The sequence below is a fragment of the Salmo salar genome, chromosome ssa22, assembly GCF_905237065.1.
Source record: "Salmo salar chromosome ssa22, Ssal_v3.1, whole genome shotgun sequence".
Taxonomy (NCBI): Eukaryota; Metazoa; Chordata; class Actinopteri; order Salmoniformes; family Salmonidae; genus Salmo; species Salmo salar.
Window position 1 is genome coordinate 30,915,749 of NC_059463.1, and position 144,179 is coordinate 31,059,927.

Here is a 144,179-nt window from a genome sequence, read left to right on the forward strand (position 1 = left end):
TTAAAATTAGAAAACATTGGTAAAATATTATATTGTCATTTAAAGAATTATAGATTTACATCTCTTGAACGCAATCAACTTGCCAGATTTAAAAATAACCTTACTGGGAAATCACACTTTGCAATAATCTGAGCACTGCGCCCAGAAAAATACGCGTTGCGATACAGACAAGCCGTCATGTTGGGGAGATCTAAAATCGAAAATACTATGTAAATAATCCATTACCTTTGATTCTCTTCATCAGATGTCACTTCCAGGTATCACAGGTCCATAACGAATGTAGTTTTGTTCAAAAAAGCTCATCATTTATGTCCAAAAATCTCCGTCTTGTTAGCACATGATCTAAGCCCGCCGGACTTCACTTCATGAACGAGGGGAAAAAATATATTTCCGTTCGTTCAAACATGTCAAACGTTGTATAGCATAAATCATTAGGGCCTTTTTTAACCAGAACATGAATAATATTCAAGGTGGACGAATGCATTCTCTTTTATAACGTATTGGAACGAGGGTACCCAACATGAACTCGCGCGCCAGGTGTCTAATGGGCCATCATCGTTCCATGGCTCTTGTTCGGTCAGATCTCCCTCCAGAAGACTCAAAACACTTTGTAAAGGCTGGTGACATCTAGTGGAAGCAATAGGAAGTGCCAAAATATTCCTCAGTCCCTGTGTTTTTCAATGGCATAGGTTTAAAGGTAATACAACACGTCAGGTATCCACTTCCTGTCAGAAAATGTCTCAGGGTTTTGCCTGCCAAATGAGTTCTGTTATACTCACAGACACCATTCAAACAGTTTTAGAAACTTTAGAGTGTTTTCTATCCATATATAATAAGTATATGCACATTCTAGTTACTGGGTAGGATTATCCAGCCGTGCAAATACTGCCCCCTAGCCCTAACAGGTTAAAATGCAAATCAATTTATAACATTTTTTACATGCGTTTTTCTGGATTTTTTTAGCTAGCTAGCTGACGTTAGCTGACTGGCTCGCTATCTAACGTTACGTGTATGATGTTATTATTCGTATCTCAGAGCCGTTTGCTTTGCTCGTTAGAGCCTAATGTTAGCTAGCTAACATTGGACCCGGTTGGTTAGCTACCACTACTAGCAGATTCATGCGAGTCGTAGTAACGTCTTGAGTTGGCACAATGTTCATTGTTCTTTAACTAGCTAACGTTGCGTGACTTGTATGATCTTACACGTTGTTTACCGAGCTAGGTTCATTGTTTACCTAGCTAGCTAGCTACATGTCTTAAGCTAAAGTGTACTGTTAGCTAGCTAACTTTAGCTGGCTGGCTCCCTAGCTAACGTTACGTGTATGATGTTATTATTCGTATCCCAGAGCCGTTTGCTTGGCTAGTTAGAGCCTAATGTTAGCTAGCTAACATTGAACCTGGTTGGCTAGTTCCCAGCAGATTCATGCAGGTTAGTAACGACATGATTTGGCACTATGCTCATTGTTGTTTAACTAGCTAACGTTAGCTGGCTGGCTTGCTAGCTAACGTTACGTGACGTGTGTGATCTTACACATTGTTTACCTAGCTAGGTAAAAAATTTTACCTAGCTAGCTAGATACATGTCTTAACAAAAGACTCCACTATGCAAGTAACCATTTCGGGTGCATTCGTAAATTCAGTCTGAGTATGCCAGAGCGAAGAATATCTGATGAATTTACAAACACACTACACTCATTGAATATGGCCGGTGTCAGTAAATGTTGGCAAAAAAGCGTAATGAAATTGTTGCCAGCAGAGCTGGTTAGGCTGTTTTCATGTTATCCAGAGGTAAACAAATCATCGGCCAGAGCGTCAAGTGTGCGCTCTGAACGCGCCGAGAGCGGAACGAGATGGGTGGGGCTGAAGTTTAAGAGGATGTGAACGATGCTGAATGGGTGTAGACAAAGAAGAACTCTTCACTAGGTATCAAAACATTCAAAGGCCATTTTCTCAAAAGTGAGTTTACAAGTTTATCAACTTTCAAAACAGAATTACTTTCTCATTTTGCTACCTAAGACCGATTTGAGCCGGTCGGTCACATATTGACAAACTCCACTTACCAAGACCATTGCCAAATAAGGCGTGCTGTCACCTGTTGTTATAGTAAGCTTGGAGGTGGTACTAACCAGCACATCTAGAAGGGGGTGTATTTCATGCCGAACCCCTCCCTTGAGAGGACATGGAGGCACCTTCTCAAAGTGCCTCAACATCACGATTTCAATGTTGAGTTGAACCGCTAGGTTGCAAAAAGAGCTAGAAAACTGTCAAAATGACAACCAGAATCATGAAAGTTACTCTTTAAAACCCCCTTCTCCTCTTGTTTCTTCTCCTCTCTTTTCCTCTCTTCTCTCTTCGATCTGAAACCATTTTAAGAACAAGACCTTGATTCCGTAGCTAATAATCACAGTTGGCCTAATTTAGCAACTAATATAGGTAAATGTTATCTGAAACACTTTCCAAAGCATGGTCTGCTTCAATTTGAGAGCTTTGTCATGACTTATTTCCAGGTGTTTGTGGGTGAAAGTAGTCAAGTTTTGTCGGAAGGGTCTTCCTGGGGGGTATACTAAATAGACCAATTATTTCTTAGTTCAGCAACTGGTAGAACATAACCACTCTACCTGCCATTCACCAGTACTACAGCCTGAGAATGGTCAAATACAACACATATATAATACCTCCATGGACCCACTTATCCTCATCTTCTCCCTCTCATTGAGAAGGTTTAGGATTACCCCTTTCATAGAAAAACTCAGGCATAATGAATATCACTGCCCAATATGACCTTTTTAGAAATGATGGGTTTGCTGTGTATGGACTTGCTGGCTGGTAAATGGGATGTTTGTCAGCTTATTAATATGCCATAAATAACCCCAGAGTCAGAACACCTCTCATATAGACATGGTCTCTCTGCATATTACAGACAGGCTCAGATACACTGGACCTGATAATGAGCTTGGTGAGAGATGGACAGATCTGAAGGACGTGGGACTTGTGTGAGGGGCTCAGAGACCATGTGTGTTTATTGCACTGTGGTCCCCTGTGATAAGATGGTCCATAACTCAGTGTGATGTGTAGATGGGGTTTGTTTGGGGTGTGAACCCAGCAGGGGAGAGGAGAGACTGGACCAGGGTGTCCCGTTACCCTCCTGGGACACTGACAGGAGATGAATCCTCCATTGTTCCTTAATGAATTAACTTCTCCAAGGCTGTTGGAAGATGATTCCATACAAAGAGAAAACCTTTTGCTGGTTCATCAATGTAGGTGACTATTTCTTTCATACCAAGACGTTTTTCCGCCAACTTTACCATACAGCTAACTTTTTCCCGCCTTTTTCTTATATCTGAAAGGTATCGCCGATATCAAAGCTGACATTTTTATGTCCGCCTAACGACCTAGTAATCATGTAGGTTAAGTGCTGCCTATGGCTTAGTATGAAAGGCAGCCATAATGCTGCCACTATGCTCTAAACTTTACTGGGGCTGGGGCTTTACTGGCAGCACAGACCCATAACATAGACCTAATTAAACAAACAAAAAATGCTATTCGTATGAAAATACATTTTATTAGGCTTATGTTTCTTAGGATCTGCCTAAACAAATAAGTAATTGATTTCGTTTTGATGGTGTATATTCAATGGATTTATTAAAATAGAGCCCACCCACATCTGCACACCACTACTACCACTCCTCCCCGGCATGCAAACAGGAGGTATATAGGTGTATTATGGTAAAAATGGGCCTGTTGTAAGAGGATCATATAAACATTGCCCACTTTTTTTTACAGGCTAAATATGTAAATCCTATGTGAAAGCAGTAGCCTATATATAACCTGGGATGCTCTCCTACATCACACACCTTTCACAATAGGATGATGCACATGCCTTGGATTCATGGGTTTACATAATGAGATCACATGATAGAGGTGACTGACTGGTGTCCTGTAGACTGCTTTCTTTGTCTCTTTCTTACATTAATCAATGCTGAAAAGGTCTCATTTGTGTGCCTATTTTCAGCTTGTCCATTTCTGCACAATGACCACAGAGCTGGGGCCTAATTGAGATGACAGTGCTAATTGCAGTCACAATGGGCAGGAATGAATTTCTCCGGGCCCCAAAACGATACAGACAGGGAGATGACAGAGGTCATGCTAGCTTCTCTCCATGAAAGAGATTAAGATTATTCATTCATCTTCATTCCAGGGCCGTTATAACTACACCACACACACGCAAATGCACACATTCACACAAACCAATCCAATATGTCTTGGATCATGACAAACTGAGGAGGATATTATGATAAGACACTGGTGGATATTCCTCCATCAGAAAGGACTAGCAATCATAGGCTAATCAGGCTCAGCGTTTGGCACATCTTAATTACTCTGAAAGCGTCATGGGCCAGTTCATCATGTTATATGGAGGAAATCTCTGAAGCATTACGCTAATAGTCCATCCTGGTGATGAGTGCACATATTCTTTATTTCCTGGACCAGACAGCAGAAACCACAAACATTTCCCCTCTGGTAAAGGAGTGAGTTGGAGAAATACTAAATGAGCAACCAAGCAGGATGCTATCATTATATATCATGTGACTGACTTATACTGCTGTGTAGTTGGCTGTGTAGGAATGGGCCTTTGTCTTTATGACCAATAATATCAGCCTCATCATTGCTTAATAGGATTCGGGAGAGAAGTAGAATTCTCTGTAATGACCCATACAAAATAACCTATTACTATGAGTTACTCACCTTAAATTCCAGAAGAGGAGTACATCTCAGTGACTGGGTTTATGAATAAAGGAACTGGCCCAACACTCACGCACTCACGCACACACACACACACACACACACACACACACACACACACACACACACACACACACACACACACACACACACACACACACACACACTATATATCCATGCACAGAACAGGGGTAGAGTACAGAAGCACGGCAGCATATCAAATATTCCCCCACCCACTAAGATCCTCTAGCCTTCTTAGGAGATTAAATCTGTAATGCGGTCTTGCATACACTCATTCGTTTAAAAAACTATCCAACTGGAAGGATGTGAGTGAGAACAATGTTATTGTCGCTTGTTGCTGCCCACGTTCAAACTGCCTCAATTTTCTCAGCCTCTCTTAAAAATGACAACAATGGCAGATCTGGCATTGACACCAATGAAGTCTCTGTGTGTAATGGAGCTAGTCAACTTCTTTATGAGCTGTTGAGTGATGTGGGAATATATGTAGTCAGCTTGTCTCAATTTACAGGGTAAAATTTGTACTTGTACTGTAGCTTGCTTACCCAAATTGTATCTTTTGTCTGTTTCCCTTTTTGTAAAGTTGTTGAAGTAATTCATGAGTTTGAAGCTGGAAAAATCCCAACCAGATAGATTAAGGAGAGTACCTTGTCAGGATGCCAACTCTGTGCCTCTGTCTGCTCTCTCTTTCTCCTTAACATTCTCCCTCTCTAGCCTTTCTCTCACTCTCTCTTTTACTCTTTGTCCCTCTTGTGTACTTGTCTTCAATTACAATAAGTAGGAAGACACAAAACACAACAGTTAATGAATGTGGACTCTATTCAATCCGTATCACGGAAGTTCAGCGTTCCAGTGTGATTGAAATGTATAGGCAATGTTCCTGTGTTAGCGGAGACTGCGTTCACTGTATGGGTTAATTGGAAATGACTTTTACATTTCTATCACACAATCTGTAATGCTTCAGCCATACAGATTGAATACAGCTCTTACACTTTTGTTCATGACGTCTCCACAATTACAATTCTTGTAAGTTCTGGCTCTGTAGAGGGTTAGTTTTGAACTGACATCTATTCGCTGTTTCACCTGACACCTCTCTTCCTATGGTTGCAGGTGCAGAGTCCCACAGTGATGTCAGCAGCAAGCTGAGCAGCCAGGCGCAGTCAAAGAACACAGAGACGTCTCTGGCCCCGTCCTCCGCCACCTCTCTGCCCCACAGGGACCAGGGGGACGGGGTCGAACAGGGGCAGGGTGGAGAGCACAGGGAGCCAAGTGAAAAGGGGCACGGGGACAGGGGCTCCAGCGAGTCAGTGGGCAGCGGCTCCTCCTTTGAGGAACTGGACTTGGTGGAAGGGAGCTAGAGAGAGAGTTGGGGAGGGAGGAGGAAGGCCCCACAGTGAAGGAAGAAGCCAGGGAAGCCCCAGTAGAGGCTGTAGCTGAGGAGAGGGAGCCCGTAGGGGATGGAGAAGAGTAGAAGAGGATGGATGGAGCTAACTCCTCGGGTTTGATCCTTTTAAGGTGGGAGAGATTTCTTCAGCTAATCTTGTCTTTTATGTCAACTTGTTGGTGGATCTGTAGCCATACTATTTATAATGACAGGCATGCCATCTATTTCTGGACCTTTTGAACTTTCCTGTATGTTAAACTGTAACGTCTGTGAGAGATAATGACAAAACAAAGATGGGTTGATCAACATTAAACAGAACTGTTGTAGGACATGATGCATTCACCAGTAGAAAGTAATCATCTCCCATCATAGTAGGCACACATTTTATGTAAGATAATTTGTTATATATATAATTGAATATACTGTATATAATCGAATACAGTATAGTTTAAGACAGTGGTCACCAACCGGTCGATCGATGCATTCATAGTCGATCACCTAACTGAAAAGCCAACGATAAAGGCTATGACAAAGGCTTCCGCTCCTTATTTTATTATTTGTGCTGTTGGTGGTACAGTAGGTGCACTTGATTCAGAAGCCCTGTGCACCGGGAAGGAGAAGTGTTCCCATTTTTAACCATTTCATTTGTCTGAAAAGACTAACTCCGCCTACCCTGTGGACCGTGAGATCTGTGGCTAAATCAAGTGTGCCTACTGACTGACCAATCGGATAGCTCAAATCATGTGCCTACAGCTTCCAGGACCCCAGCCCCAGTAAAGTTTTATACTAGCCTACATGAGATTTCATATATTTTAAAACAATGACCATAGAGAGACTGTCAAATAACACAGCAAATAGCTGATGTTTTTATAAGTGAGTTCATGTCCAAGTTTGTATTCAGCACTGTCAACACTGTTTTTATTCAACGCTATTACAAAACATAAAAGACGCTTCTCCCTGCTTCCATTCTCAATGCAGCTGCAATGAATGAGTACCAAGTGTATCGATAGCCTGTGTTTTTATTATTATTTGCATCTCATCATGTCTATTTTAATATCAAGGAATATTTCACTTTCTCTGGTCATAGGAACATCATGAGTTTGTGCATGAGGCAGATGCAGTGTGACTCGACTTTTGCCATCAGGTGGAAGACGGTTTCCCGTTTCCCGATTTCATGTAATGGACATATACAAAATATTCCAAGTTGGGGAAATTAAATGAAAAAAATAACTTGTTTAAAAATAATTAAAAAAATAGAAAGTTGTGCGTGCATATGTATTCACCCTCTTTGCTATGAAGCCCCTAAATAAGATCCGGTGCAACCAATTACCTTCAGAAGTCACGTAATTAGTGAGATTGCACACAGGTGGACTTTATTTAAGTGTCACATGATCTGTCACATAATCTCAGTATATATACAACTTTTCTGAAAGGCCCCAGAGTCTGCAACACCACTAAGCAAGGCGCACCGCCAAGCAAGCGGCACCATGAAGACCAAGGAGCTCTCCAAACAGGTCAGGGACAAAGTTGTGGAGAAGTACAGATCAGGGTTGGGTTATAAAAAAATATCAGAAACTTTGAACATCCCACAGAGCACTATTAAATCCATTATTAAAAAATGGAAAGAATATGGCACCACAACAAACCTGCCAAGAGAGGGCCGCCCACCAAACTCACGGACCAGGCAAGGAGGGAATTAATGAGGGAGGCAACAAAGAGACCAACGATAAGCCGGGCTTAATGGAAGAGTGGCCAGAAAAAAGCCATTGCTTAAAGAAAAAAAAGCAAACACTTTGGTGTTCACCAAAAGGCATGTGGGAGACTCCCCAAACATGTAGAAGGTACTCTGGTCAGATGAGACTAAAATGTAGCTTTTTGGCCATCAAGGAAAACGCTATGTCTGGCACAAACCCAACACCTCTCATCACCCCGAGAACAGCATCCCCAAAGTGAAGCATGGTGGTGGCAGCATCATGCTGTGGGGATGTTTTTCATCGGCAGGGACTGGGAAACTGGTAAGAATTGAAGGAATGATGGATGGCGCTAAATACAGGGAAATTCTTGAGGGAAACCTGTTTCACTCTTCCAGAGATTTCAGACTGAGACGGAGGTTCACCTTCCAGCAGGACAATGACCCTAAGCCTACTGCTAAAGCAACACTCGAATTTTTTAAGGGGAAACATTTAAATGTCTTGGAATGGCCTAGTCAAAGCCCAGACCTCAATCCAATTGAGAATCAGTGGAACCCATCCAACTTGAATGAGCTGGAGCAGTTTTACCTCGAGCAGATGTGAGACTTGCCGCTGTAGTTGCTGCAAAAGGTGGCTCTGCAAATTATTGACTTTGGGGGGGGGGGGGGAATAGTTATGCACACTCGTGTTTTCTGGTTTCTTATCTTATTTCTTGTTTGTTTCACCAAAAATATTTTGCATCTTCAAAGTAGTAGGCATGTTGTGTAAATCAAATGATACAAACCCCCAAAAAATCTATTTTAATTCCAGGTTGTAAGGAAACAAAATAGGAAAAATGCCAAGGGGGGGTGAATACTTTCGCAAGCCACTGTATGGTCTGAGAAGGACAATATTGGCAGTTCACTGTATTAGGCCTACTGCACAAACCTCATTCCTACAGAACTGTTTTTATTAGGTTAACGTAAAAAATGTTAAGTCATGTTTAAAAAGAAATCTGAGCGTAGATCGCTGCTTCTTTTTGACTGCGAAAGTGATCTTGACTCAGGAAAGGTTGGTGACCACTGGATTAAGATGAACAACCATTATATGAAGGAATTGTATGCATTTAGTTGTGGATTTGTAATTTTATCTACCTACATACATATCATGACAATTGAGATGCTACCTACTTGCTTTGGTTACAATATTTTCTGAATACTCTTATGATGACTTTTTACGTAACGTAGTGACCAGAAAAATCCAGAGCAGGTATTGTACACTAGGGTATCTAAAGCAATATCTGCATTATTCATTTTGACATGAATAACAGCCTAACAAGGTCATTTTGCTTTTGCCCTCAATTTGAAATGGGTTTTACACCTGGGAAAAGCAAGGCTTAAATGGAGTGTTGTAGACTAATCCATAGAACGGTAAGCGGGGCTTTAGGTGAAAGTCAGTTCAGACTCAAAGTCATCAAGGGCTAGGATTTACAATGCAACTATGAGATAGAAACAGTCAAAGTTTAGATGAGATGGAAACAGTCTAAAACAGTATTTGTATTCATCTGTAAGACTTATGTAACAGTTTAAGCATATAGCCAATCAGTAGAAAATATTTGAAGTCTTCACCTTTCAGATGATCTGTTCTGTTACTTTGTCCTAGGTGTTTCCGGTGTAGAAACTTGTTCAACTACTCTGGTCTGTCATGTGTACCAATATAATCTTTACTTTTTGACTTGAATCAGGGATATACTGAGTTCTTCCCTTATTTTAGGTATAACAACTTCCTTTATAGCATGATAATCCTATGATATAGACATTGGGCTCACTCCATTTGCTGTTGTCACATGTTATTCTGTTGGGTCTCTCGTCTTGGGCTTTGAGTGATGGAGATAATGCACAATGCCATGGGTGTTTTTTTTCTGTCTGCAATAAAAGATCATATGCAATTTTCTTTTTTTCTGTATCTATACAGACAATCAATACTGTATGCATGTTATGTGGTAAACTCCTGTAGTATTCAGACAGTGAAATTATATTCTTCTATCCCTATTGCTCACGCAACAGCTCTGAAAACTCATCCTCTGTGTCATGGTTCCACCTGTCACCAGAGGGCGGCAGAGAGACCACCCTAGAGACGATTATGACACTCAGATGTGTTCCATTACTCATTATGATTTTCACTTTAAAAGAGGTGTGTTTTCGATTTCTCTTTGCGGAAGCTTGAATTGCTTACCGTGTGTGTTCATTTCCTGAGTGAGTTTGAGACTTAGTGGTTGTTGTTTTTTTCAAGTGTACTGTGATCCTGCAGCTACTGTTTCTTAGTAAAGTATTATGTTTATCCTTAACCACTGATTCCTTGTCTGGTCTCTTCTCTGCACCTGGGTCCAACCTCACCATGTCAGACTTTGTGGCTTTTTCATTGATGAAAGTCTCTATCATTGTCTCTTTTCTGAAGAAGACCTTGCCTCACATAAGTAGGGAGGGGTATTATATGAGGAAATTACAGATGGACCCAAAGCACCTATTAACTTAACACTTTCTTTTACACAACCAGCTTTCATGACCATTCACACTTTTGTGTAATTTCTTGGAGGCCTGTATTGACTACCATTTCCTCTCTTTAAAAAAAAAAAAAAAAGGAGGCTCAGAGATGGGCTTGGTGAATAGATTTCAAAAGACTGAATAAAAGAGGGAGTATGAATAAATGGCATCTCTAATGGTATAATATATCCGCGATATAACTTGCACCGCCATGCAACCCCTTTGTGAAGGAACAATTTGTCTCAGCAATCTCTTGAAGGAATAGATGTTTAGGACAGAGGAGGAAATCAATATGCACAATGTGTGTGTGAAGAGCAGTACTCATATGTACGTAAAATCATGGTCTGAAGGTGTTCATTGTTTTAGCTATTATCCCAGTGCCTCTGTTCATAGCTGTATTGGGAAGTCGACATTCACAGCTCCACATGGTCAGTGCTTCTCAGGTCATTCTCTGTCTGAGGGAAGAGGCAGCAAAGTGCTACACGTCAGCACATCAGGAATTGGCCAGACCTAAGGTCACTATGGGGAAATTCTTGGCCCTTTAGCCTTTATGATATGTAGAGTAAGCCTTCTGTATTGAGTGGGATTTCAACTTAACAATTAAATTGCTGAAGTTAATTAGCTGTTAAGGCTTATCTTAAAACCCTTTTCCACTCTAATGATTATATGAAATTGGAACATTCACTTTAACATTAGTCTATAGGACCCTCTGAGTCTGTGGTGAGGGACTAATGTTATGGAAGTTTACTGCTAGTTATATCGACTTTGTGTGGAGAGCTTTTACACAGCCATAAATAAATACTGTTGTTCATTTCTTTAAAACACAATCTGATGCAGACATTCTTGGCCAATCATCACTATTGATTGTCTCATTAACAGAGAATCAGTTGTCACATTCCAGCCAAGTGTTCAAGATTGAAGTTGAAATTGGACATCTATCCATGTCTTGAGAACATTGGGAAATGTCTTCAAAACCAGCCACTAGGGCTAACAGTGAGCACTACCATCAAGTAGGCTTTAGTAAACCCATGACTCTAGATCAGAAGTTTGTGTTTAATCTCAGCTGTGGACACTTTTTTTGGGTGAGGGGGGGTTAAACCTATCTCAACCTTAACCCTTGACTCTAGAGAAGGTTGTGTGTTTGATCCCAGTTGTGGACACTGTTTTTTTTTAAATCTTTCGTTTTAACCCTATCCCAAACCTTATCCCTTACCTTAACCATTCAGAATGAGTGCCTAAACTTAACCTGACGTTTGGAAAAATGGAAAGATACAGAGCAGCAACAAAAACACTTCAAATTTTGACTTTTGGAGCAACTTTGAAATTTGACGTTTGGAGAATGTGGATGAACTTCTAATTCTGCAGTGAGAGCTTGTTGCACATTCAACTACTATTGTATCATTAGGCTAACCTATGCATTCAATCAGGGTGTGTCCAACAGTATATCCATCACGGGCGGATGCCAGATGGGTTGGACCATTTTTTTTTTTTATACCAAAAAAACTCTAAGGTTACATGGCCGGCAGCCCATGGTCCTCTTAAGATATTTTTGTAAAGATTTTGGGGCAATTACTCTCTTATACTAATCTATAATGAGCCTTTGGCTGATCAGTGGACAACTGCCAGCCCCCTACCTTTTCTGATAGGCTGAGCTGAGACAACACACTCACATTCAAAGTCAAAAGCTGCATCAGCAAAAAAACGGAAAGGGTGCCTATAAACATAGAAAGAGCGCATTCTACATTGTTACCTCAATCAACTTTTTATAGGCGGCTAAAACCATGATTTGGTCATATGGACATGTTATATGTTATATGAAATTGCGGGAAAGGCACAGCTTTGGAAACTTCATCCCCTTGTCCCTGTCGAACAGAGGAGGGTCTCAGCTCTCTGTAGGTATCATTTGTATTTCTCAACTCTCATTATTGATCTCAATAGCAACTATTTTACAACAAAGATATTTGATATGGCTTTGAAATATGGAGCAGTGCACCGGCCATTGTGAGGACATAGGTCTCATGGGTAGTAGTAGTATCAAGGCATAAGGCGAGACCTAAATGCAGACACAGGAGGCAGATGGTTGGAGTCTTACAATGTTTATTAATCCAAAGGGGTAGGCAAGAGAGTGGTCGTGGACAGGCAAAAAGGTCAGAACTAGATCGGAGTCCAGGAGGTACAGAGTGGCAGACAGGCTCGTGGTCAAGGCAGGCAGAATGGTCAGGCAGGCGGGTACAAAGTCCAGAAACAGGCAAAGGTCAAAACCGGGAGGACTAGAAAAAGGAGAATGCAAAAAGCAGGAGAACGGGAAAAAACACTGGTTGACTTGGAAACACACAAGATGAACTGGCACAGAGAGACAGGAAACACAGGAATAAATACACTGGGGAAAATAAGCGACACCTGGAGGGGGTGGAGACAATCACAAGGACAGGTAAAACAGATCAGGGCGTGACAAGTAGCCTACAACTGCTAAGTGTTTTAGGACATTACATTTACTGTTGGATGAGTACATGGCTACTAGCATTGGGTATTATATTTAGAGTTAGCGATCTAGTTCATGTGTTTTGAGTTTCCACTTCTTCAGGTGTTGAACCCCAAATGAATGTGCCAATTATATTAGTTATTGCACATAAAGATGTATGACATTTATCTCTATTGAACAAAAAATAACGTCTGGAAATTCTGGAGTCTATAGTCTTATTGTCAAACCAAAATTCATAATCACTGGACTAGGTTGCTGACTGCACATTAAAATATATTTAATCATGCATTCCTGCTTGGACGTGTTAGATGAAACAACTTATGTATTGAATACTTGAATAGTCTATTTATAATTCTTAATAAAGCACTATGAATGACTTTATGATGATTTTGGTCTGACCAAGTCATGGGCTGGTGCCACCAACTGTAAAGGTTAGTGGCACCATTGACACCAGGGGAAAATGTTGGACAAAGAACAAGAAGCACAGAGTACAGCAGAGAAGATGCTGAGACAGACAGACAGAGACAGACAGACACAGACAGAGAACAAGAAGCACAGAGTACAGCAGAGAAGATGCTGAGACAGACAGAGAACAAGAACCACAGAGTACAGCAGAGAAGATGCTGAGACAGACAGACAGACAGACATAGAACAAGAAGCACAGAGTACAGCAGAGAAGATGCTGAGACAGACAGACATAAAACAAGAAGCACAGAGTACAGCAGAGAAGATGCTGAGACAGACATAAAACAAGAAGCACAGAGTACAGCAGAGAAGATGCTGAGACAGACAGACATAAAACAAGAAGCACAGAGTACAGCAGAGAAGATGCTGAGACAGACAGACATAAAACAAGAAGCACAGAGTACAGCAGAGAAGATGCTGAGACAGACAGCAAAACCGGGAGTCAAACTAAATGGCTAGAGCAAAGCCGCAGTTATAGTGGTGAGATGTATCTCCAGTGGTGTTTTTACATATTGTATATGTTTTAAACATGAGCTGGTTATTAAAAATGAGGAGGACCATGTCTCGCCAGTAACTGCTACAGAAATGGTTGAGAAACGCTGTTCTGTACTGCCAATGTTGTCAGCACTACTGCCTGTGTCTAGGTAGGGTCAGGCTGTATGTGTGGGGGTGGGGTGTGTATGGCTGGTGGTCTGCCGGGGGAGGGGGGCTCCACACTGTCAAATCCCTTCATCCAGGACATGCACAGCATTTCTTCAAGTGTGGTGTGCAATTCTGAAATCAACGATTTAATTCCATCCCAAGAAAATGTAATCATTAAGAAACCATGCAGTGAATTCTCGATATCACACTCATCGCTTTTATATTACTGGGCTTTGTTTCAATCACTTCGCATTCCATCCTTTATGGGCCACATTTAGAACCATCCAGAGTCCAGTCCCGCTCCAATCACTTGGTGCATCATTGTGGATTTGCTTCCACATGGATTGGCGCTTTAAACATGCATGTAATCACCACACATCTGAGACTCATTTAGAATATTTTGTTCAATTTCAGAGGTTAAATATGCCAGAGAGGCAGGCTAAAAGCCCTGACTAAGGGAGGGTTTACTATTATCATTATGTCATTTCGTGATGTCGGAGTGTGGGATATTTACATTTTAAACTCAAATAGGTAGTCATTCCCTGATCTCTGGGCATCCACTTTGTGGACTATAGGGATATGTGTGATGCTGTTTACCAAGCAGTGGCGGGGTGACCGCTTTTTTATGTTTGTATCACAGATTGACCCTTTCGTCTTAGTCATTATCTGTCTGATGAATCGAATGAAAATGTAGCCTATACCACATACAGATCTGTATTTTCAATTCAAAGAAGAATTCATCGATACTGTCATGGCTGACAGATATACAGAATGTCTGCTATATATAATCACAATTGTTTAATCTGCCACTCCACCAGTTATCCACAGTCAAGTTAGGAGAGTAGCTGCATAAGGTCTGCACTGCATTGACAACTGATTTAATTAATAGTGAAACCCACATAGATTAGCCTACATTTGAGAGCTTTGAGGTCATGGAGATATGGCCTTTCCTTTGTTGTCAATTATAATTCATATTATTCCAGTGGATGTATGAAGATGGGTGACGTCGCATACAAAACCAGTGATAGCCCCTCCCTGACTGTGTGAATGTGGTTTTTGGCAGAAGAGGGTTAGAGGTCACAACACATAATTTGGTGATCTTGAGAGTCCATATCCCGTGCGCGCAGGGTTACCACCTGGGAGCCACCTCGCGTTCTCCCTCGTCTCCACTCCCGTGTCAGAACTTGTGCGTGGACTGTAAATAGAAATCTATCGATGCAGCTAAGCAGTCTCCGAGCAGCTGCTGTTATGAGTTTTGCTTGTTCGGTTGAACAAAATCAAGACGATTCACCTGAGCTTCTCCACATTTACATGCTCAGCGCATCCTAATCAACAGCTCTCGAAAACAGAATGCAAAAAGCTACTAGGATAACATAATCTGTCTTCTAACTATTCTTATTGTATTAATACTAGCCTAATATCACAATGCATTTGTAATATGCTATTATTAGGATATGCATGATAACAGTTAGACCTAATCTAAACTTTTGAGAAAGACTACGACCCGTTTCTTATTGCGCCGATTTAAATTAATCAATAGCATCTGTATTGATTGTCAGGGTGGTCGTTCACAACGTGCAGGCTTGATAGCCCACAGACACACCTATTCGGAGTCGCTATCATCCACAGGCGGTCGGTCTGTTGCCTTCTGTTGTGGCTGTCAATATGACAGTTCAGTTCACATGATAGCCTATGGACTCGTGTGACCGTTTTAAAAATTTAAAACTATGCATGGTGAAGGAATAATGAGTTGACTCGTTAAAATATCATGCACCCGTGATCAGATATGTTTCATTCCTCGACTCATCCTTTCTACCAGGCTTATTGATAACACTTGTCTAATTTGTTATCAAATAAGATCTGTTGCACATCTGAGTTATGAGGTGTGGACGCGCGGTTAGTAATCTGAAGGGACTCAAGTGAGTATAATGTTCAATTAGTACCAGAGGTGTGTAAAAAGGTGGGTAGACTTTTTAACCACGGGATAAAATCTCAAGGAATCCGCGCGCTCCTCCGAGTGTTTTTCAGCACCAAGGACAGTTACTCATGCGCGCCGCAGCTGCGAGGCGCGAAAACTTCATTCACTCTCATCCCTTGTCCTTCCTTCCTCAGTATCTACGAATTGTGTAATCGGCACAAAAACACGATATTTATTGAAAGTATCACCAAGGATATGAAGTGCCTGACCTAATCTGTGTAACCTGTCGGATTTGGAATCGTTCAGAAGAGAGATTCATTGGACAGGTAAGAGCTTTTGGTTTTTGTGTAGCCTACATTTGTTCCCAGCAACAGCAGCATGCACATTGTATGCACGATTACGACCATGCTTTCTTTGTAAGTCTATAGCATGGAACAAAGCTTTGTTATAGATATAAAAGAGAGACTCCCATTCTGTTCCTTCTTTCTTTTGACACATCTCTCATAATTTGTAGAATTGTTGTTACAGAATTTGATTGACAAGTGGGGGGAAAAAATGTGTGTGAATGCCATGACTATAGAATAGGGTTACTTGCTTGCCATAGTAAACAAATTAGATCATGCCACCATTCTAATCATCTTTACATTTGTATATCTTCCAGCAAATTTAGTAGACACAAATCTTTTTTTTCAGAAGAGTCTCCTCAACATCATATATTTTACTGTATTTTCCATTATTCAACCTGTATGTTATTGTCATATATTGAGACTTTCAAAATCAAGTTTCCGTTTTCAATAGATCATAGAGTTGGTCAAATGATGTTTCCTTTATTGAGTCGCCTACAATATCCACACACCTTCCTTTAGTTTGCACATCTAAATGGATTCTGACTCCAGTGGTGAGTTGTGCATGTTCAGAGAGTCCAGGTTACACCTTGCATTAACATGTGGTTAATCGTGTGGTAAATGTGGTGTGCAGCTGTCTGAAAATGTTGGCACTATCAGAATGTGGACACAATCCGGACACAGGATGCATGTTAGCACCAGGTATGAACAGGGCTTTAGTGCATAACATAATATGTCCAAGAGGTGGACAAACCCTTGAATCACAAGTGAACCTATTCACTCCACATCATAGATTCCCAGGTCATATACCATACAGTATAGTAGACTTGTAATCCGTGTAGCTACTGGATTTTTCAGAGCTGTGGGAACAAGTAAAAGGGGCAGAAGCCTTATCAGAGTGGCATTGCATGTTGGTGTTTTTCTTGGAGCAAATGGTCTTGTAAAGCAATGAATGGTGTGCCCATGGCAGCACTCAGACCCAGCCACCAGAGAGGCTTAAGAGGAACATGCTCTTCTCTTTTCATCTGGAACTCTGTGCACAATCAGGAACGAGGTGGAGGAGGAGAATGAGGCGAGCCACTCGGTGCACCCATCTCTTTAGTCTTAATGGAATCCACCTCACCTGTATCAGCCCGGTGCAGTGTGGGTAGTGGCCCCCGGGGAGCGCTTCACAGCGTTGCACGACGGCATGGGGATGAAACCCTGCCAATCCCCCTGGGTGTGTCGGGGGCTGGGAGTCGATGTAGCACTGTGTATCAGAGTGTCTCAGAGCGTGGAGGAGCAGTGTTATTGCTGAGCACCAAGCATGTTAAAATCCTTGTTATCTGCCAAGAACACAAGCGTCCCCACCACTGGGCCGCCAGGCCATGGAGGCACCTAGATTGCTACTCATTAGTGTGTGGAGAAGGAGCTCACCTGTAGACCAGGATTAACCTGCAGGTCCATGGACCACTGGCTCCCAGGTGCCCAAACAAGCCTGTTCTCCTCTGACTCCTCCACCTCAACACATACTCACAAAGCCCTAACAGATTTTTTTTTAAAGAATGTATAAAATATGTGTGCTTTCTGGAGAATGTCCATAAGATTTGCCTATCGTTTTCAAAGGTGATTTTAGACTAAAGCGCCATAGACCGCAGGTCAGATGTCAGTGACCATATTGAAATACTGTAAGTATGTGGATGTGGAAAATCTCTCACAAAGGACATACAGGTATTATAATGATAAGGACACTTTTTCTGTAGCCACAGCAATTGAAGGAGGCCTACAGTATGTCACCACCATTCACCAGATGCATTGAGCATAGTCTAATGCAGGCTGATGTTTGGCAACTCAAACCTTCAGTTCCCTCCACAGATTTTCTATGGGATTAAGGTCTGGAGACTGGCTAGGCCACTCCAGGACCTTAATGTGCTTCTTCTTGAGCAACTCCTTTGTTGCCTTGGCCGTGTGTTTTGGTTCAATGCGTTGCTGGAATACCCATCCATGACCCATTTTCAATGCCCTGGCTGAGGGAAGGAGGTTCTCACCCAATATTTGACGGTACATGGCCCCGTCCATCGTCCCTTTGATGTGGTGAAGTTGTCCTGTCCCCTTAGCAGAAAAACACCCCCAAAGCATAATGTTTCCACCTCCATGTTTGACGGTGGAGATGGTGTTCTTCGGGTCATAGGCAGCATTCCTCCTCCAAACACGGCGAGTTGAGTTGATGCCAAAGAGCTCCATTTTGGTCTCATCTGACCACAACACTTTCACCCAGTTGTCCTCTGAATCATTCAGATGTTCATTGGCAAACTTCAGACGGGCATGTATATGTGCTTTCTTGAGCAGGGGGACCTTGCGGACGTTGCAGGATTTCAGTCCTTCACGGCGTAGTGTGTTACCAATTGTTTTCTTGGTGACTATGGTCCCAGCTGCCTTGAGATCATTGACAAGATCCTCCCGTGTAGTTCTGGGCTGATTCCTCACCGTTCTCATGATCATTGCAACTCCACGAGGTGAGATCGCATGGAGCCACAGGCCGAGGGAGATTGACAGTTCTTTTGTGTTTCTTCCATTTGCGACACCTTCTCACCAAGCTGCTTGGCGATGGTCTTGTAGCCCATTCCAGCCTTGTGTAGGTCTACAATCTTGTCCCTGACATCCTTGGAGAGCTCTTTGGTCTTGGCCATGGTGGATAGTTTGGAATCTGATTGATTGATTGCTTCTGTGGACAGGTGTCTTTTATACAGGTAACAAGCTGAGATTAGGAGCACTCCCTTTAAGAGTGTGCTCCTAATCTCAGCTCGTTACCTTCATAAAAGACACCTGGGAGCCAGAAATCTTTCTGATTGAGAGGGGGTCAAATACTTATTTCCCTCATTAAAATGCAAATCAATTTATAACATTTTTGACATGCGTTTTTCAGGATTTTTTTGTTGTTATTCTGTCTCCCACTGTTCAAATAAACCTACCATTAAAATGATAGACTGATCATTTCTTTGTCGGTGGGCAAACGTACAAAATCAGCAGGGGTTCAAATACTTTTTTCCCTCACTGTATGCTACTTATTTTTATTTTTTAACATGCACAGAAATAAACCACATCCATGTTCTCCTTTTGGTAGATATTTTCATTATTAAACATTCAATGAACTACACGGAGGGAAAAGTACACTGTGCATTCAGCACCACGGACAGAACACCACGGACACAAGAAAGAGGGAGAGGTCAACATTCCATTTAAACTTCTCAATCAGTGTGAGGAATGAAGTCTCTGATGGACATTGACTAGAGCAGTGAAGTCAGGTATAGTTTCTGATGTCGCTATGCTCAGGATTGCTGAGAGGTGAGAGTCAGTAAGAGATGATCTGTGCCTTGACTTGTTATATTTCATCACTGAAAATGTCTGTTCACATACATAGGTTGACCCAAACAGTACAAACATCTTCTGAGCATAACTCCTAATCTTTGGAAAGTTTTGTTCATCGAAAGATGCATAGAACCTTGTCAGTGACATTGTTTTGAATAGTTCTCCAATCACTGCATCAGACTGAAGATCGATAAGCTCAAGTTGCAGGTCAGTGGGAGCGTTATCCACATCAAAGGTGAAAGGAGAGGAAACCAACAGTATGTCATTTTCCAACACTTTGAAATCCTCAAAACGACGAGAACTCACCGTTCAAAGTACGCGGCAGCTTCTCCCACTGGTCATCTGATAGGGAACAGAGTAGTAGTGTCGGAAGGTGGGTGAGATTGTTGGTTTTTACTTGGTGGGTCAGGAGGAGTAATTTTCCCTTGAAGGCTTTGACAAGACTGTACATCTGATGTGCAAAAAGGCCCTTCCCTTGTAGTTTGGAATTCAGTTCATTCATGAAGGCCATGATGTCCACAGTGAAGGCAAAATCAGCCAACCATTCTTTATCTTGCAGCTGAGGGAAATCCACGTATTTTCCTTTCATTTGCAAAAACTCAGTAATCCCCGACTTCAGGTCCCACGCCCTTTGAAGCACCTTCCCCAAACTCAGCCATCTCACGTTTATGTGATAGGGGAGATCTGCATGACCCGACTCGGTCTCTTCCAACAGTGAGATAAACTGCCTGTGGTTTAAAGATTTTGCTCTTATGAAGTTTACCACTTTAGTGACTGTATCCACAACATGGCTCATTTTCAGAACACATTTACAGAGCACCTCCTGATGAATAATGCAACTCAGGAAAATTATTTTCTGATTTGGGTTCAGCTCATCTACTTGATCTTGTATCCTTTTCAAAAAGCCAATGTTTTTTCCTGTCAAGTTTGGGCACCCATCTGTGGTCACACTGGATAACTTTTCAAAACTCAGTCCCAGCTTTGCCACACACTTATTAACCTCCTCCAATAAATATTGTGGTTGTGCTCTTCATTGACTGCACTGAAGCAAGCTCCTCTGTAATTTCAAAGTCTGGGGTTATGCCTCGTAAGAATATCAATAACTGCGCCGTGTCACGTGCATCACTGCTCTCATCCAGGGCCAAGGAGAAATCCTTTACCTTGTCTTTCAACTGTTGTTCCAATATTTTCTGCGATGTCCTCAACACGCCATGTCACTGTTCGTCTTTACAGGGAAACATTTTCAAACAGCTCTTTCTTGTCAGGGCAAAGTATTGCTGTAGAGTCAATTAAACATTCTTTAATGAATTTGCCCTCAGCGAATGGCTTGCTATGTTTAGCAATTTTGTGGGACAGTACATATCACATTTTATTGGTCACATACACGTGATTAGCAGATGCTATCGCGGGTGTAGCAAAATGCTTGTGCTTCTAGCTCCGAAAGTGCAGTAATATCTAAGAAATTACACAATATATACCCAATACACACAAATCTAAGTAGGAATGAATTAAGACTATATACATATGTATGAGCGATGTCAGAGCGGAACGGACTAAGATAGAGTATTATAGTATAGACAACAGTACATACAGTTGAAGTTGGAAGTTTACATACACTTAGGTTGGAGTCATTAAAACTCATTTTCAACCACTCCACACGTTTTTTGTTAACAAACTATAGTTTTGGCAAGTCGGTTAGGACATTTACTTGCATGACACAAGTAATTTTTCCAACAATTGTTTACAGACAGATTATTTCACTTATAATTCACTGTATCACAATTCCAGTGGGTCAGAAGTTTACATACACTAAGTTGACTGTGCTTGGAAAATTCCAGAAAATGATGTCATGGCTTTAGAAACTTCTGATAGGCTAATTGACATCATTTGAGCCAATTGGAGGTGTACCTGTGGATGTATTTCAAAGCATACCTTCAAACTCAGTGCCTTTTTGCTTGACATGGGAAAATCAAAAGAAATCAGCCAAGACCTCAGAAAAAAATTGTAGACCTCCACAAGTCTGGTTCATCCTTGGGAGCAATTTCCAAATGCCTGAAGGTACCACATTCATCTGTACAAACAATAGTGCGCAAGTATAAACACCATGGGGCCACGCAGCTGTCATACCGGTCAGGAAGGAGACACGTTCTGTCGCCTAGAGATAAACGTACTTTGGTGCGAAAAGTGCAAATCAATCACAGAACAACAGCAAAGGACCTTGTGAAGATGCTGGAGGAAACAGGTACAAAAGTATCTATATCCACAGTACAACGAGTCCTATATCGACATAACCTGAAAGGCCACTCAGCAAGGAAGAAGCCACTGCTCCAAAGCCGCCATAAAAAAGCCAGACTACGGTTTGCAACTGCACATGGGGACAAAGATCATACTTTTTGGAGAAATGTCCCCTGGTCTGATGAAACAAAAATAGAACTGTTTGGCCATAATGACCATCGTCCTGTTTGGAGGAAAAAGGGGGAGGCTTGCAAGCCGAAGAACACCATCCCAACTATGAAGCACAGGGGGGGCAGCATCATATTGTGGAGGTGTTTTGCTGCAGGAGGGACTGGTGCACTTCACAAAATGGATGGCATCATGAGGATGGAAAATTATGTGGATATATTGAAGCAACATCTCAAGACATCAGTCAGGAAGTTAAAGCTTGGTCGCAAATGGGTCTTCCAAATGGACAATGACCCCCAAGCATATTTCCAAAGTTATGGCAAAATGGCTTAAGGACAACAAATTCACGGTATTGGAATGGCCATCACAAAGCCCTGACCTCAATCTTATCGAAAATTTGTGGGAAGAACTGAAAAAGCGTGTGCGAGCAAGGAGGCCTACAAACCTGACTCAGTTACACCAGCTCTGTCAGGAGGAATGGGCCAACATTCACCCAACTTATTGTGGGAATCTCGTTTGACCCAAGTAAAACTATTTAAAGGCAATGCTACCAAATACTAATTGAGTGTATGTAAACTTCTGACCCACTGGGAATGTGATGAAAGAAATAAAAGCTGAAATAAATCATTCTCTCTACCTTTATTCTGACATTTCACATTCTTAAAATAAAGTGTTGATCCTACCTGACCTAAGACAGGGAATTTTACTAGGATTAAATGTCAGGAATTGTGAAAAACGGAGTTTAAATGTATTTGGCTAAGGTGTATGTAAACTTCCGACTTCAACTGTACATGCCCTTAAGGGTTTTAGGGGCCAAGCCAAATTTCTTAGCCTCCTGAGGTTGAACAGGCACTGTTGCGCCTTCTCCACACTGTCTGTGTGGGTGGACCATTTCAGTTTCTCAGTGATGTGTACGCCGAAGAACTTGAACCTTTCCACCTTCTCCACTGCGGTCCCGTCGATGTGGATAGGAGGGTGCTCCCTCTGCTGTTTCCTAAAGTCCACGATCGTTCTCCTTTCTTTTGTTGATGTTGAGTAAGAGGTTGTTTTCCAGGCATCACACTCCCAGAGCCCTCACCTCCTCCCTGTAGGCTGTCTCATCATCGTTGGTAATCAAGCCTACTACTGTTGTATCATCTGCAATCTTGATGATTGAGTTGGAGGCGTGCTTGGCCACTCAGTCATGGGTGAACAGGGAATACAGGAGGGGGCTGAGCACACACCCTTGTCGGGCCCCAGTGTTGAGGATCAGCTAAGTGGAGGTGATGTTTCCTACCTTCACCACCTGGGGGCGGCCCGTGATAAAGTCCATTACCCAGTTGCACAGAGCGGGGTTCAGACCCAGGGTCTCAAGCTTAATGATGAGCTTGGAGGGTACTATGTTGTTAGTCAATAAACAGCATTCTTACATAGGTATTCTTCTTGTCCAGATGGAATAGGGCAGTGTGCAGAGTGATGGCAATTGCATCGTCTGTCGATCTATTGGGGGCGGTAAGCAAATGGAAGTGGGTCTAGGGTGGCAGGTAAGGTATGATCCTTGACTAGTCTCTCAAAGCACTTCTTGATGACAGACGTGAGTGCTACGGGCGATAGTCATTTAGTTACCTTTGCCTTCTTGGGTACAGGAACAATGGTGGCCATCTTGAAGCATATGTGGACAGCAGACTGAGATAGGGAGAGATTGAATATGCCCGTAAACACACCAGCCAGCTGGTCTGCGCATGCTCTGAGGATGCGGCTTGGGATGCCGTCTGGGCCGGCAGCCTTGCGAGGGTTAACACATTTAAATGTTTTACTCACGTCAGCCACGGAGAAGGAGAGCCCACAGTCCTTGGTAGCGGGCCGCGTCAGTGGGACTGTGTTATCCTCAAAGCGTGCAAATAATTTTTTTAGCCTGTCCGGAAGCAAGACGTCGGTCTCGGTGACGTGGCTGCTTTTCCTTTTGTAGTCCATGATTGTCTGTAGTCCCTGACAGCAATGCTCTTTTTGCACACAAAGCACACAGCTTTCCCTTTTCCTTTTCTTTGAAATCTTCAAAAAACTCATTGTTGCGCAATTTTAGATAGCTACTATTTGTAATTGTGATGTGTGTGTGTCAGCCTGTCAGTCACTGTCTGTCCACGTGCAGTTGTTATTTATACGTGCCTTCAAAATAAATGTCCCACAATCATTACACAAAGGCGAGTATTCATTGGGCTTTTAATTTGAATAACAAATACATTTTTCAAAACTTTACTATTGCAAATTATTTATGTGATCTGAGCATGATTCCTTGGGCCGTATTGAATCAGGTCGTGGGCCTTTGCCCAGGCCTGGTCTAATGTATGGCTGTACTATATGAAAATCATTTATGGAATCCAATCACCTTCAATATGAATGCACAAGCGTTCCTTTGCAGGTAGATCTGCCCTGTTTCATCCTATGAGCTGCTATAGAGAGGGAAACCAAAGTAACTAATTAAACCCAAATGTCTGATAAGATATCTCGGTGCCACCCAGATCTCTTATCAGTTTTATTAGTTGGCCGTCATCTGTGATTAAGCTGCAGGATGATGAATGGCTGCGGTCCTATCAAACAGGACAGCTTAATTACTTACACCTCCTTATGGCCTCTTTCTGATCTCTTTTTAATTCACACACATATGCACACACACAGACACACACACACGTGCACACACACAATCTTGAGTCCATGTTTGATGTATGAGCTTTCATATTGTTTGACAAATTAGTTTGGAATTCTCTGAACTCCTACTAAACTAAATCTTTAGTTGATAAAAAATCACTTGCTGATTAAATAAGTGCCTGAACATCTCCTGCGACATTGTTTCCAGTGTGAGTTATGCTTCCAGGCACTTTTGCTCTTCCATAATAATGTGGCTAGGGTAGCATACAGCAGATGGTGTGTGTGTCCCTGGACAAGATTAATAGAGAGGCCCGGGGGACAGTCAAGACCCCCGAGGTAGCTATGTAGGACCAGGGACAATGTGTGTTTGTCTGTTCAGCCATGCATCTGTCTCATTGAAAGTAATATTGGTTTATATTGTGAGAATCTGTAAATGTTCTCTGCTGTGCAGACATCATTTGTGTTGGGGATGTGTGTATCTGTGTTTGTACAGGTGTGTGTGTGTGTGTGTGTGTGTATTTGTGCACATGTGAGAGATGTGTGTTTGAGAATGTTATATATTGAGACAGAATGAAAGCATGTCTCAGGTCTCAGTTCAGGATCAGGGAAGCCCACACTCTTGTTTCTCTCTTGTCACTAATGGTGTGTATGATGAATAATGGAAAGACCCACAGAAAACCTCATGCAGCCCCTGAAACACAAACACCATGCATCCATCACCCTGCCTGGGACAATCACAGCTCTGCCTGTAATGAGCTTACGAACACACAAAGAACATAGACAGTCAAGAAATCTTACATTAAGAAGTACACAGTGAGGTGGAATCAGGCCCATGGGAAGGGGTGGAGCTATGGAACTGTCCTAGGGTATTCCCTCCCTCACACAGGTGCAGAGAGCGTGCCAGGGATGGAGTTACTGTAAGGGGGAGCTGAGCAGAGACACACATGACCAAATCCAAACCCATTCTCTGTTAAATAGGTGAGCTGACTGGACCTCTCAGCCTACTTTCAGATCAATGATGAGGAAATGAACTGTGGTGGTGAGAGAGTGAGTGAGGATTTGATTGATATCTCCCTAATTGCTGTATGTCCCCACTAGTTGCCATTCAGTGCCAGCCTCAGTTTGCCTGTGTCACATCCTGACCAGTATAAGGGGTTATTTGTTATTTGTTATTGTAGTTTGGTCAGGACGTGGCAGGGGGTGTTTGTTTAGAGTGTTTTGGGGTTTGTTGGGCTATGTTCTTTGTTAGTCTATTTCTATGTTAGTTCTAGTATGTCGATTTCTATGTGGTGTTTGTTGGGTTGACCTTCAATTGGAAGCAGCTGCTCCTCGTTGCTTCTAATTGAAGGTCCTATTTAAGAGGGGTGTTTTTCTATGGGATTTTGTGGGTAGTTGTTTCTTGTTTAGCTGTGTGCCTGACAAGACTGTTATCGTCGTTGTTTTGTATACGTGTGTTTTGTTTCGGTTTTCCTTCTTTCTGCCTATTAAAAAGAAGACGAGTATACACATTCCCGCTGCGTTTTGGTTTAATCCTTACGACAACCGTGACAGAACTACCCACCACAAATGGACCAAGCAGCGGAGGAAGGAGCAGCAGCAGAGCTCTGTGGAGTCATGGACATGGGAAGAGATTCTGGACGGGGCAGGACCTTGGCACCAGGCTGGGGATTACCGACGCCCTAAGGAGGAGCTGGAGGCAGCCAAGATGGAGCGGCGCTATTATGAGGCATTATACGCACCGAGAGGCAAGTGCGAGAGGCAGCCCCAAAAATGTTTTGGGGGTGGGGGGGGGGCACACGGGTAGTTTGGCTGGGCTAAGGGTGAGCCCTAAGCCAACTCCCCGTGCTTATTATGGGGAGTGTTTGGAGTGGAGAGCGCCGGTGTATGCGGAAGTGCGCACGATCTTGCCCATGTGCACGCTCAGTCCGGTGCGAGCGATCCCAGCCCCTCGCAAGTGCCGTGCTAGAGTGGGTATCCAGCCTGGGAGGAGGATGCCTGCGCAGCACATCTGGCCACCAGTGCGCCTCCTAGGCCCAGGCTACCCTACTCCTGCTCTACGCACGGCAGCCATCAGGCCTCTGCACAGCCCAGTTCGCCCTGTGCCAGCACTCCGCTCGTACAGGGCTACTATTACCATCCAGCCAGGACGGGTTGTGCAGGAGGTGCGCTCCAGACCTCCAGTGACTACTCATGGCCGGTGTATCCAGTTCCTGCTCCTCGTACTAGCCCTGAGGTGCGGGTCTCTAGTCTGGCACCTCCAAAGCCAGCACCACGCACCAGGCCTCCAGTGCGTCAGCCCAGTCCAGCTCATCCTGCTCCTGCTCCTCGCACTAGCCCTGTGGTGCGTGTCCCTAGTCTGGTGCTTCCTAAGCCAGCCCCACGCATCAGGCCTTCAGTGCGCAGTCCCCGTCCAGAGCTTCCGGCGACAGTGCCTCGTCCAGAGGGTCCGGCGACAGTGCCTCGTCCAGAGGGTCCGGCGACAGTGCCTCGTCCAGAGGGTCCGGCGACAGTGCCTCGTCCAGAGGGTCCGGCGACAGTGCCTCGTCCAGAGGGTCCGGCGACAGTGCCTCGTCCAGAGGGTCCGGCGACAGTGCCTCGTCCAGAGGGTCCGGCGACAGTGCCTCGTCCAGAGGGTCCGGCGACAGAGCCCCGTAGAGAGACGGCCCACAGTCCGGAGCTCCCAGAGTCGCCCTTCAGCCCGAGGTCTCCAGCGACTCGCATCAGCCCGAGGTCTTCAGCGATGCGCCAGAGACTTCAGGAGGGGTAAAATGTAATAAGTATTTAGCGGTGGTGGACAGGTTAGGTTGGGGAGTAAGGCCGGAGCCTGAGCCACCTCCGTAGTAGGAGGTTGGGGAGGGGGGGGTGTAGTACAAGTACACGGTGGCCACCCTCCCTTCCCTCCCTTTAGTTAGGATTATTTTTTGTTTGTTTTGGGGTTTATTTTTTTGTGTTTATTTTTTGTGTGAGGTGCATCCGGGGTCTGCACCTTGGGGGGGTACTGTCACGTCCTGACCAGTATAAGGGGTTATTTGTTATTGTAGTTTGGTCAGGACGTGGCAGGGGGTGTTTGTTTAGTGTTTTGGGGTTTGTTGGGCTATGTTCTTTGTTAACCTATTTCTATGTTAGTTCTAGTATGTCTATTTCTATGTGGTGTTTGTTGGATTGACCTTCAATTGGAAGCAGCTGCTCCTCGTTGCTTCTAATTGAAGGTCCTATTTAAGAGGGGTGTTTTTCTATGGGATTTTGTGGGTAGTTGTTTCTTGTTTAGCTGTGTGCCTGACAAGACTGTTATCGTCGTTGTTTTGTATACGTGTGTTTCGTTTCGGTTTTCCTTCGTTCTGCCTATTAAAAAGATGAGTATACACATTCCCGCTGTGTTTTGGTTTCATCCTTACGAAAACCGTGACAGCCTGGGTTGCTATCGTTTAAACTTCAATTAACGTCTTTCCCCTAATTGGTTTGGTATCAGTGACCATTTTGGAAAGGTCAGCACTCTTCATTTTCCGACATGGGTTTGTCTTTTTGCCTCAGTGATCTCAGCGGTTATCATTGATACAGTAAATCTCCCAGGCCTGGATTCATGGAACTAGTTTTTCCGCTGAAGTGAAGTGTTACTTAATGACAAAAATAAATGAATACCTCTCCTGAGAAACATTTGTTTGTTATACAACTTTTCAGCACTGACCTTTTCGGGACAAGTTGAACATCTACAAGTCCACAGTCTGCCAAAGAGAGAGGAAGTGGCCTTCAATCTAAAACAGATCTAAAACCTGTAGTGAGTTCTGAATAGGTGATATCTCCTTTAGACTGTTAGTAACTGAGGAGAGAGAGATAGTAGGGATTCGTTTGGGCTTCAACTGAGAGAGCTATTTATCAGGCTGCCACTGCTGTCCCTGCACTACCATGGACAGATTAGGGGGATGGAAGTTGTGATTTCTCCACTCATTGTGCTCAGATAATCTACTACCAGACTAGGCTTGGCACAGCATGGCGCACATTTGGAATGGTGTGGAGTGGACCTGCTAGTGTCTTCTGAGCGTGTGTAATGAGAATTTAGAGACATAAAGCATGTTTCTTACTTTATAACTGGGGGATATTTCTCTACATCTAGGTTAAATCCATCAGTCAAATCTAGTTATGCTTGGGAATGGGAAAGTAATATTGCTCAGCTTTTTAAAAATATTTTGCGAAAGAATGAACCCCCTCACAGATGCTGATGGCATTTTGTCATGAATGGGTTTGCCACAGGTTGTGCTCTGATTGCAGGTTGTGACTCAACTCCCCAGCCTTCCTACCCTCTACCTTGTGAGGCTCGCCGTCTCATTTCCACTTCTATGCCCTCCTTCCTTCTCCTCCTACTCCTCCTCACCTCTTCCATCCTTGCCGGCTTTCCTCAGTCCCCCAAACGTTCTATTCCTTTACACCGCCTGGTTTTAAAAGTATAAAGGCTGGTAGGCTCCACACACTTGAATTAAAAGGGCCATCTGGTGAAGCGGAAAGCAGAAAAGATATGGAAGAGAGTGGAGATTTCGGCATGGTAGATTAGAGGATGAAATGAGGCTGGGAGCTCTTTGAAGTTAACAGTTAACCCAATTAAAAAACTTTTATTTAATTATTTTTACCTTTATTTAACTTGGCAAGTCAGTTAAGAACAAATTCCTATATTCAATGACGGCCTAAGAACAGTGGGTTAATTGCCTTGTTCAGGGGCAGAACGACAGATGTTTACCTTGTCAGCTCAGGGACCACGATCTTGCAACCTTTCGGTTACAATTCCAATGCTCTAACCACTGGAAATAATTGTAAGCCTGTTTACCCTGTGCTACAGGGTATTGTATACATGGTTTGTTGTGGCTCCTATAAGTGCTGTACATAAAACCACATTATGTAAAATTATTTTGTTGTTCTTCCTTATGGCTAGTTTGGCTGTTAAAATGCACGTCTGCACATTAGGTAAACCACAGGTCAAATAATCAAATTGTCTTGAGGCCCCTTACATACCTCCACCTTGTAAAAAAACAATAATATCCGACAACAGCTGACCACTGTGCTGAGGCTAGGAAACACTGTCACCACCGATAAATCCACAACAATCGAGAATTTCAAGAAACATTTTTCTACGGCTGGCCATGCTTTCCTCCTGGTTACCCTACCCCGGCAAACAGCTCTGCACCCCACGCAGCAACTTGCCCAAGTCCCCCCCTCGTTTCTCCTTCACCCACATCCAGATGGCTGATGTCTTGAAAGAGCTTTGAAATCTGGACCCCTACAAATCAGTTGGTTCACCGACTACTTCTCAGATAGAGTTCAGTGTGTCAAATCGGAGGGCCTGTTGTCCGGACCTCTGGCAGTCTCTACAGGGTTCAATTCTCGGGCCGACTCTCTTCTCTGTATATCAATGATGTCGCTCTTGCTGCTGGTGATTCTCTGATCCACCTCTATGCAAACGACACCATTCTGTATACTTCTGGCCAGTCTTTGGACACTGTGTTAACAAACCTCCAGATGAGCTTCAATGCCATACAACACTCCTTCCATGGTCTCCAACTGCTCTTAAATGCTAGTAAAACTAAATTCATGCTTTTCAACCGATCGCTACCCGCCCACCCGACAAGCATCACTACTCTGGACGGTTTTGAGTTACAATATGTGGACAACTACAAATACCTAGGTGTCTGGTTAGACTGTAAACTTTCCTTCCAGACTCACATTAAGCATCTCCAATCCAAAATTAAGTCTACAAACAGCTTCTTATTTCACAACAAAGCCTCCTTCACTCATGTTGCCAAACATACCCTCGTAAAACTGACTATCCTACCGATCCTTGACTTCGGCGATGTCATTTACAAAATAGCCTCCAACACTCTACTCAGCATATTAGATGTAGTCTATCACAGTGCCATCCACTTTGTTACCAAAGCCCCATATACTACCCACCACTGCGACCTGTATGCTCTCGTTGGCTGGCCCTTGCTTCATATTCGTCGCCAAACCATCTGGCTCCAGGTCGTCCATAAGTCTTTGATAGGTAAAGCCCCACCTTATCTTAGCTCACTGGTCACCATAGCAACACCCACCCATAGCACGCGCTCCATCAGGTATATTTCACTGGTCATCCCGAAAGCCAACTCCCCCTTTGGCCGCCTTTCCTTCCAGTTCGCTGCTGCCAATGACTGGAACGAATTGCAAAAATCACTGAAGCTGGAGTCTTATCTCCCTCACGAACTTTTAGCATCAGCTGTCAGAGCAGCTTACCTGATCACTGCACGTGTACACAGCCCATCTGTAAATAGCCCACCCAACTACCTCATCCCCATATTGTTATTTATTTTTTGCTCTTTGCACCCCAGTATCTCTACTTGCACATCATCATCTGCACATCTATCACTCCAGTGTTAATGCTAAATTGTAATTATTTCACCACTATTGCCTATTTATTGCCTTACCTCCCTAATCTTACTACATTTGCACACACTGTAGACTAAATCTATTGTGTTATTGACTGTACATTTGTTTATCCCATGTGTAACTCTTTGTTGTTGTTTTTGTTGCACTGCTTTGCTTTATCTTGGCCAGGTCGCAGTTGTAAAGGAGAACTTGTTCTCAGCTGGCCTCCCTGTTTAAATATATATAGATATTTATTTTAAACAATGCTCCAATGTAATGCTGCATACTGTCTATGCTCCTGTTGTTTTACCAAGGCAATTAATTCCCAAGCAAATACTAGGTCCTTTTTACATTTATGAGTAGTTTCATATTTTGGCTTAGAATATTAAGTATAAAACATTTATTTAACAATATTGTTCAAATGCCCTCCTCAAATATACACTGTATCGGGATGTTCTGTATGGATTTTTGAAGAGGGAACTTTGGGAAGAAAATATATCAGTTTAAGTGGGAAATATCAGGACTGTACAGATGTGCTTTAGAAGTCCTCTTCTAAGCAGGGGATATGTGAAAGAACAGGAGTGTCAGAAAGAGAAAGAAGGATGAGAAGAAGCAAGCTGACTTTTCTTTTTTCTTTTATTTAACCTTTATTTAACAAGGCAAGTTAGTTGAGAACAAATACTATTTTACAATGACGGCATACCCCAGCCAAACCCTAACCCGGACGACGCTGGGCCAATTGTGCGCCGCCCTATGGGACTCCCAATCACAGCCGGTTGTGATACAGCCTGGAATCAAACCAGGGTCTGTAGAGATGCCTCCAGCACTGAGATGCAGTGCCTTAGACCGCTGCGCCACTCGGGAGAGAGAGAGAGAGGGAGAGAGTGAGTGTGTTCCACTGTGTCCTGCTTGGGAGATAGCGGCCTCTTCTGGGAGATGAATTGGATGAGAAGAGAGACAGTTTAGGAACACTTTTGTCCCCCTCCTCTCTTACGGGTGTGTACTTTAGGGTTTTAACATGCTGGCTAAGTGTCATTCCCATATCTCACACCAGAAGTTGACATTAATTATGAGAATTTGTGTACACTGTCGTTTCGACATTTTTTCATTTAGGGCTACAATTGGTAATTCTCCATTCTCTGTCTCACTGTACTTAACACCCTCCTGGAAAAACACTGGGTGATTATGTTTGGGGAATTGTTGTCTCCTGTTGCTACTGTATATTGTCAGGCAGTGGTTGTGCAGAGAGGTACGGTACATTTTTGTTTAGCTGACTCTCCGGGGCTAAGGCAAAGGCGTGACATCCCCACTCTCATTTGGCGTTGGAGAAAAAAGACCTGTCAGCCCACAAAACACTGCAGCAGAGGGGTGCAGTAAGAGTCAATGCAATGTTTCCCTTCTAGCTTCATACATCCACAAAAACAAACAGGCATTTGCCTCTAAAGTATCTGCAGTGCAGAAAGAACATTGAGGGTTAGGGTGTTTTTGTGAATTGAATATATAATGGTGATTTATCTGTGAATTATATATAGATTAGAGTACCTGGCAAATGGCAATACCTTGTGAAATAGAGCCCTACAGATGTAGGATCTTAATTTGATCCATTTTACATTACATTTTAGTCATTTAGCAGACGCTCTTATCCAGAGCGACTTACAAATTGGTGCATTCACCTATAATATCCAGTGGAACAACCACTTTACAATAGTGCATCTAAATCTTTTAAGGGGGGGGTTAGAAGGATTACTTTATCCTATCCCAGGTATTCCTTGAAGAGGTGGGGTTTCAGGTGTCTCCGGAAGGTGGTGATTGACTCCGCTGTCCTGGCGTCGTGAGGGAGCTTGTTCCACCATTGGGGTGCCAGAGCAGCGAACAGTTTTGACTGGGCTGAGCGGGAACTGTGCTTCCTCAGAGGTAGGGAGGCGAGCAGGCCAGAGGTGGATGAACGGAGTGCCCTTGTTTGGGTGTAGGGCCTGATCAGAGCCTGAAGGTACGGAGGTGCCGTTCCCCTCACAGCTCCGTAGGCAAGCACCATGGTCTTGTAGCGGATGCGAGCTTCGACTGGAAGCCAGTGGAGAGAGCGTAGGAGCGGGGTGACGTGAGAGAACTTGGGAAGGTTGAACACCAGACGGGCTGCGGCGTTCTGGATGAGTTGTAGGGGTTTAATGGCACAGGCAGGGAGCCCAGCCAACAGCGAGTTGCAATAATCCAGACGGGAGATGACAAGTGCCTGGATTAGGACCTGCGCCGCTTCCTGTGTGAGGCAGGGTCGTACTCTGCGAATGTTGTAGAGCATGAACCTACAGGATCGGGTCATCGCCTTGATGTTGGTGGAGAACGACAGGGTGTTGTCCAGTTTGTTAGATGAGGAAAATAATCCTGCAAAAACAAGAAATCAGAATTATTACGTGGATTATAATTAATGGACATTTTTGTAGTGGTTGATACATCTTTCGTAAGGGAAAATCAAGTCTGAAATTTCAAAGTGGAAATTATAAACTTCAGAACCCTTTGCAGTTAGAAGATGGAGCCAGTTTACAGCAGGCTTCCTTCCCAGTGCTCCCACAAGACCTTACTCCATGGTCAGATTGACCCACTTGTCCTCTCCTCGCCCATCTTCCATCTCCACCCCACCCTTCATGTCTCCTGACAAGTTTCCATAGCAACAAAGGGTAGAGAGAGGGGCCCTAATGAGTGGGAGAATGTGTGTTGGTGAGATGAGCACCTTTATCTCTTAGTAGACATGCACACGCATGCACACAAACACACCAACCATAGGAATGCATGCAGAAGTACACACACACACACACACACACACACACACACACACACACACACACATATGAATGCATTCACAGATACACACACACACACACACACACACACACACACACACACACACACACACACACACACACACACACACACACACACACACACACAGGCGAGCAGGGAAGATCTACAGCAATGATTGAAACACTGCGCTTTTAGACTTTTTCATTTCAGAGAATGGTACTTCATTTAGGTAGTAAATATCCTGTGCCATACAGAGCCGTATACATCATGAGATGGCCGATGACCATAGTGAGGGATAACATGAAAGAGTGCTTCAATCCAATATCTATCTCCCAGACCCTCAAAACAAAGAACGGGAAGCACTTGTTTGTTGAAGATTCCACATACTCTTCAAGAGAAAATTGAGAAATCCACAACAAATCAGTACAAAGCCTAACTGACTTTTTTATGACAAATTTTCATAATCTCTAGTCGATATGATTAATTATGGCTGGAGATCTCTCAGTGAGCTGGTTTGACTGGCAGACATAGCTAGCGGCAGTGGCTAATGCAGATGATACTGGCATAATATCCTGCTCCGATAAACTGCTCCCTCCCTCCCCTTCCTCTGTAGTGTGGCTAATTAAGCCCTGGAGAGGACAGAGGAGAAGAGTGACATGATACTAGGAACCACAGACCTTTGAACATTTATTTTGACAGGGAGTCATGCTGAGACCAAGGTATCTTTTACAGATGAGCCCTGTGTACACATCTATATACACTATACATCAATATTCACATCAATACATGAAAAGCAAAACACAATCAATAGAAATGTCTGAATAGCCTTAGAGGCACCAACTCTTCCAATTTTAGAGAGCTTTGGAGATTATTCCACAAGTAAGGTTAAAAAGCCTAAAAGCAGATGTACCTAACTCAGCGGAGATAGAAGGGATCTCCAGAGTTAGCCCATAGACCGGGTCTGGTAGCTCATAGGTTAACATTGAAGTAAGGCATGGCAGACGTTTATGCAAGAGGGCTTTATGAACAAAAATAGTGCAATGCATCAATCTACGAGACTTCAAAGAGGGATGTGTACTGTCTGATACAGAAAGCAATGATGTGTACTGAACCTGTCCATCCATCTCTACTGGGTCCTGGTCCTCACTCTGCTCCACAGCCAGGACCCTGATGCTCTACAGGGGCTACCTCCCAAATGCCACCCTATTATCTAGTGGACTACTTTTGACCAGGGTCCATAGGGATCCTATGCCATTTGGGATGCAATCTGTTTCTGGTTCCTTACTGACCAGAAGTGAGGGTCAGTGGATATTAGGATATGGTTCAACATGATAAACCAGTTCACATTTGAGTGGAATTGGGGAAACGTGTTAGTAATTATTTAGTAGTGATATACTGTATATTGACATGACAAATTATATTCCGTTCCAGTTTACATGAGGGCTTCACTTTGTTGTTTTATGCTGTGAAAGTGTGCAATGCTTGGTTAAGTTTATTTGTATGCAGTCCTGGTTTTCATTGATTTCAGTTGGACAAAAATGAAATAAACGGAAAAAAAGCTGTGAATGAGTAAACACAATGTTTATTTCAAAAAATATATATTTTACCTTTATTTAACTAGGCAAGTCAGTTAAGAACAAATTCTTATTTTCAATGACGGCCTAGGAACAGTGGGTTAACTGCCTTGTTCAGGGGCAGAACAACAGATTTGTACCTTGTCAGCTCGGGGATTTGATCTTGCAACCTTTCGGTTACTAGCCCAACACTCTAACTACTAGGCTACGCTACCGCCTAATGTCATTGTGGTGTTGTAAATCCACCACTACAGTAGTTTTCCAATGTCAACGTAGATGATGATATTTATGCAAAATTGTCTACAGAAAGTATGAATAAGTTTATGGAGTAGAATGAAACAGTGTTTAGATTCAGTCCATCAGGGGAGAATAAGTCTTTAGCTACTGCTACAGGGAGATTTCAACAGGTCTTTGTGAGTGTGTGTACGGCACTGTATTTGTTTGTTTGTTTGCTAAATCGTTTTTTTACAGTGTTCTCCAATGGATACCTTTTTATACAGTTTGTGTGTGCATGTGTCTGCGTGCATGTAGACTTATCTCCCTGCAATGAGAGACATGAGGCTAGACATGAAACTAGATGTAGAGAGGGGAAAGAGAGAGAGGAAGAGTAGAAAGGGAGAGACCGAGAGTTTCACACCAGAACAGTCACATGGCACCTTAGGCACGGAGGAAGACAAACACACACTATTCCAAAGGAAGCGATTCACCATGGGGGAGTGATTTGGTAGGTCACTAGGGAGCTGCTTAGGAACTCAGACATGAGAAAGCACTCTGGAGGATCCAGCCAGCGCCCTCAGTACACAATGTTCTCACTCACATCACACACCCTATATCTGTGTTCTACACCTGTGCAAAGAAACAAGATCAACATCTCGCCCCATATACAGTACTATATATATAAAACCAACGATTTCTGTGACATCCTACAGCGGTATGTTTGGTGGTGTTTCCTATTTTGTTCAGCCAGACAGCTACAGTAAAAGTCTAATCACATCCTGGCTATGTAACATATGATTATGTCACATTATACTGTAATATGACTTGACAGACCCCTAGTCATTTTTTGGAATATGTTATTGAGTACTGCATATGTGGAATGGGAAAAGGGCCTTATGAATATTGTAACATGACACAAGAGAATATAAATAGTGAATCTATGCACTAGTCCAGCCATACTCAACAGGTGGACCGCGGTCCGGATCCAGAACGGGGTCAATATGGACAGTGGGTCCCGACTTAAATAAATACATTTTTTTTAAAGAAATGAATCAGGCTTTTAACTTACTTCTGTTGAGTTATAGTATAAGGCACAAGATGTCATTTTGAAATTTGGTAGTGTATGGGCAGTTTTCCTCATGTTGTTCACTGACAGACCTTAGAGAGCTATTTGCAGTTTTTTTATCGCCTTGTTACTATTGTCACAAGTAAGTGGTACGTTTTCACAAGTCTTAGTACAAAACTCCAAACTGGTAACACTTGTAACACAGCCAGTCTTTCATTCAAAATCTTTCATTGTGCATTCATTTGGATTGTAAACATCTCTCACGGCACAACCATTGATTCAAAATATAAATGTATTGTGAAATGTGATGACAACATGGGTTTAATCACCAAACATAACATAATGATATCTTTTCACTTTAGTTGTTTTCACTACCAGTCAATCAAATAGCAAACAATGCAAGATACCTGTTTCAAATCACCCTTAGAATTGTTGAAAGTCATATGCTACAGTACTGTAAATAACACCGTTTTCACATTGGGCAATACACTTACATTACCTGACAAAATTGACAGAATCTATAATTTTCATAATATCTATCCAGTGTGTAATCAAAGGTGTGATCAATGAAGACATCCTCTACAATTATTCATGCAAAAAAAAAAAAAAAATAGGATATAATTGCAACATACTGTGGGTGTACTGTCTGTAATCAAATGTAAGAAATTGAATACAATTGAATAAATGACGAAGAAACATAACGTTTAGCACACATTCACTTGCTTCAAGCCTGTCTTGTGTCACATCTGCTCCTGCTACGTCCTCTAGTGTTCATCCGGTCACTTCTTGACCTGCAGTTGCTACCCCTGTACACTCTCTGTCTCTGTCTCACTCTCTGTGTGCTGGAGTCAGAGCAGATCCCTACCAGCTGCAATTCGTTCCATAATCAAGACCTCAACAAATACTCAGTCCTTCCACTCTGCCAGATTGTAATCTCTGCTCAGTCGGTTCATGATTCTAGCCATTTATGATAATTCAAGATCCTGTTACTCTGCTGTGCCTGTTTCCCTGCCTGACACCATTTATCCTCTCATTGCTGTTACCGCTCTGTCTCTGGCTCCTGTCTCCTGTTCCACATCTCACCACCCAACTACCTTGCTCTGGATTTCACTCACCACCACTACCTTGGATTCCCCTCAGGACCTGTTTACCCTGTTCTACTCAGCTAACTCCAACCTTAGTCTCCACATCTGGTTTTTCTGCAATTCATCCGAGCTTCCCCAGATTTGCACTCCATATCTCCCTGTGTAACAATAAATATTTTGGCTCATTCATCCCTGTTTCCTCATCTGAGTCTGCTCTTGGATTCCTCTGTGTCACTCCGCTTAGTCTTGAGCATTTGGCCATAAATTCTCATCCACATCAGTGAATGTCCTCATTGGTCATGCACCTTAAGAAAAACCTTTTGGCATGGCGAATCCAAGCTTGACATTGGTCTGCATTGATTTCATCAGATGCCTCATCCGTGGCCAGAAAGAGGGTGGCTCGCTCATGGGGATGGTGATCGTACGCCTTCCACCTACATACTGAAGAAAAATCCTCAATAGGATTGAGGAAAGGAGAGTATGGGGGCAGGTATATGGTCACAAATCAGAGATGGGCCCGAAACCATGCCTGAACCACCTCTGCGTAGTGGAACCTGAGATTGACCCACATAATGACATAGGTGACCCCTTCACCTTGACAGGCCTACTAAATTTAATTGAGAAACACAATGGGGTGTGCAGCATTGTAGGATCTAAGTAATGGCCTACGTCCTGTCACACCATCTTCAGAGATAGCTGCGCACATGGAGATGTTTCCCCCACATTATCCAGGCACTTGGAATGTCTCCCGAAGAGGTTTCGCCCATGGCACCGAGTTTTGGCCAGGTTGAAGCCCGCTTCATCACCAAAGATATACTTGTGATGGTTCACAGCATCAAGCACCATCACCCTCTAAAAAAAAAAAAATGTTTTTTATTTTTACTGTATAGTTCCAATATGATATTGTGAATCAAATAGTAACACTAATACAGTATATAATGCTGTACCTGAACATACTAGGCCCGCAGTTGTTTCACCTGGTCGTTTCTCCCAAAAGGGACCAGGTAAATGTATTTCATATCTGGTGCATCTTCAAAAGGTGGGAGATTGTTAGTAGGCTGATGGATGCCACATTGGCAAAGGTGTCATCGTTCTCAATGTCCTGCTTCATTTCGGACAGCCGCCAGTCCTAGCCCTTACCATTTCCACCACTGCCCACTCCTTTTGTCAATTCTGAGGGTAGAACAGAGTATACGGTCTCTAGATCATACTGTAAGAATAGTGTACAAGGTTTTGTGAATTTACATGCATTACAATGTCATTTATTGTAAATGTAATGATAAAGCATAGTGCATATCCTGCGAAATGTTCTCATGATCGAATTGACAGTTAATCTTTTCAGATTGGGTTGAACTAATCTGTCAACCTCTGCCATGGTAAGGCCTCTGTTTCCCACATGGTCAATGACGATGGCCCGGACATCATTAGACACAACCGTTCTCTGCCATCTGCCTCCCTCTCTTTGATGTCCACCTCTTTGACGGGGCCCATGCCCACTTTTTGACATCTTTGATGGAGCTAATGCCAACCTCTCTGACGGGTCCCTTGTCCACGAGCTCTTTGATTTCTTCTTCTCCCTTGCTGTCTATTCTGCTCCATGTTGAAAGAAATTGCAAGTGTTCACACAACCCCCTTTTATATGGTGACCAATTGTGGTTACCATTATGCGAAATCAATTAGCAATAACGAGCAGTCATTATGCATGGTTATCATATATCGTACATTAGATGTTTATACTTTACAAACACACATTTTATTTCTGTAGTTCTCAAAATCCATACAGTGAGGGGGGAAAAGTATTTGACCCCCTGCTGATTTTGTACGTTTGCCCACTGACAAAGAAATGATCAGTCTATAATTTTAATGGTAGGTTTATTTGAACAGTGAGAGACAGAATAACAACAAAACAATTCAGAAAAACGCATGTCAAAAATCTTATAAAATGATTTGCATTTTAATGAGGGAAATAAGTATTTGACCCCTCTGCAAAACAGGATTTAGTACTTGGTGGCAAAACCCTTGTTGGTAATCACAGAGGTCAGACGTTTCTTGTAGTTGGCCACCAGGTTTGCACACATCTCAGGAGGGATTTTGTCCCACTCCTCTTTGCAGATCTTCTCCAAATCATTAAGGTTTCGAGGCTGACGTTTGGCAACTCGAACCTTCAGCTCCCTCCACAGATTTTCTATGGGATTAAGGTCTGGAGACTGGCTAGGCCACTCCAGGACCTTAATGTGCTTCTTCTTGAGCCACTCCATTGTTGCCTTGGCCATGTGTTTTGGGTCATTGTCATGCTGGAATACCCATCCAAGACCCATTTTCAATGCCCTGGCTGAGGGAAGGAGGTTCTCACCCAATATTTGACGGGGCGTCCATCGTCCCTTTGATGCGGTGAAGTTGTCCTGTCCCCTTAGCAGAAAAACACCCCCAAAGCACAATGTTTCCACCTCCATGTTTGACGGTGGGGATGGTGTTCTTGGGGTCATAGGCAGCATTCCTCCTCCTCCAAACTCGGCGAGTTGAGTTGATGCCAAAGAGCTCCATTTTGGTCTCATCTGACCACAACACTTTCACCCAGTTGTCCTCTGAATCATTCAGATGTTCATTGGCAAACTTCAGACGGGCATGTATATGTGCTTTCTTGAGCAGGGGGACCTTGCGGACGCTGCAGGATTTCAGTCCTTCACAGCGTAGTGTGTTGCCAATTGTTTTCTTGGTGACTATGGTCCCAGCTGCCTTGAGATCATTGACAAGATCCTCCCGTGTAGTTCTGGGCTGATTCCTCACCGTTCTCATGATCATTGCAACTCCACGAGGTGAGATCTTGCATGGAGCCCCAGGCCGAGGGAGATTGACAGTTCTTTTGTGTTTCTTCCATTTGCGAATAATCGCACCAACTGTTGTCACCTTCTCACCAAGCTGCTTGGCGATGGTCTTGTAGCCCATTCCAGCCTTGTGTAGGTCTACAATCTTGTCCCTGACATCCTTAGAGAGCTCTTTGGTCTTGGCCATGGTGGAGAGTTTGGAATCTGATTGATTGATTGCTCCCTTTAAGAGTGTGCTCCTAATCTCAGCTCGTTACCTGTATAAAAGACACCTGGGAGCCAGAAATCTTTCTGATTGAGAGGGGGTCAAATACTTATTTCCCTCATTAAAATGCAAATCAATTTATAACATTTTTGACATGCGTTTTTCTGGATTGTTTTGTTGTTATTCTGTCTCTCACTGTTCAAATAAACCTACCATTAAAATTATAGACTGATCATTTCTTTGTCAGTGGGCAAATGTACAAAATCAGAAGGGGATCAAATACTTTTTTCCCTCACTGTATATAGTAGACAAACCAGTTTAAAATCTATAGGTGTACCAAGCGGTTAAGTGATTAGCCTTTAAGTGCAGTTGGATTAAGTGATGGTCAAATATATTTAAACAAATGAAGAGAATCATATAAAAATGATTGTGAGCATATTGCATTGTGAAAGGCAATTACTTTATATGAAACGTATTTCTAGATGAAACAGTGATGAGGTTTTGTGCAAAAGTTACTGTGTGATTTCTGTGTGCTGAAAATGTGCTTAAATGTGCTTTTGTAATAAAAGTTGTGAAATTTGACCACACACTTATAAAAAAAAAAAACGGTATAACCTGTCAGAAATGTCCAGTTGGTCAACTAGCCCATGTTAGCTGGTTAACCCAACTTACCTGACTATCTTAAATCTTGTAGTTATCATGGCCAGATTATATGCCCAGGGGCTTCGACTCCAAGGAGGCATTGATTTTGTTGAGTCACTCAGCTATCATATGAACATACATAAGACAGGGCAAAATGTGTAGAAATCGGCTCTAAAACTGCAACATTTTCTCTCACCCCATGACAAAATATGTAGAATTGCAAGAACTTGGTTTTAAAACTGCTAAATGTTCTTTCCCCCAACAAGACGGTGTGAACAGTTTGGGGTTACATGCGTTGCGAGGTGCGGGTTTGTAACTAAGGTGATAAAAGACAATATCCATCTGAACCTTTGCCAGCTAGGACATTTGTGTGACCAGACCTTCTCCAATTTGAGTACCCCTTCACTAGTCTATGTAGTGCTGTACTGTATACAGTATGTGTAACTATTAGAAATGCTCTCATCACTTTTATTTCAATGTGTCATTATCCAGTGAATATCCCTATTTCCACATCAGTTATTATGAACACAAATTTCAATGGAATAATACAACACAAATTTTACTGTCTCGTAAAGATGATATTTGTTGGAAATGAGAAAGTGTGTGTGTAAGACAAAGGTCTCATTGTATTGTAGCATTGACTGACTCCTCCTCTGTTTGATCCGCAGGCTGTAATCTCCAGAACCTTGAAGACAATGCCATTGATGCAGTAGATGGCCTCAGACAGGACAAAAAATCTAGCGATTTGAGATCTGGTGCCACCGTGCCACGCTTCTCTGTGCCTTGCTAGCGTACTGTACCCTCCCCAGCTTCAGAGATAGAGGAAACCAAAATAAAAGAAGCACCAGACAGCAGTGATCTGACTCACACAGGGCCCAGGGACATGTCACCGGGGAGGTCCCCTTGGTTGGGGCTGTGCCCCCTGCCCCGACCGCTCCACCTCTCCCACCTCTGCCAACTGTGTATGTGTGTGTACCTCCTGGCCCAGGCCCCACTGGGTCTCTCCATGTCAGGTTTCAACACGGACACCAAGAGAGAGATCACAGTGGACGGAGACCTGATCATAGGGGGGCTGTTCCCTGTGCACCAGAAGGGCGAGGGGCCTGAGGACTGTGGGAAGATCAACGCTCAGAGAGGGATTCAGAGACTGGAGGCCATGTTGTTAGCCCTGGACGAGATTAACAAGGACGAGCACCTGCTGCCGGGGATACGGCTGGGAGCCCACATCCTGGACACCTGCTCTAAGGACACTTACGCCCTGGAACAGAGCCTGGAGTTTGTCCGTGCCTCCCTCACCAAGGTGGACGACAGTGAGTACACCTGCCCTGATGGCTCCTACGCCATCCATGACGACGTCCCTCTGGCCATCTCTGGGGTGATAGGAGGCTCCTACAGCGACGTCTCCATACAGGTACAGCACTGACTCAGCATGTAGTGGGGTAATATTCATCATATATGACCTGTAATAAGAAAATGCAATTAATATGACAAAATCTTTTAAAATGAATATCTGACTCCATAAAGATAATTTAGCAATATGCAAGAGACTATAGTTGAGTTAAAGTAATAGTAAGGTCAAGGAAGGTCTGAGAATGGTCTATATCAAAGGCAGATATTTAATATTCTAAAATGAATGATAACATTATTCAAGACATAAAGCTCAAGACAATACTAGCATTAATATTCTAGGCATGATCCGAGAGGGAGAGAGAGAGAGATAGAAGTCATAACCTGAAAGAGAAAAAGAGTGTATTTCTCCAGCACAGGTCAGGAACAAAGAGACAATGAATCTGAGACCCCTTTATTACATCTGAGTTTTTTGGATTCAAAATCTGAGTTGTTGATCAATAGTATTAATGTAAAGTTAAGCTCCAATCGAATATCAGACCTACAGGATGTTATCACAAAATAATATCTGCATCACAGAATGGGGTTTGGAGAGCAACACGGAGAAGGCTAAATTCCTGAGAAGACAATAAAAGTGTAAACAGTTACTTCGGGTAGCTGGGCCGCCTTACCTTGATCACATCTGATTCTGAATCAGACAGAAGTGTTCACTACTGGACGACCAGCACTGTGGTCACGGTAGACAATCTTCAGACCAGTAGTCCATAGTCCTAGCAGCAACAATTCAGGAGGGTCCTTTGGCGGGTAGCATTGTCTTCTGCTTTGGACATGCAAATGTGCTTCCTGCAAATGTCTTCCTGCAAGCAAGCTAGAAAGGAATGCTACATTCTTCTTTGTAAGAGCAAAACAAAGAGACTGTCCAAGACATCACAGATGAATTCAACATTTCAATAAACATACAATAGTATTTTTATCTGATTGGATTGGTCAATAGCAACTTCAGATGTGGTTTTATCAAGATGATCAGAGATCACAGCATATAGTATTTTAAAATAATATTAATATCCCTTTGGGAGAAAATGGATTCGCCTTGATAATTTAAAAATAAACAAGAACCAAAACGTTGAAATATTTTTCATTTTTTAATTTAACTTTTATTTAACCTCTCTAGGGTCGGCGGGACGAAATCATCCCACCTACTCAACAGCCAGTTGAATCCCGTGGCGCGTTATTGAAATACCTTAGAAATGCTATTACTTCAATTTCTCAAACATATGACTATTTTACACCATTTTAAAGACAAGACTCTCGTTAATCTAACCACACTGTCCGATTTCAAAAAGGCGTTACAACGAAAGCAAAACATTAGATTATGTCAGCAGAGTACCCAGCCAGAAATAATCAGACACCCATTTTTCAACCTAGCATATAATGTCACATAAACCCAAACCACAGCTAAATGCAGCACTAACCTTTGATGATCTTCATCAGATGACAACCCTAGGACATTATGTTATACAATACATGCATGTTTTGTTCAATCAAGTTCATATTTATATCAAAAACCAGCTTTTTACATTAGCATGTGATGTTCAGAACTAGCATACTTCCAGTGAATTTACTAAATTACTCACAATAAACGTTCACAAAAAACACAACAATTATTTTAAGAATTATAGATACAGAACTCCTCTATGCACTCGCTATGTCCGATTTTAAAATAGCTTTTCGGTGAAAGCACATTTTGCTATATTTTCAGTAGATAGCCCAGCATCACAGGGCTAGCTATTTAGACACCCACCAAGTTTAGCACTCACCAAAATCAGATTTACTATAAGAAAAATGTTATTACCTTTGCTGTCTTCGTCAGAATGCACTCCCAGGACTTCTACTTCAATAACAAATGTTGTTTGGTTCAAAATAATCCATAGTTATGTTCAAATATCCTCTGTTTTGTTCGTGCATTCAAGACACTATCCGAATGGTAAAGAAGGGTGACGCGCACGAAGCATTTCGTGACAAAAAAAATCTAAATATTCCATTACCGTACTTCGAAGCATGTCAACCGCTGTTTAAAATCAATTTTTATGCAATTTTTCTCGTAAAAAGCGATAATATTCCGACCGGGAATCTGTGTTTAGGTTCAAAGACGAAAGAAAATAAAAACATGGGGTCGACTCGTGCACGCGCCTCAGCCCATTGTCCTCTGATAGAGCACTTGCCAAAAGCGCTAATGTGTTTCAGCCTGGGGCTGGAATTACATCATTCAGCTTTTTCCCGCCTTCTGAGAGCCTATGGGAGCCGTAGGAAGTGTCACGTTACAGCAAAGATCCTCAGTCTTCAATAAACAGAGTCAAGAAGCTCAAGGAATGGTCAGAGAGGGCACTTCCTGTACAGAATCTTCTCAGGTTTTTGCCTGCCATATGAGTTCTGTTATACTCACAGACACCATTCAAACAGTTTTAGAAACTTTAGGTTGTTTTCTATCCAAAGCCAGTAATTATATGCATATTCTAGTTACTGGGCAGGAGTAGTAACCAGATTAAATTGGGTACGTTTTTTATCCGGCCGTGCAAATACTGCCCCTATCCCCAACAGGTTAACTAGGCAAGTAAGTCAGTTAAGAACAAATTCTAATTTCCTGCAGGGATGGGAGCCTGGGAAATCAAGAACAATTCTTGAAGTTAAATCAAATCAACTTTCAAGCAACTCAAAATATAAATACAATTATAGGGTAAGAGTGGTTTCACAAGTAATTTGGAAATGAAGTGTAGCATCTCAATTTACAGCACCCAGCATTAGCATATCAATGGTGAAGGTTCTAAGGCCATTTTGTGTGAAACAAGGCAATGACGGTTCATAGCACACACACATCTATATATTCAGATGGACTTAGCCACCTGCACTACGCATAGGAAAACAAACTATTCTTTGTGTCTTAACAGGAGCTACTACATTTTGTCTAGTAATCTGTGTAGATAAAAAAAGCACCCCAGCAAACAGGGGACGTCCTGAGAACATTCGGCAACGTTTCCATTACGTACCTTAATGAGTGTTGCGTGATGATCCCAAATGAAAGTTCTCTAGGGGACCTTTGTCTAGTTCCCTGTCAGTTCCCAGGACGTCACTGAGGACAATGTTAGGACCTTTTTAGGACGTTCTCAGGACTTTCATTTGACTAGTCCTTAGGACATTGTGTGATGGTCCTAAGGGAATGTTCTCTGGGGAACCTTTGACTAGTTCCCTGTAAGTTCCCAGGGCTTTCATTTTACTGGTCCTTAGGATGTTGCATGATGGTCCCAAGGGAACATTCTCTGGGGGAACATTTTATATTTCCCGGGTTGACCCTGAGATGTTTTTAGGAGATTCTTGGGGCATTTTGTCATGGTCCTCTGAAGGTCACCTGAACGTTTTTAGGACATTGTGTCATGGTCCCCTGGAGTTTTGTCTATGTTCCTGGTTGGTCCCGTGGATGTCCCCGAGGACGTTTTAAGCGCATTCTGGGGATGTTGTGTCATGGTCCCCTGGAGGTTTTGTCCCAATAACATCCTAAAAACAGAGACCAACTGGGAACTAGACAAAACCTCAAGTGGACCATGACACAACGTCCTGATGACTTCATGTGACCATTTTGTGACATCCCGGGGTCGTCCTAACGACTCATTATTGTTTGCAGGGACATTCACAAAAGTAACCTTCTGTATGTAGATGTCACAAATGGATATATAGTACCAGTCAAAAGTTTGGACACCTACTCATTCAAGGATTTTTCTTTATTTTTACTATTTTCTACATTGTAGAATAATAATAAAGACAACGGTCTAAGGCACTGCTTCTCAGTGCTAGAGGCGTCACTACAGACCCTGGTTCCATTCCCGTCTGTATCACAACCGGCCATGATTGTGAGTCCCATAGGGCGGCGCACAATTGGCGCAGCATCATCCGGGGTAGGCCGTCATGGTAAATAAGAATTTGATCTTAAAACCTCTTAGAGACCCCTTCCCGCTCGAATCCCGTTAGCGGGATCGATTTGACAACAGCCAGTGAAATAGCAGAGCGCCAAATTCAAAACAACAAAAATCTCATAATTCAAATTTCTCACACATACAAGTATTATACACCATTTTAAAGATAAGATTCTCCTTAATCCAACCACTGTGTCCGATTTCAAAAAGGCTTTATGGGGAAAGCATAACATTAGATTATGTTAGGACAGCACCAAAATAAGAAAAACCACACAGCCATTTTCCAAGCAAGGAGAGGCATCACAAAAACCAGAAATACAGCTAAAATGAATCACTAACCTTTGATGATCTTCATCAGATGGCACTCATAGGACTTCATGTTACACAATACATGTATGTTTTGTTCGATAAAGTTCATATTTATATCCAAAAATCTCAGTTTACATTGGCGCGTAATGTTCAGTAATGTTTTGCCTCCAAAACCCCCGGTGATTTTGCAGAGAGCCACATCAATTTACAGAAATATTTATCATAAACTTTGACAAAATATACAAGTGTTATGCACAGAATTATAGATACACTTCTCCTTAACGCAACCGCTGTGTCAGATTTCAAAAAAGCTTCACGGCGAAAGCACACTTTGCAATAATCTGAGTACAGTGCTCAGACAACAAGAACAAGCCAAACAGAAACCCGCCACGTTGGAGTCAACAAAACTCAAGAAATAGCATGATAAATATTCACTTACCTTTGATGATCTTCATCAGAATGCACTCCCAGAATCCCATTTCAACAATAAATGTTAGTTTTGTTCGATAAAGTTCATCTTTATGTCCAAATACCTCCATTTTGTTCGCGTGGTAGGTTCACTATTCCAGGCGCGTGCTTGCTAAGTCCAGACGAAAAGTCAAAATAGTTATACTACAGTTTGTAGAATCAAGTCAAATGATGTATAGAATCAATCTTTAGGATGTTTTTATCATAAATCTTCAATAAAATTCCTACCGGACGATTCCTTTCTCTTTAGGAATGAAGATGAACTCAGCTCGCTCCCAAGGCTGCGCGCGTGACTGAACTCATGCCTTATCCTGGGACACCTGGTTGGAACAGCTCTTATTCTCTCCCTATTCACAGTAAAAGCCTGAAACAACGTTCTAAAGACTGTTGACATCTAGTGGAAGCCTTAGGAAGTGCAACATGACCCCACAGACACTGTGTATTGGATAGGGAATCACTTGAAAAACTACAAGCCTCAGATTTCCCACTTCCTGGTTGGATTTTTCTCAGGTTTTTGCCTGCCATATGAGTTCTGTTATACTCACAGACATCATTCAAACAGTTTTAACAACTTCAGAGTGTTTTCTATCCAAATCTACTATTAATATGCAGATCCTAGCTTCTGGGCCTTAGTAGCAGGCAGTTTAATTTGGGCACGTTTTTCATCCAGACGTGAAAATACTGCCACCTATCCCTAAGATTAACTGACTTGCCTAGTTAAATAAAAATTATAAAGAAATCAAAATATGTTTTATATTTTAGATTCTTCAAAGTAGCCACCCTTTGCCTTGATGACAGCTTTTCACACTCTTGGCGTTCTCTCAACCAGCTTCACCTGGAATGCTTTTCCAACTGTCTTGAAGGAGTTCCTACATATGCTGAGCACTTGTTGGCTGCTTTTCCTTCACTCTGCGGCCCAACTCATCCCAAACCATCTCAATTGGGTTGAGGTCAGGTGATTGTGGAGACCAGGCCATCTGATGCAGCACTCCATCACTCTCCTTCTTGGAGAATAGCCCTCACACAGCGTGGAGGTTGGGTCATTGTCCTGTTGAAAAACAAATGATAGTCCCACTAAGTGCAAACTAGATGGGATGGTGTATCGCTGCAGAATGCTGTGGTAGCCATGTTGGTTAAGTGTGCCTTGAATTCTAAATAAATCATTGATAGTGTCACCAACAAAGCGCCCCCACACCATCACACCTCCTCCTCTATCCTTCACGTTGGGAACCACACATGCAGAGATCATCCGTTCACCTACTCTGCATCTCACAAAGACACCGCGGTTGGAACCAAAAATCTCAAATTTGGCCTCATCAGACCAAAGGACAGATTTCCACTGGTCTAATGTCCATTGCTCGTATTTCGTGGCCCAAGCAAGTCTCTTCTTCATTATTGGTGTCCTTTAGTAGTGGTTTCTTTGCAGCAATTCAATGAGGAAGGCATGATTCACGTAGTGTCCTCTGAGCAGTTGATGTTGAGATGTGTCTGTTACTTGAACTCCGTGAAGCATTTATTTGGGCTGCAATTTCTCTAACAAACTTATCCTCTGCAGCAGAGGTTACACTGGGTCTTCCTTTCCGGTGGCGGTCCTCATGAGAGCCAGTTTCATCATAGCGCTTGATGGTTTTTGCGACTGCACTTGAAGAAACTTTAAAAGTTCTTGAAATGTTATGCATTGACTGACCTTCATGTCTTAAAGTAATGATGGACTGTCATTTCTCTTTGCTTATTTGAGCTGTTCTTGCCATGATATGGACTTGGTATTTTACCAAATAGGGCTACCTTCTGTATAACACCCCTACCTTGTCACAACACAACTGATTGGCTCATCGCATTAAAAATAAAATAATTTCCATAAATTAATTTTTAACAAGGCACACCTGTTAATTGAAATGCATTCCAGGTCACAACCTCATGAAGCTGGTTGAGACAATGCCAAGAGTGTGCAAAGCTGTCATCAAGGCAAAGGGTGGCTACTTTGAAGAATCTCAAATATTAAATATGTTTTGATTTGTTTAACACTTTTTTGGGGACTACATCAAATCAAATGTATTTATATAGCCCTTCGTACATCAGCTGATATCTCAAAGTGCTGTACAGAAACCCGGCCTAAAACCCCAAACAGCAAGCAATGCATGTGAAAGAAGCACGGTGGCTAGGAAAAACTCCCTAGGAAAAACTCCCTAGAAAGGCCAAAAACCTAGGAAGAAACCTAGAGAGGAACCAGGCTATGAGGGATGGCCAGTCCTCTTCTGGCTGTGCAGGGTGGATATTATAACAGAACATGGTCAAGATGTTAAAATGTTCATAAATGACCAGCATGGTCAAATAATAATAATCATAGTAGTTGTCGAGGGTGCAACAAGCACGTCCGGTGAACAGGTCAGGGTTCCATAGCCGCAGGCAGAACAGTTGAAACTGGAGCAGCAGCACGGCCAGGTGGACTGGGGACAGCAAGGAGTCATCATGCCAGGTGGTCCTGAGGCATGGTCCTAGGGCTCAGGTCCTCCGAGAGAAAGACAGAAAGAGAGAAAGAGAGAATTAGAGAGAGCATATTTAAATTCACACAGGACACCGGATAAGACAAGAGAAATACTCCAGATGTAACAGACTGACCCTAGCCCCCTGACACATAAACTACTGCAGCATAAATACTGGAGGCTGGGACAGGAGGGATCAGAAGACACTGTGGCCCCATCCGATGATACCCCCGGACAGGGCCAAACAGGCAGGATATAACCCCACCCACTTTGCCAAAGCACAGCCCCCACACCACTAGAGGGATGTCTCCAACCACCAACTTACCGTCCTAAGACAAGGCCGAGTATAGTCCACAACGATCTCCGCCATGGCACAACCCAAGGGGGGGGGGCGCCAACCCAGACAGGAAGACCACGTCAGTGACTCAACCCACTCAAGTGACGCACCCCTCCCATGGACGGCATGGAAGAACACCAGTAAGCCAGTGACTCAGCCCCTGTAATAGGGTTAGAGGCAGAGAATCCCAGTGGAAAGAGGGGAACCGGCAAGGCAGAGACAGCAAGGGCGGTTCGTTGCTCCAGCCTTTCCGTTCACCTTCACACTCCTGGGCCAGACTATACTTAATCATAGGACCTACTGAAGAGATAAGTCTTAAGTAAAGACTTAAAGGTTGAGACTGAGTCTGCGTCTCTCACATTGGTAGGCAGACCATTCCATAAAAATGGAGCTCTATAGGAGAAAGCCCTACCTCCAGCCGTTTGCTTAGAAATTCTAGGGACAATTAGGAGGCCTGCGTCTTGTGACCGTAGCGTACGTGTAGGTATGTACGGCAGGACCAAATCGGAAAGATAGGTAGGAGCAAGCCCATGTAATGCTTTGTAGGTTAGCAGTAAAACCTTGAAATCAGCCCTTGCCTTAACAGGAAGCCAGTGTAGGGAGGCTAGCACTGGAGTAATATGCTAATTTTTTTTGGTTCTAGTCAGGATTCTAGCAGCCGTATATAGCACTAACTGAAGTTTTGTTTAGTGCTTTATCCGGGTAGCCGGAAAGTAGAGCATTGCAGTAGTCCAGCCTAGAAGTAACAAAAGCATGGATTAATTTTTCTGCGTCATTTTTGGACAGAAAGTTTCTGATTTTTGCAATGTTACGTAGATGGAAAAAAGCTGTCCTTGAAACAGTCTTGATATGTTCTTCAAAAGAGAGATCAGGGTCCAGAGTAACGCCGAGGTCCTTCACAGTTTTATTTGAGACGACTGTACAACCATCCAGATTAATTGTCAGATTCAACAGAAGATCTCTTTGTTTCTTGGGACCTAGAACAAGCATCTCTGTTTTGTCTGAGTTTAAAAGTAGAACGTTTGCAGCCATCCACTTCTTTATGTCTGAAACACAGGCTTCTAGCGAGGGCAATTTTGGGGCTTCACCATGTTTCATTGAAATGTACAGCTGTGTGTCGTCCGCATAGCAGTGAAATTTAACATTATGTTTTCGAATGACATCCCCAAGAGGTAAAATATATAGTGAAAACAATAGTTGTCCTATAACGGAACCTTGAGGAACACCGAAATGTACAATTGATTAGTCAGAGGACAAACCATTCACAGAGACAAACTGATATCTTTCCGACAGATAAGATCTAAACCAGGCCAGAACTTGTCCATGTAGACCAATTTGGGTTTCCAATCTCTCCAAAAGAATGTGGTGATCGATGGTATCAAAAGCGGCACTAAGATCTAGGAGCACGAGGACAGATGCAGAGCCTCGGTCTGACGTCATTAAAATGTCATTTACCACCTTCACAAGTGCAGTCTCAGTGCTATGGTGGTGTCTAAAACCAGACTGAAGCGTTTCGTATACATTGTTTGTCTTCAGGAAGGCAGTGAGTTGCTGTGCAACAGCTTTTTCCAAAATTTTTGAGAGGAATGGAAGATTCGATATAGGCCGATAGTTTTTTATAATTTCTGGGTCAAGATTCGGCTTTTTCAAGAGAGGCTTTATTACTGCCACTTTTAGTGAGCTTGGTACACATCCGGTGGATAGAGAGCCGTTTATTATGTTCAATATAGGAGGGCCAAGCACAGGAAGCAGCTCTTTCAGTAGTTTAGTTGGAATAGGGTCCAGTATGCAGCTTGAGGGTTTGGAGGCCATGATTATTTTCATCATTGTGTCAAGAGATATAGTACTAAAACACTTTAGTATCTCCCTTGATCCTAGGTCCTGGCAGAGTTGTGTAGACTCAGGACAATGGAGCTTTGGAGGAATACCCAGATTTAAAGAGGAGTCCATAATTTGCTTTCTAATGATCATGATCTTTTCCTCAAAGAAGTTCCTAAATTTATTACTGCTGAAGTGAAAGCCATCCTCCATTTGCGAATGCTGCTTTTTAGTTAGCTTTGCGACAGTATCAAAAAGACATTTCGGATTGTTCTTATTTTCCTCAATTAAGTTGGAAAAATAGGATGATCGAGCAGCAGTGAGGGCTCTTCGATACTGCACGGTACTGTCTTTCCAAGCTCGTCGGAAGACTTCCAGTTTGGTGTGGCGCCATTTCCGTTCCAATTTTCTGGAAGCTTGCTTCAGAGCTCGTGTATTTTCTGTATACCAGGGAGCTAGTTTCTTATGACAGATGTTTTTAATTTTTAGGGGTGCAACTGCATCTAGGGTATTGCGCAAGGTTAAATTGAGTTCCTCGGTTAGGTGGTTAACTGATTTTTGTCCTTTGACGTCCTTGGGTAGGCAGAGGGAGTCTGGAAGGGCATCAAGGAATCTTTGGGTTGTCTGAGAATTTATAGCACGACTTTTAATGCTCCTTGGTTGGGGTCTGAGCAGATTATTTGTTGCAATTGCAAACGCAATAAAATGGTGGTCCGATAATCCAGGATTATGCGGAAAAACATTAAGATCCACAACATTTATTCCATGGGACAAAACTAGGTCCAGAGTATGACTGTGGCAGTGAGTAGGTCCAGAGTCGATGATGGCTCCGAAAGCCTTTTGGAGTGGGTCTGTGGACTTTTCCATGTGAATGTTAAAGTCACCAAAAATTTGAATATTATCTGCTATGACTACAAGATCCGATAGGAATTCAGGGAACTCAGTGAGGAACACTGCATATGGCCCATGAGGCCTGTAAACAGTAGCTATAAAAAGTGAGTGAGTAGGCTGCATAGATTTCATGACTAGAAGCTCAAAAGACGAAAATGTCATTTTTTTTTTTTGTACATTGAAATTTGCTATCGTAAATGAATCCATATATGTTATTTCATAGTTTCTATATCTTCACTATTATTCTACAATGTAGATAATAGTTAAAATAAAGAAAAATCCTTGAATGTCTCCAAAGTTTTGACTGGTACTGTAGAAACCATTGAGTTGTAAAGGAAGAATTAGTTAACACATCTTCAAATACTCAATATCCTAAGTTTTAGGAGAAAGCTCCCAATCTACCCTATGCTGCGAGTAGAATCGAGATGGTCAGCCCCTCCCTAAATCTCAACATCTCTGTATAGTATGACTGCTTCTGTGACAAAAGTTATCAAATCTAAAAGGATAGGAAGTCCTACTCTGTGGGCCGGCAGGCTGCCTGAAATGTGAATGAGGATTTCCTCTGCCAAGATTCCAACAGTGCCTGACCGTATGCTATTCTTTCGGTTGAATGCATTCAGTTGCGCAACTGACTTGATATCCCCTTTCCTTTCCCTTTTACAGAAATCACAATAATGATTTGTGGGCTGTTTGTACCAGCAATAGGGGCTGTTTCAGTAGCTTGGTCTGCTCACACACTAGAGAGTGGTATGGATGCGCACACCATACCCATAGGTGCGACCTACTGTGCGACAAACCCGCTATCTCTATCTGAGTCAGAAATGTCGTTTTGAAGCTTATTTGTGCTCTCGTCTAACAAATCTCGCTGTGCGTCATGTAGAAATAACCTGCTATTTTTTGCATGCTTGAACTGCTCTATTTTGCGCTTTGATGTCCCTTTTATTATCACATACACCAGATAGGTGCAGTGAAATGTGTTGTTTTACAGGATCAGTCATAGTAATACTGCGATCCTGCAGCAAATTAAGGTTAAGTGCCTTGCTTAAGGGCACATTGACAGATTTTTCACCTTGTTGGATCGGGTATTTGAACCAGCAACCTTTCGGTTACTGGTTTAACACTCTAATCGCTAAGCTACTTGCAGTGGTATCACAGTGGTATCATGCATGCTCACCCCTAGTTTGCTGTGTCGCAATTCATTTTTGCCAAGTAAAAATACAGCAAGGTCTAGAATTAACATCCTCTTAGATGTTTTCTTTTGCATGCCAATATATTGCCAGTACTGTAAAATGTAATCCCTAGTCGAATCAAATGTTAGACTTTTCTTGCCTTTTCTGATCAAATCATTAATACGAGTTGATTGCCATTACTCAAACAGATCTGTTACTTGCATATTCCCCATCACGCATGTGTTCGTTATGTATCAGGGAATCTATTGGAATAAATACCAGTTCAGCCCAAATGATCCGTATAATATATCACGTTGGGGTCACCAAGTACTAAAGTGGGGTAATATTAATCATATATGTATTATTATATACAGTACCTCACGTCCAACCCATAATAAGACTATGCAATTAATATGATGAAGTCTATTTAACTGAATATCTGACTCCATAAAGATAATTTAGTTGTATGCAAGAGACTATAGTTGAGTTAAAGTAATAGTAAGGTCAAGGAAGGTCTGAGAATTTTCTGTTCTACAATGAATGATGACATTATACAATGCATTAAGCTTAAGTTACAATACTTGCATGACAATACATTATTCTAGGCATGATCAGAGAGAGAGACAGAGAGAGAAGTCATAGCCTGAAAGGCCATGCCCCAAGAATCCCTGGGGTGGTGAGAGAAAAAGAGACAGTGTATCTCACCAGTGCAGTGCAGGGGAGGAGACAGGTTAAAGAATAATGTTCAAGCCTTGAGACAATTGAGACATAGATTGTTCATGTGTGTCATTCAGAGGGTGAATGGGCAATACAAAAGATGTAAGTGTCTTTGAACGAGGTCTGGTAATAGGTGCCAGGCGCACCGGTTTGTGTCAAGAACTGCAACGGTGCTGGGTTTTTCACACTCAACAGTTTCCCATGTGTATCAAGAACGGTCCACCACCCAGCCAGCCAACTTGACACAAGTTGGGGGGGGGGGTGCAAATCAATATTAGGAAGGTGTTCCTAATGTTCGGTATACTCAGTGTATGGTTGCTAGTTATAAGTACAGAGAGTTTTCTAGATTCTTGCTAAATATACTTTCTGATATAAGGAGATGTTTTTTCTTCTTCTAACTAAACACTGAATTGCTCCTAGTTTCTAAATGTATCTCCCAGTCTTGGGTTTTGAACAATCCCAATCCATGCAAGATAAATACTGATGCAGCAACTGTTCTGCAAATCTATGTCACTGTCCAGATAGCCATGGTTTCACTCCATAGAATAGAGCAGGGACACAATGATTGATGATCATATAACTGTCTCTACTTAAACTAAAGTACCAGCAAGCAATTACAGTGCTTCATGTTTAGTGAGATGTTAACACAGGAGCTTTAATGAAAATGGGTTCTAGATGGCAGATCTGTTTACCTGTTTGCCCATTTGCTTGGCTGATTTCATTTAGAGGAGCTCTTCTCTTCCCTGGTAATTCACACTCCAGCAGTGGGCCTGTCAGATGAAGACACGCAGCAGATGTTGGGTTGAGGAGGACGGGCTGATGGTATGACTAGTGACAGCATGATTACTCTCAGCATCAGTAACAGTAGCAGCAGTAGCGACTGACTGGTGAGGCAAAGCAAGGAAAGCGCCTCAAAAGCACATGATGAAAGGCCTACTAATTGGGGCCCCTATTCAGACCCCTTGACTTTTTCTACAATTTATTTTAAAATGTTTTTTTTTTTTTTTTATCCCTCATCAATCTGTACACAATTCCCCATAATGACAAAGCAAAAAATTTCTTTGTATAAAAAAAATGAAATATCACATTTACGTAAGTATTCAGACCCTTTACTCATTACTTTGTTGAAGCACCTTTGGGAGCGATTACAGCCTCGAGTCTTCTTGAGTATGACGCTACAAGCTTGGCACACCTGTATTTGGGGAGTTTCTCCCATTCTTCTCTGCAGGTCCTCTCAAGCTCTGTCAGTTTGGATGGGGAGCGTCGCTGCACAGCTATTTTCAGATCTCTCCAGAGATGTTTGATTGGGTTCAAGTCCGGGCACTGGCTGGGCCACTTAAGGACATTCAGAGACTTGTCCCGAAGCCACTCCTGCGTTGTCTTGGCTGTGTGCTCAGAGTCGTTGTACTGTTGGAAGGTGAACCTATGCCCCAGGCTGAGGCCCTGAGTGTTCTGGAGCAGGTTTTCATCAAGGATCTCTCTGTACTTTGCTCCGTTCATCTTTCCCTTGATCCTGCATAGTCTCCCAGTCCCTGCCCTTGAAAGAATTATGCTGCCACCACCATGCTTCACCATAGGGATGGAGCCAGGTTTCCTCCAGATGTTACGCTTGGGATTCAGGCCAAATAGTTCAATCTTAGTTTCATCAGACCAGAGAATCTTGTTTCTCATGGTCTGAGAGTCCTTTAGGTGCCTTTTGGCAAACTCCAAGTGGGCTGTCATATGCCTTTTACTGAAGAGTGGCTTCCGTCTGGCCACTCTACCATACAGGCCTGATTGGTGGAGTGCTGCAGAGATGGTTGTCCTTCTGGAAGGTTATCCCATCTCCACAGAGGAACTCTGGAGCTCTATCAGTGTGTCACGTCCTGACCAGTATAAGGGGTTATTGGTTATTGTAGTTTGGTCAGGACGTGGCAGGTGGTATTTGTTTTATATGGTTCGGGGTGTGTGTGTACTTAGAGGGGTGTTGTATTTATGTGTTCCAGGGTTTTTGGTTTATGTTCTTGTTTTGTATTCTAGGTTGTCTATGTTGTGTATTTCTTTGTTTGCCTGGTGTGGCTCTCAATCAGGAACAGCTGTACATCGTTGTTTCTGATTGAGAGTCATACTTAAGGAGCTTGTTTTTCACCTGTCCCTTTGTGGGTAGTTGTCTTTGCACTGCTGTTAGTTTAGCCTGCAAAACTGTCGTACTGTCGTTCCTTGTTTATTGTTTTTTTCGTGTTCACTTATAAATAAATAATGATGAGCACGCAACCCGCTGCGCCTTGGTCTAATCTCTTCGACACGCGTAACACAGTGTGACCATTGGGTTCTTGGTCACCTGCTTGACCAAGGCCCTTCTCCCCCGATTGCTCAGTTTGGCCGGGCGGCCAGCTCTAGGAAGAGTTGGTGGTTCCAATCTTTTTCCGTTTAAGGCCACTGTGTTCTTGGGGACCTTCAATGCTGCAGAAATGTTTTGATACCCTTTCCAAATCATGTCCAATCAATTGAATTTACCACAGGTGACTCCAATCAAGTTGTAAACATCTCAAGGATGATCAATGGAAACAGAATGCACATGAGCTCAATTTTGAGTCTCATAGCAAAGGGTCTGAATACTTATGTAAATATGGTATTTCTGTTTTCGGTTTGTCATTATGGGGTATTGTGTGTAGATCGATGAGGGGAAAAAATATTTAATCAATTTTAGAATAACGTAACAAAATGTGGAAAAAGCCAAGGGGTCTGAATTCTTTCCGAATGCACTGTATATACACTTCCGTTCAAAAGTTTGGGGTCACTTAGAAATGTCCTTGTTTTTGAAATAAAAGCAAGTTTTTGTCCATTAAAATGACATCAAATTAATCAGAAATACAGTATAGGCATAGCTGCCAGTTGAGGACTTGTGAGGCGTCTGTTTCTCAAACTAGACAATCTAATGTACTTGTCCTCTTGCTCAATTGTGCACCGGGGCCTCCCACTCCTCTTTCTATTCTGGTTAGAGTCAGTTTGCGTTGTTCTGTGAAGGGAGCAGTACACAGCGTTGTACGAGATCTTCAGTTTCTTGGCTATTTCTCGCACGGAATAGCCTTCATTCAGCCTTTGAGTTTCAGAAGAAATGTCTTTGTTTCTGGCCATTTTGACAATGTAATCGAACCCACTAATGCTGATGCTCCAGATTCTCATCTAGTCTAAAGAAGGCCAGTTTTATTGCTTCTTTAATCAGAACAACAGTTTTCAGCTGTGCTAATATAATTGCAAAAGGGTTTTCTAATGATCAATTAGCCTTTTAAAATGACAAACTTGGATTAGCTAACACAACCGTGAAGCACGGGGTGGCGGCATCATGTTGTGGGGGAGCTTTGCTGCAGGAGGTACTGGTGCACTTCACAAAATAGATTGCATCATGAGGATGGAAAATTATGTGGATATATTGAAGACATCAGTCAGGAAGTTAAAGCTTGGTCTCAAATGGGTCTTCCAAATGGACAATGACCACAAGCTTACTTCCAAAGTTGTGTCAAAATTGCTTAAGGTCAGCAAAGTCAAGATATTAGAGTGGCCATCACAAAGCCCTGACCTCAATCCTATCGAAAATTTGTGGGCAGAACTGAAAAAGTGTGTGCGAGCAAGGAGGCCTTCAAACCTGACTCAATTACACCAGCTCTGTCAGGTGGAATGGGCCAAAATTCACCCAACTTATTGTGGGAAGCTTGTGGAAGGCTACGTGAAACATTTGACCCAAGTTAAACAATTTAAAGGCAATGCTACCGAATACTAATTGAGTGTATGTAAACTTCTGACCCACTGGGAATGTGATGAAAGAAATAAAAGCTGAAATCAAAAATAATTCTCTCTACTATTATTCTGAAATTTCACATTCTTAAAATAAAGTGGTGATCCTAACTGACCTAAGACAGGACATTTTTACTAGGATTAAGTGTCAGGAATTTTGAAAAACTGTGTTTAAATGTATTTGGCTAAGGTGTATGTAAACTTCCGACTACAGCTGTAAGTGGAAAAAAATGACATCTCTATTTCTTGCTTCTCTTTCATCATGAAAGAAATGAATTTGTTCAACTACTGTCTTTCTCTCTATTTGAGTCAACTACTCACCACATGTTATGCACTGCATTACTAGCTAGCTGTAGCTTATGCATTCAATACTAGATTAATTCTCTGATTCTTTGATTTGGTGGACATGTCAGTTCATGCTGCAAGAGCTCTGATAGGTTGGAGGACGTCCTCCGGAAGTTGTAATAATTACATAATTAAGAGGTTGAGAACAATAAGCCTCCTAGGTTTTGTATTGAAGTCAATGTACCCAGAGGAGGATGGAAACTAGCTGTCCTCCGGTTACACCATGGTGCTGTTGAGGCTACTGTAGACCTTCTTTGCAAAATAGTGTGTTTTAATCAATTATTTGGTGACTATTTAGTATAGTTTTACCTAAAAAGGATAACTTTTTAAATGTTTTTCAATTTTTATTCACTGTAGAGGATGGTCCTCCCCTTCCTCCTTTCATGAGCCTCCACTGCTCTCTATGTTGTAGTGGTGAGCTGGTGGGCCAGTAGGTGTCTGTCTGATGAACTAGACCTAGTCTAGTAGGGTTGATTGAACTTGGCCCAGACCGCTCCACAGGGTTCCAGGGAGTGTAAATCTTTCATCACCTTCATCGCGACACCACTGTCTGTGCTTTATAGGGTGTTTTGTTCAGCCTTCCCTTTGTGTGCTGAGCAAACTAGCCCTCAATTATTAAGACTAATCTTCTCTTGTATTGCACTTCCTTTATCATTCATGTCTTAAGCACTTTGGGTTTGTGGAACAACGCTTCGCAAATACACTGTACTGTCATCACGATTACGGCTGATGTAATTCCTACAAAGGCTCACATTGTTGTGCGGACTACGTAGTATCTGATTCATAGAGACTGATTGATGGCCCCATAAACAAGGATTTCCTGACTACCTGACAGGTAGTCAGAGTGAGCCAGAGATGATGTTATTCAGAGATATGCAGGCGGAGTGAGTAATGAGTGTGTGTGGGCATCTTTCACACTAGCTGTAGGTTCTACAGCTCTGAAGCCTTTGGCTCATCAGCCCCCTCCTCTCCCTGTATAATATCAGACTAGGGGCCTTGTCTGGGCCGTCCAGGTGAACCCCAGGTGATCATATATGATGTATGGGGAACCTACAGGGAGATGGGCTAGCCAGCCAGTCAGGCCACAGGACACCTCACAAACCCCTGGTAAACATCCCCATCGCCTTGAAGATGCAGCAGAACATGGCTGCCGCCACTCTGGGAGTCTGGACTGGTCACAGTGAGCAGGTCAGTGCTGCTGCAGCCTGCCGGTGGGGTTGTTGTTGTGTCCCAGAGTCAGATGTGATCTGTGGGTGGATCTATCCTGGGGCCTGGCCAGCAGGCACCCCCAACACCACTTCCAGCAGCATCTGGTCACCATCTAGGACCAACTCTGCTTAGCTTCCTATGCAAGCCAGCAGTGGGATACAGGGTGGTATGCTGCTGTGCTGTTTTCACAGATACCGACATTTCAGTGGGTATCAATGAGTAGTTGAGAGAGCTTTAGCTCTGTTTTTCATCAACAGCCATGCGTGTGTTAATTAGTGATGCAGTATATTCTACAATTACAGCGAGGAACATTTAGCCTTTGGGCTAGGCTGTAATTAAAGTATTGCAGAGGCTCCAGCAGCGTTACCCTCAACAACAGTCCTGTTAAACATGACTCACTGACACTGCTACAAAGAAAATTGGCCAGTGTTACCTAGTGTTGATTATTTTTTTTAAAACATCTCTAGTGTTGATTCAGGAGTTAAATTATCTCTGTTAATAGTTATTAACACTCATTGGTGTAAAATAACCCCAATGTTGGTGTTAATAACCAGATTTGAGCGTGATTGTGTCATTCTTACTCTGTGTAGAGTGAAACACTAAAAACCGTGCCCATCATTATCATATTTCCCAGCATGCTCTATTGCAGGTAGATTTTTATTTTTTTATGTTTGTTTCGATATCTGTTTTTCTATGTACATTGATTGATTAATTAATCTTATGCTGCACAAAGAAATGAAATTTCAACAACCATGTTTCTGTCACTAATGAATACAGTCATGGGCGGTAACTCTACAATTCATTCGAAAGGCAAGGCACACTGGGAAATATGCAAATAAGGCTTTGCGCCCTACAGTTGTTGTTAAAACAACACCCTCATACTGCAGTGCATTTGGTAAGTATTCAGACCCTTTCACTTTTTCCAAATTATGATATGTTAGAGCCTGTTCTAAAAAAAAATTTAAATCCCGCGTCAAGCGACATACAATACCCCCTAATGGCAAAGCAAAAGCTGGTTGTTAGAATTTTTTTCAAATGTATTAAAAATAAAAAAACAGAAATACCTTATTTACATAAGTATTAATTATTCTTAACAGCGATGAAAGACGGGGGTGTGTATGTAAAAACAAAGGCTCTTCCTTCTGTGCTCTTTGAGAGAAAGAGCTTTTGAGTTCCTGCTGCGTCTCCCAGAATCCTTATTTAAAGAGGAATATTTTAGCACATTCCCCAGACGCAGCCTGAGACTGTCTAATTAATGAGACAGGGTGCCATTTAGAGGTGAATGAGATGGCAACATCTGATAGGAGAAGACGCACATAATTACACACATGCAGGCAAGCACGCACACGCACGAATGCACGCACACACACAAATGCACACACACACTCATACACATTCTTACGAAAACATTGGTTGACATTTACTACACCAGAAAAATTATCCTAATTTATACTATGATAATGAGGTTCTGGGCTGTGCTAGCGGAGAGCTCAAACATCTCATTCTTATCTTAAAGAGGAAAAACAATAGCTATTTTTAGTCCTCAGCGGTTTTCATCTGGTTCTAGACTGTGCACATTTCTGGGAGCACGCGACTCACCCAGTGGATATTACATGGCTGTGCACACATGATCGAATTCATGCCAGAAATTACAATAATTATGAAACGTATCAGTAAAGCCATGCAGTGGAAATGCATAATTCATGAGGAAATGTAAAGAACATGCTCTCCCAAATCATAAAGTTGCATGTGATTGGATTATTCAGTGGCTCAGCAGAACTCTATTCATACAGTCTCACAATCCATATAATTTCCTCTGCACCACTGAATGAGTGTGTGCACTGTCCATCTTACATGTGAATGAATGCCTTTATATCCCGTGTGGCAACATTTTAGCCTGCTCCCAGTTTGCTTAGCTAGACAATTTTAAGGCCTGAGAAAATGGGGGTCAGGAATAAGGGAAGTCGATCCCAGTTGGAAGGATCTCCTGTACACTTGGATCGGGGACACGCAATGTCATTACCATTTTGTACAATGCTCAATCTGAGACAGAAAGGATGGGAATGGGTTGATGAAGATGGATGAGAGCTGAGTGAGATAGTGATAGAGTTGTAAGGGCTTCAGAAGACAAACCTGTCAAGATGAAGTGCCAACCCAATTTAAGATATGCATGTGTTACGTTCCCCAGCAAGAAAACCAAACATTGTCGCTCAAACAGAAGGGGGAACTAAGAAAGAGTCACAGACAACAACCAAAACGGGGGGGGATTTAAGAGGGGTTCTGAAAGACAGTCATGGTGGTGTCCTCTGAAAGTTGACTAGCAACAACAACTGGAACCTGTAAGACACCCACCATGAGCGCCCACTAAATTTGCCCATTAAGAAGCAAACAAAAGAAAAACCCACACCAAACTTAAAGACAGGAAGCAAAACAAAAACAGGGAAGATCAGATAAAGGATTGTTTTTCTAGAAATCAAATAGCGAGAGCCAACTAAAGCTGTTAACCCTCCACATTACATTTACGTCATTTAGCAGACGCTCTTATCCACATCTCCCAAAACAACTGGAGACTGGACCATCCATTTTTAAATATAATCTGGGCCAGCACAGGTGAAGCATCTTTCGACTAACGAGATGGACAAGCCAGCACAGGTGTAACACATAGTGACTAACGAGTCGGTGCGCCCCACGTTGTAACGTGCTAACGTCCAACCTTGAAAAATAAATGGAAAAACCAAAGCCTGTGACACATGCATGCCTATACATTAATTCCTTCCTTCCTTTTCTGAATGACAGCTTAGCAGCAGTGTGTGTGGTCTGCTGTGGTGACTGTGGGGTCCCTGGCAGAGCATATTTAAGTGACCCATTACAGTATGGGAGCCCCGTATCACTCGGCAAGGAGAGGGCAGCTCTGATGAGAGAGATCCTCTCCTCTAGTGTCCAACCGGGTCACATTTCCACCTGGTGGAACATTTTAAGGGCGGTTGCCAAGCAACTGAACTCTTGAGAAGTGAACTGGTGCTGATTCTAATCTCCTGCTATAGTCTGCTAGCCATATCCTGGGAAGGAGAAACTTCAACACACATATGACATTGTCTTTGAACCTCCCCTTCCTTAGTATTGAGTGTGTATGTGTGTGTCTGAGCGCATTCATGAAGCAGTGCATGCACTGGTGTACCACACACCCTCGCAGCTTTTTTGGGGGCCAAATTTGTAGAATTGCAGGAAATTAGCTCTTTTCCTATACATTTTTTTCCTGTTTTGGGGGGGTTTGGGAGGGGCCTTGCTCGAACCTTGCGGGCATGGCTGGCCCGCTTAAATCAAAATCAAATTTTATTGGTCACAAACACATGGTTAGCAGATGTTATTGCCAGTGTAGCAAAATGCTTGTGCTTCTAGTTCCGACTGTGCAGAAATATCTAACAAGTGATCTAACAATTCCACAACAACTACCTTATACACACAAATCTAAGTAAAGGAATGGAATAAGAATATATAAATATATTGACGAGCAATGACAGAGCGGCATAGGCAAGATGCAATAGATGGTATAAAATACAGTATATACATATGAGATCTATTTTTAATTTTATTTCACCTTAATTTAACCAGGTAGGGCAGTTGAGAACAAGTTCTCATTTACAACTGCGACCTGGCCAAGATAATGCAAAGCAGTGCAACAAAAACAACAGCACAGAGTTACACATGGGATAAACATTGGTGGTCCCAGCGCGCACGATCCACGTGGAGTTCCAGGTCTCCGGCAGCCTCTGGAACTGCCGGTCTGCAGCCAACAAGGCTGAGTTCATCTCAGCCTATGCTACCCTCCAGTCCCTAGACTTCCTGGCGCTGACGGAAACATGGATTACCACAGATAACACTGCTACTCCTACTGCTCTCTCTTCGTCTGCCCACGTGTTCTCGCATACCCCTAGAGCATCGAGCCAGCGGGGTGGTGGCACTGGAATCCTCATCTCTCCCAAGTGGACATTCTCTCTTTCTCCCCTGACCCATCTGTCTATCTCCTCATTTGAATTCCATGCTGTCACAGTTACCAGCCCTTACAAGCTTAACATCCTTATCATTTATCGCCCTCCAGGTTCCCTTGGAGAGTTCATCAATGAGCTTGACGCCTTGATAAGTTCCTTTCCTGAAGATGGCTCACCTCTCACAGTTCTGGGTGACTTTAACCTCCCCACGTCTACCTTTGACTCATTCCTCTCTGCCTCCTTCTTTCCACTCCTCTCCTCTTTTGACCTCACCCTCTCACCTTCCCCCCCTACTCACAAGGCAGGCAATACGCTTGACCTCATCTTTACTAGATGCTGTTCTTCCACTAATCTCATTGCAACTCCCCTCCAAATCTCCGACCACTACCTTGTATCCTTTTCCCTCTTGCTCTCATCCAACACTTCTCAGTCTGCCCCTACTCGGATGGTATTGCGCCGTCCCAACCTTCGCTCTCTCTCTCCCGCTACTCTCTCCTCTTCCATCCTATCATCTCTTCCCTCTGCTCAAACCTTCTCCAACCTATCTCCTGATTCTGCCTCCTCAACCCTCCTCTCCTCCCTTTCTGCATCCTTTGATTTTCTCTGTCCCCTATCCTCCAGGCCGGCTCGGTCCTCCCCTCCTGCTCAGTGGCTCGACGACTCACTACGAGCTCACAGAACAGGGCGAGGAGGCAGCCGAGCGGAAATGAAGGAAAACTCGCCTCCCTGCGGACCTGGCATCCTTTCACTCCCTCCTCTCTACATTCTCCTCTTCTGTCTCTGCTGCTAAAGCCACTTTCTACCACTCTAAATTCCAAGCATCTGCCTCTAACCCTAGGAAGCTCTTTGCTACCTTCTCCTCCCTCCTGAATCCCCCCCCCCCCCTCCTCCCTCTCTGCGGATGACTTCGTCAACCATTTTGAAAAGAAGGTTGACGATATCCGATCCTCGTTTGCTAAGTCAAACGACACGCATGGTCCTGCTCACACTGCCCTACCCTGTGCTTTGACCTCTTTCTCCCCTCTCTCTCCAGATGAAATCTCGCGTCTTGTGACGGCCGGCCGCCCAACAACCTGCCCACTTGACCCTATCCCCTCCTCTCTTCTCCAGACCATTTCCGGAGACCTTCTCCCCTTCCTCACCTCGCTCATCAACTCGTCCTTGACCGCTGGCTACGTCCCTTCCATCTTCAAGAGAGCGAGAGTTGCACCCCTTCTGAAAAAACCTACACTCGATCCCTCCGATGTCAACAACTACAGACCAGTATCCCTTCTTTCTTTTCTCTCCAAAACTCTTGAACGTGCCGTCCTTGGCCAGCTCTCCTGCTATCTCTCTCAGAATGACCTTCTTGATCCTAATCAGTCAGGTTTCAAGACTGGGCATTCAACTGAGACTGCTCTTCTCTGTGTCACGGAGGCTCTCCGCACTGCTAAAGCTAACTCTCTCTCCTCTGCTCTCATCCTTCTAGACCTATCTGCTGCCTTTGATACTGTGAACCATCAGATCCTCCTCTCCACCCTCTCCGAGTTGGGCATCTCCGGCGCGGCCCACGCTTGGATTGCGTCCCTACCTGACAGGTCGCTCCTACCAGGTGGCGTGGCGAGAATCTGTCTCCGCACCATGCGCTCTCACCACTGGTGTCCCCCAGGGCTCTGTTCTAGGCCCTCTCCTATTCTCGCTATTCACCAAGTCACTTGGCTCTGTCATATCCTCACATGGTCTCTCCTATCATTGCTATGCAGACGACACACAATTAATCTTCTCCTTTCCCCCTTCTGATAACCAGGCGGCGAATCGCATCTCTGCATGTCTGTCAGACATATCAGTGTGGATGACGGATCACCAGCTCAAGCTGAACCTCGGCAAGACGGAGCTGCTCTTCCTCCCGGGGAAGGACTGCCCGTTCCATGATCTCGCCATCACGGTTGACAACTCCCTTGTGTCCTCCTCCCAGAGTGCTAAGAACCTTGGCGTGATCCTGGACAACACCCTGTCATTCTCCACTAACATCAAGGCGGTGACCCGATCCTGTAGGTTCATGCTCTACAACATTCGCAGAGTACGACCCTGCCTCACACAGGAAGCGGCGCAGGTCCTAATCCAGGCACTTGTCATCTCCCGTCTGGATTACTGCAACTCGCTGTTGGCTGGGCTCCCTGCCTGTGCCATTAAACCCCTACAACTCATCCAGAACGCCGCAGCCCGTCTGGTGTTCAACCTTCCCAAGTTCTCTCACGTCACCCCGCTCCTCCGCTCTCTCCACTGGCTTCCAGTTGAAGCTCGCATCCGCTACAAGACCATGGTGATTGCCTACGGAGCTGTGAAGGGAACGGCACCTCCATACCTTCAGGCTCTGATCAGGCCCTACACCCAAACAAGGGCACTGCGTTCATCCACCTCTGGCCTGCTGGCCCCCCTACCTCTGAGGAAGCACAGTTCCCGCTCAGCCCAGTCAAAACTGTTCGCTGCTCTGGCACCCCAATGGTGGAACAAGCTCCCTCACGACGCCAGGACAGCGGGGTCAATCATCACCTTCCGGAGACACCTGAAACCCCACCTCTTTAAGGAATACCTAGGATAGGATAAAGTAATCCTTCTAACCCCCCCCCCCTTAAAAGATATAGATGCACTATTGTAAAGTGGTTGTTCCACAGGATATCATAAGGTGAATGCACCAATTTGTAAGTCGCTCTGGATAAGAGCGTCTGCTAAATGACTTAAATGTAAATGTAAATGTAATAAACAAATGTACAGTCAATAACACAATAGAAAAATATATGCACAGTGTGTGCAAATGTAGTAAGATTAGGGAGGTAAGGCAATAAATAGGCCATAGAGGCGAAATAATTACAATTTAGTATTAACACTGGAGTGATAGATGTGCAGATGATGATGTGCAAGTAGAGATACTGGGGTGCAAAAGAGCAAAAAAATAAAATAACAATATGGGGATGAGGTAGTTGGGTGTGCTATTTACAGATGGGCTGCGTACAGGTACAGTGATCGGTAAGCTGCTCTGACAGCTGTTGCTTAAAGTTAGAGAGGGAAGTTAGAGAAGTCTCCAGCTTCAGTGATTTTTGCAATTCGTTCCAGTCATTGGCAGCAGCGAACTGGAAGGAAAGGCGGCCAAAGGAGGTGTTGGCTTTGGGGATGACCAGTGAAATAAACCTGCTGGAGCACGTGCTACGGGTGGGTGTTGCTATGGTGACCAGTGAGCTGAGATAAGGCGGGGCTTTACCTAGCAAAGACTTATAGATGACCTGGAGCCAGTGCGTTTGGCGACGAATATGAAGCGAGGGCCAGCCAACGAGAGCATACCGGTCGCAGTAGTGGGTAGTATATTGGGCTTTGGTGACAAAACGGATGGAACTGTGATAGACTACATCCAATTTGCTGAGTAGAGTGTTGGAGGCTATTTTGTAAATGACATCGCCGAAGTCAAGGATCGGTAGGGCAGTCAGTTTTACGAGGGTATGTTTGGCAGCATGAGTGAAGGAGGCTTTGTTGCGAAATAGATTTTGGATTGGAGATGCTTAATGTGAGTCTGGAAAGAGAGTTTACAGTCTAACCAGACACCTAAGTATTTGTAGTTGTCCACATATTCTAAGTCAGAATCGTCCAGAGTAGTGATGCTTGTCGGGCGGGCGGGTGCGGGCAGCAATCGGTTGAAGAGCATACATTTAGTTTTACTAGTGTTTAAGAGCAGTTGGAAGCATCAGAAGGAGTGTTGTATGGCATTGAAGCTCGTTTGGAGGTTTGTTAATACAGTGTCCAAAGAAGGGCCAGATGTATACAGAATGGTGTCGTCTGCGTAGAGGTGGATCAGAGAATCACCAGCAGCAAGAGCAACATCATTGATATATACAGAGAAAACAGTCGGCCCGAGAATTGAACCCTGTGGCACCCCCATAGAGACTGCCAGAAGTCAGTACAACAGGCCCTCCAATTTGACACACTGAACTCTATCTGAGAAGTAGTTGGTGAACCAGGCAAGGCAGTCATTTGAGAAACCAAGGCTATTGAGTCTGCCGATAAGAATGCAGTGATTAACAGAGTCGAAAGCCTTGGCCAGGTTGATGAAGACGGCTGTACAGTACTGTCTTTTGTCAATTGCGGTTATTATATCGTTTAGGACCTTGAGCATGGCTGAGGTGCACCCATGACCAGCTCGGAAACCAGATTGCATAGTGGAGAAGGTACGGTGGGATTTGAAATGGTCGGTGATCTGTTTGTTAACATAGCTTTCGAAGACCTTAGAAAGGCAGGGCAGGATGGATATAGGTCTACAACAGTTTGGGTCTAGAGTGTCTCCCCCTTTGAAGAGGGGGATGACTGCAGCAGCTTTCCAATCTTTGGGGATCTCAGATGATACGAAAGAGAGGATGAACAGGCTAGTAATAGGGGTTGCAACAATTTCGGCGGATAATTTTAGAAAGAGAGGGTCCAGATTGTCTAGCCCAGCTGATTTGTAGGGATCCAGATTTTGCAGCTCTTTCAGAACATCAGCTGTCTGGATTTGGGTAAAGGAGAAGCGGGGGGCTTGGGCAAGTTTCTGTGGGGGGTGCAGAGCTGTTGGCCAGAGTAGGGGTAGCCAGGTGGAAAGCATGGCCAGCCGTAGAAAAATGCTTATTGAAATTCTTGGTTATCGTAGATTTATCGGTGGTGACAGTGTTTCCTAGCCTCAGTGCAGTGGGCAGCTGGGAGGAGGTGCTCTTATTCTCCATGGACTTTACAGTGTCCCAGAACTTTTTGGAATTAGTGCTACAGTTTGCAAATTTCTGTTTGAAAAAGATAGCCTTAGCTTTCCTAACTGACTGTGTATATTGGTTCCTGACTTTCCTGAAAAGTTGCATATCGCGGGGGCAATTCAATGCTAATGATGTTTTTGTGCTGGTCAAGGCAGTCAAGTCTAGGGTGAACCAAGGGCTATATCTGTTCTTAGTTCTACATTTTTTGAATGGGGCATGCTTATTTAAGATGGTGAGGAAAGTACTTTTAAAGAGCAACCAGGCACCCTCTACTGACAGGATGAGGTCAAATATCCTTCCAGGTCGATTAGAAAGGCCTGCTTGCTGAAGTGTTTTAGGGAGCGTTTAACAGTGATGAGGGGTGGTTGTTTTACCGCGGATCCATTACGGACGCAGGCAATGAGGCAGTGATCGCTGAGATCCTGGTTGAAGACAGCAGAGGTGTATTTACAGGGCAAGTTGGTCAGGATGATATCTATGAGGGTGCCCATGGTTACGAATTTAGGGTTGTACCTGGTAGGTTCCTTGATCATTTGTGTGAGATTGAGGGCATCTAGCTTAGGTTACCTAACAGTACGAACTCTGAAGATAGATGGGGCAATCAATTCACATATGGTGTCCAGGGCACAGCTGGGGACTGAGGGGGATCTATAACAAGCAGCAACGGTGAGATAATTATTTCTGGAAAGGTGGATTTTTAAAAGTCCCGTGTGGCTCAGTTGGTAGAGCATGGTGTTTGCAACGCCAGGGTTGTGGGTTCGATTCCCACGGGGGACCAGTACGGGATATTTTTTTTTTATTAAAAAAATGTATGAAATGTATGCATTCACTACTGTAAGTCGCTCTGGATAAGAGCTTCTGCTAAATGACTAAAATGTAAAATGTAAAAGTAGAAGCTTGAATTGTTTGTGCACGGACCTGGATAGTATGACAGAACTCTTCAGGCTATCTCTGCAGTAGATTGCAACTCTGCCCTCTTTGGCAGTTCTATGTTGTAGTTGGGGATGGAAATGTACAAATTTTTGGTGGCCTTCCTAAGCCAGGTTCAGACACGGCTAGGACATCTGGGTTGGCAGAGTGTGCTAAAGCAGTGAATAAGACAAACGTAGGGAGAAGGCTTCTGACGTTAACATGCATGAAACCAAGGCATTTACGGTTACAGAAGACATCAAATGAGAGTGCCTGGGGAATAGGTGTGGTGCTGGAGGCTACAGGGCCTGGGTTAACCTCTACATCACCAGAGGAACAGAGGAGGAGTAGGATAAGGGTACAGCTGAAGGCTATAAAACTGGTCGTCTAGTGCGTTGGCAACAGAGAATAAAAGGAGCAGATTTCTGGGCGTGGTAGAATAGTTTCAGGGCATAATGTACAGACAAGGGTATGGTAGGATGTGAGTACAGTGGAGGTAAACCTAGGCATTGTGTGACGATGAGAGTGGTTGTGTCTCTGGAGGCACCAGTTAAGCCAGGTGAGGTCTCCGCATGTGTTGGAGGTGGGACAAAAGAGCTGTCTAAGGTATTGACATTAGGGAGAGGCATGTGTAGCTGAGTGATCATAGGGTCCAATGAGCAGCAATAGGTGAGTCAGGGAGCCGTTCGGTAGTCGCTACTACGCTAGGCGAGCTGGAGACACGGCGATTCAGAAAGCTAGCGGGCCGGGGTTAGCAGATTGGTCTTCGACAACGTCGCAATGGAAAAGCCTGTTGAAACCTCCTCGGACGATTACATCGGCAGACCAGTCGTGATGGATCGGCGGGGCTCCGTGTCGGCAATAAAGGGTCCAGGCCAGTTGGCAAAAGAGGTATTGTAGCCCAAGAATTAGCTGGTAGACCTCTTCGGCTAGCCGGGAGATGGGCCTAGCTCGAGGCTTGCTCAAGGCTAACTGGTGCTTGCTTCGGGACAGAGGCGTTAGCCAGCAGTAGCCACTCATGTTGCAGCTAGCTAGCTGCGATTATCCGGTGTAATGGTCCAGAGCTTGCGGTAGAATCCGGTGATGTGGTAGAGAAAAAGCAGTCCGATATGCTCTGGGTTGATATCGTGTTGTGCAGACTGGCAGGTATTGACCGAGCTGAAACTGGCTGCTGTCCGAGGTAATGGTGAAGACCGCTAGCAGTGGCTGACTGACTATTAGTTAGTTAGCTGGCTAGCTTCTGATGGGGGTTCCGGTTCTAAAGTATAAAAATAGCAGATCCGTACCACATTGGGTGAGGCGGGTTGCAGGAAAGTATATTCAGTCCGTAGATGGAAAGTGAGATTAGAATATATATGAAATATATACGATAAAAACGAGGAAACCGACTATTTACACGGGACAAGACGGGACAAGACAAACACACGTCCGACTGCTACGCCATCTTGTTTAAAGTATATAATGTTTACATATCTTGCATTACTCAAGTGGCATTATTAAAGTGACTAGTGATCCATTTATTAAAGTGGCCAATGATTTCAAGTCTGTATGTGGGCATCAGCCTCTCTGTGTTAGTGATGGCTGTTTAACAGTCTGATGGCCTTGAGATAGAAGCTCTCTCGGTTCCAGCTTTGATGCACCTGTACTGACCTCACCTTCTGGATGGAAGCGGGGTAAACAGGCATTGGCTCGGGTGGTTGTTGTCCTTGATGATCTTTTTGGCCTTCCTGTGACATCGGGTGCTGTAGGTGTCCTGGAGGGCAGGTAGTTTGCCCCCGGTGATGCGTTGTGCAGACCCTACAACTGGGCGGTGCAGTTGCCATATCAGGCAATGATAAAGACAACATGATGCTCTTAATTGTGCATCTGTAAAAGTTTGTGAAGGTTTTAGGTGACAAGCCAAATTTCTTCAGCCTCCTGAGGTTGAAGAGGCGCTGTTGCGCCTTCACCACACTGTCTGTATGGGTGGACCATTTCAGTTTGTCCGTGATGTGTACGCCGAGGAACTTAAAACTTTCTACCTTCTCCGCTGCTGTCCCGTCGATGTTTATAGGGGGGTGTTCCCTCTGCTGTTTCCTGAAGTCCACAATCATCTCCTTTCTTTTGTTGATGTTGAGTGAGAGGTTGTTTTTCTGACACCACACTCCGAGTGCCCTCACCTCCTTCCCTGTAGGCTGTCTCGTCATCGTTGGAAATCACATAATTTCACAAATAGTATCATCTTTACTCATTCATTTTAGATGTAAGTCTCATAACTGAGGCTATTATATAAACAGCGTTATGGTAATGTGGCCATATTGTCTCTCATGAGTTTCACAAAATTGTACCAAACAGACCAGTTTGTAGCTGGATTCTTCACCGATCTTTTATACATTCTCCAGAACATAAATATTGTTCGGACCTCCAGTTCTGTGAGGTGGAAGAAATTCCTTTGTTCTCTCTATGAAACTCACTCTTTCTATACTGTCTGGCCCTGAGGCAGGATTCTCCTCCAGGAATTTACGACCTCTCTGACCAGAGCAGCCTGAGTGTAACAGAGAGAGAGGTAGGGAGATGGTGCAGAGGGAGGGGGGAATAGTGCTCGCTGTACCCAAAGAGGGCAATGTCATGACAGTGTTTGCAAATGTTTGTTTGAGAGTGTGTGAGTGTGCTGCTATGCATATGTGATAGTGAGCATGGCCCAGGACGGCTGCAGTGGGGAAATTGTGTTATTGCTGTAGAGGCACACTGAGACAACCTTCTGGGAAGAGTAGGTCGGCTTTTCAGGTTGAAAAAATCATGACATCTCCATGAGGTTGTGCCAGTGTGAGCTAGGACAGTCTCTCTCTCCCTCCTCTTCTGGCCTCTCTTCCCACTCCCTCTTTATCTCACAATCTCCCTTATCTCTTCCCTCTCTCTGTTCACCCAGCCGCTGGATGTCCTTTATTCTTTAACAGAACCAGCACATGTCTAGCAAATATCCAGACCAATGAGGTGCACATAGGCCATGAATCACACGGAGGAGATTGTCTGGTGATAGTAATACCGTCAACACAGTGCCGAGGTGAAGGCTGCTGCTTCCTACAGGAATATTTATGAGCCTATAAAAACACCTGCTGCTGCTGTTGATCATTTTTGCTCATCTTGTACAAATGCAGTTTGAAAATGATTTTCATGCAGCATTAATCAATGGAATTGATCAAATGGAATAGATAAGATACTTCACACGGTGTCATCAAATACAGTGCCTTCGAAAAGTATTCAGACCCCTTGACTTTTTCCACATATTGTTAAGTTACAGCCTTATTCTAAAATGTATTAAATTGTTTTTTTTCTACACACAGTACCCCATAATGACAAAGCAATTTTTGTAATTTTTTTGTTGCTAATTTAAGTATTCAGACTCTTTACTCAGTACTTTGTTGAATCACCTTTGGCAGCGATTACAGCCTCAAGCCTTCTTGGGTATGACGCTACACGCTTGGCACACCTGTATTTGGGGAGTTTCTCCCATTCTTCTCTGCAGATCCTCTCAAGCTCTGTCAGTTTGGATGGGGAGCATTGCTGCACAGCTATTTTCAGGTCTCTCTAGAGATGTTCAATCGGGTTCAAGTACAGGCTCTGGCTGGGCCACTCAAGGACATTCAGAGACTTCTCCCGAAGCCACGCCTGCATTGTCTTGGCTGAGTGCTTACAGTTGTTGTCCTGTTGGAAGGTGAAACTTCGCCCCAGTCTGAGGTCATGAGCGCTCTAGAGCAGGTTCAAGGATCTCTCTGTACTTTGCTCCGTTCATCTTTGCTTCAATTAAGACTTGTCACCCAGTCCCTGACGCTGAAAAACATCCCCACAGCATGATGCTGCCACCACCATGCTTCACTGTAGGGATGGTGCCATGTTTCCTCCAGATGTGACGCTTGGCATTCAGGCCAAAGAGTTCAATCTTGGTTTCATCAAACCAGAGAATCTTGTTTCTCATGGTCTGAGAGTCTTTAGGTGCCCTTTGGCAAACTCCAAGCGGGTTGTCATGTACTTTTTACTGAGGAGTAGCTTCTGTCTGGCCACTTTACCATAAAGGCCTGACTGGTGGAGTGCTGTAGAGATGGTTGTCCTTCTGGAAGGTTATCGCATCTCCACAGAGGAACTCTGGAGCTCTATCAGAGTGACCATTGGGTTCTTGATCACCTCCCTGACCAAGGCCCTTCTCCCCTGATTGCTCAGTTTGGCCGGGCGGCCAACTCTAGGAAGAGTTTTGTTGGTTCCAAACTTCTTCCATTTAAGAATGCTGGTGGCCACTGTGTTCTTGGGGACCTTCAAAGCTGCAGAAAAGTTTTGGTACCCTTCCCCAGATCTGTGCTTCGACACAATCCTGTCTCGGAGCTCTACGGACAATTCCTTCGACCTCATGGCTTAGTGTATGCTCTGAAATGCACTGTCAACTGTGGGGCCTTATATAGACAGGTGTGTGCCTTTCCAAATCATGTCCAATCAATTGAAGTTACCACAGGTGGAATCAAGTTGTAGAAACATCTCAATGATGATCAATGGAAACAGGATGCACCTGAGCTCAATTTCGAGTCTCATAGCAAAATGTCTGAATACTTATGTAAATAAGGTATTTCCTTTTCTTTTCATATATATATATATATATATATACATTTGCATTTTTTTTAACTGTACTCTTTCCTCTAATATTGCACTGGGGAAATTTCCCAAACCAACCAAGTGTAAATGACCACTCCAGAGATGTCTAGTATTAATGTAATAAAGAGTTCTGCAACACTCTCTGCTCCTGTACTTTTACTCACATTGCTGTGTTTTGATACTGAGCCGTGGACATGGTGCTCGGCTGTGTTTTTGTCTTCTTACCTTTAGGCACTCTGTTCTTCCACTGTGCTGGGTTTCTTTCTGTGTTCAGAATACATGAGAGCTGAAAAGCCTGCTATCTATCCCTCTTTCCACACTCAGGCTGTGTATTACCATTGCTCTAGAGTGAACCACTTTCCAAGTACTCCTCTCTATAGCAGACTCTTCCAATGCAAATCCTCTCCCTGCCTGCTTCCTAATTTTCGTAATTAAATACAGAGCTCTCTCACTGAGGAGGAGACTCAGCGTGTCGGGAATAGTATGAGCTGCATGTCTAACATGTTTAAGTCAGCTAGGCTGCAGTACAAAGTGAATATGGAACTGGATTAGAAGTTAATCAATAATACCTATGTGTGTTATACAGAGGTGATTCAAGGCATGTAAACCGTGTGAAAGATATTTCTTGCCCAATACATAGGAGTATTCTGCTTGAAGTGTAATTGATTTCTATGTCTACCAGACTGACAGATCAGTCATTTGCCCAAAAGTTTAGAGTTGCCTCTGAGAAAATTCATCAAAATGCTGGAGATGTGAGGGATGGGTGAATCATGTCATTCCCCAAAGCACTGGCCACAATCTGTTATAGGTATCACTCAAATGGGCTTGACAGCATTCACATATTTGAGTGGTGGGGAAGTCTGATAATGATAAGTAAGTCAGATAAATGGTTTTAATCAATTCCCACAACATCACTGAATCCTTGACATGGCCTTTGGGTTATGCTTTATCTCCTCCTCTGGGACTGTGTATGGATTTGATAAAAACAGGGAAAAGATGCATGGGGAAGAGACTTCAGAAGCGTGATGAAAGAAAAACAAAATCTTGATGGGAAATGATCTAATAATTTTGACAAATGCATATTTAGTTGCAAAGTAGACTTGTATAAACGTATACCATTTTCTTTTGATGCTGATCTTAAGTTTTTCCATTCCAAGTCACAGTAAGCTCAGTAGTGTGTCCATGTGTGGACTTAGCTAGGTGACACTTTAATGTGTCTGCTACGCATGTCCTATGCCTACACCATCAGCCGCGGCTCTGCGTATTCTGCACCAATTTTATTTTATTTCTCTCATCTCACTCTTATGATTATAGTGTTTTTGAAAAAGTGAAATCTGTCAAGTGAGTCGAAGTGCTAAGGCATTGTTTATTGCCATTCCTGGACTGCATTTATATGCCTTGTCAATGATGTAAGGGCTGCATAAATCCCATTTAAAATCAGTGTTGTATGACAATTGAGCAAATTTAAGGTTGTTGGTAGTGCTAATCTAGGAAGTTATTTTTTTTAAATGAAAGGTAGAAGTTGTACTTTTAGTTACCACTTAAGTGTGTCCTCCCATTCTCCTAGGAGAGAGAGAACAGGCTGCTGCCAGCTGTCTGTACATGTGTTTTAAAAGCCTGTCGAGGTGGGTTAGGGAAGAAGAGGTTTTTGGAGAATGTTTCATGGCAATAGTAACTAGAGTTCCTAGTCAGGGAATCTCTAGTGAGCCAGGCAGGAAGCCTCCAGGGTAGCATACTTTTAAAATATTAACCATTCAGCACACAGACAGAGGACTCCTCATCTGTGTCTTTTAACAGTTTCTATGGAAAACATGCATAAAACATAACTATTTTGAATATGGTTTGCCTGCCACCTCTTGTACAAAGAAGAGGTGATTTTAGTTACATATTACTGTAAAAGTGTTGCAGTATGTCCTGTGACAATATAAGTCACCATACAGTATATGACATTCTGAGGTTTAGAGTCTAGACCCTATCCATGGATAATTTTTGTTGTTTTTTTACCTTTATTTAACTAGGCAAGTCAGTTTAGAACAAATTCTTATTTTCAATGACGGCCTAGCAACAGTGGGTTAACTGCCTTGTTCAGGGGCAGAACAACAGATTTGTACCTTGTCAGCTCAGGGATTTGAACTTGCAACCTTTCAGTTAGCTAGCCCAACACTCTATAACCACTAGACTACGCTGCCGCCCAGATCATCAACTAGATTCAGTCGCAGGCCGATTTTCTCTTGAGTGGATGGTCAGGGGGCTGGGACATAATAATAAATAGATTGCAAATTGACCACAAGAAGCCCAAACAGATATACCATTTGACTAAAATGGTACATTTGTATACAATCACATATAGTCCCTTCAGAAAGTATTCAGACCCCTTGACTTTTTCCAAATGTTGTTACGTTACAGCCTTATTCTAAAATTGATTAAATTCACATTTTTCCTCATCAATCTACACACAATACACTATAATGACAAAATGAAAACAGGATTTTAGAAATTTTGTCAAATTTATAGAATAAAAAAAATGAAATGCCTTATTTACATACGTGTTCAGACATTTTGCTATGAGAGTCGAAATTGAGCTCAGGTGCATCCTGTTTCCATTAATTATTCTTGAGATGTTTCTACAACTTGATTGGAGTCCACCTGTGGTAAATTCAATTGATTGGACATGATTTGGAAAGGCACACACCTGTTTATATAAGGTCCCACAGTTGACAGTGCTTGTCAGAGCAAAAACTAAGCCATGAGTTTGAAGGAATTGACCATAGAGCTCCGAGATAGGATTGTGTCGAAGCACAGCTCTGGGGAAGGGTACCAAAACATTTCTGCAGCTTTGAAGGTCCCCAAGAACCATCATTCTTAAATGTAAGAAGTTTGTAACCACAAAGACTTTTCCGAGAGCTGGCCACCTGGCCAAACTGAGCAATCGGGGGAAAAGGGCCTTGGTCAGGGAGGTGACCAAGAACCTGATGGTCACTCTGACAGAGCTCCACAGTTCCTCTGTGGAGATGGGAGAACCTTCCAGAAGGTCCAGAAGGCCACTCCTCAGTAAACGGCACATGACAGCGCACTTGGAGTTTGACAAAAGTCACCTAAAGACTATCAGACCATGATAAATAAGATTCTTTGGTCTGATGAAACCAAGATTGAATTATTTGGCCTGAATGCCAAGCATCATGTCTGGAGGAAATCTGGCACCATCCATACGGTGAAGCAATGGTGGTGGCAGCATCATGCTGTGGTGAAGTTTTTCAGCGTCAGGGACTGGGAGACTAGTCAGGATCGAGGGAAAGATGAATGGAGCAATGTACAGAGAGATCCTTGATGAAAACCTGCTACAGAGCGCTCAGGACCTCAGACTGGAGCGAATGTATACCTTCCAACAGGACAGCGACCCTAAGCACACAGCCAAGACAACGCAGGAGTGGCTTCGGGAGAAGTCTCTGAATGTCCTTGAGTGGCCCAGCCAGAGCCCGGACTTGAACCCGATCAAACATCTCTAGAGAGACCTGAAAATAGCTGTGCAGCGACAGTCCCCATCCAACCTAAGGATCTGCAGAGAAGAATGGGAGAAACTCCCCAAATACAGGTGTGCCAAGCTTGTAGCATAATACCCAAGAAGACTCGAGGCTGTAATCGCTGCCAACGGTGCTTCAAGAAAGTACTGAGTAAAGGGTCTGAATACTTATGTAAATGTGTTATTTCCAGTGTATTTTTTACAAAGTTCTGAAAACCTGATTTTGTTATGTCATTATGGGGTATTGTGTGTAGATTGATGAGGACAAAAAAATATTTTATACATTTTAGGATAGGCCTGTAACGTAACAAAATGTGGAAGAAGTCAAGGGGCCTTAATACTTTCCGAATGCACTGTATGTCTCTATTATTTTTGGGAATGCTTCGGAACAGATTTCACAATTTAGAGTCACTTGGAGCTGATTTACTGGTGTTTTTACAGTCTTATGTCATAATTATTTTAACCGGGGGGGATTAACAGTCATCCAGGCACATCACATCAGATTTTTCCTGACTTCTCCCAATGTTTGGCTTCATTTTCAGTCACACATTTTTTTTTACAAGCGAAATCATTTAATATTTTATTAATATGATGGACAGAATGAATTAGATATCTCATAGAGGTATTGGTCAAATTATGTTCTATACATGACCATACATATATTCTTTTTTTTAATGGCCCAGTGTGGTCAAAAAAACAGATTTTCTTGTTTTATATATATTTCCACACTATGAGGTTGGAATAATACTGTGAAATTGTGAAAATAATGATAATGCCTTTTTAGTGTAAGAGCTGTTTCAAAAGACCGCCTGAAATTTCAGCCTGTTTTGGTGGGATGGAATTTGTTCTGCTTGGTGACATCACCAGACGGTAAATTAGTTACTCGATTAATAAGGAGAGTTCAAAACCGCTCTGCCAAACACAGCTAGTTTTTAGTTTTCCCTTCCCAACTCAGACCACTCCTGGACAGTTCTAGAAAAAGAAATTCTGGAGAAATTGCTCCTTGCTAAGAAGCTATTTTTGTTTATTTTTGACCATTTTAATTGGAAACAATCACAGTAAGGTACTTCATAGTTACCCAGAAATTATTTGATATTGAGATAAAAATGGCTGCATTGGATTAAAGAAATGGTTTATTGGAATTCAGGATGTTGTGCTGTGAGAGTGGGGCTGTGAGACCCTGAATTAAAGGAGAATAAATGTGGTGTGGCATCCTTTGGAGTGATCAGGCCAGTCTCTCCTTAGTCTTCCAGAGAAATGCCTCAAGCTAAAGTCAGTGAGCAGCTTCTACTGCACCACGTCATTGGTCACTGACAAAACCCATTGCAGACAGGGAAAAATACAACATTTCAGGCTTTTTTGATTCTATGATGTATTCTCACCCCCTCTGTCTGTCTTTCTATGTGTATTTCTTGATAGTGAAATGGAATCTATAAATAATTTAAATCGGGGATGGGCAAATGGTGGCCATTTTTTAAGCCCACGCATCGCAGTCGGAACTCAGTTGGGGTCTCAACTTACTGTTGAGAGATAGAATAACAGAATACACAAGGTGTAATTTCTAAATGTTGTTGTGTATAAGCAGTTTTTCTCTTGTTATGTCAGTCACTAACCACATTTCCATCCAAAGTTTTTATGTGAGAAGTCATACCATATCAACAAACATTATGACAGCTGTGATGGAAACAGGAAGTTTCAGTCCAAATTTATAAAATCCGACAGATCATTTATTCGTTCCACATGGTGGGATCTTTTTGTGTCGGCAAAACTAATTCTGCGAGAAATGGCGGTGGAAACGGTTTTATGTGCGAATATTTATATAATAACACGATGACATGACATTTGGAAAGTTTACCGACAAATTAGCTGTTTCCATCAGGCCTTTCGTGAAATGTTTTATCCAACGTACTTTACGCAACATTTTTGTTTCATAGAAACCTGGTTAGAAACTCAATTAGCTCATGTCAGCAAAAACATTTTAGATGGGTCAATTAGTCTAGCCAGCTATGTAAACTTGTAGTAATCATGGTCGAATTACCGACTGGGAGGTCCATATTCATTCTGTTAGTCACTCTCACTCACACATCATTTTAAAAACTGCAAACATTTCTATCCCCCCTATGGCAAAATGTGTAGGATTGTATGAAATTAGTTTAAAAAATATATTCTCCACCCCTGTGGCAAATTGTGTAGAATTGCAGCAAACTTACTTTGAAACTGCAACATTTTCTCTATGCCCCATGGCAAAATATGTAGAATTTGGGGGAAATTAGCCTTAAAATGTTTTTCTTGCAAGCCAATGAATCATCAGATATTGCATGGTTTTATTAGTGGACGTTGTCGACAGTGTGGTAGATCAGATATGACAGATCTGGGTTGTAGTCTATGTGGGCATCCCTGGAGTCCGTGGCAAGCCCAGGATGTTGTCAGACAATCAGCAGAAAGGAGAGTTGTGAAACACACTGCTGGGACCTCAGAGAGCGATGAGAGGCTGCAGATTGAAGTGAGACTGATTGTCCCTTTAGGCCAAACTGTTAGTGAGATTACTGTATTCTGTATCTGATGTAGATCATTTCACCACTTGAGTTATAAAGAAATGACCCACAAGCAATATCTGTTTTGATTTAATAAAATATCAGAACTCCCAATAATTCATTCAGTGAATTGTTTTACATGTATAACAGTTATAAGTACTATACTTTACCAGTACTATTACTAGGGTATAATGTAAAGACTTAGCACTATTCCATCTGGATCTCTGAAGCGTTACAGATTGCATGAAATGTAAAGGTAATTTCCGATTGAGACGAAATATGCAGTGGTCACCTTGAACGCAGTCTTCGCTAACACGGGACCATTGCCTTTCAATTTAAATCAAGCAGTAACGCTTAACTTCCGCATTACAGATCGAACAAAGCCCCTACAGTATTGTTTAAATCTTGATCATGCTCTCATAGTACCTATCTCTCTTTCTCTCCAGGTGGCCAACCTCCTTCGTCTCTTCCAGATCCCTCAGATCAGCTACGCCTCCACCAGCGCCAAGCTCAGTGACAAGAGCCGCTATGACTACTTTGCCCGCACGGTGCCCCCTGACTTCTATCAGGCCAAGGCCATGGCAGAGATCCTGCGCTTCTTCAACTGGACCTATGTGTCAACCGTAGCATCGGAGGGCGACTACGGCGAGACGGGCATCGACGCCTTCCAGCAGGAGGCCCGCGCCCGCCAGATCTGTATCGCCACCTCAGCCAAGGTCAGCCGCTCGATGAACCGCTACAGCTATGACCAGGTGATCCATTCGCTGCGGCAGAAGTCCAATGCCAAAGTGGTCATTCTCTTCACACGCAGCGAGGACGCCCGGGAGCTGCTGGTTGCAGCCAACCGATTGAACGCGTCCTTCACCTGGGTGGCCAGCGATGGCTGGGGGGCGCAGGAGATCGTGGTGAGGGGCAGCGAGGCTGTGGCGGACGGGGCCTTCACCATCGAGCTGGCCTCCTACCCCATCCCCCAGTTTGCTGAGTACTTCACGGGCCTGAATCCCTACAACAACACACGTAACCCCTGGTTCAGGGAGTTCTGGGAGAATAGATTCCAATGTAGCCTCCATGACCTGGGCTGTGGGAAGCACTCTCTGCGGGATGGCCTGTTTGAGCAGGAGTCCAAGATCATGTTTGTGGTGAACGCTGTCTATGCCATGGCACATGCCCTGCATAACATGAGGCAGTCGCTGTGCCCCAACTCCACCACCAAGATCTGTGACGCTCTGAAGCCAGGCAACGGCAAGAGGTTCTACAGGGAGTATATCCTGAAGACCAAGTTTGACGGTGAGTTTGAAGATTGATGAGTATGGCTACATCACTATACATTATGTAACAGATGTGATCGTTAACATGTTGACCAAACCGGACGTGCGGGTGCTCCTGCGTGCGCATGTTGATTTTGTACCGCCACACCAGACACGATCAGGACACGCAGGTTGAAATATCAAAACAAACTATGAACAAATTAAATTAATTTGTGGACAGGTCAAAAAGCATTAAACATTTATGGCAATTTAGCTAGCTAGCTTGCTGTTGCTAGCTAATTTGTCCCGGGATATAAACATTGGGTTGTTATTTTACCTGAAATGCACAAGGTCCTCTTCTCCGACAATTAATCCACAGAATAAACAGTAAACTGAATTCCTTTCGTCATCTCTCCTCCTTCCTCAGGCCTCTTTTTTACTTCTTTGGACTTTATATGGCGGTTGGCAACCAACTTTACAGTGCATTACTACAACCGACTGGAGTGTGGACATCAGTTCATCTTTCAATCACCCACATGGGTATATGCTCATAAACACCAATGAGGAGATGGGAGAGGCCGGACTTGCAGGAATGCCAGCCAATGGTCCCAGTTGATCTGATGTTTACTCTCTGACAATAGACACAAAGAAAACACACTAGATGTGCAGGACAGAAGTCTGTTGATGGCTGTAGATTTGTCTACAACATGGAAAAAACTGTGTATTAGCAGGGGCTAATGTGACCATTATATTTCAGGCATGCTAACTATCTCACTTGTACAGCAATCATACATACAAAAGCACATCACAGGAAGCCCCCAATATCTAACAGCTACCATACACATATATACACATATATACATATATATATATACACTGCTCAAAAAAATAAAGGGAACACTTAAACAACATAATGTAACTCCAAGTCAATCACACTTCTGTGAAATCAAACTGTCCACTTAGGAAGCAACACTGATTGACAATAAATTTCACATGCTGTTGTGCAAATGGAATAGACAACAGGTGGAAATTATAGGCAATTAGCAAGACACCCACAATAAAGGAGTGGTTCTGCAGGTGGGGACCACAGGCCACTTCTCAGTTCCTATGCTTCCTGGCTAATGTTTTGGTCACTTTTGAATGCTGGCGGTGCTTTCACTCTAGTGGTAGCATGAGACGGAGTCTACAACCCACACAAGTGGCTCAGGTAGTGCAGCTCATCCAGGATGGCACATCAATGCGAGCTGTGGCAAGAAGGTTTGCTGTGTCTGTCAGCGTAGTGTCCAGAGCATGGAGGCGCTACCAAGAGACAGGCCAGTACATCAGGAGATGTGGAGGAGGCCGTAGGAGGGCAACAACCCAGCAGCAGGACCGCTACCTCTGCCTTTGTGCAAGGAGGAGCAGGAGAAGCACTGCCAGAGCCCTGCAAAATGACCTCCAGCAGGCCACAAATGTGCATGTGTCTGCTCAAACGGTCAGAAACAGACTCCATAAGGGTGGTATGAGGGCCCGACATCCACAGGTGGGGGTTGTGCTTACAGCCCAACACAGTGCAGGACGTTTGGCATTTGCCAGAGAACACCAAGATTGGCAAATTCGCCACTGGCGCCCTGTGCTCTTCACAGATGAAAGCAGGTTCACACTGAGCACATGTGACAGACGTGACAGAGTCTGGAGACGCCGTGGAGAACGTTCTGCTGCCTGCAACATCCTCCAGCATGACCGGTTTGGCGGTGGGTCAGTCATGGTGTGGGGTGGGGTGGCATTTCTTTGGGGGGCCGCACAGCCCTCCATTTGCTCGCCAGAGGTAGCCTGACTGCCATTAGGTACCGAGATGAGATACTCAGACCCCTTGTGAGACCATATGCTGGTGCGGTTGGCCCTGGGTTCCTCCTAATGCAAGACAATGCTAGACCTCATGTGGCTGGAGTGTGTCAGCAGTTCCTGCAAGAGGAAGGCATTGATGCTATAGACTGGCCTGCCCGTTCCCCAGACCTGAATCCAATTGAGCACATCTGGGACATCATGTCTTGCTCCATCCACCAACGCCACGTTGCACCACAGACTGTCCAGGAGTTGGCGGATGCTTTACTCCAGGTCTGGGAGGAGATCCCTCAGGAGACCATTCGCCACCTCATCAGGAGCATGCCCAGGCATTGTAGGGAGGTCATACACACTACTGAGCCTCATTTTGACTTGTTTTAAGGACATTACATCAAAGTTGGATCAGCCTGTAGTGTGGTTTTCCACTTTAATTTTGAGTGTGAATCCAAATCCAGACCTCCATGGGTTGATAAATTAGATTTCCATTGATTATTTTTGTGTGATTTTGTCAGCACATTCAACTATGTAAAGAAAAAAGTATTTAATAAGATTATTTATTTAGTTCAGATCTAGGATGTGTTGTTTAAGTGTTCCCTTTATTTTTTTGAGCAGTATATATACACAGTACCAGTCAAAAGTTGTAAACACCTATTCATTCAAGGGTTTTTCTTTCTTTTTTACTATTTTCTACATTGTAGAATAATAGTGAAGACATCAAAACTGCGAAATAACACATGGAATCATGTAGTAACCAAAAAAGTATTAAACAAATCTAAATATATTTAGATTTGAGGTTCTTCAAAGTAGCCACCCTTTGCATTCCAGGTGAAGCTGGTGAGAGAATGTCAAGAGTGTGCAAATCTGTCGTCAAGGCAAAGGGTATTTTCATTTGTTTAACACTCATGAGACATTTTCATCATAGCGCTTGATGGTTTTTGTGACTGCACTTCAGGAAACTTTCAAAGTTCTTGACATTTTCCGGAATGAGTGACCTTCATGTCTTAAAGCAATGATGGACTGTTGTTTATCTTTGCTTATTTGAGCTGTTCTTGCCATAATATGGACTTGGTCTTTTACCAAATATATTCTGTGTACCACCACTACCTTATCACAACACAACTGATTGGCTCAAATGCATTAAGAAGGAATGAAATTCCACAAATTAACTTCTGTCACAAAAAGTGCCGTGTTGAATTGACCAAACTGCAGCGGGTATGTGGATACTCATTCTTTTAATGAAAAAAACACAACGCATCCACAGGAAAAACCAAACAATAAACGATACTCACGACCAAACAGTGTGGCAGGCTAAACAAGCAGTGCTCACAAACAATTACCCACAAACACACCCTACTAATATAGGACTCCCAATCAAAGGCAACTCAACACACCTGCCTTCAATTGGGAGTCCAATCCCAATTAACTCTACATAGAAAACAAACCTAGAACCTATACCCACAACTAACTAACTAAACCTAGAAATACATAAACACAGAGCAGTGCCCAAAACCCCCGGAATACATAAATAAAACAACCTACTACCTACACCACCACCCCAAACCATATAAAACAAATACCCTCTGCCACATCCTGACCAAACTCCAACAACAAATAACCCTTAACTGGTCAGGACGTGACGACTTCGAACAAGGCACACCTGTTAATTGAAATTCATTCCAGGTGACTACCTCATGAAGCTGATTGAGAGAATGCCAAGAGTGTGCAAAGCTGTCATCAAGGCAAAGGGTGGCTACTTTGAAGAATCTCAAATATATTTTGATTTGTTTAACACCTTTTTGGTAACTAAATGATTCCATATGTGTTATTTCATAGTTGTGATGTCTTCACTATTATTCTACAATGTAGGAAATAGTAAAAATAAAGAAAAACCCTTGAATGAGTAGGTATGTCCAAACTTTTGACTGGTACTGTATAGGAAATGTACAAAGCGACCTCTGACACATTGTAAATATAATGCACTATTTCAGAACGTGACCTACCACTTGGATAGAATTATTGGACTTGGAAGAATTGACATCCGCAATTTTCCCCTATCTGCAAGCATGACCAGTGGCATAACACCTTGTTGATATGTAAATTCAACCAACCAGTAGGAATACATAAACATTGAATACATATTTCTGCAGTGGCAGAAACACTGTTAGATGTATACAGAGAAATTTGATTTTCTAAATCCTCAGAAATGGCTATATCCTAAGAAGTGATTTTCCATTAGATTATTGCCAGAGAACAAATAGACCATATTCAACTGTATTTCTTTGTATTTGATTTTTGGTTGATGACTAAAGTCTCTTTCATCTTTATCATTTTGTCTCTTATTAGCCTCTCGACACATAATGTTGAAAATGAACTACACTGCATGATATACTGCAATCATAATCTACCCATGAGTGCCCTACTTGCTGAAAGATTTGATTCCATAAATTTAGATCCATTGTATCAATTCCTACCATCCTACAGTACGTGGGAACAGTCCAGGACTAATTATAATTGTTTTTATATTGCTGCTGAAGATAAGAGCTTGTAATGATTCAATTTGCAAAGAGGAAACATCAATTTCCAGCCTCACACGCTGAGGCTCATTTTGCCATGCATCTCATCTGCCTGGAGTGTGTGGAGTGACTTGGCCTACAGCCTGAATATTACATATAGGAATCACATAAACTCCCTCATCAGGGAACGACACTTTCAGTCAGGTGGTGACCAGAGATAGTCAGTGTAACAGATAATTTATGTAAAACCCTATAGCAGCAACACATCTGTACAACACAGATAACAACAACCCCACCAAGCCAAATGCTCTAACTACTAAACCCTTGACTGAGTAGTTGTGTCTCCAAGTCTTATGGTAGGGATGCAGTAAAAGGTGGGAATATTTCCAATCATGAGTGACGGTGGGGGTGGGGGGGTTCAAAGTCCATGAGGGTTGCTTTAGCCAAGCTAACCATCTCAGCCGTCCATGGATTGTAGATGGATCCCCAGGGGAGCTTGCTGTCAGAAGACATCAGATTGGATTACAAGACTAGAATTGCCTGAAGTGTATGGAAATCTTTGGGGAAATGGCAGTACAGCAGGGTCACAATTACCCTTCATCCATTACAAAGCCCCATTTCCTCTAGTTCAAAAGAGACTAGATGATTCTCTATGGAGAATAATGGGACTATTCAGCTGAGAATGGTTCTAAAAATCTCTAAACATCTCAACGGTCCAGGTGCAATTCTGTCATTTTGCTCTGTTTACTTTCTAGCTATGAATACATTGGTATTTCTATCCATGTCTTGCAAATTGTTATACCATAGTTAGACGTCAAGAATGTATTATTCCATAGTTAGACATTATGAATGGATTGATGTTAAGATAAATGTTCAATCTTTTTGACATGGTACCAACTGATTGTATAGTAACTGTCAATTCCATGGTGTTGAATGAATCTGGTCTATACCCATAGTTGTTGGCACCTGAATAGTAAAAAAAAATAACTATTAAACCTCTCTCTGAGGTTCTCATTTGAGTGCAATAAGCCTGTGTCAAAGAAAACAGACTCAACCTTCTGACTTCAGTTATGTAAATGCTGGGTTTGCACCTGTGTCCCTGATGCATCAGCTACTGTTTAATCCCATGTGAAAGGAATGGAATGTCAGAGGGGAATACAGAGAGGTGAAGTGATGAAGCAGATACAAGCTCATTCAATCAAAACATGTTGACTCCAAGACCCTGGATTCATTGTATACATTGTACACAATTCAAAATACGAATCTGAGTGAGTCAGAGTTCAGAGGGTGAATGATATTTGTTTATTTCACTTTCAACCATCATAACATGACCATGGTCTTCTCTTTCTCACCCTGCAGCTCCATTCCGTCCAGCAGACACAGAGAACATGGTGAGGTTCGATATCTTTGGAGACAGCTTAGGCCGCTACAACATCTTTCACTACCACAAAGAGGACGGACGCTACGTCTACCGTAAGGTGGGCTACTGGGCCCAGAATCTGACCCTTAACACCAGCCAGATCGCCTGGGAAGGCCATGCCGCACCCACCTCCCAATGCAGCGACCCCTGCAGGAAGAACGAGGTGAAGAGCATGCAGCCTGGAGATGTGTGCTGCTGGATCTGCATCCCCTGCCAGCCTTACCAGTACTTGAAGGACGAGTTCACCTGCGCCGACTGCAAGTTTAGCGAATGGCCCCTGGCCAACCTGACAGGCTGCTACAACCTACCAGAGGAGTACATCCGCTGGGAGGACGCCTGGGCTATTGGCCCTGTTACCATCTCCTGCCTGGGCATGATGTGTACACTCTTCATCATCGGCCTCTTTCTCAAGCACAACGACACCCCTGTGGTGAAGGCCAGCGGGAGGGAGCTGTCCTACATCCTCCTGCTGGGTGTTCTGATGTGCTACAGCATGACCTTCATCTATATCTCCAAGCCCTCCATGGCTGTGTGTACCCTACGTCGACTAGGCCTTGGCACCTCCTTCGCTGTGTGCTACTCTGCGCTTCTCACCAAGACCAACCGCATCGCACGCATCTTCAGCGGGGTGAAGGACGGAGCCCAGCGGCCGAGGTTCATCAGCCCTGCCTCGCAGGTGGCCATCTGCGGGGGTCTGATCTCCTGCCAGCTGGTGGTGGTGGTGGTCTGGCTCCTGGTGGAGGCCCCGGGGGTCAGGAAGGAAGTAAACCCCGAGAGGAGGGACATAGTCACCCTCAAGTGCAACAGCAAGGACTCCAGTATGCTCATGTCCCTCAGCTACAACTGCATCCTCATCATCCTCTGCACTGTCTACGCCTTTAAGACCAGGAAGTGCCCCGAGAACTTCAACGAGGCCAAGTTCATTGGGTTCACCATGTACACCACCTGTATCATCTGGCTGGCCTTCCAGCCCATCTTCTATGTCACGGCCAGCGACTACAGGGTGAGTTATCAAATCACATAGACTTTGATATTCTGGTGTAAATAATAAGCAGACATCCTATGCCTGATGCCGGTTGCCTGATTTTGTAAACAAAGTCACATGTTTTTGCTGTTTTTGAGTTTCACAGTACATCACTACTTTTACAAAAATGAACAACACAACCTCAACACACTGCCTAACATACAGTGTATATCTACAGTACTTTACAAACTAAGGTTGAAGACACATGAAACTAATCCCTTGGTTGTTATTTCTACTTGTGTATTTCCTGTGTCCTTAAAGTCGTAAGTCAGGGGACGTGAGTTTGGCTCATTGAATTTTTTCTAAACAGATAACAAATCCCTTTGATTGCTTGTCTTTAACTCTGATAAAAGAAGCAGATCTCTTTTCATGTGACTGAGAAATCTGTTCCAGAGGAGAACAAAGGCTCAGAGGAGATCCTATCCCGGCAAAATGACGCGTTTAAATAGGTGGGATGGATTTATACTGAAAAAACACTTGACAATGGCTACTTAATGACAATTAACATAGAGCAAACCTCATTGTGTTATGATCATTTCATTTCCACATTACCATACCTACCATAAAACTTCAATTAAACGCAGTCTCAAATAGCCACCTGTCCCTTTTATTACATTTCAGCAAGTAAACGCCTGTTTCAAATAGTCACGGGGTCTAAATTAATTGTTCACGAGGTTACCATGAACACCGCTATGATATTCCCACGGTCATGTGCATAAAAAAAAAAATCCTAGCAATGGCGCCACCAAAAAGACAACACAACATCAAATAATGCTCTCCATGGTGCTGAAGCATGAAATTGGGGGGTGTATGACAGGCAGCCTAGTCTTTGCAAGTCTGATCAGCGATGGATTTGTTAATATTATGTTTATACTGGTCATACCGGTCACAACAGTGTGGTAGTCTTTTCAACATTTTTTAGAGCAAAATGCTGTGTGCATTAAAGGGATACTTCGGGATTTTGGCAATGAAGTTTATGTCTCTGCTTGCAGTTTGAAGGAAGTTGATAAGTAGCGTTAGTGCAATGACTGGAAGTCTATGGTAACACCAAGCATGCTAGTTCCAGTCATTGCGCTAACGCTAGTTAGCGATAGCATGCGAAACTACCTCTAACTTCCTTCATACTAGACGCAGAGACATAACAATACTACCCTCATTGCCAAAATCCTGATGTATCACTTTAAGGAAATAGACACCAACCTCAAAGATAAGCCTGTCTCCAATAAGCGCTGGTTGTGTTCAATGATTTAAGCAGATAAATGCTATAAATAGAAGTTTCACGGTATTTATTAAAGATTGGTCAATGGATTTAGTAATGCATTACTAAAGTAATGCTCAAAGTAATGCTCTCCAACATTATGTGCGTACAGTATGTGTATACTGTACACAAGCTTGTATGTGGAGTGTGTACAGCAGAGCCTACCATAGCAAAAAGCATAACAGCTGGGTCATTCTATCAATAAAGGGCCTTTAGGGTATGGTAATTTGTTTTGCTTTTTAAAAAAGATTTTTTAATATTCTGTCATAAAGAGCACATGTAAAAAATACAAAAACATGTTTTCCCATTCCAAGAGTAAAAAAAATAAATATATATATATATATAGTAAATGCCAATGAAGTGCACATTAAAGTAGAAGGGTTGACAGTAACAGGATTGACAATTTCATCTTAAATCCCTTTGCGACAGTGGGAATAGAGTGGTGAGGAGGAGGAGTCATTCATTTTCTGGATTCAGGTTCACTCAAACATAATTTTAAGCTTTGTTTTACTATTGACAGTTACAGCTGATTTTGGGATTGTATATCGATTCGCTCTACTTAATTATTTGTCATCTGATGTATTAGTTTCAGTCTCTGAATTGTTTAATCAAAATGTTTTTCCCGCCAGATCCTGATATTAGGGCATAAAAATGAACATTTCTGTCCTGAATTAGCCTAGTGCTCATGTGCGCCCAGCTATATCCTGTCCCACTCTTGTTTGTCCTGGCTAAACAAACTGGCTAGCTGAACTATGCTAGTTTTCGTCCACATTGCCAAACTTAATGGATACTGCATCCTCAACTTCAAAACTCCTTTGCTAGTTAGTTATAAAATCATGTAACTAAGAAATTCTCTGGAAATGAAACGTTTTTTTTTTTAATAGTCATGACTGGTTCGAGCTACAGTACAGTACCTGTTGTGTCGTAAGATATCATTGCTACTTAACGAAGATCCAAGTTCAGTTTTTACATCCACCGTGTTTAAACATCCACTGTCGTCATTGGCGTAGGGTTAGCTGGATGTTTCTGACTGGTCTTGGAACTGTGACAACGGGCAGCCTCTCCCCACTTGATTCGATGGGATATGTAGAAATTTTGCCAACACAGCCAGATATGTACACAGTCTTGTACCCTTAAACTGTTTTAAACTTACTATCGTATTTGTTGATTAAATCTGACTATATTAGTATAATGAGTAATCCAAGAATGTCACAAGTTAATTGACATGAGAAAACTTGAGAAAATAGCAACTCTACAGAGCGCCAATTGCTTCAATGAATGGCTAAATTACTTCTGGACACGAAGGGTCCGCAGAGCTCCTCCTCACCACTATATGGAAGTTTGTTTTGTGCAAGACGGAGGGGCAAATGAATGCAAGCTTCACATTTTTTTATTGTTAAACACTAGAAAATGGCCAAAAAGAGTAGAAGCAGCTCACCTGCTTTTACACTATGATTTGACTATTATATCTTCAATGTTTTTATTGAAAAAATAAATGAAAAAGGAATAGTATGACCATATTAAAATGAGTGTTCAGTTCACGTAACAAGGTTGACCTTAAAATAAGGGACAGACGTAAATTATTCACTAATCGCATGAAATAAATAAGAATCTGCATAATAAATAAGAATCTGCATTGTTGGGAAGGGCCCGTAAGTAATGATTTCACTGTTAGTCTACACCTGATGTTAACAAAGCATGTGACAAATACAATTTTATTTGAATTTTAAGAAATTACTTTCTCAAAGCAACAAAATAACTAAGACTTTACAATGATGGTGAAAACCATGTGGTTCATATTATTGGGCAAAGGCTTTTAACTCCTGGAACGACCCAGATAGAAAAATATTTGTGACCAAGTGACTGTTGAGTCCTGAACCTAGAGATCTGATGACATAGAGTTTCAGAGAGGTACTGAGCTCTGTGGTATTTTGTACCCTCTGGGATACCTGTGTGGACTGGGGGGGGACAGGGGGGGGGGGGACAGAGGGAGGTCCCCTGGTACACCTACCTCTGCAGACACAGATGGACAGGCTGGAAAGCATGAGGTTTGGATGGGGGACAGAATGTAGCTGTGTGTCCCCGTGCGGAGTAGAGTGTGAAAGATCAGGACGTTGAGTCCCAGCTGTGTCCCGTGCGCTGGGATTACTGTGCGTCTCCCAGGGCTTCAAAGGACCCTACCTCATGGCCCCTAGGCAGGAGGGGGAGGGGAGAGAAGGGGGCACGGACAGAACAGATCAACACAGCTCTAATCTGACCGCTCTGATTATCTCTGAACTGGAACAAAGACTCATGTGATTTGTGTATTGTCTTCAATGAGGGAAATATAACTGGACTGTGTTCCGTCTGCTACAATCTTACACTGAGATGGCTGTCCTCCTACCCTGTGATTTCAGAAAAGTCTGGTTGAATAATCAAACAAGAATTTGCACGTTATCCATTAAATGTTTAAGGAAACAAAATATGGTCTACTGAGGCATGAATTACAAACATGATTACCACATTAAATATTAAAGATGTCCTCCCAGAAGGGGAAAAGCAAATTAACAAGGTGATGAAACATCATTCATATCCAAAGGCAAAGAGTGCCCTTCACGCTGGGCATAGACATCAGTTCAATGTCTATTTTTGATTTACATTTGGTTGTTGTCAACTAACGTGAACTCAACGTGAAATCAACAAAAATGTGACCATGTCATTAGATTTAGGTTAAAAGTTAGGTAAAAAAAGTAAAAAATTGCCCTTTCTAAATATCAGATATACAGAATCTTTAGGTTTTATTGGTGACATTTATTTCATATATTTTATATACTCATAAACTCTAGGGGAGAATGGGTTAAGTTGAGACGTTTCTTTTTTTTACATTCAGCATCACTATGTCAAGGAAATATAGTATTCTTTCTAACAAAGAGATCTACATATATTTCAGGATGTTGTGTATCCCTGGAAAAAAATTACAGAATTAATGTAAACATAACAGTTTTGAAAACATAGCTTGTCCAAAAAAAAGTGGTTATTTCCACAACTTACCCTGGTATGGGGTAAGTTGAGTAGCGGAACAAGGCAAATTAAGCCGCCTTGGCGTAAGTGCGCGACGGTGTTCTGTGACAGTGGGTGATGGTGCTGGTAGGTCAGCAAGTTTAATTCATGGAATGGTGGTGTGGTATATTGTACATCTTAAATGTATGTCTACAGTCATGGCCAAAAGTTTTGAGAATGACACAAATATTAATTTTCACAAAGTCTGCTGCCTCAGTTTGTATGATGACAATTTGCATATACTCCAGAATGTTATGAAGAATGATCAGATGAATTGCAATTAATTGCAAAGTCCCTATTTGCCATGCAAATTAACTGAATCCCCAAAAACATTTCCACTGCATTTCAGCCCTGCCACAAAAGGACCAGCTGACATCATGTCAGTGATTCTCTCGATAGCACAGGTGTGAGTGTTGACAAGAACAAGGCAGGAGATCATTCTGTCATGCTGATTGAGTTTGAATAACAGACTGGAAGCTTCAAACGGAGCGTGGTGCTTGGAATCATTGTTCTTCCTTTGTCAATCATGGTTAACTGCAAGGAAACACGTGCCGTCATCATTGCTTTGCACAAAAAGGGCTTCACAGGCAAGGATATTGCTGCCAGTAAGATTGCACCTAAATCAACCATTTATCGGATCATCAAGAACTTCAAGGAGAGCGGTTCAATTGTTGTGAAGAAGGCTTCAGGGCGCCCAAGAAAGTCCAGCAAGCGCCAGGACCGTTTCCTAAAGTTGATTCAGCTGCGGGATCAGGGCACTATCAGTACAGACCTTGCTCAGGAATGGCATCAGGCAGGTGTGAGTGCATCTGCACGCACAGTGAGGCGAAGACTTCTGGAGGATGGCCTGGTGTCAAGAAGGGCAGCAAAGAAGCCACTTCTCTCCAGGAAAAACATCAGGGACAGACTGATATTCTGCAAAAGGTACAGGGATTGGACTGCTGAGGACTGGGGTAAAGCCATTTTCTCTGATGAATCCCCTTTCCGATTGTTTGGGGCATCTGGAAAAAAGCTTGTCCGAAGAAGACAAGGTGAGCGCTACCATCAGTCCTGTGTCATGCCAACCTGAGACCATTCATGTGTGGGGTTGCTTCTCAGCCAAGGGAGTGGGCTCACTCACAATTTTGCCTAAGAACACAGCCATGAATAAAGAATGGTACCAACACATCCTCCGAGAGCAACTTCTCCCAACCATCCAGGAACAGTTTGGTGACAAACAATGCCTTTTCCAGCATGATGGAGCACCTTGCCATACGGCAAAAGTGATAACTAAGTGGCTCGGGGAACAAAACATTGATATTTTGTGTCCATGGCCAGGAAACTCCCCAGACCTTAATCCCATAGAGAATTTGTGGTCAATCCTCAAGAGGCGGGTGGACAAACAAAACCCCACAAATTCTGACAAACTCCAAGCATTGATTATGCAAGAATGGGATGCCATCAGTCAGGATGTGGCCCAGAAGTTAATTGACAGCATGCCAGGGCGGATTGCAGAGGTCTTGAAAAAGAAGGGTCAACACTGCCAATATTGACTCTTTGCATCTTTTTCATGTAATTGACAATTAAAGCCTATGACACTTGTGAAATGCTTATAATTATACTTCAGTATTCCATAGTAACATCTGACAAAAATATCTAAAGACACTGAAGCAGCAAACTTAGTGGAAATTAATATTTGTGTCAATCTCAAAACTTTTGGCCACGACTGTACACTCTTAGAAAAAAAGGTTCCAAAAGGGTTATTTGCAGAGGGATAGGGTTCTACCAAGAACCGTTTTGATCAAGGGTTTTTTCTAAGTCAAAGGGTTGTTCCTAGAACCTTTAACACCCTAAGAACTGTTTTTAGCAGAAAGGGTTATTTGATGAGTCTTTGAAATGCGAGAAGGGTTCTACATAGAACAATATATAATATTGTCCAGCATGCTCTACTGGAGGGAGATTTTCAGAATTGTTTGTTTTACTGTAATATCTGTGTTTTTGCATGTATAGTATATTGACTGGTTGATACATTTTATGCCACACAAAGATACAGTAAATAATATACCATTTTCTAAACTAATCCAGTCTGTTAGTAATAGGATTTATTGCACCCGTTACTGAGATGTTTGTTCCAGTTTAGATGATTGAGGTAGTCTCAGTATTCAATCTGCTTTACCTTGGCATTCATTCTGAATGCAGGTTGCGGGTGATTAACAATTCTACTTTTTGGATATCCTAACTCTGGCTGGATTCCAATCAGAATTACACATCACTTTGAAAGCCAGCATAATGTGACTTGCAGGCCTGATGTGGCCTGTAATCCAGGAGATTCCTAATACCACTGTGTCACAGGAGGTTTGTGGCAAGTTAATTGGGGATTATTACGAGCCTTCCTCCCCTCAGCAGCCTCCACTGCACTGTGTTAGGATATAACTAGGCCCTCAAAGAAAGGCCTTATGATTTATGTAATGTATTGTCATAAATAATAAAATGTTAAAGACTAATAAGGCTGGTGCGTTCTACCCGTTCGTAAAGGATTCTTGGAAGAACCCTCCAAAGATAAAATGGTTCTTGGTAGAACCCTTCAGACAGTTCTAGAAAGAACATTCAGATGATAAAATGGTTCTTGGTAGAACCTCTGCAATGGCTTCTACCCAGCACCAAAAAGGGTTCCCCTATGGGGACAAACCAAAGAACCCTGTATGGTTCTACTTAGCACCTTTCTTTCTAAGAGTGTACTTTCAGATCTAGATCTTTCTGTTCAATATCACTTACCCTTCCATTTCTTGACCAGATCGCTGGGACCGGGATGTTGTATCAATGTGCTGATTCGTGGGCAGGTTCTCTGCATTTAAGGCTACTAAGCCCATAAAACTGGTCCATGAAATGTTTTATATGTTTAGCAAGCTCAGACTCCATGTCATCAGATAAGACCTTGTGTGCCTCTGCTACTCTATTATAGCCTCTCTTTCACACAGGTACATGTTTGTTTAGTTTTTTGTCAATGTACCTCTTCAGTGTCATTCAGTCATTTTTTTTCTCCCTTGCTGTTGCTCGAATGGACTTCTTCCCTTCTCTCACTTCCTTGGCTGCTCTCTCAAGGACCTCAAGAGGGGCTAGACCCTTGCTTGTTTTACGTTTTTATACATTAGGCATGATTGTGCTTTTTTTTTTTACAGAGCAACTCATTACTGTAAGTTGCTCTGGATAAGAGCGTCTGCTAAATGACTAAAATGTAAAAATTGTAGTTACTCCACAATGCAAACCTAAATGACAGAGTGAAAAGATGGAAGACTGTACAGAATAACAAATATTCCAAAACATGCATCCTGATTGCATTATGGTATTAAAGTAAAACGGCAAAATATGTGGCAAAGAAATTAACTTTATGTCCTGAATACAAAGCATTGTGTTTCGGGCAAATCCAACAAATCACATCACTGAGTACCACTCTTTAAATTTTATGGTGGTGGCTGGTGGGTATGCTTGTCATCGGCAAGGACTAGGGAGTTTTTTAGGATAAAAAAAACTGAATAGAGCTAAGCACAGGCAAAATTCTTGAGGAAAACCTGGTTCAGTCTGCTTTCCAACAGACAATGGGAGACAATTTCACCTTTCAGCAGGACAATAACGTAAAACACAAGACCAAATATACACTGAAGTTGCTTACCAAGATGACATTGAATGTTCCTGAGTGGCCTAGTTACAGTTTTGACTTAAATTACTTGAAAATCTTAAAGGTGTGCAAAGTTTTGTTTCCATACCCAACCCTACCACGAAACATCCATGTCTTCATCACTGGAAAAAATAAACTGTTGAGTTTGATATAATTTAAAAGCTTACAAATGGGGTTGTCAAACTATTTCATCATTTCGTGATTTTTTTTAATACAAATGTCATTTTTTTTTTACCTTTAACGTCAATTACCAAAAAAACACTTGAACTTAGATTGTTCTTAATATTTGCAAAATTTGTAGCTTAGACCCTATTTTACATTATCTGAGGTTTTTGTTCTGTGCCCGCTATCGGTTGAGACACAACATCCTCTTGAATACAAGGTGGGTGTCATTTCAATCATAGAAATATAATTCATAGAATGAACCTATCCCTTCAGACTACTGCAATGTATCTGGTACACCATTGAAATTGTAACTTCTCATTACTACCACAAAGATGGCTGCCGATCCACCCACCATTAAATGTCAACTTAAATGGTCATGTCTATTTTATTACCTATATTTCTATGATTTCAAAAGATTTACTATACAGGATTGACAGTATAATTAAAGTATAATTAAATTTTGAGGGTACCAATGTAGCCACTGAGACAATTTCAGGTCGGCTGAGTGCAAACTTGAAAGTTGTGAAAATTCTGTGCAACTTCCGGCACACGTTTAGTGTGAACACTGAGGCTCTACCTGCTTTAAATTCATTTTAATAGTAGTAAAATAGGCTACTGTGGCTATTTGTTTGTAATGTAGGCCTACCAGCGTGGCCTACCATCAATAGCAATGGAGAAAATGCATCCAATAACATTTTAACATGGAAATAGCTGTTGCATCACCTCCTGGTATGGTAACTGCTCGGCATCTGACCGCAAGGTGCTACAGAGGGTAAGCGGTGTCAGAGGAAAGCCCCAAAAATTGTCAAAGACTCCAGTCACCCAAGTCATAGACTGTTTTCTCTGCTGCCGCATAGCAAGCTGTACCGGAGCTCCAAGTCTAGGACCAAAAGGCTCCTTAACAACTTCTACCCCCAAGCCATAAAACTGCTGAACAATTAATCAAATGGCCACCGGATTATTTACATTGACACCCCCCCCCCCCCCCCCCATTTGTTTTTTTACACTGCTGCTACTCACTGTTTATTATCTGTGCATTGTACCGGTACCCCCTGTATATAGCCTTGTTATTGTTATTTTATTGTTTTACTTTTTCTTTATTACTTTAGTTTATTTGGTAAATATTTTCTTAACTCTTCTTGAATTGCACTGTTGGTTAAGGGCATGTACAGTTGAAGTCGGAAGTTTACATATACTTTGGCCAAATACATTTAAACTCAGTTTGTCACAATTCCTGACATTTAATCCTAGTAAAAATTTCCTGTCTTAGGTCAGTTAGGACCACCACTTTATTTTAAGAATGTGAAATGTCAGAATAATAGTAGAGAGAATGATTTATTTCAGCTTTTATTTATTTCATTACATTCTCAGTGGGTCAGAAGTTTACATACACTCAATTAGTATTTGGTAGCATAGACTTCAAATTGTTTAACTTGTGTCAAACGTTTCGGGTAGCCTTCCACAAGCTTCCCACAATAAGTTGGGTGAATTTTGGCCCATTCCCCCTGACAGAGCTGGTGTAACTGAGTCAGGTTTGTAGGCCTGCTTGCTCGCACACCCTTTTTCAGTTCTGCCCACACATTTTCTATGGGATTGAGGTCAGGGCTTTGTGATGGCCACTCCAGTACCTTCACTTTGTTGTCCTTAAGCCATTTTGCCACAACTTTGGAAGTATGCTTGGGGTCATTGTCCATTTGGAAGACCCATTTGCGACCAAGCTTTAACTTCCTGACTGATGTCTTGAGATGTTGATTCAATATATCCACATCATTTTCCAACCTCATGATGCCATTTATTTTCTGAAGTGCACCAGTCCCTCCTGCTGAAAAGCACCCCAACAACATGATGCTGCCACCCTCGTGCTTCACAGTTGGGATGGGGTTCTTCGGCTTGCAATCCTCCCCCTTTTCCCTCCAAACATAACAATGGTCATTAGGGCCAAACAGTTCTATTTTTGTTTCATCAGAAGAGGATATTTCTCCAAAAAGTACGATCTTTGTCCCCATGTGCAGTTGCAAACCGTAGTCTGGCTTTTTTATGGCGCTTTTGGAGCAGTGGCTTCTTCCTTGCTGAGCGGCCTTTCAGGTTATGTCGATATAGGACTCGTTTTACTGTGGATATAGATACTTTTCTACCCGTTTCCTCCAGCATCTTCACAAGGTCCTTTCCTATTGTTCTGGGATTGATTTGCACTTTTCGCACCAAAGTACGTTCATCTCTAGGAGACAGAATAAGTCTCCTTCCTGAGCGGTATGATGACTGCGTGGTCCCATGTTGTTTATACTTGCGTACTATTGTTTGTACAGATGAATGTGGTACCTTCAGGCGTTTGGAAATTGCTCCCAAGGATGACCCAGACTTAAACCGAACAATTTTTTTTCTGAGGTCTTGGCTGTTTTCTTTTGATTTTCACATGATGTCAAGCAAAGAGGCACTGAGTTTGAAGGTAGGCCTTGCAATACATCCACAGGTACACCCCCAATTGACTGAAATGATGTCAATTAGCCTATCAGAAATTTTTAAAGCCGACATCATTTTCGGAAATTTTTCAAGCTGTTTAAAGGCACAGTCAACTTAGTGTATGTAAACTTCTGACCCCCTGGAATTGTGATACAGTGAATTATAAGTGAAATAATCTGACTGTAAACAAATGCTGGAAAAATTACTTGTGTCATGCACAAAGTAGATGTCCTAACCGACTTGCCAAAACTATAGTTTGTTAACAAGAAATTTGTGGAGAGGTTGAAAAACGAGTTTTAATGACTTCAACCGAGGTGTATGTAAACTTCCGACTTCAACTGTAAGTAAGCATTTCACGGTAAGGTCTACACATGTTGTATTCTGCGCATGTGACAAATAAAGTTAGATCAAATCAAATCAATCCTTCAACCTACAGTAGCAGCCAATGTGTGGTGTTCTATGTAGGCCCACATTCAAATCAAATCAAATCAAATTGTATTTGTCTCATGTGCCGAATACAACAGGCAACAACACATCTTCCACGCTGATCCACAACACAGGGTCCCCTCAGGGGTGCGTGCTTAGTCCCCTCCTATACTCCCTGTTCACCCATGAATGCGTGGCCAAGCACGGCTCCAACACCATTAAGTTTGCTGATGACACAGCGATGCTAGGCCTGATCACCGACAACGATGAGACAGCCTATAGGGAAGAGGTCAGAGACCTGGCAGTGTGGTGCCAGGACAACAACCTCTCCCTTAACATGAGCAAGACAAAGGAAAGGATTGTGGACTACAGGAAAAGGAGGGCTGAACACGCCCCCATTCACATCGACGGGGCTGTAGTGGAGCTTGTTGAGAGTTTCAAGTTCCTTGGTTTCCACGTCACCAACAAACTATCATGGTCCAAACACACGAATTGGAGTGGGTCTAGGGTTTCCGGGATGATGGTGTTGATGTGAGCCATGATCTGCCTTTCAAAACACTTAATGGCGACCAACGTGAGTACTTGGGGTGGTAGTCATTTTGACATATTACCTTCGCTTTCTTGGGTACAGGGACTATGGTGGTCTGTAGGTACGTATTACAGAATCGTGCAGGGAGAGGTGGAAAATGTCTGACACTTGGAAGTTGGTCCGCACATGCTCTGAGTACACCTCCTGGTAATCCATCTGGCGCACAGGGCCTAGTGAATGTTGACCTATTTAAAGGTCTTGCTCACATCTGCTATGGAGAGCGTGATCACACAGTCGTCCAGCACAGCTGGTGCTCTCATGCATGCTTCAGCTACATGTAGCTCTCGCTTTGATCTCAAAACAAGCACATCTACTCACCACTGCTCATGCTGTAAAAACATTCCACTTCAAAGTTAATGGGAAAGATCCATACATGGCAATGGTCTATTTGCATATAGGCCTACTGCAGCTCTGATTGGTTATGGCGCACCAGTACGGGCCTGAGTCTTTCCTGTCAATTGAGTAGAATCCTACTCTGATGCATTCTGCTTACAACAAAATCTCTTGCATTGTTTGTTTTGTTTCAGTATGTTACATTGAAGGTGTGTCACATCTGCTCCTGCCACACCCCCTAGTGGACATCTGGTGTCTCCTTGACCTGCAGCCACTCCTCCAGGACACTCTCTATTTCTCCCCCTCCCTTTCTGTTTGTGTGTGATTGTGTGGTTGGAGACAGGTGTGCTGGAGCCAGAGCGGATCTTCACCAGCTGCAACCCGTTCCATAATCAAGACCTCTACAAATACTCAGTCCTGCCACTTCCACTCTGCCGGATCGTAATCTCCGTTCAGTCAGTCATGCGTTTAGCTATTTGTTATTATTTAAGATCCTGTACCCTGCAGTGCCTGTTTCCTTGCCTAACACTATCCCCTCTCACTGCAGTTTTGCCACTCTGACTCTGGTTCCTGTCTCCTGTTCCACATCTCACCACCCTGCTACCCTGTTCTGTATTCAACTCACCCTCACTCCCTTGGATTCCCCTCCGGACCTGTTTACCCTGTCCCAACCCAGCTCGCTTCAACCTCAGCCTCCACTTCTGGTTTACTACAACTCATCCGAGCTTCCCTGGATCTGCACTTCATCTCTCCCTGTGTTACAATAAATATCTTGGTTCATTCATCCCTGTTTCCTGATCTGAGTCTGCTCTTGGGTTCCCCTGTGCTGCTCCGCTTAACAAGGTGGCTAATATTGCATTGATTCGATCACAATTCCCACAGAAAAGGGAAACGTTGATAGTGTTAATGTAACCGATGTGAAATGGCTAGTTAGTTAGCGGTGGTGCGCGCTAATAGCGTTTCAATCAGTGACGTCACTCGCTCTGAGACTTGATGTAGGGTTTCCCCTTGCGTTGCAAGGGCCGCAGCTTTTGTGGCGCGATGGGTAACGATGCTTCGTGGGGTGTCAGTTGTTGATGTGTGCAAGGGTCCCTGGTTCAAGCCCAGGTTGGGGCGAAGAGAGGGACGGAACCTACACTGTTACATTAACAACGGGGAAATCGCCAGAAAGTTAAGTAAAGTCAATATCGTGCTTCTCCCAATATCGTGTTTCTCTGGGTTGCTATTTCTTCTGCAAGGCAGTCCCCCACACACTTGGGCAGCTTAGAGATAACATTGGTTTGGACCAGCAACCATCTTTGTGTACCATTTGAAAGTAGAAATGTAAATTGTATCCACATTTTAGTACATTTATCAGCCAAAACATGACACCCGCCCTGTATTCTGCAACGTGTACGCTCTCGTTGGCTGGCCCTCGCTTCATATTCGTTGCCAAATCCACTGGCTCCAGGTCATCCATAAGTCTTTGCTAGGTAAAGCCCCGCCTTATCTCAGCTCACTGGTCACCATAGCAACACCCACCCGTAGCACGGGCTCCAGCAGGTATATTTCACTGGTCATCCCCAAAGCCAACTCCTTCTTTGGCCGCCTTTCCTTTCAGTTCTCTGCTGCCAGTGACTGGAACGAATTGCAAAAATCACTGAAGCTGGAGACCCATATCTCCCTCACTTAAGCATCAGCTGTCAGAGCAGCTTACCGATCATTGCACCTGTACACAGCCCATCTGTCAATAGCCCACCCGACTACCTCATCCCCATATTGTTATTTATTTTTTTGCTCCTTTGCACCCCAGTATCTCTACTTGCACATTCATGTTCTGCACATCTATCACTCCAGTGTTAATGCTAAATTGTAATTATTTCGCCACTATGGCCTATTTATTGCCTTACCTCCCTAATCTTACTACATTTGCACACACTGAATATAGATTTTTTTATTGTGTTATTGTGTTATTTGTTTATCCCATGTGTAACTGTGTTTGAGTCACACTGCTTTGCTTTATCTTGGCCAGGTCGCAGTTGTAAATGAGAATTTGTTCTCAGCTGGCCTACCTGGTTAACTAAAGGTAAATAAAATACAAAATTCAAGAGCATGTTGTCTCAACCGATGGCGGGCACAACACAAAAACCTCAGATGATGTAAAATAGGATCTAAGCTACAACATATGCAAATATGAAAGAATCTGAGTTTACACATTTTTAGATAATTGGCGTTAATGGTTAAAAAATGACGAAATATTTATGAAAAATAAATTCTTTCAGAAATTATAAAAAAGTTTGACAACCATGTTTGTCAGCTTTTATACACTGCTCAAAAAAATAAAGGGAACACTAAAATAACACATCCTAGATCTGAATGAATGAAATAATCTTATTAAATACTTTTTTCTTTACATTGTTGAATGTGCTGACAACAAAATCACAAAAAAATATTCAATGGAAATCCAATTTATCAACCCATGGAGGTCTGGATTTGGAGTCACACTCAAAATGAAAGTGGAAAACCACACTACAGGCTGATCCAACTTTGATGTAATGTCCTTAAGCAAGTCAAAATGAGGCTCAGTAGTGTGTGTGGCCTCCACGTGCCTGTATGACCTCCCTACAACGCCTGGGCATGCTCCTGATGAGGTGGCGGATGGTCTCCTGAGGGATCTCCTCCCAGACCTGGACCAAAGCATCCGCCAACTCCTGGACAGTCTGTGGTGCAACGTGGCGTTGGTGGATGGAGCGAGACATGATGTCCCAGATGTGCTCAATTGGATTCAGGTCTGGGGAACGGGCGGGCCAGTCCATAGCATCAATGCCTTCCTCTTGCAGGAACTGCTGACACACTCCAGCCACATGAGGTCTAGCATTGTCTTGCATTAGGAGGAACCCAGGGCCAACCACACCAGCATATGGTCTCACAAGGGGTCTGAGGATCTCATCTCGGTACCTAATGGCAGTCAGGATACCTCTGGCGAGCACATGGAGGGCTGTGCGGCCCCCCAAAGAAATGCCACCCCACACCATGACTGACCCACCGCCAAACCGGTCATGCTGGAGGATGTTGCAGGCAGCAGAACGTTCTCCACGGCGTCTCCAGACTCTGTCACGTCTGTCACATGTGCTCAGTGTGAACCTGCTTTCATCTGTGAAGAGCACAGGGCGCCAGTGGCGAATTTGCCAATCTTGGTGTTCTCTGGCAAATGCCAAACGTCCTGCACGGTGTTGGGCTGTAAGCACAACCCTCACTTGCGGACGTCGAGCCCTCATACCACCCTCATGGAGTCTGTTTCTGACCGTTTGAGCAGACACATGCACATTTGTGGCCTGCTGGAGGTCATTTTGCAGGGCTCTGCCAGTGCTCCTCCTGCTCCTCCTTGCACAAAGGCGGAGGTAGCGGTCCTGCTGCTGGGTTGTTGCCCTCCTACGGCCTCCTCCACGTCTCCTGATGTACTGGCCTGTCTCCTGGTAGCGCCTCCATGCTCTGGACACTACGCTGACAGACACAGCAAACCTTCTTGCCACAGCTCGCATTGATGTGCCATCCTGGATGAGCTGCACTACCTGAGCCACTTGTGTGGGTTGTAGACACCGTCTCATGCTACCACTAGAGTGAAAGCACCGCCAGCATTCAAAAGTGACCAAAACATCAGCCAGGAAGCATAGGAACTGAGAAGTGGTCTGTGGTCACCACCTGCAGAACCACTCCTTTATTGGGTGTGTCTTGCTAATTGCCTATAATTTCCACCTGTTGTCTATTCCATTTGCACAACAGCATGTGAAATTTATTGTCAATCCGTGTTGCTTCCTAAGTGGACAGTTTGATTTCACAGAAGTGTGATTGACTTGGAGTTACATTATGTTGTTTAAGTGTTCCCTTTATTTTTTTGAGCAGTGTATTATATCTCAACCATTTGTCTTTTCAGTGATGAAGACATGGATGTCTCACGGTATGGTGGGTTGTGCAAAAACGGGTCAACTTTGAGCACTTTTATCTATTGAATGTTTTGGCATTCAGGTCCAAAAAAGTAACTTTCTGAGCACTTCTACAATGGGCAAATATTTATGGAAGGTTGTCATTCAAATCAAAATGGATGCTGTCAAAAAGTGATTGAATTCAAAGGGATTTACCCAATGCTGACCAGAGGCAGTGGTTGGTGCCTTAATTGTGCAGAATATGATGCTTGTTTTTGGTACATAGAATGTGTCCTTTCTGTTTGCTGAGAAAATGACCTTGCTGGATAACTTGAATGCATGAATTTCACCTTTGGGTGGATGCTGCGGATTCCAGTAGTAATAGACATAAAGGTGAAATTCATGCATCCAAGTTAACCTGATTCAACTTGTCAACTAATCATTAAGCCCTCAATGAGTTGAAATGAGGTGTGTTCGTCCAGGGCTCCAACAGAAATGTGTGCTGTTGGGGATACGCGAGGACCAGGATTGTGAAACACTGATATGGGATGTAGCGACATCAGTGCAAAAGAAGATGCAGTGAAGAAAATAAACTGAAAGAATAAAATGAAGAATGAGTAGTCCTCAATGCTGTTTTTTGTTTTCATATGATTTTTCTTTGAGATGCATTTGGACACGAAATACACTATATATACAAAAGTATGTGGACACCCCTTCAAATTAGTGGATTTGGCAATTTCAGCCACATCCGTTGCTGACAGGTGAATAAAATCAAGCACACAGCCATGCAATCTCCATAGACAAACATTGGCAGTAGAAGAGTCTTAATGAAGAGCTCAGTGACTTTCAACGTGGCAACGTAATAGGATTCCACCTTTCCAACAAGTCAGTTTGTCAAATGTTGCCCAGCTAGAGCTGCCCCGGTCAACTGTAAGTGCTGTTATTATGAAGTGGAAACGTCTAGGAGCAACAACGGCTCAGCTGCGAACTGGTAGGCCACACATGCTCACAGAACAGGAAGTGCTGAAGCGTGTAAAAATCGTCTGTCCTCAGTTACAACACTCACTACCGAGTTACAAACTGCCTCTGGAAGCCTCATCAGCACAATAACTGTTCGTCAGGAGCTTAATGAATTGGGTTTCAATAGCCGAGGAGCCACACACAAGTATAAGATCACCATGCACAATGCCAAGCATTGGCTGGAGTAGTGTAAAGCTCGCCGCCATTGGTCTCTGGAGCAGTGAAAACGTGTTCTCTGGAGTGATGAATCACGCTTCACCATCTGGCAGTCCGACGGACTAATCTGGATTTGGTGGATGCCAGAAGAACGCTACCTGCCTGAATGCATAGTGCCAACTGTAAAGTTTGGTGGAGGAGGAATAATGGTCTGGGCCTGTTTTTCATGGTTTGGGCTAGGCCCCTTAGCTCCAGTCAAGGGAAATATTCATGCTACAGCATACAATGACATTCTAGACAATTCTGTGCTTCCAACTTTGTGACAACAGTTTGTGACAACAGAAGAATTGAAACGCCGACTGCAAGCCAGGCCTAATCGCCCAACATCAGTGCCCGACCTCACTAATGATCTTGTGACTAAATGGAATCAAGTCCCTGCAGCAATGTTCCAACATTTAGTGGAAAGCCTTTGCAGAAGAATGGAGGCTGTTATAGCAGCAAAGGGGGGACCAACTCAAAATTAATGCCCATGATTTTGGAATGAGATGGTTGACGAGCAGGTGTCCACATCCTTTTGGTCATGTCGTGTTAATTGTTCTAATTTTAACTCTTCACTCTACATGTATAAATCATTATCATTTGAATGTTAACTTTTGAATTAACTTTGAGGGGGGGGTTCTTCACACTTGTTTCACCTAATACTAGCAACAGCACCATCTAGTGATCAGACCTGGTAATATCAGGTTGTATGATGGGGCATAAACCTAAGAACTTCAATGACTAATTTCTCTGAACTGGGGAAAAGAAAACTCACCAAATTCATTACATAGGTTGAATATACAATTATCCAAACCGCAGCTTCATATTTTTTTTATGAATTTTATAAGAATCCCGTACATTTAAATGGCCAATTTGGGTGCAATAATCAATTAGCTTAAGTTCAAATTGTCTTTCAACATAATAATGTTGCAGGAACTGTTACCATATCTGTTTCTAACTACGGAAACCATTTCAGAACAATCTGAGATGGTTGATGTCATGGCTTGCTGAAATTAAATTAATCAACCCTGCAGACTTCCTTGTTGGTTTTGGGTAAAGTTCAGGCATAACAGCAACCTCTTATGTTAAAGAAGAGATAGCCTAGTGGTTAGAGCGTTGGGTCAAATCCCTAAGCTGACAAGGTAAAACTCTGTCGTTCTGCCCCTGAACAAGGCAGTTAACCCACTGTTCCTAGGTTGTCATTGTAAATAAGAATAGGTTCTTAACTGACTTGCCTAGTTAAATGAAAGTAAAAAAAATAAATAAAAAAAAGTTGAATCACCATAAAGACACCTGTGCAGCGCGGAAGTTAATGTTTGAAACAGTGAATATGATTGGTTTAATATGTCTCGCTTAACTTGTCAACTTGTCTTCAGATTTCATAACTCCCTTTTAGTAAGGAATCACGAAGTCTCCTCATCCCTAAAATAAACCATGAGATCTTTTAGCGCTAGCGATATTAGGACTACCGTGCAATGTAGATGTTCTATTTTCTCCCGAAATTGCAAAAAAAATTGTACGTTGATGTAGTGCCCATCGGTTATCAATGTTTCAACCTCTGTATTGAGAAGTCATGTTTTTTCCGTCATTTCCTGGTTATAAAGAGCGCCATAAACGACACTAACCATGAGCCTTAGCGTTTCTGCTGCCACAGAAATGACCTTGGGTTGTCACTAGTTACTACAGCCACAAAGTCATAAATCCCGCCCATTTCTACAATTACTCTTCTTAAAATTTGATATGAAACCTAACCCTAATCTTAACCTAACCTTAACCACACTGCTAACATTATGCCTAACCCTGACCTTAAATTATTTGTGGCTGTGGAAGCTAGAAGAAATCAACCACCTGTGTATCTGAAGCCATGATTGCGCTTCTGTTGTGGGTGTGGTAGCGAAGGAACCTTTCTTTATAATGGGGGTGGTCCAGAGGGGTCATTTTTCAAACACCTGAAACAGCTTTTTCCTGCACTGTAGAGTCATAATCATTATGCCTAATTCTAATGTATTAAAAAATATATACATATATAATATATATAGGTTATCTAAGCATACCTCTTTACCTGTTCAATTGTCATGTTAATTAATGATTCACATTGATTCTTTAAGAACTGTTATGCCTTAGGAGTTTAGTACAACTGCCACACTGGTATTGTATCATAACCCGAGAATTACAGCAATGCATTTATTTTCTAACGTCAAGCAACCTTACCAGCAGGCATACCAGCTAAGATAATTAGAAAACCTACTCTAACATGATTGATAGCCTGAAATTGCTCAGCAGTTAGTTATTAGGTTGGGAGATTGGGAACATATCTAGCTGGCTAGCTAAAGCCAACTTCATAAAATTGCTAGGTGGCTAGAATTACAGAGAAACAACAAAACATTTTCATTTAATTTATTAATCAAAGAAAGAATCAATAGGCTACATAGCTTGATCAAATGAATTTACAAACATACCTCCTTCGAGTCCTGCCCAGCACCGGCAGCTAAAATCAAATCAAACGCTGTGTGTGTTACTGGACACTCTCTCTCCTCCTCCACTGCCGATACTGTCTGCATGCACTAGAGTATCTAGTGACCCACCTAGCATATCTTTGCTCCTCAGTGCACCTTGGAAGGAACCACTTACTAAGGAGAATAGGAGGGTTGCTCTTTGCCTGGTCCAGTCAGTGTGCCCCCTTCGCAAATTACCCCTGACAGACCTTTATATAAATAATTGTAAAAAATCTGACGGGGCACGTGCCCTTGTGCCCCCTATGGGCATGATGCCCCTGCCCATTCTCTCCTACAAGCCAAAAGAAGCCCTAAAATCACCTAATCATGTTGTACGTTCCCCTTCTGAAAATATATATTCAGGCTGAAAATGTAGAATGATCTCACTCTCTCTGTGAGGGCTAGATTCTTTGTGGAATAACATACCTGAATATACGTGGAGTAGGGCTTCCACAGGCGACACAGCCTTTTTAAAACAGACACTTGTATCTAAAAGTTTTATCACGAGTACTTGTAAAAATCTTTGTCAGTTGTCATAATGAACAACTGAATCACACACACCGTGAGAGGAGGCTGGGAAGATCCAGAGTTGCCATGCTCTGCATCCTGAATTTAACCCTCTTGGAAAACACAGTTTGTCTTACTGAGAAGGCAGATTCCCAGCTCTCTGCTGTTCCTAAGACACATCTTTCCATTATTAAAATTCAATTAGAAGCTTATGATTATGCAGAAGGGTACGCTGCCCACATTGCAGTGTTATTAAAACTATTTCTGAATACAAAGTGTGGAACATAGCACCTGTGTACTCTTTGATGATACTACAGGTTACATGAGGTTAACATCAGTTTCTTATCCCAGCTTTTAGGTATTTTATGAACCAGATTAAAATAGGATAAATGTTTTAACATAATGTACAGCAGCCTACATGTGACAGACAGTATTCAGCTCAACAAAGGGACTGCCAGAAGTAGAGGCTGTCGACAATTCAATATTTATTTCTAGTGCATTTCACATTGGACTCGCTACACAACTCAAAGATTCACTTGTGTCATGTGGTGAATTTGCATTCTCTGTAGCCTACTGTCAGTGACAGCAGTGAGTGAAGGACCACAGCACAGCTTGAACGTCATGTCCACTGCTGAGTGCTCTCTGCCTGCCAGCCTAACTCATTCTAATGCTGATATTAGTATTCAGGGAGTCATGGACAGACACCTGCTGAGCCTGGGAAGTGTGTGGGATGGCAGGCTGGCAAGATGTACCCAACACCCACTCACCATGCACCACTACCTATAGGCTGCACTATAACTAAACTGGCATCTGGGAAGAGACAAAGACAAAGCTTTGCTGGATATAAAAGGACTAGTTGATGACACACAACTGCATGTAGGCGGACCAAAGAGAGGAGGGGAGGTGGAGGGGGGCTTAAGTGAGGGACTGACAGGCAAACAAACAGCTCACTCACACCACTCTCCTCTCAGATGCTGCTGGCAGCACTACACAATCACACATGGAACCTTCTATTTCCTGAGGTTGTCCGGCTACTGTTAGCTTTTTGACATTCCTCAGTCTCTATGCTGTATTGTGTTCCATAATATGGCTTTATCAGATGAGTAATCCCTGTCTCTGGTCCCGTCCTCTCCCTCTCTCCCTCTCCCCACTTCAGGTGCAGACCACCACCATGTGTATCTCTGTCAGTCTGAGTGGCTCGGTGGTGCTGGGCTGCCTCTTTGCCCCTAAGACCCACATCATCCTGTTCCAGCCCCAGAAGAACGTCACCTCTCTCAGGGTGGCCACTACCCGCTTCAGCGTCACCACCGGACCCGGATCCAGCTTCTCTCAAGGTACAAGCCGGCAGGCAAACACAACCTTCATCCTCACCGTTATCATTATTATCATCATCATCATCATCATCCTCATTATTACCATCATGGTCGCTAAAAAGTCATTTTACAGTACCATTGTTCATCATTGAGATATTTCAACATATTACACTATAAAGTGCCTTCAGAAAGTATTCACAAATCACCACCCCTTGACTTTTTCCACATTTTGTTGATTTACAGCCTGCATATAAAATTGATTAAATTGAAAATGTGGATCACTGGCCTACACACAATACCCCATAATGTGAAAGTAGAGTTATGTTTTTAGAAATGTTTACAAATGAATTAAAAATGAAAAGCTAAAATGTCTTCAGTCAATAAGTATTCAACCCTTTTGTTATGGCAAGCCTAAATAAGTTCAGGAATAAACATTTCTTAACAGGTCACATAATAAGTCGCATGGACTCACTCTGTTTGCAGTAAGTGTTTAACATTATTTTTTAATTACTATCTCATCTCTGTACACCACACATACAATTATCTGTAAGGTCCCTCAGTCGAATGGTGAATTTAAACACAGATTCAACCACAAAGACCAAGGGCACCTAATAAAAAAAGCTAACATTGAATATCCCTTTGAGCATGGTGAAGTTACTAATTACACTTTGGATGGCAGATGTCATTCCTAACTCAGTTGACAGAGAGGGAGGAAACCACTCAGGGACTTCACCATGAGGCCAATGGTGACTTTAAAACAGTTACTGAGTTTAATAGCTGTGATAGGAGAAAACTGAGGATGGATCAACAACATTGTAGTTGATCCACAATACTAACCTAAATGACCGAGTGAAAAGAAGTAAGCTTGTACAGAATAAAAATATTCCAAAACATGCATCCTGTTTGCAATAAGGCACTAAAGTAAAACTGCAAAATATGTGGCAAAGAAATTTACTTTATGTCCTGAATACAAAGCATTGTGTTTCGGGCAAATCCAACACAACACATCACTGAGTACCACTCTTCATATTTTCAAGCATGGTGATGGCTGCATCATGTTATGGCTATGCTTGTCATCAGCAAGGACTAGGGAGTTTTTTTAGGATAAAAAACGGAATAGAGCTAAGCACATGCAAAATCCCAGAGGAAAACCTGGTTCAGTCTGCTGTCCAACAGACACTGGGAGACAAATCCAGGTTTCAGCAGGACAATAATCTAAAGCAGAAGGCCAAATATACATTGGAGTTGCTTACCAAGACATCATTGAATGTTCCTGAGTGGCCTAGTTACAGTTTTGACTTTAATTGGCTTGAAAATCTATGGCAAGACTTCAAAATGGCTGTTTAACAACGATCAGCAACCAACTTGACAGAGCTTGAAGAATTTAAAAAAGAATAATGTGCAAATATTGTACAATCCTGGTGGGCAAAGCTCTTAGAGACATACCCAGAAAGACTCACTGCTGTAATCGCTGCCAAAGGTGAATACTTATGTTATTGAGATATTTCTGTATTTCATTTTCAATACATTTGCCAAGAAAGAAAAAAAAAACGTATTTTCATCTTGTAATTATGGGGTACTATGTGTAGATGGGTGAGAAAAAAAAACTAGATTTAATCCATTTTGAATCTAGGCTGTAACACAACATTTTTTGGAATAAGTATGAATACTTTCTGAAGGCGCATCACTTCACTACACCCCTGTGGTGTGCTGACAGACCAAACTTTAGAACGAGGTGTTATTTACCCCTCCACTGTTCTCATCTTCTTCTCTAACCTCTAATCTGACTCAGTGAATTATAATCTGATAGTGTTGTTGTTAAAAATTGACTATTCTCTTTCTAAAGCTTCAGCCTCCAATATTGTGCCAACGGTGTGTAACGGGCGAGAAGTGGTGGACTCCACGACTTCCTCCTTGTGAAGACTGACTGACTGAGCCTCACGTTCCTCGGCTGACAAACATTGTATACAGAGTTCTATAACCACTAGTCCAGAATCAGCTGTTTCAGATATTAAAGAGGTCACACAGAAGATTGTCCTGATTTTGTTGTCCTCTAAGTGCTGTGAGTACAATGTTCCGATTCTGTTTCCATTCTATGACTAGTAGCGATTTAAAAAAAAAGATGCCAATAAAGATTCCGTATCATAGCCCTTCTTTTTATTGAAGATTTTACTTGAGACATGGAGTAAATTATGGTAAATCTGTTAAATGTAATATATACAAGATGTTTTTAATGTAGATTTTGGTGAACCGGTTTGTGCTTTCTTGTAATTTATGTAAATAAAATGTGTTTTGTATTCATATGAAAACTACATATGGGTTGACTATTCTATAACTCTCATACACAGGCTGTCTGACTGAAACGAAATGGGTTGTAGTTAAACTGTCACTCAATCAAAAGACACATTACGTAACACAGAGACACCAGGGAGGACATCAAACTCTAGTCTGTAGAGGCAGAAAGATATGATGTTGCATGTAAACCTGTTCCCATACTTGTGCTACCACTTCTCTTCAATCCCACAGAGCATTTGGGGAAAGGGGAATTAAAAAACACTACAGTCTATGTCCACGCTCCCGTGGTAATGAAATTAATAAAACAAACCCCATAAAAATCTGTCTGTTTAAGCTAGAGATATCTGTTTGTATTCTACACCTGTTATATTTGGCGCATGTGACTAATAACATTTTATTTTATTTGCATTAGATCTTCTCAATCCTCCGCATCCGCCGATGTCGCACTTCCACATCTGCGGTGAAAGGTGACAGAGCCAGAGCGGTGTTTGTCAGACCATGAGACATCCGGAAAAACGGTCTTCTCACAAAATAATTTCTAGCGTCCAAACGATTTGGCCTACAACTATTATGACCCCTATATGGAAAGGTGTGACTCTCACGAACTCTAGAATACCGACAGCCCTGCTTTGCTCTAGGACTGCCACAGGCTTCACAAGACTCATCTCAATGTCCCCCGGTACCAGTTCAAAAAATTAATGGAAGTATATATGGAGACTGTTTAGTGCCCAAATAAGGTGTTAAATACATCTTTAAAAAAACACACTCAAAGAAAACATGTTTCCTGATCTTTATTATATCTCTCAGATATAGCGTAGACACTTCAGAACAAACTTCCTTTAGATTTTTTTGGGGGGGACTATCTGTTGTTCCATGTAGTGAATCTGTCGTTCAATGTGTTTGTATATGCTAATAGCAGTAAGGCCCACATTTTTATTTTCATAAAATAATGTTTTAATATATATATTTTTATACTTCTGGGGGTCGTAAAATTCTAAATCAAATAGCAAAATGATCCTTGGTATGACCTTCTGAAAACAATTCCATATATCTTATTAGAACCTCCCCACCCTGGCTTAGACTGCTGTAATGGGTTAACTTCATTATATTTAATTACAGAATTCCATCCCCATGGAGCCTCACCATGAGTAACCCTCAGATACACCTACAAGAACTTCAGACTCAACAAACTACAGTTGTAATTTTCAGGTATTTAACAGTGTGACATTTTCACGAGGCCTGATGTGACTACCATGGCCACATCTCAGGAACGTATTACTGATAAGAATATACCGTCAGCTTAAAAAAATGCCATTCTCAGTCAGACAAAGCTTGCCTTAATGTATTTATTGAAGAATCACAGTGGCGTACCTTGACCCACTGCAAACTGCCACCGAATGAGACGCTTCAACTCTTGAATGCTCTAACATTCTAACTCGAAACTAACATCAGGAGGAATAATGCAAATCATTTTGAGACAGTAAGAGAAGCATAAGCAAATATTACTGTGATTAAAATATTTATCATACAAACCCTCTCCAAAATACTATTTTATTAGCTTGTGCAATTCCTTGTGCAATTCCTCACTTCAGTTATGTTGGTGAGTGAAATCAGAAAGATTACAAATATTTGTCATTTAATTCACCATCTGCCATGTCTGCAGACCAAAGAGACTCAGTGAAAATTAGCCCAAGCATCTACATGAGTTAATATGAGAGAAAATCCTCCTCAGGTGCCTTTTGAATACACTAAACATAAGTTGTACAGAGGAAGAGTCTAAAGAGGCAATGGGAAGATTTCAAAAACATGCTCCTCGCGTCCTCTCTCCTCGTCTCCTTCTCAAAACCCATTGGATGAGAAAGCCAGAGGTCCCTCCTCTCTGGACTTCTCCACCAATGAGTTTTGAGAAGGAGATGAGGAGAGTTGACACGAGGAGTATGCAATTGAGATTTTCCCCATGAGACAGATTCTTCTCAGAAAGATGGACCAAATCCCTGATTCAATACTGCCATCTTAAGTGCATGAGGTGAACTTTCTCCACGATGGCAAAATCCAGCTGGTACACTGGATCATTTGGTGATACACTGTCTTTAGATGGTGACAAAGGTGTGATGCTTTAAGATCTACTATAACTACATGATTGTCATCACAAAATACATTTCTAATTTGAGCAATATGACATTATTGATGCTGATACCTTTAACTTGTACAATCCCAGACAGTAGGCCAACAGAATGTACATTCCTTAATAGAAGTATCAATGCTCACTCATACCTACATTATATCCTTCCCACATAAAGAACAGATGATTAACACAATCTAATGTGCCCCAGATGAGGCCACGTGTTGTAATGGCCAGGGACAGGGCACTGTATCTGTTCAACACAGACCATGAGCACTCCATTGTGGCCTAATATGACAGCCTATGTTATTATTCATAAAAGTTATAAATATTGTCCCTCATTGATGACATCATCATTTTGCATTAACCTAATAAAAATGATGAGTAGTGCAAATTGGCGCCTCACGAGACTGATCCATTCCTGACACCAGTGGCGATTTTAGCATGTAAATATTGGTGGGGGGGGGAAGAAATAGTTGGATGCATCCCACAACACATCACTAAAGAATACATTAATTGCACTATAATGGTGACAAACAGTACCCACAAACTGCTAGGGCCTACATAAATCTGTCCCAATAGCAGTCCCAACATCTTACCACTGCTACACCTGGCTATCAGCGGAGCTTTGTCTGGCAGCGAAACAGTTCATTCAGCCTAATTTTCTGCCTTTTAAAAAAAGCATAGCTGATATGGCTGACTTGTTTCAACAAATGTGGTTTCTAATGACAATTGAGATGTACAAACGATGGCATATGAGGACGACAAGCGGATAAGAGGCAATCCGTAATTTCCATTAAGACTAATGAGCCAGCTAGAATGGATGGAGTAAATATAACTATTTGTTTAGCACTTTGAAATGTACAGCGACAGAATTCAGAACATGGGCCGTTCTTACCGTGTTCTCCCTGCACACCAAGTCAGAACCGCAGGATAAATAAGGGGGCATATAAGCAGACAATGAAAGCTCTTACAATATTCAATAATTAAATTTCTCTAAAACAGGTTATAAGGTACATGTGCACCACCAAGTCAGAATAGTAGGCAAAATTAAGAGGGGTAAATAGACCAAATTATTAGGGTGAGGCACATGGGCTACTAACATCTTACAACATACACTTAGTATTACTTTCTTAGCTACAATATACATATCTCCCTGCCATATTACATCATTTATGCAGCAGCATACATTTTCGGACTCAACTTGTTGTGCTGTGCTCACTTGAACAGGAAGGTGGCGCGGCGGTCCTTCATCGGCAAATTTTGTCATCAAAGTCTGGCATTCTTTGGATTTATGGTGCTTTCAAAACAACTGGGAACTCTGAAAAAAAACACGGTCGAATCATGTCGTAGCTCCAGAAAGAGGCCGGATTTATATTTCAGAGTTGGATGATAGTTCAAAACGTATTTTCCCAGTCGGAGTTAGTTTATTCCTGACTTCCCAGTTGTCTTGAACTCACTGAAGTTAACAGTTGTTTTGAGCGTGGCACAAATCAAGCTTCATTGACAGCATGGCTAATGTTGAATGTTTATCATTTTAATCTTGGAAAAGAGCCCCACCTGCCCTGAATGACAGGTCGCCACTACCTGACACACTCAAGTCATTCATTGTTGGAGTAATAGGGTGTAGCCAGGCCTTCCACTGAGACATATGGATGGGACCGAGGCCCATACCTCTATCCCTCTACTACCATGCCAGTTTCCCTCAAACATTCACAACATGAAACAGGTTTTTCTAAGCACCAATGTAGCCTTTGTTGCCGGTTCGAACCCCTGAGCTGCCTGCGGGGGAATCTGATCCAGTTTCAATATCCCTGTATTGTGCCCTTGAGAAAGGCCCTTGCCGCAGCCCCTGTGCTGCGCCCAGCCTGTGATGTTGTGTGTAGGGTGATAGCAAAAAAAGTATAATATCCGTTCAAATGGACCAATAAAACAAGTATTGTAGTAGTAATGTGGGAGCAATAGTATGGCATTGGTTGAAGTGCAATGTTCAAATCATATCTCCCTAACATCATATCTAAGCCAATATGACACCAATGTCGATTAGGAAATCAACTTGATTGGAGGTACACAACACACTCCCCGCCTTTCGTCATGAGCCGTCCGGCCATTACCAAGAACCACATAGCAGATTTTTAACAGGGTGGTTAGCATTATGAAAAAAATTATATTTATTGCACCGACCTACAGAGCCTTCAGAAATTATTCACACCCCTTTTGTTGTGTTACAACCTGAATTTAAAATTGATAATTGTAGATTTTGTGTCACTGATCTACACACAATACCCCAGTGGAATTTAGTATTCAACCCCTTTGTTATGGTAAACACGTTCAGGAGTAACACTGTGCAAGTCACATAATAAGTTGCATGGACTCATTTTGTCTTCAATATTAGTGTTTAACATGATTTGTTAATGACTACCCCATCTCTGTACCTCACACACACAATTATCTGTAAGGTCCCTCAATCAAGTAATGCATTTCAAGCACAGATTCATGCATAAAGACCAGGGAGGTTTTCCATTGCCTTACAAAGGACACCGATTAGTAAGGACACGCTGCTTAATGGCAGGGTGGTGGATTGTGTTCCCTGAAATGCGTACACCAGCTGATGGTGGGGCCCTCTCTATGTACTTGGTTATCTTCTGATCCCACTGGAAAATCTAGCTCCTCCACTGAGAGATATCAGAGAAGACCACGGTTGTCTCGGAAACATTTGGATGACCACCTCTAAATCCATGCATCTGCAGCACCAGTGACATCCCCTTGGTGTATCCCAAGTCCATTCCACCAAGGTGGATGACTACAATGTCAGGGGGAGAAGTAGCACAGGCCCTCTGCTGGCGTGGAACACAGAGCAGTTTGTGCCACTTTATGCCTTGCTCTCCGAGCCACCTAATGTGACAGTCAATAAAGTACGTAAATAGTTAATGGGTAGGCTACATGTTTATTATTTGTGTATGTTCCGGAAGCTTGCTATATGGTTTATGGTGGCAATTAGACAAAGTTTAATGTTTGTGGACAAATCCCCTCAAGTTCATAGTGGTTATTTAAACAACTCTGAACCAAGGAACCAACTGACTATAAGATGTAAAAAAGTAAACTATCCCTTAATTGAATTTACAAATCAATCATTGCAAATAGGGCACTAATGGTCAAGGATTTCTTATTTAACTGAATCTCATAAGCTTTTCACAAAGTAATTTACATCCCCAAACCCAACCCCTAACTGTTCTTTGTGCTCTTTATCTTATATTTGTTACTTATCCCCCTCAGATGCTGTCTCTAAGCGCTGCCAGAGGGCAACAAAGGGACATGTGAGAACAGCTTACATCAGTAAAATGGCTGAATTGAGAAGCGATGAGAGAAAAAAATCTAATGAATAGGATTAAATTAAATTGTTTGTTTTGTGTCGTTTGTTCTGTTTTATTACCATGACTACAAGTACAACTGAAATAATGCTTCCATAACATATATGTTAACACATATTATAAACACGTATTATGACATAAGGGACACCTGCTCTTCGAACATCTCATTACAAAATCATGGGCATTAACATGTAGTTGGTCCCCCCTTTGATGCTTTAACAGCCTCCACTCTTCTGGGAAGGCTTTCCATTAGATGTTAGAACATTGCTGTGCGGACTTGCTTCCATTCAGCCACAAGACCATTAGTGAGGTCGGGCACTGATGTTGGGCAATTAGGCCTGGCTCGCAGTCGGTGTTCCAATTCATCCCAAAGATGTTTGATGGGGTTGAGGTCAGGGCACTGTGCAGGCCAGTCAAGTTCTTCCACACCAATCTCGACAAACAATTTCTGTATGGACCTCGCTTTATGTATGGGGGCATTGTCATGTTGAAACAGGAAAGGGCCTTCCCCAAACTGTTGCCACCAAGTTTGAAGCACAGAATCGTCTAGAATGTCATTGTATGCTGTAGAGTTAAGATTTCCCTTAACTGGAACTAAGGGGCCTAGCCCGAACTATGAAAAACAGCTCCAGACCATTAGGTCTCCTCCGCCAAACTTTACAGTTGGCACTATGCATTGGGGCAGGTAGCGTTCTCCTGGCATCCGCCAAACCCAGATTCGTCTGTCTCGCAACTGCCAGATGGTGAAGCGTAATTCATCATTCTAGAGAACACTTTTCCACTGCTCCAGAGTCCAATGGCTGTGAGCTTAACACCACTCCAGACAACGCTTGGCATTGTTCATGGTGATCTTAGGCTTGTGTGCGGCTACTCGGCCATGGAAACCCATTTCATGAAACTCCCTACGAACAGTTCTTGTGCTGACGTTGCTTCCAGAGGCAGTTTGGAACTCGGTAGTGAGTGTTGCAACTGAGGACAGACGGGATACACGCTTCAGCACTCAGCGGTCAAATGCCCTTTTCGAAAATCACCACCCCGAACCACATAAACCAAATACCCTCTGCCACGTCCTGACCAAACTACAATAACAATTAACCCTTATACTGGCCAGGACGTGACAGAAATAACACATATTTTTTATTTTATTTAACTATTATTTAGGGACTTTCAGCTCCCTCCAAAGATTTTCTATTGGGTTCAGGTCTGGAGACTGGCTAGGCCACTCCAGGACCTTGAGATGCTTCTTACGGAGCCACTCCTTAGTTGCCCTGGCTTTGTGTTTCGGGTCGTTGTCATGCTGGAAGACCCAGCCACGACCCATCTTCAATGCTCTTACTGAGGGAAGGAGGTTGTTGGCCAAGATCTCGCAATACATGGCCCCATCCATCCTCCCCTCAATACGGTGCAGTCGTCCAGTCCCCTTTGCAGAAAAGCATCCCCAAAGAATGATGTTTCCACCTCCATGCTTCACGGTTGGTATGGTGTTCTTGGGGTTGTACTCATCCTTCTTCTTCCTCCAAACACGGCGAGTGGAGTTTAGACCAAAAAGCTCTATTTTTGTCTCATCAGACCACATGACCTTCTCCCATTCCTCCTCTGGATCATCCAGATGGTCATTGGCAAACTTCAGACGGGCCTGGACATGCGCTGGCTTGAGCAGGGGGACCTTGCGTGCGCTGAAGAATTTTAATCCATGACGGCGTAGTGTGTTACTAATGGTTTTCTTTGAGACTGTGGTCCCAGCTCTCTTCAGGTCATTGACCAGGTCCTGCCGCGTAGTTCTGGGCTGATCCCTCACCTTCCTCATGATCATTGATGCCACACGAGGTGAGATCTTGCATGGAGCCCCAGACCGAGAGTGATTGACTGTCATCTTGAACTTCTTCCATTTTCTAATAATTGCGCCAACAGTTGTTGCCTTCTCACCAAGCTGCTTGCCTATTGTCCTGTAGCCCATCCCAGCCTTGTGCAGGTCTACAATTTTATCCCTGATGTCCTTACACAGCTCTCTGGTCTTGGCCACTGTGGAGAGGTTGGAGTCTGTTTGATTGAGTGTGTGGACAGGTGTCTTTTATACAGGTAACGAGTTCAAACAGGTGCAGTTAATACAGGTAATGAGTGGAGAACAGGAGGGCTTCTTAAAGAAAAACTAACAGGTCTGTAAGAGCCGGAATTCTTACTGGTTGGTAGGTGATCAAATACTTATGTCATGCAATAAAATGCAAATGAATTACTTAAAAATCATACAATGTGATTTTCTGGATTTTTGTTTTAGATTCCGTCTCTCACAGTTGAAGTGTACCTATGATAAAAATTACAGACCTCTACATGCTTTGTATGTAGGAAAACCTGCCAAATCGGCAGTGTATCAAATACTTGTTCTCACCACTGTATATGTACCTAAAGGGTTCCTAAATTGTTTTATGAAATAGCTAAATGATCCATGGTATGACCTTAAAACAATTCTATATGTCAGCTTATTAGAACCTTTCCAGCTGTGTATTTGATCTGCACATGTTTCAGCACCGATAGCGCAAGCGCCTTCCTCTTATGCGCAAGTGAAGTGAGTTCATAAAAACTTAAGATATGTATCTTAGAAATAGTTTTCACATACAAACTTTATGTCTGAAATCTAATTTGGGAACCAAACATTGCAGGTTCAAAATCCACATGTGCCGATATGATGTGTAAAAGAATATGCTTGTGTTTGTATGATTTATTAATGCTGTTCAAATGTTCTATTAAATACCATGTGTTTCTATATCACCTACAATGCAGTCCTCAAATGTGAATTGCCATTTAATCGGGAGATAAACATAACAGGGATGTATTCCAATCTGCTTTCCTTTGATTTAATTTGCTTGCTGAGAATGTTGTGGTAATATTAGGTAAACATTTTTAACATTTCCTTGAAATGTTTTGAGGACCTCCAAGACAAGGTAAAATGTACACTGAGTATACAAAACATTAAGAACACCTGCTCTTTCCATGACATAGACTGACCAGGTGAATCTAGGTGAATGCTATGACCCTTATTGATATAGTAGGTGCCAGGCGCATCGGTTTGTGTCAAAAACTGAGTTATTTAATTCTTACAACAGGGAATGTCCTGTGCAACCTAACTTAAACATTGCATGAATGTGATCACAACTGAGCATATTTGTGTTTTGGGAACCTATCTCTTGTAATGTACCCACAGTGTTCCCACAACCTAATTACATGTTATGGGAACCGTTAAAGAACTCAGAAAGGCTGTTCTGTCAAAATTCTTGCAACATCAAATTAATGTTTTGTGCACCCTGATACAAACATTATCTGAATGTCAGCACAACAGGACAGTTTTGGTGTTTTGGGAACATATCTTTTGTGATGTCCCCACAATTTTCCCACCAGACTGTTGCACAACCTAATGAAACATTCTGGGAACCTTTAAATAACAGATTAAATGTGTTATAGGAACGTTCTTGGAACATCAGGAAAATGTTTTATACAAGCAGTCTATAATCATCACCACAAATGGACAGTTTTTGTGTTATGAGAACATTTGCCGTGACCTTACGAATGTTCTGGGAACTTTTAATTTTGGTTTGCTGTGAAAAAATTACTGGTAAATTGTAATATTACATTACCTGGAAGCCTAATGAGAACTTTTGGGGAATGTTCTATGGTGGTTATCACAGATGGTGTGCACAACATTTTAGTGAATGTTAGGAGAACATTCCAAGGATATTTCATTTAAAACATTTTTTTTAAATAAAAAGATGTTATCAAAAACATGTTTTGGGGATGTTATCATCCTAATATTAGATAAAACCCTAACTAGAACTTAATGGGAATCTTAGCTAATGTTCTGGGAATATTCCCGGTTTACTGGGTAGACTTTAGAAAAGCACTAAATGTACTGAGTATTCTTGCTTTCACATAGGAATGATGTTACTTTGCCTGCACATTTTTTTTTGACCAATGCTTATATGACTCCCTTACAAACAGGCCCATTTTTACCACATTTTTGCCTGCATACGCCTTTTATAACTCCCATGCGTATGCTGGCATGCCAATGACTAGTGGTGGTAGTGGTGTGCAGATGTGGGTGGGTGTTTATTTTAATAAATCTATTGAATATACAACATCAAAAATAAATCTATTATTAATTCGTTTAGGCAGGTCCTAAGAAACATTACACGACTAATAAAATGTATTTTCAAAACAATAGAATGGCATATTTTGAGTTTAATTAGGCCTATGATACGTCCAAATGAATGTAATAGTTCATTATTTTGTTCATTAAACAGACAACACACCTACCCAGATATTTTGTAGTAAGAATATAATGGAAAATAACAGAATAAAATAAAATAATATTTGTGTTACAGAAACGTGTGGAACCGCTGTCATATGAAAAATGATATTTTGAAACAGAGCCCAAGCCCATGTTTTTTTTTATCCACGTTTCTTATTTTTTCTACCTTCACTCCACTTTGTTACGGAGCAGGCGTGGGGTCTTTCACTGAGAGTAGACTATCTTTATCATGATACTGATAGAAAATAATAGCAATCATATTTTTAAAGCGTTTGGAGTTGTCTATATGCGATTGAGCAAAATAATAGGCCTACACTTGATTTGGGCTACATTATTGCATGAAAACAAATAGATTAGCTATACCACCTCCACTTATTTTCCCAGCCTGAAACCAATTAACCAAATACCTATACAGACGGAGATTCAGTGAAACAAAATCACATTGATTGAGACAAGTCAGTGAAGTCACCAGCTTTTGGTCGAGAGTAGGCCGAGGCTACTAAGCGATGGAGAGTGAAGCCTAAATAATACACTTGTTTTTTATATTTATTTTTTATAGATTTTTCTTCTTTAACAAGACATTTATAAGCAGAAATATTAGATGAAAAAAATAATATAGCAAAAAACACATCAAAAGTTAACAGCACTAAAAAATGTAAGTAAGTCAATGATGAAACATCTAAGACAAAATACAAGTGTTTCAGAAGCATAAAACCACCAAAATTACATTTTACAGTGGTCTGATCCAATAAGATAGAACATAATTGGGACAAATTTCAGATGAAACACAGCACCACAAGCCAATTGGATATCTCTCACCACCACCCCACATGCACACAAGGCATAGTACATTACCCAGAGTTCGCTTCATTAGCCAATATTTCACCCACATCACTCTGCTCAACAAAATCCCAAAATGGTCTCTAAACCTTTTCAAAAGTGTCTTGTTTACCCTTAACCGTATCTTCTCCATTGTTAGGCAAGACAACATTTCCCTACGCCATTGGGCAATACTAGACCTGTTCAGACTTTTCCAGGCAAGAGCTATCAAACGTTTCGCTTGCAACAAGCACATTTCTATAAGTGTTTGTATTTGGTTCTTTAGATGAGGATTGATTGGGTACAACCCCAGGATAAACACTTTGGAATGGAGAGGCGATTTTACTGATACTATTTGGGATATCATATGTGATACCTCCTTCCAAAAATATTGCATTTTCTCACAGTCCCACAGACAATGAAACAGAGTCCCTTTAGAGTGATTGCACTTGTAGCATATATCTGGAATTGTATTATTAAACTTATTTAATTTAGCAGGGGTTACATATGTTCACATCAACCAATTGTATTGCAGTAGTTTTAGCCAAGTATTCACAGTCTGTGTCTGAGCCTTAGTACATATACTACTCCATTCGTCCAAGACAATGTCCTCCCGAATATCTTCCTTCCAAGAGTTCAGTTTGTGTGCAGAGGATTCGGTTGAGCCAGACTCTAGCATATTGTATTGAGCTGAAATTCTACCCTTACCATTACAATGGGTTGAGATTGTCACGTCCTGACCAGTTAAGAGTTATTTGTTGTTGGAGTTTGGTCAGGATGTGGCAGAGGGTATTTGTTTTATATGGTTTGGGGTGGTGGTGTAGGTAGTAGGTTGTTTTATTTATGTATTCCGGGGGTTTTGGGCACTGCTCTGTGTTTATGTATTTCTAGGTTTAGTTAGTTAGTTGTGGGTATAGGTTCTAGGTTTGTTTTCTATGTAGAGTTAATTGGGATTGGACTCCCAATTGAAGGCAGGTGTGTTAAGTTGCCTTTGATTGGGAGTCCTATATTAGTAGGGTGTGTTTGTGGGTAATTGTTTGTGAGCACTGCTTGTTTAGCCTGCCACACTGTTTGGTCGTGAGTATCGTTTATTCTTTGGTTTTTCCTGTGGATGCTTTGTGTTTTTTTTTCATTAAAAGAATAAGTATCCACATACCCGCTGCAGTTTGGTCAATTCAACACGGCACTTTTTGTGACAGAGATTGTATTTTCGAAAGTGGACAGAAGGGGTTCTGTTAGGTTTTGGTTCTGGGCAGCAGCTCCTTAACTGTAAATATATATTTAAAAAAAATGATTTCTAGGAATGTCATATTTTACTATGAGTTCTTCAAATGACATAAAAATACCTATTTTATACAGGTCTCAAACTCTTCTTAAATCCTTGCTGGCCCATAGATGGAAACCCAGATCAGCTCTCCCATGAGTGAAACTGTGGTTTCCCCAGATATAACTAAAACATGACAAAGAATGCGTTTCACCAAGGAACTTCCGCACCTCATACCAAACGTTGATAGTATTAAAAACCAAGGGATTATTTTTATGTGTCTTGATATCAGCTGAGTACATGTAGAGGTTAAGGGGTTATTTGGGTACAACTGAAGACATTTCAATCTCCATCCACAAAGGGAGAGACTCGGAGGTAAACTAGTACATAGCAGTGCGAAGCTGAGCTGCCCAGTAGTACCACTGGATATTAGGCAAAAGGTCCCACCCCAATATTTCAGGTTTCAGAATAGATCAGATTGAACATCGAATTGCCCTTTATGCAGACGATGTCATTTTGTTTCTTACAGACTTGTGCAATTCCATACCCGTACTTCTGGACGTAATCAAAGAGTTTGGGGTGTTCTCGGGATACAAAATAAATAATGCAAAATCCTCAATTATGATGCTTAAGGAGGAAGAAAGACGTAGACCCACAACTCGGACTTTTTTTTTTATGCAATAGAATGCTTTACATATCTCGGCGTTCGTATTGTGCCAGAGATTGACCACATAGTCTCAACTAACTATGACCCTGTTGTAGATTCAATAACTCAATCGATAGATAGATGGTCATCTTTACCTATACCTTTAATTGGCCAGATTAACATTCTGAAAATGAATGTCCTCCCAAAATTGTTGTATCTATTCAGAACATTCCCTTGCTGCCGCCACCATCCCTCTTTACAAGGCTAAAAAAGATGTCACTATATTTATCTGTAATAACAGACGTCCCAGAGTTCGCTTGTCTTTATCGTAACTACCGTATGACAGAGGGGGGGGCTCCATTTGCCTATGGCTAGAGGCTCAATGGCTAGGATAAACAGGAGAGGAGAAAGAGGGCAGTACTGTCTAGAACCCCTGCAGATGTCAAAAGGTTCAGATACCGTATTAGTAGTAAGGCTCTCTGCTGTGGGATTTGTATGTAGTATCTTTATCCATTTACAAAAGCTCTCACCACAACCAAAACAAATTAATCTCTGGGAAATGTGGGACGCTAGCGTCCCACCCCGCCAACAACCAGTGAAATAGCAGAACGCCAAATTCAAAACAACAAAAATCTCATAATTCATATTTCTCACACATACAAGTATTATACACCATTTTAAAGATAATCTTCTCGTTAATCCAACCACAGTGTCCGATTTCAAAAAGGCTTTACGGTGAAAGCATAGCATTAGATTATGTTAGGACAGCACCTAGACAAGAAAAACCACACAGCCATTTTCCAAGCAAGGAGAGGCGTCACAAAAAACAGAAATACAGCTAAAATGAATCACTAACCTTTGATGATCTTCATCAGATGGCACTCATAGGACTTCATGTTACACAATACATGTATGTTTTGCTCGATAAAGTTCATATTTATATCCAAAAACCCCATTTTACATTGGCGCGTTATGTTCAGAAATGTTTTGCCTCCAAAACCTCCGGTGAATGAGCACATCAATTTACAGAAATACTCATCATAAACTTTGATAACAGATACAAGTGTTATCCACAGAATTATAGATAAACTTCTCCTTAATGCAACCACTGTGTCAGATTTCAAAAAGGCTTCACAGCGAAAGCAAACTTTGCAATAATCTGAGTACAGCGCTCAGACATCAAAACAAGCCAAACAGATAACTGCCATTTTGGAGTCAACAGAAGTCAGAAATAGCATTATAAATATTCACTTACCTTTGATGATCTTCATCGGAATGCACTCCCAGGAATTCCAGTTCCATAATAAATGTTTGTTTTGTTCGATAAAGTTCATCTTTATGTCCAAATACCTCCATTTTGTTCTCGCTTTTAGTCCAGCACTCCAAATTCACTAAGCGCGCGAGTTTAGTCCAGACGAAAAGTAAAAATAGTTACATTACAGTTCGTAGAAACATGTCAAACGATGTATAGAATCAATCTTTAGGATGTTTTTATCATAAATATTCAATAATATTCCAACCGGACAATTCCTTTGTCTTTAGAATTGCAAGCAAAGGCAGCTCACTCTCACGGCCGGGTGCATGTTTGAGCTCATGCCAATTTTCCAGACACATGACTGAATCAGCTCTTATTCTCTCCCCATTCACAGTAGAAGCCTGAAACAACGTTCTAAAGACTGTTGACATCTAGTGGAATCCTTAGAAAATGCAATATGACCCCACAGACACTGTATAATGGGTAGGCAATCACTTGAAAAACTACAAACCTCAGATTTCCCACTTCCTGGTTGGATTTTTTCTCTGGTTTTTGCCTGCCATGTGAGTTCTGTTATACTCACAGACATCATTCAAACAGTTTTAGAAACTTCAGAGTGTTTTCTATTCAAATCTACTAATTATATGCATATTCTAGCTTTTGGGCCTGAGTAGCATGCATTTTACTTTGGGCATGTTTTTCATCCAAGCTACTCAATACTGCCCCCCTTTCCTAGAGACGTTACACTTAACACAGGTAGGGCCACTCAACCCTGTCGAAGGCCTTCTCTGTGTCCAACGACAGGATCGCAGTGTCTGACGACCCAATTCTAGCATGTAGAACATTTAGCATTCTCCTAACATTATGAAATCCTTGACGACCTTGAATAAAGCCATTTTGGTCTCAACCCAGCACATCGGGAGAAAACCCTCCAACCTCCTCGCAAGTGCTTTACAAAGAACCATAGTGTCAGAATTCAAAAGTGAAATAGCACAATAGGAATCACATTTGCTATGCTCTCGGTGGCTGGCCCTTGCTTCATACTCATTGCCAAACCCACTGGCTCCAGGTCATATACAAGACCCTGCTAGGTAAAGTCCCCCCTTATCTCAGTTCGCTGGTCACCATAGCAGCACCCACCCGTAGCACAAATCTCTGAAACTGGAAACGCTTATCTCCCTCTAGCTTTAAGCACCATCTGTCAGAGCAGCTCACAGATTACTGCACCTGTACATAGCCCATCTATAATTAGCCCAAACAACTACCGCTTCCCCTACTGTATTTATTTATTTATTTATTTTGCTCCTTTGCACCCCAGTATTTCTACTTTGCACATTCATCCACTGCAAATCTACCATTCCAGTGTTTTACTTGCTATATTGTATTTACTTCGCCACCATGTTTATTTATTTACTTATTTATTTTGCTCCTTTGCACCCCAGTATTTCTACTTTGCACATTCATCCACTGCAAATCTACCATTCCAGTGTTTTACTTGCTATATTGTATTTACTTTGCCACCATGGCCTATTTATTGCCTACCTCCCTTATCTCACCTCATTTGCTCACATTGTATATAGACCTATTTTTCTACTGTATTATTGACTATGTTTGTTTTACTCCATGTGTAACTAACTCTGTGTTGTTGAATGTGTCGAACTGCTTTGCTTTATCTTGGCCAGGTCGCAGTTGTAAATGAGAACTTGTTCTCAACTTTCCTACCTGGTTAAATAAAGGTGAAATTAAAAAAATGTAAAATGCCGCTTTCCAGGTTTTAGGAGCAGAGTGATCAGAGCTCCTCTCAAAGAAGGGGGCAGGAGACCATTTTCATAAGATTCCAAAAACATCTCCAGGTGGGGAGTGCACAGTGTGTTCTTAAATCTCTTGTAGATGTCAATGGACAGCCCTTCTGGGCCAGATGCCCTCCCCGCCCTCATACTATCAATTGCATTGGAAATGTCCTCCACAGTCAGCTCAGCGTTAAGAATATCCTTAGATTGGAGTTTCCCAATATTTCAGATGAATCTATCTAAAAAGCTAGCCTGAGTGTCAGTTTCAGGAGGATACTCTGATGCATATAATTTTTCATAAAAGGATTCAAAGGTATTGTTTATCACCCGAGGGTCTACCATCACAGCTCCCCCTGCATCCTGTATTGATTGCTCTCTCTGCTTGCTGCTGTTTGATTCGCCAGGCCAACAGCTTCCCAGCTTTTTCACCCTTGTCAGAATATTATCGGTTTAGTCTCAATAAGCTTGCTGCAGCTCTACCCATAGAAATGATGTTATATTGAGCCCTGAGCAAGAGCAACTCCTTGTGTGCACCTGTGGAATTAGTGAGGAAAATGTCTCTCTCCAGAGTTTTAAGTAATTTCATTTTTTGACGAGTATTTTTTTACTTGGAGCTGGTGAAATGTATAATTTCACCCCTTATGAAAGCTTTACAGGTGTCACGACTTCCGCCGAAGTCGGCCCCTCTCCTTGTTCGGGCGACGTTCGGCGGTTGACGTCACCGGCTTACTAGTTACCACCGATCTATGTTTCCCTGTTCGTTTGGTTTTGTCTTTATTATACACACCTGTTTCATATTCCCTGATTATGTTCATTATTTAACCCTCTGGCTTTCATGTTTGTCTTGTCCGTGATTGTTACCTGTTTTGTAGTTGTTGGAGGATTTTCTCGCAGCCATGTTTTATTGCTGCGGGAGAAGTTGGATTATTGTTTTTGAGTAAAATGTTTTGTTTGCACTCATCCCTGTGTCCTGCGCCTGACTTCGATACTTCTCCTATGAAAAAGCATTACAGAATCACGCACCACTATAATGGAGTCAGCAGGAGCAGCCAGTACTCCTAGTCCAGTAAAGGAGCGCGTCCAGCAGCACGCGATCATGTTACAGAGTCTCGGGACAGCCATGGATCGCGTGCTGCAGACTATGGACAGTATTGAGAGAAGAGGATTTCCCTTCGACCCAGCCATTCCATCTCCACCAGAACCACATCATACACACATGCTCAACCATCCGTCGTCAGTATCCAGTGGGATTCGGCTCTCACTCCCGGGAACGTATGACAGAACAGCTGCCGGGTGCCAGGGGTTCCTACTCCAGCTGGAGCTCTACCTGGCGGCTGTCCAGCCGGCACCTTCAGGACGCGAGAGAGTGAGCGCTCTCATCTCCTGTCTGACTGGTAAAGCCCTGGAGTGGGCCAACGCCTTCTGGGAAGGGGAAGGCCCTACTCTGGATAACTACGAGGACTTCTCCCGCCGCTTTCGGGCAGTATTTGATCGTCCACCAGAAGGGAGAGCGGCGGGGGAGCGATTGTTGCAGTTAAGACAGGGGATGAGGAGCGCTCAGGAGTTTGCGCTGGACTTTAGTACTCTGGCGGCGGGTGTGGGATGGAATGAGCGGGCCCTGATCGACCACTACAGGTGTGGTTTGCGAGAGGACGTTCGTCGGGAGCTAACCTGTAGGGACACCACCATCCACCTGGACCAGCTGGTGGACTTATCGATCCGGCTGGATAACCTGTTGGCCTCCCGCGAACGTCCGGATCGGGGTGCGTTGGTTCCATCCCCCAGCCCCAACACCAATGGAGTTGGGAGGGGCTGGTACAAGGGAGACCGGAGGGGGAACCATTCCATGCACTAGCTGTGGCCACAGAGGACACACTGCTGGTCGGTGCTGGGGAGGTTCTCCAGGAAGTCGAGGTGGTAGGCGGAACACTGGTGGTTCATCTCAGGTGAGTAGGCACACGACTCACCCAGACCCCCCTGTTGCTCACATGTGGTTATCTATAGGATTTCTGGGGTTCTCCCCGCATTCCCAGCATAAGGCGCTAGTAGATTCAGGCGCAGCTGGGAACTTTATTGATCGGTCTTTGGCTCATAGATTAAGGATTCCTATTGTTCCCGTTGATGTTCCCTTCCCTGTACATGCCCTAGATAGTCATCCTTTGGGGTCGGGGCTGATTAGGGAGGTCATGGCTCCCATTGCTATGGTGACGCAGGGGTGTCATGAGGAGAGAATTAGTCTCTTTCTGATTGACTCTCCTGCGTTTCCCGTTGTTTTGGGTCTTCCCTAGTTGGCTTCTCATGATCCTATTATTTCGTGGCAACAGAGGGTCCTCAAGGGATGGTCCTGTCAGTGTTCAGGGAGGTGTTTAGGTGTTTCCTTAGGTGCTACTACGGTGGAAAGTCCAAACCAGGTTTCCACCATGCACATTCCCCCCGAATATGCCGATTTGGCAATTACCACCCCATCGACCGGGGGATTGTGCGATAAATCTCCGGGAGGGCGCTGCACTTCCCAGGAGTCACGTGTATGCTCTGTCACAGGAAGAGACGGAGGCTATGGTGACATATGTCACCGAATCTCTGGGACAAGGATACATTCGGCCCTCCATTTCACCTGTCTCCTCGAGTTTCTTTTTTGTGAAGAAGAAGGATGGAGGTTTATGCCCGTGCATTGACTATCGAGGTTTGAACCAGATTACGGTAAAATACAGTTACCCGCTGCCTCTTATCGCTAGTATGACAGAATCATTGCACGGGGCGCGCTTCTTCACAAAATTGGACCTCAGGAGCGCGTACAACCTGGTGCGTATCAAGGGAGGGGATGATTGGAAGATGGCATTTAGCACTACTTCTGGGCACTATGAGTACCTCGTCATGCTGTATGGGTTAATGAATCCTCCATCCGTCTTCCAATCATTTGTGGATGAGATCTTCAGGGACCTGCACGGGCGGGGTGTAGTGGTGTATATAGATGACATTCTAATATACTCCACTACCCGTGCTGAGCATGTGTCCCTTGTACGCATGGTGCTTGGTCGACTGTTGGAACATGACCTTTACGTCAAGGCGGAGAAATGTCTGTTCTTCCAACAGTCCATCTCCTTCCTTGGGTACCGTTTGTCCGCATCAGGGGTAGAGATGGAGGCTGACCGCATTTCAGCCGTGCGTAATTGGCCGACTCCAACCACGGTAAAGGAAGTGCAGCGGTTTTTAGGGTTTGCCAACTACTACCGGAGGTTTATCCGGGGTTTTGGCCAGGTGGCGGCTCCCATTACCTCCTTACTGAAGGGGGGACCGGTGCGACTGCGGTGGTCGGCTGAGGCGGACAGAGCTTTTGGTAACCTGAAGGCTCTGTTTACCACGGCTCCAGTGCTGGCGCATCCTGATCCCTCCTTAGCATCCATAGTTGAGGTGGACGCATCCGAGGCTGGAATAGGGGCTGTGCTATCTCAGCGCTCGGGTAAGCCACCAAAACTCCGCCCCTGTGCTTTCTTTTCGAAGAAGCTCAGCCCGGTGGAGCATAACTATGATGTGGGGGATAGGGAGTTGTTGGCTGTGGTCGGGGCTCTGAAAGCGTGGAGACATTGGCTTGAGGGGGCTAGACACCCTTTCCTCATTTGGACTGACCACCGAAATCTGGAGTACATTCGGGCAGCGAGGAGACTGAACCCTCGCCAGGCTAGGTGGGCTATGTTTTTCACACGCTTTGCTTTCACCCTTTCCTACAAACCAGGTTCCCAGAACGTGAAGGCAGACGCACTGTCCCGGTTGTATGATACAGAGGAGCGGTCCACGGAGCCCACTCCCATAATTCCAGCTTCTTGCCTGGTGGCACTGGTGGTATGGGAGGTGGACGCGGACATCGAATGGGCATCACGTGCAGAACCCACTACCCCCCAGTGTCCCGTTGGGCGCGTGTACGTTCCGTTTGATGTTCGCGATCGTTTGATCTGTTGGGCCCATACATCACCCTCCTCTGGTCATCCTGGTATAGGTCAGACGGTGCGCTGCCTTGCGGGGAAGTATTGGTGGCCCACGTTAGCTAAGGACGTGAGGGTTTATGTCTCCTCCTGTTCGGTATGCGCACAGTGCAAGGCACCTAGACATCTGCCCAGAGGGAAATTACAACCCCTTCCCGTTCCGCAACGACCGTGGTCACACCTATCGGTGGATTTCGTGACGGATCTTCCCCCGTCACGGGGTAACACCACGATCCTGGTCGTTGTGGATCGGTTTACTAAGTCCTGCCGTCTCCTTCCTTTGCCCGGTCTCCCTACGGTTCTACAAACTGCGGAGGCCCTGTTCACCCATGTATTCCGGCACTACGGGGTGCCTGAGGACATAGTGTCTGATCGGGGTCCCCAATTTATGTCTAGAGTCTGGAGGGCGTTTATGGAACGCCTGGGGGTCTCGGTCAGCCTTACCTCGGGTTTCCACCCTGAAAGTAACGGGCAGGTGGAAAGAGTCAACCAAGAGGTGGGTAGGTTTCTGCGGTCCCATTGCCAGGACCGGCTGGGAGAGTGGGCCTCGTTTATCCCCTGGGCGGAGATGGCCCAAAACTCCCTACGCCAGTCTTTGACTAATCTTACCCCTTTTCAGTGTGTGCTAGGTTATCAGCCGGTCCTGGCTCCATGGCATCAGAGCCAGATCGAGGCTCCTGCGGTGGATGAAGGGTTTCGGCACTCGGAGGAGACATGGAACGCTGCCCATGTACGTCTACAACGAGCCATCAGGCGGCAAAAGGCAAGTGCCGACAGCCACCGCAGTGAGGCACCAGTTTATGCACCGGGGGATCGGGTCTGGCTCTCGACCCGAAACCTGCCCCTTCACCTGCCCTGCCGGAAGCTAGGTCCGCGGTTTGTGGGACCTTTCAAAGTCCTGAGGAGATTGAACGAGATTTGTTATAGGTTACAACTCCCCCCTGATCATCATATTAGCCCCTCGTTCCATGTGTCTCTCCTCAGGCCGGTGGTGGCTGGTCCGCTCCAGCAATCTGAGGTACGGGAGGTTCCTCCGCCCCCTCTGGATATCGAGGGGGCCCCGGCGTGTACAGTACGAGCCATTATGGACTCCAGATGTCGGGTGAGGGGCCTTCAGTACCTCGTGGAGTGGGAGGGGTACGGTCCGGAGGAGTGAAGCTGGGATCCGGCGGAGGACATCTTGGACCCATCATTAATCCAGGAGTTTCACCGCTTCCGTCCGGATCGCCCTGCTCCCCGTCCTCCGGGTCGTCCCCGAGGCCGGTGTCGGCGCGCTGCTGGAGCTGCGCGTCGGGGGGGTACTGTCACGACTTCCGCCGTGTCGGCCCCTCTCCTTGTTCGGGCGGCGTTCGGCGGTCGACATCACCGGCTTACTAGTTACCACCGATCTATGTTTCCCTGTTCGTTTGGTTTTGTCTTTATTATACACACCTGTTTCATATTCCCTGATTATGTTCATTATTTAACCCTCTGGCTTTCATGTTTGTCTTGTCTGTGATTGTTACCTGTTTTGTAGTTGTTGGAGGATTTTCTCCCAGCCATGTTTTATTGCTGCGGGAGAAGTTGGATTATTGTTTTTGAGTAAAACGTTTTGTTTGCACTCATCCCTGTGTCCTGCGCCTGACTTCGATACTTCTCCTATGACAAAGCATTACAACAGGCTTCCCATCTAGTACAAGCTGAAGTCTGTGTAGTATTATTTGAAAGGTATAGGTCAATTTGCTGTCCAATGTATTCTGTAAAACTTGTATCTTGCAGCCATTTAGGTTGGAAGCACCATTTAGGTGGGTCACCTACTAAATTAGAATCGGAATGTATAAGAGATGCTGGAGCATGGTCAGAGATGACAATACTGTCATAAAAGCAATCTTCAATTTTAGAGCGTAATGCTGCTGAGATCAAAAATTAGTCTATTCGGGAATAGGTCTGGTGAGTGCTAGAGTAACAGGAGTATTCCACATCATCTGGTTTCATTTCTCTCCAAATCTCTATTAAGTTTAAATCCTTCATAAAATGCTCTATGGTTTTCCTAGATTTGGTGTAGGAGTAGTTTGAACCCGAGGTGTGATCTTTAACAGGATCTAAAGTGCAATTAGTCTCCTGCAACAATATAATTACCTGGAAGTGTGGAAAGGTTTAAATACAAATTGTTAAAGAATTTAGAATCATCTTCGTTGGGACCATACACATTAATTAAATTCAACTGCTCGGACAGCAAGGTACCCCGTATAATAATATATCTGCCGGCGGGATCACAAATTGTTTGCAATATCTGATATGGAATGGACTTATGGATAAGAATAATAACTCCACTTGCATGGGAACTAAATGAGGCTGCAATGACCTGCCCAGGCCACCTCTTGCGTATCTTAGGAATGTTGTCAGATAATAGATGTGATTCTTGCAAAAAATATGATCTTCGCCTGATGTTGCTTTAATCTACTTATTACCTGTTTTATTTTGGTGATTGTATTTAATCCCCTACAGTTCCATGATGTAAATTTAACCTTAACACTATGAGTCATCAAATTTACCAGGGAACTAAAACATTGCACCATAAGAGCACATTGGATCAGCCTAATATACCAATAGATCTCTGTTACCACCATAAACAAAAACACAAAGGACGCTTTAAAGCACATCATTGTACAAAAACACATGCCTAACAATCAACCACGAATGTGTGAATAACCCTACCTTGGGTGGCAGGTAGCTAGTGGTTAGAGCGTTGGACTAGTAACTGAAAGGTTGTAAAGTCAAATCCCCGAGCTGACAAGGTAAAAATGTGTCGTTCTGCCCCTGAACATGGCAGTTAACCCACTGTTCATAGGCCTTCATTGAAAATAAGAATTTGTTCTTAACTGACTTGCCTAGTTAAATAAAGGTAAAATAAAATAAAACCCTCTTACACCAAAGTCTCTGACAGACCTCAGTGACACTCCGTATAAGTTGCTCAACAGATCCACACACATGAGGAGCCGCCTCTGCCTTTTTTCCCCTCTGTACAGCTACTGCCCAAATCAAATCAAATGTTATTTGTCACATACACATGGTTAGCAGAAGTTAATGCGAGTGTAGCAAAATGCTTGTGCTTCTAGTTCCGACCATGCAGTAATATCTAACAAGTAATCTAATCTAACAATTTCACAACAACTACCTTATACACACAAGTGTAAAGGAATGAATGAGAATATGTACATAAAAATATATGAATGAGCGATGGCCGAACGGCATAGGCAAGATGCAGTAGATGGTATAGAGTACAGTATATACATATGAGATGAGTAATGTAGGGTATGTAAACATTATATAAAGTGTCATTGTTTAAAGTGGCTAGTGATACATTTATTACATCAATTTTTCATTATTAAAGTGGCTAGAGATGAGTCAGTATGTTGGTAGCAGCCACTCAATGTTAGTGATGGCTGTTTAACAGTCTGATGGCCTTGAGATAGAAGCTGTTTTTCAGTCTCTCGGTCCCCACTTTGATGCACCTGTACTGACCTCGCCTTCTGGATGATAGCGGGGTGAACAGGCAGTGGCTCGGGTGGTTGTTGTCCTTGATGATCTTTTTGGCCTTCCTGTGACATCGGGTGGTGTAGGTGTCCTGGAGGGCAGGTAGTTTGTCCCCGGTGATGCGTTGTGCAGACCTCACTACCCTTTGGAGAGCCTTACGGTTGTGGGCGGAGCAGTTGCCGTACCAGGCGGTGATGCAGCCCGACAGGATGCTCTCGATTGTGCATCTGTAAAAGTTTGTGAGTGTTTTTGGTGCGCCTTCTTCACCACGCTGTCTGTGTGGGTGGACCATTTCAGTTTGTCCGTGATGTGTACGCTGAGGAACTTAAAACTTTCCACCTTCTCCACTACTGTCCCGTCGATGTGGATAGGGGGCTGCTCCCTCTGCTGTTTCCTGAAGTCAACGATCATCTCCTTTGTTTTGTTGACATTGAATGTGAGGTTATTTTCCTGACACCACACTCCGAGGGCCCTCACCTCCTCCCTGTAGGCCGTTTCATCATTGTTGGCAATCAAGCCTACCACTGTAGTGTCGTCTGCAAACTTGATGATTGAGTTGGAAGCGTGCATGGCCACGCAGTCATTGGTGAACAGGGAGTACAGGAGAGGGCTGAGAACGCACCCTTGTGGGGCCCCAGTGTTGAGGATCAGCGGGGTGGAGATGTTGTTACCTACCCTCACCACATGGGGGGCGGCCTGTCAAGAGTCCAGGACCCAGTTGCACAGGGTGGGGTCAAGACCCAGGGTCTCGAGCTTAATGATGAGTTTGGAGGGTACTATGGTGTTAAATGCTGAGCTGTAGTCGATGAACAGCATTCTTACATAGATATTCCTCTTGTCCAGATGGGTTAGGGCAGTGTGCAGTGTGATTGCGATTGCGTCGTCTGTGGACCTATTGGGGCGGTAAGCAAATTGGAGTGGGTCTAGGGTGTCAGGTAGGGTGGAGGTGAATTGGTCTTTGACTAGTCTCTCAAAGCACTTCATGATGATGGAAGTGAGTGCTACGGGGCAATAGTCATTTAGCTCAGTTACCTTAGATTTCTTGGGAACAGGAACAATGGTGGCCCTCTTGAAGCATGTTGGAACAGCAGACTGGGATAAGGATTGATTGAATATGTCCGTAAACACACCAGCCAGCTGGTCTGCGCATGCTCTGAGGATGCGGCTGGGGATGCCGTCTGGGCCGGCAGCCTTGCAAGGGTTAACACGTTTAAATGTTTTACTCACGTTGGCTGCAGTGAAGGAGAGCCCGCAGGTTTTGGTATCGGGCCGTGTCAGTGGCACTGTGTTGTCCTCAAAGTGAGCAAAGAAGTTGTTTAGTTTGTCTGCCCGCCACTTGTCATTCCAGAATATTGTGTTCACCATTTAACAAAGAACCAAACAAAATACCAGCAGTGAGCCAGAATATAAGACCACTGTGATCTAGCCTCATATAGGCCTAAATAAAACAAACCCGCACCAGGATGCTCCATTGCATAAAAGCAAAGTTTCATGGTACATAAAATTATAATAAGGCTAAGCCTACTTGTAAACTGGCCATGTTTTTATAGTTCAATAGACAGTGCTACTATGCTACCAGATAAATTATAACACAGTGAACTGGCTCAAACTTAAAATACATGTAACTTAAAAAAATGTCAAAAAAATTGTTCAAAGTGTAACTTTACGTTGCTATTTCCTCTTCTTCAGCGTTGCACCGCTTCCACACTTCTGCCTAGCTTCTCAATAAACTGCTGCGTCTTGGCTGGTGTTTCAAAAATGTAGGAACGATCGCCATGGGAGACCCTCAGGCATGCTGGAAAGATGATTTCATACCGGATGGCCTTAACCCATAGCCGCTGCTTGACACTGTCGAAGTGTTTCTGCTGCTTGTGGACTTCCATGGAGAGATCTGGGAAGAACATAACTTGCCGATTCTTGTAGAGTACGCTCCCTTTCGCCCTGGCTGCAATCACCACGTGCATCTTATCTTTATAGTTTAAGAACTTCATTATCAGAGCCCTCGGGGGTGTGTTGGGGTTGGATCATGGGCCAGAAATCCAATGAGCTCTCTCAATGATCAAAGGAGAGCGGAGTGGCTCCATCTCCAGAGCCTCGGGAAGCCACCGCTCTAGGAATGAGCAAGCATTGCTCCCCTCAGCGCCTTCGGGGAGATGTACTAGTCTCAAGTTCGATCTCCTCCTGCGGCCCTCCAAATCAACTAGTTTAGAGGTAAGCGATTCAACCTTTTCCTCAAGTGCGGTGGTTGTTGCCTGCGGGGCTATAATGTTGTCTTCGGTTCCAGAGATGCGTACCTCAGCCTGAGAGGTTTGCCCAGCACATTCTTTGACTTCCTTTTTAACGTTGTCCACTGCAGACAGTACATTTTGGAATTTGATAGAGAATTCTGCATTCATATCTTTGATGGCCTTGAGGATATCTTTGGAGCTAACGGCACTGCATGTGTTTATCGCCTCAGTCCTGCTTCCACCACTAGCACATGAAGCTAGCACTGCGCCTTCATACTCAGACTCTAAACTTTCCCTTGTTAAGTCCGGCTTTTTGGTGTGACTTTTCTTTGTCAGCATTGTGGGTTTCGGGAGCTAATAAACTATTACTGCCTTTCCTGGTAGATTAAGCTTAAGGGTGCACTTATTTCTGGATTTATTAAAAAAAAATTGCGGAGCTAAAAAAAAGATGCGAATGATCAGCTCTGCGCCATACCGGAAGCCCCCAATAATCCACTTGTTAAACTACATAACATGCTGGCAAAATGTTCTAATAAATGAGCCAACTAGACAAGATGACAATGAGCAGCCCTCACTTCAATTAAGCTAACATTTTCCCAGCCTAATTGTAGCCTAACCAATATCCAAACAGAGATTCAGTGAAATCAAAATTCTGACATTGATTGATTTATCAAGTCCCCACGGTTGTCTCAAAGCAGCAATCAAAACTGTGCTGCCTGAAATTATCATCTAGTTTATATTTGTATTTATTATGGATCCCCTTTAGCTGCTGCCTTAATTAAGGCAGTTATACATTTTTAAAAACATGACAATACATTCACAACAGATTTCACAACATATTATCGATGGGGCTGTAGTGGAGCAGGTTGAGAGCTTCAAGTCCCTTGGTGTCCACATCACCAACAAACTATCATGGTCCAAACATACCAAGGCAGTTGTGAAGAGGGCACGACAAAGCCTATTCCCCCACAGGAGACTGAAAATATTTGGCATGGGTCCTCAGATCTTCAAAAAGATCTACAGCTGCACCATCAAGAGCATCCTGACTGGTTACATCACTGCCTGGTATGGCAACTGCTCAGCCTCCGACCGCAAGGTACTACAGAGGGTAGTGCGTACGGCTCAGTACATCACTGGGGCCAAGCTTCCTGCCATCCAGGACCTCTATACCAGGCAGTGTTAGAGGAAGGCCCTAAAAATTGTCAAAGACTCCAGCCACCCTAGTCATAGATTGTTCTCTCTGCTTTCGCACGGCAAGCGGACCCGGAGCGCCAAGTCTAGGTACAAAGGCTTCTTAACAGCGTCTACCCTCAAGCAATAAGTCTCCTAAACAGCTAATCAAATGGCTACCCAGACTACTTGCATTGTCCCCCCTTTTTACGCTGCTGCTACTCTCTGTTTATTATCTATGCATAGTCACTTTAACTCTACCTACATGTACATATTATCTCAATTACCTCGACTAACCTGTGCCCCCACACATTGACGATGTACCGGTACCCCCTGTATATAGCCTAGCTAGTGTTATTTTACTGCTGCTCTTTAATATTTTTTTATTTTTGGTTATCTATTTTTTACTTAACACTTATTTTTCTTAAAACTGCATTGTTGGTTAAGGGCTTTTAAGTAAGCATTTCACTGTAAGGTCTACTCCTGACCTTACACTATTCGGCGCATGTGACAAATAAAATGTGATTTTGATTGAGTTTGTGCCCTCAGACCCCTACCCTACTACCACATATCTACAACATAAAATGTATGTGTATGTGTGTGTATAGTACATACACTAGCAGACAAAAGTTTTAGAACACCTACTCATTCAAGGGTTTTGTAATTTTGACTATTTTCTACATTGTAGAATAATAGTGAAGACATCAAAACTATGAAATAACACATATGGAATCATGTAGTAACCCAAAAAGTGTTAAACAAATCAAAATATATTTTAGATTTGAGATTCTTCAAATAGCGACCCTTTGCCTTGATGACAGCTTTGCACACTCTTGGCATTGTCTCAACCTGCTTTTTTTATTTAATATTTTTTATTTCACCTTTATTTAACCAGGTAGGCCAGTTGAGAAAAAGTTCTCATTTACAACTGCGTCCTGGCCAAGATAAAGCAAAGCATTGCGACACAAACAATAACACAGAGTTACACATGGAATAAACAAACGTACAGTCAATAACACAATAGAAAAAAGTATATATGTACAGTGTGTGCAAAAGGCGTGAGGAGGTAAGGCAATAAATAGGCCATAGTTGCGAAGTAATTACAATTTAGGAAATGAACACTGGAGTGATAGATGTGCAGATGATGATGTGCAAGTAGAAATACTGGTGTGCAAAAGAGCAAAAAAGTAAATTAAAACAATATGAGGATGGGGTAGGTAGATTGGATGGGCTATTTACAGATGGGCTGTGTACAGCTGCAGCGATCGGTTAGCTGCTCAGATAGCTGATGTTTAAAGTTAGTGAGGGAGATATAAGTCTCCAACTTCAGCAATTTTTGCAATTCGTTCCAGTCATTGGCAGCAGAGAACTGGAAGGAAAGGCAGCCAAAGGAGGTGTTGGCTTTAGGGATGACCAATGAGATATACCTGCTGGAGCGTGTGCTACGGGTGGGTGTTGTTATCGTGACCAGTGAGCTGAGATAAGGCGGAGCTTTACCTAGGAAAGATTTATAGACCTGGAGACAGTGGGTCTGGAGACGAACATGTATCAAGGGCCAGCCAACAAGAGCATACAGGTCGCAGTGGTGGGTGGTATATGGGGCTTTGGTGACAAAACGGATGGCACTGCGATAGACTGCATCCAGTTTACTGAGTAAAGTGTTGGAGGCTATTTTGTAAATTACATCGCCGAAGTCGAGGATCGGTATGATAGTCAGTTTTACGAGGGTATGTTTGGCGGCGTGAATGAAGGAGGCTTTGTTGCGAAATAGGAAGCCGATTCTAGATTTAATTTTGGATTGGAGATGTTTAATATGAGCTTGGCTGAGGTGCACCCGTGACCAGCACGGAAACCGGATTGCACAGCGGAGAAAGCACGGTGGGATTCGAAATGGTCAGTGATCTGTTTATTAACTTGGATTTCGAAGACTTTAGAAAGGCAGGGCAGGATGGATATAGGTCTGTAACAGCTTGGGTCTAGAGTGTCACCCTCTTTGAAGAGGGGGATGACCGCGGCAGCTTTCCAATCTTTATGGATCTCGGCGATACGAAAGAGAAGTTCAACAGACTGGTAATAGGGCGGCGGATAATTTTAGAAAGAGAGGTTGATGAGGTAGTCACCTGTAATGCATTTCAATTAATAGGTGTGCCTTCTTAAACGTTTATTTGTTGAATTTCTTTCCTTCTTAATGCGTTTGAGCCAATCAGTTGTGTTGTGGGGAGTTTACAAGTCCATATTATGGCAAGAACAGCTCAAATAATCAAAGAAAAACAATAGTCCATCATTACTGTAAAGACATGAAGGTCAGTCAATACGGAAAATTTCAAGAACTTTAAAAGTATCTTCAAGTGCAGTCACAAAAACCATCAAGCGCTATGATGAAACTGGCTCTCATGAGGACCACCACAGGAAAGGAAGACCCAGAGTTACCTCTGCTGCAGTGTTCATTAGAGTTACCATCCCCAGAAATTGCAGCCTGAATAAATGCTTCACAAAGTTCAAGTAACAGACACATCTTAACATCAACTGTTCAGAGGAGACTGTTTGAATCAGGCCTTCATGGTCGAATTGCTACAAAGAAACCACTACTAAAGGACACCAATAAGAAAAGACTTGCTTGGGCCAAGAAACACGAGCAATGGAAATTAGACCAGTGGTCTAAATTGGAGATTTTTGGTTCCAACCACCGTGTCTTTGTGAGACGCGGTGTGGGTGAACGAATGATCTTCGCATGTGTTTTTCCCCCCCGTAAAGCATGGCGGAGGAGGTGTTATGGTCTGGGGGTGCTTTGCTGGTGACAAGGCACACTTAACCAGCATGGCTACCACAGCATTATGCAGCGATACGCCATCCCATCTGGTTTGTGCTTAGTGCGACTATCATTTGTTTTTTAACAGGACAATTACCCAACACACCCACAGGCTGTGTCAGGGCTATTTTACCAAGAAGGAGAGTGATGGAGTGCTGCATCAGATGACCTGGCCTCCACAATCCCCCGACCTCAACCAAATTGAGATAATTTGGTATGAGCCGGACTGCAGAGTGAAGGAAAAGCAGCCAACAAGTGCTCAGCATATGTGGGAACTCCTTCAAGACTGTTGGAAAAGCATTCTAGGTGAAGCTGGTTGAGAGAACGCCAAGAGTGTGCAAAGCTGTCATCAAGGCAAAAGGTGGCTATTTGAAGAATCTCAAATATAATCGTGACCACACGACTGAACAGTAGTCCAGGTGCGACAAAACTAGGGCCTGTAGGACCTGCCTTGTTGATAGTGCTGTTAAGAATGCAGAGTAACACTTTATTATGGACAGACTTCTCCCCATCCTAGCTTCTGTTGTATCAATGTTTTGACCATGACAGTTTACAATCCAGGGTTACTTCAAGCAGTTTAGTCTCCTCAACTTACTCCATTTCCACATTATTCATTACAAGATTTATGGCTATTGCTTCAAATTTATTACACTGATTGGATGACTTTGGCCTTTGGGAGTTTCAGTAAACAACAATTTGATACATGCCTTCAATTGCATCAGCCTACTTTATTCCAATATTTTCATCATTCAGTGATATTTATTCCCACAGTAATTCTTTATCGATCCATCCAGTTGTGGTTAAGAAAACACTGCATGATTGGTGGGATATGCAAAGAGATGGGAGAAGTGACATGCCTCAAAGTTAAGAACTGGCAAGAGGATGGTTAGTAACTGCTGCTGCCTAGCAATTATCAAGAGTTTAAGAGCATAGTGTGTGCCAATGCTCAGCATTACGGCTACACTTCATACTGTTGGGGTAGGTTCCTTGTTCCTTGTCAATCATTTGCTTATTGGTGAAATCAGCAATCAGACAATATCTTTAAGTAAATCAATCAAAAACCTTTATTAATGCAATTGCAGACAGAAGTTGACAACGGGAACATAGCACGCATGTTTCAGAGTAAGTTCTGCAAAATAGGAAAGGGTCCAAGTTGCTTTATTGTGCTTACAGTCAACCCCTATTGATGTCACTGCCCATGTCAACACCCTCTACTCATGAGACCAAGCCCATGCACACACAGCTATACAAACAATAGTTCCAGTGTTATCTAAAAGCTCAGCAGTAATTGTCCACTCCCCAAGTTGATTTATAGTGGCATGTCTGTCTTGTCTCTTATCTCTTTCACTCCCCTGCAGGGTTCTGTGTCTATGAATCTCTTTTAGCCTTGAGGCGCTTTCTCACAGACACCCTGTTTTGACTGCAATAACTCACACATCTCTCAGGACCGTTTCTTTATAAGAGGCAGAGACTAGAAAAGAATAGTGGAACAATATTAAACCTTATATTGAATATATAGATTGTTAATCTGTAGTCTAGGACCCAATAAATGTAGTGGGGAAGGGGTCTTATAGCCCTTCCCCTTCTATTAATACAACATAAGCATAATCAATTATAATACATCAAACATTTGGTGCATGTCACGTCCTGACCATAGAAACCTGTTATTTTCTATGGTAGAGTAGGTCAGGGCGTGACAGGGGGGGGGGTTTCTAGTTGAGTTTTTCTGTGTTATGTTCTAGTTTTGTATTTCTATGTTGGGTTTTGTTTGGGATGAACTCCAATTAGAGGCAGCTAGTCATCGTTGTCTCTAATTGGATATCATACTTAAGTAGGTGTTTTTCCCACCTGGGTTTGTGGGAGATTGTTTTTGAGTTAGTGTATGTTTCACCTCTGCGTCACGGTTTGTTGTTTTGTTCTTTAGTTTATTTGTATGTATTGCATAGTTTCACAGTTCAATGAACTATGTGGAACAATAATCCCGCTGCACTTTGGTCCGCTTCATCCTACGACAACCGTGACAGTGCAGCCCGTATTATGACCACAAGGTGAACCCCATCAATACTTTGTTGTAGGAAGACATTTACCAAAATGATTAGGCTACTAGGTTGTAGGTGGGAAATAATACACTGCTCAAAAAAATAAAGGGAACACTTAAACAACACAATGTAACTCCAAGTCAGTCACACTTCTGTGAAATCAAACTGTCCACTTAGGAAGCAACACTGATTGACAATAAATTTCACATGCTGTTGTGCAAATGGAATAGACAACAGGTGGAAAGTATAGGCAATTAGCAAGACACCCCCAATAAAGGAGTGGTTCTGCAGGTGGGGACCACAGACCACTTCTCAGTTCCTATGCTTCCTGGCTGATGTTTTGGTCACTTTTGAATGCTGGCGGTGCTTTCACTCTAGTGGTAGCATGAGACGGAGTCTACAACCCACACAAGTGGCTCAGGTAGTGCAGCTCATCCAGGATGGCACATCAATGTGAGCTGTGGCAAGAAGGTTTGCTGTGTCTGTCAGCGTAGTGTCCAGAGCATGGAGGCGCTACCAGGAGACAGGCCAGTACATTAGGAGACGTGGAGGAGGCCATAGGAGGGCAACAACCCAGCAGCAGGACCGCTACCTCCGTCTTTGTGCAAGGAGGAGCAGGAGAAGCACTGCCAGAGCCTTGCAAAATGACCTCCAGCAG

General features: G+C 43.0%; 2 protein-coding genes across 3 annotated transcripts in view; both read left to right on the top strand.

Annotated features, from left to right (window-relative positions):
- LOC106583187 (testis-expressed protein 264 homolog) overlaps positions 1–7,513 on the top strand; it is a 146,693-nt gene extending 139,180 nt beyond the window's left edge. The window contains exon 5 of one of the 2 annotated variants that reach the window (XM_045705278.1): positions 5,871–6,126. In XM_045705278.1, coding sequence (XP_045561234.1) covers positions 5,871–5,906 — 36 coding nt within the window. In that variant the 3' untranslated portion in view covers positions 5,907–6,126. Of the gene's footprint in view, positions 1–5,870 lie in introns of both variants that reach the window. The other variant, XM_014167091.2, reaches the window with a different exon arrangement.
- A 7,535-nt stretch (positions 7,514–15,048) lies between these two features.
- Positions 15,049–112,503, top strand: LOC106583186 (metabotropic glutamate receptor 2). The gene is made up of 6 exons (XM_014167087.2): positions 15,049–16,190; positions 42,049–42,791; positions 80,979–81,819; positions 87,476–88,539; positions 109,761–109,938; positions 111,764–112,503. Exons 2-6 carry the CDS (start codon positions 42,264–42,266, stop codon positions 111,835–111,837), a joined length of 2,685 nt encoding a protein of 894 aa, XP_014022562.2. The 5' UTR covers positions 15,049–16,190; positions 42,049–42,263; the 3' UTR covers positions 111,838–112,503.
- The last annotated feature ends 31,676 nt before the right edge of the window (positions 112,504–144,179 follow it).

What these genes read in the sequence shown, in the direction of transcription:
- LOC106583186 (XM_014167087.2), top strand. Translation starts at nt 42,264, where the DNA reads ATGTCACCGGGGAGGTCCCCTTGGTTGGGGCTGTGCCCCCTGCCCCGA. An exon ending in ACAGCGACGTCTCCATACAG is followed by an intron (nt 42,792 to 80,978) that starts GTACAGCACTGA and finishes CTTTCTCTCCAG; the next exon opens with GTGGCCAACCTCCTTCGTCT. An exon ending in CGGATCCAGCTTCTCTCAAG is followed by an intron (nt 109,939 to 111,763) that starts GTACAAGCCGGC and finishes CTCTTTCTAAAG; the next exon opens with CTTCAGCCTCCAATATTGTG.